Below are 118,600 nucleotides of genomic sequence, written 5' to 3'. Positions count from 1 at the left end.
CTCTCCTGGCACGAATGCAAATGGCCTCTTCTGTAGTTCTCTCCAGTGGCCTCAAGAGAGGCCTGAATGCCTTGGGCCCAGGGGCCTAAATCCAGCAGGCTCCAGAATGAGCAGCCAGTATCTGATCCTGTTCCACATGGGCCCTGAGTCATCTTGGAGAGGTTTGTTACCCACACTGTGGTTTCAGTGTGTGTTCATGTTCGTGCGTGTGTACACACGTGCCAGAGGACAACTCAGGTATGGTTCCTCAGGTACTGGTTTAGATTTTTTGTTTTTGAGACAATGTCTCTTAATAACTTAGAGCTTGCTGAGGCTTTGCTGGCTGGATAATTAACAAACCCTGAGAACACAATCCTATCTTGGCTTTTAAAAGCTATGGGTTCTGGGGACTGAACTCAGGTCTTCTTAAAAGCTTTACTGACTGAGCTATCTCACCAGTCCCTTGCTTTATTCTTGAGACAAGATCTTACCATGTAGCCCAGGTGGGCCTTGAAGTTATTTTTCCTGCCTCCATATCTGGCCCCACTGATAGATATCTCAAAGATGCTTAAAACCCCAGCCAGCTCCTCTCAAGGGGTGTATCCTTAATTTGATGTCCCAGGATGTTTTCTGTTCAGCAAGAGTTAACATTAAAAAATTTTTTTCTTTGAGACAAGGTCCTCAGACAGGCCTTGAATTTGCTGAGATGTTCCTGCCTCTGCTTCCTAAGTGCTGGGACACAGGCCTCCAGGTTTGTTTTTAGGCAGGGTCTCACTGTGTAGCTTGAACTCAGAGATCCACCTGCCTCTGCTTCCTAAGTGTCAGAATTATTATTTTTACTTTATTCTTTTGAAGTACTGGGGGGTGAGTCCAGGGGCTCACAGGCTACACACACGCTGTGCTACTGAGCTACAGCCCCAGACTTGCCATTTTTAAAAAATGTATTATATATAAATACACTGTAGCGTAGCTGTCTTCAGACACCAGAAGAGGGCATCAGATCCCATTACAGATGGTTGTGAGCCACCACGTGGTTGCTGGGATTTGAACTCAGGACCTCTGGAAGAGCAGTCAGTGCTCTTAACCACTGAGCCATCTCTCCAGCTTAGACTTCCATTTTTTATCTTAATTTTGAGACAGTGTGAAACTTGGATGGTAATCCTGCCTCACTATATACCGCCATGTTTGACTTCTGTTTTAACTTTCAGTTATGTGACAGGATGTCTGTAAGTTTCCAATGCATGTCTTGAACTTTTTATTCCCCTGCCTCAGCCTCCTTACTTGCTAACTCAAGGCACCTGTAGTCTTGCTCCCTTGTGACAGCCCAGAACTGCTAGTTGGAAACAGGTCCATACTGCTGGAAGTCCTCTAGGAGAGAGTGACGTGGTTTGAGATTTCCATGCGTAAGCAGGATCTTTAGAGGAAGGAAAGGAGTTGGGGCAGGAGAGCTTCAGATCAGTGCAAAGGAACAGAATGGAGTAATTGGAGGCCAGGCACCAGGCAGCTGCAGTGCTGCCCGGGAGTAACACAGGCCCCAGAAGTACAGGGGTCTGGAGTCGCAGCCATTCTCACCTGTGGGGAGGTACTGGGGGCACATTGTGTCTTTGATGTGATGTGTCCCCTCACAGCCCACCTCATCTCTATCTAGCGTCTGCACCATAACTCACAGCTCACGACTGTGGCAACAGCAGCAGCTTCGTCAGGCTGCACATGTCCCAGAAGGGGGCCCTCACAATGTTCATCCTATGGTCGCCACATCCCTAGTCAAGACCTTCAACGGCTTCTATTTCTCCTCCCCTGAAATCATTTTTTTGTCTGATATTTGAGGTCTTTCCCACTCCCAATCCATTCAGTCTGCTTTCCCTAAATCACACGTAGGCTGATGGGCCACCCCTACTCTCAGTTGCCCTTCCTCGGTCTTTCACTGATGTCTACTTTAAAGAAACACTGCCTCAGCCTTTCAGCAGCAGGGCAAAGGCTCGAACTTGAAATCATCATCTCCTACCACTCTTGCCCTCAGAGCCTGCTATGACTGGCTCTGGCAGTCCTCCCAACAGCTACTGGGAACATGCTCTGTAGTAGACACTAGGGATAATACAGTGTTAGCCAGCAGGCCATGACAGTCTGAGTGAGTCCTGGAGCCTCAACTGCCTACACCTGTGACTGCAGCATGGCTTGGGGTGAGGTCAAGTGCAGCAACCTAGACAGTGCCCATTGGTGACAGCCTTAGCTCCTTGCACACCAGCTCCTGTGGATGTAGCCGCTAAGATAAAAGAAGAGGACTGTAAAGTAGGGTCACCAAGTCATTTTTTGTTTTTCAAGACAGGTCTTCTCTGTGTAGCCCTAGCTGTCATGGAACACTCTATAGACCAGCTGGCCTCAAATTTAGAGATCCACCCACCTCTGCCTGAGTGATAGGATTAAAGGCAGCTGCCACCACTGCTCTGCAAGAAGTCATTCTTAACAGGGCCTAACTATGAAGCCCTGGCCTTTGCCTTCCAAGTGCCAGAAGAGTCATTCTTAAATAGATATTCCAGAGTAAGTCCTGCATGTTCCAGGCAGAGGGCTGAGGATTAATGAACCTTCAAGGAATCAGATTGGCTGGAAGAAAATACAAGAACAGCCATGCGGATAGCAGTTTCCTGGGACCTGCTGTGCAGAGTAGGCTGACCTCAATCCTGCTATGCCTCATGACTGCCATAGCTGGCTTAAAGTGGCATAAAGAATTTTTTATTAATGTGTAACGAGTGTGTATGCCATGTGTCAGGTACTGGATGAGGTCATCAGATCCCTTGGAAGAGCAAGTGTTCTTAACCATTCAGCCAGCTCTCTAGTCCCCAACATTTGATTCTTTAAAAAATGTGTGTGCATGCGCATGGGTGCTTGCTGGTACCCCTGGAAGCCAGAGGTGGTAGCTGGAGTTGTATTGTGAGCTCAGTGCTGGAAACCAAACTGAGGTCCTCTGCAAAAGCAGTGCTCTCAACCAGTGAGCTCTTTCTATACCTGAAACATGTGAGAAAGGTTTTTGTCCCTTTTTTGGTTATTCTGTGTTTATCTGTGTACCAGGACTGGCACCTGTGGAGTCCAGAAGAGGGCACTGGATTCTCTGGAATTATGGTTATAGACAGTTGTGAACCACCATATGGATGCTAGGAACCGAACCCAGGTCCTCTGGAAGAGCATCTCTCCAGTCCCTGGTTTGAGGCAGGATCTCATGTAGCTCAGGTTGGCCTCAAACTCACTATAATCTTGAACTCTCAAATCTTTCTGTTATCACTTCCAAGTGCTGGGATTAGAGGCTACCACACTCCATTCCCAGAATTTCCCTCTCTTTAATTAAAAGTAGACTTTCCCCTCTCACGTGAGATACTCTGATTACTTATCCTGATTATTTCCCCTTCCTCTACTCCCAGTTCCTTTCCAACTTCCAACCCCAACCCCCACCCCATCCCATCCAGATCCACTCCTTTTCTGCCTCTTGTTAGAAAAGCAAAGGCCTGTAAGGGACAATAATAACACATAAAGAGCTGGACAAAGCAAACCAACAGAAGGGAAAGAGCCCAAGAGAAGGCCCGAGAATCAGAGATCCGCTCATTCACGCACTTAGGAGTCCCACGAAACCTCTCAACTGGGAGCTACAATAACCAGCAGAGGACCCGGTGCAGACCTGCGCTTGCTGCCTGTCTGAGTTTGTGTGAGCTTTGAGCATGTTGATCTAGAGGGCCTGTGTCCTCCATACCCTCGGGCCTTTGGGCCCTTTCAGCCCCCTTTCCCACGGGGTTCCCTGGGCCGAGGGGAGGGGTTTGAGGGAGACTTCCTGTTTAGGGCTGCGTATTCCAGAGTGTTTCACTCTGCACGGTGTCTGGCTGTGGGTCTCTGTTCCTATCTGCTGCAGGAAGAAGCGGTTTTGATGATGGCTGAGCAAGGCACCGATCTAGGAGTATAGCCGAGTGTCATTAGTCTTTTTATAATATTTTTTGAGATAGGGTTTCTCTGTGTAGCATTGCCTGTCCTGAAACTCTGTAAACCAGGCTGGCCTTGAGCTCAGAGAGTAGCCTGCTACTGAGAGTAGGGGTGAAGGTTTATCTAGGCAACAGCTCAACTTCTCCCTGTTCAATGGAGTTATGTCAATGTGGTCTTCAGCAATGGGTCCTTCCCATCAGTTTGTGGAGAAGAAACTGTAGTCTTGGCAACAGCCGGAATTGTTTGGGAATTCCCATGGGACCCCTTTGGCCAACAGCTTAATTAGATGTAACACCAATACTGGGAGTTTCATTTGGTGGAGAGAGCCAGCTGGGGCTGTCTCCCCCATTATTTGATTTCCTTTAGATAACTTTCATATATGTATATATTTAAGCTCCTACTGTATTGTTTCTATACAACTCTTCAAATGGCTCTTAATTTAGCTCCTCTCCCGACTCCACTTGATGCTTCTGTTCCAGCCCCTTACCCAATCCATTCATAACTATGTATCCTATTTCCCTTCCCAATGATATCTGTCCCCAACCCTTTCCCTTACTGTATATCTAACTTCTGTGGTTCTTAGGATTGCAGCTTGGTTATTGACTAAAGCTAATCCCACATATACCACTTGGCTTTTATCACATTTCACCCTCACATCCTAGGGGTGGGCACTGCTACTCCCCCACATTACAGGAGACATATATGTAGTTACATGTTTTGTTCTGGTGCTGTGAAGTGAGGAGGGCACTGAAAGTGGGCATCCTTGGGTGGCAGCTCTTAGCTAAAGCAGGGATGGGGAAAAGATTCTACTTAGTCCTACAAAATGTCAAGGCCAAGCCTTGGGGTCTACGGGAGGTCAAAACAAGGTAGAGTCAAACAGAAAAAAGCTGAATCCTGAGGCGTTCTGGAACTTCCTACAACATGTACCCAGAAACCATCTGAACTCGGGATGGAGGTGGTCTCAGAAAAGGCTGAAATACAGAAAACAAAAGCAGCCAGAGGATCATGCCGGATAGGACTTAGCTCTCAGAAGCAGAAGCAGCAGGCCCCGTTTTGTCCTCCAGAGGGCACTTGATACTAGAAAATGAAGCTAAATGAAGCTTGGAAAGTACTGCCTCAAATTACACAACCTTAAGATCAGTGAAATTAAAATTTAATGCCACTTCAGAAAGGATATAAAAATCTCACAAGCCCAAGTATGTTAATATTGAAATTTTGTAAGGAAATAAGTTACTTGGAAAAACTACTCAATGTCCATTCTGTGGCTGAATGTTATTACTAAAAAATCACTCAATGGAGCAGAGTGCAAGGAACCAAGGCTATCTCTGTTATTGCTGTCACCTGGACAGAGAAGTTAGGGGCAACTAGCATCATGGAGGGGTCCAACTGCAAGCACTCCAGAACTTCTGTTAAAACCTATCTTCTTAGCAGTCTGCCTCCTTCCTATCCCTACCCCCATCCCATGATCTTTTGGCCATAGCAAGGATGCTTAGAGACCAGTTGCCGCTTCACTAAAGACTTGGGATGGGAAGGGAAGAGCGAGTGCCCACATGTGGAAGCCTGCAGCAGGCCTTGGCATTTGCACTCCACCACTATACTACCTTCCCCAGGCCTAGTCCAGCTTGAGTCAGAAAAGGAATATAGCATTTTTATTAACTACTTTAAGTAGAACAAACTAAATACATATTTAACAGTTTTGGTTCATTTATACAGTACATTAAATAAGTTATGCACAGAGTTAAGTAACAAAAGTTCCTATTGAGTCAAATGACAAAGCACAGAAAAACCAGACTCAAATGCATCCTGCCGGTGGCTTCACATTCATCTGCTGCCTCTGCAAACCATGCTTGCAGGATTGGCTTTTATTTACATTATTGGTTTTCTGTAGGGATGGAGCCGTTGTAGCCTCATCAGGAACTTGGAAAGCCACAGGAGTGGAATGAAGGCCTTATATCAAACAGCCCTTTAACCATTCGCTGGATTGTTACAGCTTCTTCCAGGCAACTCCAAGCCAGGGACTAGGCTGTCCCTGACTGCAGCTGCACATGCCCTTTTTGGCATAAGCACTGACAGTTTACACTGGGCAGCAGGAGGTCTGACAAGACGGGGTCTAAGCGGAAGTACCGCCTCTTGGGCTGTGGAAGGGAAGATGGTGAAATTATCACCCACCATCTCGGCTTCCTCCTGGCTCACACTTGCTCCATCATCTTTGGAAATGGGTGTCAACATGAGGCAGAAGCAGGCAGTCAGCATTTTGGCTTTAAAGGAATATATTTGAGTGGCCAGGCTCTGCTAAGCAGCTGCTGGATCAAGGATCTTCCACAGCTGGCCATCTGGCTCACAATGGCCAGCTCAGTTCCTTCTGGCTTTTCTCACATTTGGTTCAAACATGCCACCACCCAGTTCTCTGCAAACAGCTAACACTCATCAAAGTACACTGGCTTAGTCTCCTGAGCCAGGAGCCTGGAGACCTTGGTTCCAGTCCAGTTCTGAAGTAAGCCTCCAGGATGTGTCCTATTTGTAAAGGTTTATCCAACCCACAATCCTGTCTGCAGTTTCCAGAACGAAGGCCATCTGCTCATTCCTTATGCTCCAGGAGAACCACTAACACACACTTGCAGTTGTGTGGAGGCCTCACACACCTGCTGAGATCCAGAACCACTCAGAAAAAATGTCTTCACTATGAGGTGACAAGAATTCGTACACTTCCGCTCTGGAAGCTAAAGATGGTAAAGTTGACATCAAGATGTGAAGAAGCACTTCCTGGGGGTCAAATGGATAAAGGAGTCCACATTACAGAAGACTGACAGCCAATGCCTGGATAGACTCGGGGGGCAGACAGCTTGTTCCATGCAGATCCAAGCAACACATAACTTTGTACCTCAGGAACAGCCATTCAGCCTGTGCCCTCACCACCACCTACCTCCCTGCATGAGTCAATCTGAAGGAGCTGCAGGGACCCCTTCAGTGAGTCTTTTTGTGGGATAGGTCTAAAGTAACTCAGGCTGGTCTCAACTTGCTAAGCAGCTATGGATAATCTTAAACTTCTGGTCCTTCTGCTTCGACCTCCCACGTTTTAGGATCATAGGTATGCACCACCATGGCTGGGTTATGTCACACTGGGAATCAAATCCATGCTAGCCATGCTATCAAATAAGTCACACGCCAACCTAGCTTTGTCAAGTCTTCATTCGCTGGAGTGAGAAACAGTGCATGACTCCCAGTTTGGCTACTTTTGTTATCTAGTTTCTGTAATTTTATCCCTCACTTGGTATTGGATGGCCAAGCCCTGACCACTTTTGTTCCCCAAGTAGTTACTGCAGAGGCCAGCCTCCTGAGCAGCCTGAAACTTTGTGTTCACTCCCAGCTGTGTGGCAGAGGGTCATATAAGCGGACTAGAAATATAGTGGGGAGCCAGGATTCACTTCTAACTCCAGCTCCTCAGATGCTGCTCCTGCTCCTGCCTAGGGAGGAGTTAGAGAACTGCCAAAAGAACAACTTACATTGGAAAGCCAAGTCCTAAGCAGATGCCACTTGAGAGTGATGCTGACTGCGAAAGTGGCAAGCCTGGGACCTGAACCATGTAATGTAAATAAAGTACTGCCCAGGTCTGTAGACAAACCAGGCAGGACACAGAAGCCAGGTAGTCCCCAACAGCACTATAGAAATTTGGAATCTATCAGGCTAACCACATAGCTAAGCTGGATTTTGTATCCCAAACCTTTGCTATATAAACCAATCTCCAACCTGGTAAGTACTAGCACATTGGTCCTAGCTCTTGATTCCAACTATCTGGGCTAGTCCTGTGGCAAAAAGATTTTAACACTTAAAATGTGTTCATCCAATCTACTAATGACCTGTGGTACACCAGGAGACATTCTTAGATTCACAGAAGTCTGTGATCTTGACAGTTTTGTGTCTGAGTATGGACAAGTTTTGTGTCTGGTACTAACCCTACCTAGTAAAACAAAAGTTGTCCCCAGTGGCTGGGGTACTAGACTGATGGGATGGGACCAGTGAGGCCAGGCTGCACTAGGCTGTCTGGCAAGCAGTGGGTCTTGGGTACTCTATGCTAAAATAACATGATTTTAAAGGCCTAAGTTTCTAAGTCTGAAAACCCTTGTTCTATTAAGATAGGGGCTTGGTATCTTTAAATCAGCCTTAACTATGTGCAAGGACAATACATCCATACTTTTATAGGGCAAGGGCTAGTATTCAGACTTGGTCATTGTACAAATAGTGGCCACAGCTTGCAAAAGCAAAAAAATGACTCATCCCAATTGTCTGACAGAGCTTTAAAAGGATGCTGGAGTAGACTGAGTGGCCAAGGTAAGGTGTTGGCAACTAACAATGGCGAGGGAAAAGATGTGAGCAGTACTCGGCCTGATCAATGGGGTCCAGTAAAGACTAATGGATCTTGTCTCCAATTTCTATTTGGAGAATCAGGTAATTGGAAAAGTTCCTGAAGATGGGAAGAATAGCAGGTCAAGCTCTTCAAACAGTTCTCATTCTTCACAAACTCTGAGCTGTGAGGGACACTATCAAACACAGAAAAAGGATGCCAAGAACGTTTACCTGATAACGAACCCGTGAGGTGATGTCAAAACCAGGTGTGAATAATGCCATCAGGGTCAGGAGCACTGCTTAAACATGTGCCAAACAGAACCTATGTGCGAGTCACCAAGGATCCAGACATGCACAGTCCGAGAGAGAAAAGGACACAGAACAAGGTGACTGTTTTAAACAGTCAAGCAGTGGCAGAGGGTTTTGCATTTCCAAGGTGATCCACTGAACATTTTAGTGTGGCCAGCATGCTCAGAGAAAAGACTAACACAATGGTCTATCCTCTCTCAGACCAACCCATGCGGTGGAGATTATTAGCACAAGCAAAGAAACACTGGAGTTGGGAGTGGAGGGTGGGGGGTAGGGGGTGAGTGGGTTCCAAACTAACGAAGATGGCCAGGTTGGAAAATCTTGTCCAAAATGACCCATGATGCTTGGGAAGACTAATTTAATTTTTTTAATCATTACTAGAGATTTTACTGAAATAGTGACTTCTTTCTTCCATTTTTGAGCCTCTTAACAGCTCTGAGTGGCTCAGGAAGGAGTTCTGAGTACTTACTGCTTTTGTGCTACCCAAGTCTCTTTTAGGCCAATCCGTGTCACCTGAGGGTGGATATGGGGCTCAAAGAACTGTTTGAAGGCAGGGGAAGGAAGGGCCTCCTCCTAACCCTGCTACCAGTCTTCAGGCCTCTACTATGGACACTGTGGGACACTGGTGCCTGCTGGGACACTACTGACAATCTGCTGATGCAGGGAGCCGGAGGGAGCTGGTGTATACACTGAGAAGGGGCTGGTTATGCCAGCTTTAGCTGGAAGAGAAACCTCAGGAAAGCCATGGAGGAGGCAGCTCAAGCTCCTTCCTGTGTGCACAGAATGATCCATTAGTTCTTCCAAGGACATGTGGCAAACCCCGGGGAAGCTGTGGAACCTCTGATGCTTCCTGCCACTTCATTTCCTGCTGATGACCCAACAGAGCTACTTGTTCGCATTGCCAGCTCACTGCTGCAAGCATTCTGCCATGTGGAGGGGTCACCAGGGGAGGTGGAGTCTGTAGCTCAGAGCCCGTTGGCATCAATGGCTGTCACAGAGGCAGGTGTTGAGGACCGTGAGGTGGTAGCTGAGGTCTTGTCCAGGGCTGGGCTGGGCACACTGCAGTCAGCAGACCTGGCTGAGCCCCGCCCTCCAGGGAGCAGTGACCGGCTCTGGCTGTGGGGACTGTGGCCATGTAGACTCTGGCCACAGAGGCGGTGGTGCCGCTCCCAGTCCTTATGCTGGCAGAAGGAGCCACAGTAGCGAGCAATATTGCAGCCACTGCACGTCTCACTGGCTTTTCGGCCACAGTTCCAGCAGTTCTGCAAGACACAGGCATCGGTTAGTGGCTGCTGACTTCTTGAGGGGCAGGTTTGCCACTGTCACTTGTCATCTGCATGGTACAGCAAGGGCTGTGGAGCTACAGACCTGTGGGTGTCTCTGCTGATGACCTTTAACTCTTGATCCTCTTGCTTCTCCCTCCCAAATGCCAGGGTCACAGGCATGCGTCACCTGGGCTCAGGTCTTACAACTACCTTCTCAAGACCATGCGTCCACACATGAGCTTGAACAAACATTTTCTAGAGCTCCCAATGGAGGAACAGTCTTCAGCGTTTTTATTGACAATATTTGATCTTTTAATTAAGACTTTTAAAGGAATATAGGAAAACAGACTTTTCTCCAAAAAGTTACCTTCCAGGAACCAGGATGGATGAAGAAAGAGGGAGGCGGCTATGCTGCTGCCTCCTTTGTCCTCTGTGCTTATTTCCCTCACTGTTATGTCATAAAGCAGACGGGCGGACAAGAAACTACAGTCTGCTCTCAAGGGCCACTCAACCCTGGAGTCCCTAAAGTAGACTCTGGGCATTTTCTTACTACTTGTTACATTTATTAAGAGTGGGGTAAACGATCCTGAGGCTTAGCAGAAATGGCACCTACGAATAGTAATTCTATCACAGAATGTAAGACCCAAGACAGGTTTCCTGCAGGCTCAAGGAGCAGCCATGAAAGCAGCACAGTCATTAAAAATACAACTTACCCCCCTCCCAGCCCCCAATGGCTGGGAGAAAAGACAACATAAAAAGAATGCTAGCCCTGTGCAGCCTCAGTACTAATACTCGTGATACGTGATCTATACTCGAAGACTCCAAGGACCCACTGGTAAAAGCTTTTCTCTCCCTTGATGTTCTAGTATGGTAAAACTATCAACAATAAACAACTAGCCTTCTCATCCATAAGGACACAATGGCAGAGGCCCATCTCACAGCCTGGTCACAGGACTAGCTAGGGAAGAAAGACAGCCTTCCCTGTGAACTCAGGATATTTGATCAGTGAATAAAACATGCCAATTGGCTCCTTCCCAGCACTGTAAGATGGGGAAACTGAGGCATAGATGTGCTAAGGCTAGAATGCCATCAAAGTGCTGGCTATTCAAAGCTTAAGAACGAGTTCCTGAGGTTCAGATACTCCACATATGCATTTACTTCAAAGTACATCTCCTAACCCACGCTTCTTGAGAAATGTAACAACAGGGACAGTAAACCTTGTCAATACTGCCAGCATCAGTGGACACAATTAGAGAATACAGAGAATTATACTCCATTTACACATCTTCTGGCAAAATGGATTCCAGAGACTGGGCCACTGAAGAGCAACAACTCAGCAAAACAATGGCACCTGTGAGGAAGAAGCCAGGGGCTGCCCCACACAGGCTGCCTCTCCCTCCAGGTGTCTGCAAGGGTATCTGAGAACTAGGTCACAGCACAACATTTCCATCCTGGCTGCCATTATTTAGCCACGTCTTCATGGGGATGAAATGCAGAGTGGAGTAAGAGCCCCCAGTGACAGGCCTCATATGCAGGTATAACGCAGGTAGTGTCAAGAGCAGTTGGGTGAAGAAGTGGCACTACCCTGTGGTTCCAGCTAATTGGGAGGCTAAAATGGAAGTTAAATTTAACTTGGGACATCTTCAAAACAAGGGCTTAAGCTGGGCTTGGTGGTATGTGCCTACAATCCCTGCACTTGGAGACGGAGGCAGGCGAGCTGGGAGCTCAAGGTCGGCCTGGGCTACACAGTAAATTCAAGACCAGCCTACAAAACTATCTCAAGAACAACCCTTTGCTCCAAATAAAAAACGCAAATGTTTATTGTTCAGTCACGCTTCAAATTAGCATTCCCCAAAACTTGAGCTAGGTCAGTAGTGTTCTGTGGTTAGTGTACAAAGGTTATGAACCTTCTAAGGTCAGAACTGTAATTCTAGAATTTCCTTTAAGTAGAGGCTCTCAGGTGTGACATGGATCAGAATTACCTGCGGCTCGTCAATGGCCTCAGGTCCCAACTGGATCGTTGGGCAGCTTGGACTACAGGAGGAAGACTTTCCTCTTCATTGTCAATTGCTAGTTTATTGTGTTTGCTAGAAAAATGCCTTGTGGGAGAGGCAAGGTGACATGATACTCTTTGTCCCTCCATCTCAGGCAAGCAAGCCTGATCTAGGGTTTTGTTGCAGGTATAGAAGTTGCTGTAGGTTGCACAGTAAAGTCCTTATCAATTGAACAAACAGCACTGTAAACTCAGTTTATCTTCCTAAAGGATGCCAGGCTAACAGGACAAGGCAGATGAGTCTTCTGTACAGAAAACTGACTCTAGCGATGTAAAGTCAGTGTGCAGACACGAGCTTATCGTGAGATGGAGAAACTGCCAGTCACCCACATGATGAAATGTGAGAGAGAATCAGCATTTTTGGTCCAATGCAAACTCAACAAAAGCTTAGGCTGTATGTTCTTCCTTTTGAAATGCAAATTTGCCAGAATCCATGCTGGCATGCATGCAGAATCCATGCAGGCTACTTAGTTTGCTGCTTAAAAATACAACTCCTACAGTCTTACTCCCTGTGTTCTACACTTGGCCAGCCTAATTTACATAGCAAGTTCCAGATCAAGAGACCCTATCACAAATAACAACCACCTCCCCCACAACAACAACAACAAGAAAAAAAAAATGGAAAATTTGTGTTGACTTCAAATGCACTAGTGCTAGGGCTCAATGCAGGCCCTGCAGGTGCAGCTCCTCTGGAGGCAGCTTTATCAACTCAGTGAGACCCTGACTCAAAACAAAAGAAGCCTGGGATGCAGTTAGGAAAGAGGCAACACACTTGCCAAATGTACCCAAGGCCCTAGTAGTGTGTGGGGGTCGGGGGAGAGGTAGATTGGTAGGGTCACATTGTTTCTGCCTTTACATCATTTTTTTTCCTTCTTTATAACTTACCTGTCCTCTCCTATGTGTATCAGGCTCATATGAACTCTAAATTGTCTCAGTCTCCCAAATGCTATAATTTTACACGTGTGTAACATGTCTGGTTCCAATTTTTCATTTTTGTTTTTATTGTATTGAAACATCCTGGGTCCTGGGTAAAGTATTGGGAGGTCTAAGTTTGTAAATTTAGAACCAACATCTATATAATGAGATTACTGTGAGGACAAGAAAGGAGTATACATATATAGCCAGGTATCCGCCTGCATGTGTGAGGTAAGCCTTTCTACCCAGCACCTCAGTGGCAAGCAGTAGGCTTGCTGCCCCTTCAGCCACCCAGCCCAGCCTATAGCCCAGCCTATAGCCCAGTGACCCTCTGACCTCTGTGGACTCTTCTTGCTCATTGATGACCAGGAAAGCATCTTCTGCCGCCTGCCTTTTGACATCCGCTATGGTTTGCTCCATTCGAGCTCTCTCAGTTGCAATCACTTCAAAGGCTTTTTGCTCTGCCTCAGCTACAGCCTTTTGTACCTCTGACATGGCCTGAATTTTCACCTTGTTCACAGCTTCTTCTGGAAGAAAGCAACAGTAAAATCAACTGGCAGAGAAATCTTTTCCCTTCCAACCCACAGCATTAGAGGGTGGGAATGGAAAGTGGGGGCAGCAACACACTCAGCTGGCCAGCCACAGTATTGCTAAGGGGAAAATAGTAAAACAAGATGTGCAGGGGTGAACATGAAGCCTACACTTACAGTATTCCTACAAGGGCTCACCCAGTAATGCAACTGCTAGGTATAAACACGAAGGTGGATGCTGTGTTAAACCTGGGAAGACATCAGTAAGTAGACACCATATTTCCTGTACGTGACCAAGTACTCTAATGGCTTAGATGCCTTATGTCAAATGAAAGACTAGAGTTTCAAGGACAAAGGTTTTCAACTTTACAAGAGCAAGAGGATCAAAAGGCGTTTTCCATATTTTACTTTCTAAAGGAAATGTGAAGTTCTAGAATTGCATACAATGAGAAAGAAAGCACCTGGAAAAGTAGGTGTGACTCAGTTGAGAGAGAGGTCTCTGGATTTGTAAACCAGGTACTTAGGACCTGAGCAGTCAGGGTAGTCTGGGTGGGGGTACAGGACAATGATACCTGTGTGCCATGAAATGGCACAGAGAGCAGGGAAGTGAGATGGCTGAAGTGCTTGGAGTATCCAGTGCAACCAACAATGGGGAACTTGGAGAAACAGGACTGCTTTGTCCAGATCCCTCCGTCCCTCCCTGATCCACCCTGCTTGGTTGAAGACACTCCAAATGACAAGGGCTTTAGCCAAAAGAGGATGGGAATATAAAATACCTCCTATAAGTCTGCAGGGAAACACAAGACCAAGGCCAAAACCAAAACCAAATCAAACCAAAATCATAGTTTGGATTGCTGTCTTACTAGAGGTTGTGTAAGGTCACAGGAACACTGGAGCAGAGTGAGAACTTAGACTTAGTTGGCTCAATGGCAAGTTGGGTATCTACCAGCTTACAAAGGAAGGTTCTCAAGCAGTCAGTCATTAGCTCTAAGGTTCTGTTTATCATATTCTTTTCCTTTTAGTATGAATTTACACTATTCTATCTCATTTTAATATCAACATAAAAATACATTTTCTCATTTTTAAGATTATTTCCAAAACTGTATTATATGGTAAGAAAAGCCCCATCGACTTAGTGAAACCACTTCTTAAGACCACCCCTCCCTGCTCCCCCCAAAAAAGGACTAGGATGTAGTTCAAAAGAAGACCTTCAAAGTATTCTTAAGAATGTACCTGCATGTACCCACTATGGTAACTGTGTGCACTTCTAGAGACCTATCACAATAAACATCTTTCAACCCTAGAATAGTCTTGAGTAAGCTAGAGCAAGAAAAGAAAAAGGAGCTGAAGAGACAGCTCGGTGGTTCACTGCTCTCGCAGAGGACCCAGGTTCGGTTCCTAGCACTCACATGAAGGCAGACAACTGCTTATAATCCCAGCCCAAGGGGTCTGTGGTGGTTTGAATTTGAATAGACCTCTATTTGGTCCCCAGTTGGTGGATTTGTGAAGGATTAGGAGGTGTGGCCTCGAGAGGCTGAGTCATTGGGGGTGGAGGTGGGCTCTGAGGATTCAAAACACTCTAGGTTCTCAGTGTTCTGGCTCATGCCCACCTGCCCTCCCTCGCTCTATCAGTCCCTCCCCCCCCCCCCCCCCACCCGAGGTAAGCCCTCAGCTGTTGCTGCAATTCTCTTTGTTCAGCCATCATGGACTCTAACCCTCTGAAGCCAAGTTAATGAAATCGTTCATATACATGCTGCCTTACCCCCGCATTTTATCATAGCAATGGCAAAGTAACTAAGACAGGATCCCATACCCTCTCCGGCCTCTGCTGGCTCAGTATGCATGCAGTACACATAAACCGGTGCAGGCTCAAACACAGACACATTAGTTTAAAAACAAAGGAAAAGGAAGAGCAACGGTGTTAAAGAGCTGGATCAAGCTCAGAATCGAGACTATGGAGATCTATGGAAATGCTCAATGGATACAGGGTCTGCCATGTAAGTATAAGATGAGCTCTTGGATCTACAGAACCCACATAAAGCTGGATGTGGAAGTATGCATCTAACTATCCCAGGATTCCACAGGGAACCACAAAGTGGAAACAGAATTCATTATAAGCATCCTGGCCATCTAGCCGGTGTTACAAGCAGCAACCAAGAGCCAGGTCTAAAAAGGTAGAAATCAAGAGCTGACACTGCAGACACCCTCTGTTCTCTACACTGTGGTACCCAAACACAAGAAAATTTAAAAACAAAACAACAACCAGAGTGAAGCAAATGTGGCGGCAGGGGAGCACATTATGATCCTAGCCAGGAGAGCAGACAGAGAGAAATTCAACCTCTGTCAAATGAGGAAGAGCCAGGTACCGCGTGGTTCAGTGGAAGTCAATAGAAGGGTGTGAAAAGACCTGGGGGGAACCATCCCAAACTCCTGACCCGCCAAGGGTCAGGCATGCAGTTCAGCCCAGGAGATGTACAGTCAGCCAGAGGGTGAGCAGGAGAAGCCAACAATTCCATAAGGAGGACGTTATGGACAGCTGAAAAGCTGGTTATAAACTTCTCCCCAGTATACAGATTCCCAGCTTGCATTAACCAGTAAGTACAGTCAGTCTACCAACAGACAGACACCCACCAGTTTTCTTCCAAAACTCTACAGGCACGTATCCTGCTGCTGGCCTACTGGTGAATTCCCGCTGAGAATCTACACAAGAGAGAGAAAAGAGCAAGGTCAGAAGCTACTTTAATCAGTATTCAGAACCCAAGTACTCATAGACGCTAGGCGATACTCTAACAATCCCTAGCCCCAACACGAGATTTTAATTAAGACACAAGAAGTTTTAATCAAAGTTCTTTTACTGTCTAGATTCAAAGAAGTATGCTTGTTTGATGTAAAACATTCAGAACAAGAATTAAGCTTCAAATTATGAAACCATATACTGCATTTTTATCTAAGTATACATAAGCATGGTGAATATAACATATTCCATGGTGTAGGTATCAAACCCAGGCCCTTGGTTCATGATAAGTAAGCGCTCTACCAGTGGGCCGCATAAAACGTGGGCTATCACAGACATGAATTCAGTGTATCTTGGCTAGGGATCACACACACAGAGACACACACACAGACACACACACAAATGGTCACTCTTGTTACTTTTAGACAGAGTGTGCCTATGTTATTCAAGCTGTCCTTGAATTTTGCAGCTCAGGTAAGCCTTGAACTCATCCTCTGGATTCTGCCTCTTGAGTAGCTGGGATTACAGGGCAGTGCCAACAAGTTCAGACTGAGGTGTCGAAACAAACAAACAAAAAGCTGGGGAAATTTTCTTCAAGTATGAACTGGAAGCACTTCTATCTTTCTGAATTCTATGATCTTGGCTTTTTTTGGAGCTGGGGATAAAGTTTCAGTATGTCACAATTCAGGGGGCTTGAAACTAAAGATCCTCCTGCCTTAGCTTCCAAAGTGCTTTTTCATGACATTTGCATAGTATGATTACTTATAAAATAGCATGTTTTAATTCCTCATGAAGGAGGCAGAGACTGACAGGACAATTTGAGTTTGAAGGCAGCTTGTTCTATACAACTAGTTCCAGACTAGCCAGGGCTACACAGTGAGATCTGTATAAAAAACAAAACAAAAACAACACTTAAAAACATTGGTCTACATAGCAAGTTCTAGGCCAACCAGGGCTATACAGTGAGACCCTGTACACAAAAGAAGTGACAGATGGCTGAACTGCTTGCCATGCAAGCCTGTGAACTGTTAGATAATGGAGCCCAAATAAAGGAGAAGCAAAGAATCAACTCCTGCCAGAGTGAAGACGCCTGCCTTGGTGAGATTTCCTGAGGCTGAAGTTGTAAGCCATTCGGAGTCCTGCCCAGGATTCCACCCCCCACCCCCCAAGAGCAGTTAGTGTTCTCAATTTGGAGCCATCTCTTCTGTCTTTTCTTTTTTTCCTCTGTGTAGAACAGCACTGTCTTTGCCTCCTGGGTGCTGGGATTAAAGGCATGCACCTCCATGCCTGGAACTGAGTCATCTCTTTAGCTCCTACCCTACCAAGTTTCCCCTTCTTTCCCTCCCCTTCCTTTCAGATAGGGTCTCATGAAGCCCATGCTAACACCAAACTTCTGAAACTCTTGTCTCTGCCTATCAAATGCTGGAATCCCAGGTATGCACTAAGGCCAAATCCAGTTTATTTGTAGCTAGAGAGCAAATCCAGAGCTCAGTGCATCTTAAGTAACACTGTGTCAACTAAGCTATATCCCAGACAAATGATACATTGTATATCAGACATGTTGGTAATTTTCTCAAAATTTTAATACATGCCACTGGGATCCATGAAGCACTAAACCTACAGTAACTAGAATTTATCACACAAATTGTCTTCATTTTGAAAGTGAGGTGCTGGTAACTATTATGACAGGTGCTAGAAACAATTAAGAACTGTCCCAGGCACATTGGACAAAGTGGTTATCCCAGCTAGACCCTCAAGTTAAGGATGCTTTGTGTGGAGCAGTGACAGTACATAGCAGTGGTTTAGTGAGTTCTGTCAGCCTGCACGCTGCCACCTCAGCTGGACACAGGACCACACTCTGGATGGAGTACATGTGACTGTAGATGTTGACAAGAAAGATCTGTATGTTGCTGCAGAGACCTGTATCAGCAAGGGTTCAGATTTGTAAGGCTTACTTGATAATTAGCCTCGACTGGTTTTGAAATTTTTTTTTTCTTTTTTTCGGAGCTGGGGACTGAACCCAGGGCCTTCCGCTTGCGAGGCAAGCGCTCTACCACTGAGCTAAATCCCCAACCCCGGTTTTGAAATTTTTAATCAAAGTTTTGTGTCTGTGTCTGTGTGTAAGTTGTTTGTTTCTTCATATACTAGATTATCTCACATAAAATAGTACAACTGATGGCTGGCCCAGGAGTCATGCCTGTCATGAGAAGAGAGTGGCAGCCTTTAGCTATTTAGGATAGGACACACATTATTAATGCTGGCATTTTGATAAATTTTCTTCCAGTCCTTTTGAGACTAACAGCTGTCTTGCATGGAAAATGCTAGCACTGAAATAAGAAATTCATTCTCCTTGATGAACATTTGGGAACTTTAAGTGGGTGGGTGGAGAAAGAGTGTGATCACAGATGGCCTGTCATTCAGCTGTGCCTTTTGGATAGGGCATTTTTTCAACTTTTGGGGAAAATGATGGAACATTGTGGGGGGGACATCTCTGGCTTCCTGGATGTATCCTGCTCATCTCTGCTGCTTCAACACGAGTAACCTAGCTTTGTCTAAGCTAGTGCTGAAGCAGGTTTGCATTGGCCTGGGCTATGGAATGAGAAATATCTTGAAAACCAACTCAGAAAATAAACAACAGAACCAAACCCAACAATTCCAAAACTGTTTGAATGTATGCTTGTGTGATAATATATACAGGGGTCCTGCCTCATCACCTAGAGAAGGAATTCTGCAAAATAGCAAAACCCACCAATGCACACAGGCCATCCTTGGTTTCCCCATCTAGTCTATTGTAATTCAACTGCAATGATACATACAGCATGAGGTACGGAATCCAGAAAGCTGGTTAGCAAAAATGTGTGATTCTTGAGTGCGGCAGGTCCAGAGAAGTCCTGTGTTCCTTTCCCCAGACCTTGTGTTTCGCATCTCTTCATGCGAATTCTTTGTAAACAGACTAAGCTTGCTTCCCTGAGCCTGTGAGCAGCTCGGGCAAACCTTATGAAAGGAATTATGGGAAGCTCAGTTGATAGCCAGCAGGTAAGAACAAGAATGCACAGTGGGAAGAAGACTTAATCTTGTAACTTGCCCTCTGACCAGACTACACACATACCCCAACATTAAAAAAAGTAAACATAAATCTCTCCCCTCCACACCCACTAAATTAATGTAGTTGGGCAAGGAGGAGGCAGCAGGATAGAGTCCAGCTTAAATTACATAGTGAGAGTCTCAAAAACCAAACCAAACCAAACCAAAGCCACAGAACAAACAAAAGCATCAAACTCAGGTTAGGTGGAATGGAAGCTGCTGCTTTTTCCATGTCCCTGCTCTATATTTACCGTTGCTGAGAGAATCTGTACTCCCAGGGCTGTGCTGCCTAGAGACCAACTCGGTCCCAGTCTTCCTCAACTCTGTATTTTCATTACATCGTCTTTTCCAATAGTTAAGCTCTTCACGGTCAGATTCCTGACAGCGCCTCAGGACAGCCATGGAGCGCCTCGTTTTTTCCACCATTTCCATGATGCAATTCAGGGCCTGAACCGAGGAAACACGGAAGCAGAGCGGAGGTGAGACATGTAAACAAGAACAAGAAAACCAAGGATGGATAAACAATAGGAAGAAGGGAAAGGGAGCTCTCGGATTTTATAACCGTAGGAACAAAGTTTACAGTTAAAAGTCATTATTATACCTTCTTTATTTATATTAGGTTTATTTATTTTATGAGTGTCTTGTCTGCACAAAGGGATGCGCCTGTATATGTGCCTGTGCCCTTAGAGATCAGAAGGGAAAGAAATCCCTGGAACTAGGGTTACTAATGGTTGTGAGCTACCATGTGGATGCTGAGAAGCAAACCCAGGTCTTCTACAAGAGCAGCAAGTGCTCTAACCACTGAGTGCCCTCTTAGTCCTGGTTATTTTACATATACAGCTATCTTTTCCTATCTATACAGCTGTCAGTTCTAGAACACTTCAGGGACATTAAAAGTCACGACAGTTCCAATTCCCTTAAGTAAAATGTATGGCATTTGCATACAACCTGTGCACATTTTACCTACATACCCTTTTGTTTTGTTTTCCTGAGACAGGGTTTCTCTGTGAAGTATCAGCCGTCCTGGACCTTACTCTATAGACCAGGCTGGCCCCAAAAATCACAGAAATCCACCTGCCTTTGCCTCTAGAGTGCTGAGATTAAACAGCATTCACCACCACTCTCAGCTAAGACTTTTTTTAAAGGATTATTTATTTTATGTATATGAGTGCTCTATCTGCACGCACATCTACACCTATGCCTGCACGCCAGAGAGGGCATCAGATCACATATAGATGTTTGTGGGACAACACATATGGTTGTTGGGAACTGAACTCAGGACCGATGTTAGAGCAATCAGCAATCTGAGTTACTGGAACCCCTGAACCATTCTCCAACCCAAGATTTTTTTTTTTTTAAAAAAAAGTCATTAGATACTATAATCAAGAAGTGACTTAAGCTTGTGGGTAGCTGGGTGGTGGTGGTGTACACCTTATACAAAGCACTTGGGAGGCAGAGACAGGCAATCTCTGAATTTGAGGAAAGCCTGGTCTACAAAGCAGGTTCTAGGACAGCCAGGGCCATTACATAGAGAAGCCTTGTCTCAAAAAAACCCACACAAACAAAGTCTTTACATGGGCCAGCAAGATGGCTCAGTAGGTTGTGGGTACTTGCTGCCCTCTGAAACCTACAGGGAGGCGGGAGTGAAGACTTCTGAAGGTAATCCTCTGGCCTTCACACTCATTGTGGCACAACACACTACCATATACACATACATAAAGTAAGCAATTTTGGGTCTGTGCGTTAAGATGGCTCAATGAGTGAAGAACTTCTCACCAAGCCTAAGTCCCTGATAATGTTAAATAAAACTAAATGTCTGCATAATACTGCAGCCTGGAGCTGGAAAGACTGCTTAGTGATCAAAAGAATTTGCTGTTCTTGCAGAGGAGCCTGGCTCAGTTCCCATCAAATTTATTGGGTGGCCTGCAACTGCTTGTAACTTCAATTCCAAAGGACCTAATCTCCTCTTCTAGTTTGTCTGTGCCCTGTGCCACCATAGAAACTACCTGAGGTTAAGAACTGGGATCAAATGATGATGATGATGATGATGATGATGATGATGATGATGATGACGATGTTATCTAAGGTACGGATCAGGGTCAGCTATCACTCAAGAAGGAAAGGCCACAATATGCAATTTTAAAGTAGGCACCACTTAAAATCAAGGATAAAGGATGCTCTATTCTGATGGGGACAAGAACGTGAGAATATAGTCTGTACCAGAATGCTAACTCTTACTTGGACTTGTCTAACTCTCCATGTGCTACATCCTATGATAAGTACTTTATGTACTTTACAAATGATGCCAGTCTTTTTTTTTTTAAGAGAAAGATTATAGTATTTTAGTATGTGTGTGGTTTTTGTGTGTCTGCTTGCACACAATCCATGGCCCATGAGTTGAAGTCAGAGGACAACTTGTGAGAATTGGTTCTTTTCCTCCTCCACGTGGGTCTCAGGGCTCAAACTTGGAATCTCTAGCTTGACTGTAAATGCCTTTGTCCACTGAACATATACATATACATACATACATATATATACATATATATATTATATATATTTTTTTTTGAAAGGAGAGAGCTAAAAGAAGTAAAGTAACTTAGCCAGCTCTCAAAGGCAGTAAGTAGAAAAGTGGAAACTTTTGATTTAACTATTTATTGCATGACTACGTGGTTTAGGAACTGTCAATGTCGACCTACCACTAAGATTAGGAACCACTCTACAGTCCTTCACCAAACCAGCTTCCATTAAAAAGTCATGCTCGCTTCAGGCACCCAAGAATTTAAGTATTTAAGAATTAAGAGCTTTCAAAGCTACACAGAAAAAGCCTGTCTTGGAAAAAGAAAAAAAAGAAAAAAAAAAAAAAAAAAAGAATAATTAAGGTTGTAGAGATGGCTCAGCAGTTAAGAGCACTGACTGCTCTTCCAGAGGTCCTGAGTTCAAATCCCAGCAACCACATGGTTCAAATCCTGTAATGGGATCTGATGCCCTCTTCTGGTGTGTACACGGCTACAGTGTACTCATCTATAATAAGTAAATAAATCTTAAAAAAAAAAATAATTAAGAGCTAGATGCAGGTGGTGCATGCCTGAGTAAAAAAAGAGAAGTATGTGTGGGGGTGGGGGTGGGAGTTGTGACAAATTGGTTCAGTGTGCAAGAGTGAGTCTTGCCAAGCCAGATGACCAAGTGTCTGTCTTCTTACTCTCCACATTCATGTCAAGGTATGTACAGCAATGAGCATGGATGCAAGCAAGCAAACACAGAGATACACACCAAACACACAAGCCATACACCAAATCCACAAGCTACCAAAACCAACAGAAAATGTGAAACAAACCATAAGGATCTAAAAATAAAAAGGACTTGGGGAAATTAAACACGCTGGGATTCTTACATGGTCAAGATGTTTCCATTCATCGGCCCACTCCCTTTCTGTCAAACGGTGGTCTACCAACTCATCTTGATAGCCTCCATTGAGACCTATTAGAAACAAGAGACCACATTTAAAGAATACAGAGCAACTGAATTCTACCAATACAGCAGTTTATCAATTTAGAGCACACTACTAATGCAGTAAGTTACCATAACTGGTATGAGACTCACAAAAGGACAAACCAACAGCATTAGCACTCAGATAAAATAACGTTGGAGACTGGAAGTATACATAGTTCAGTATATATTAACTAGCATACACTAGGCCCTGGGGATCTACTGTGGGGATGTCTCCCAAACTCTTAACAATTCACTTATAATGACAAATATCACAAAAGAACAACAATCACAAGATGCAACAGGTTATATCAGGAAAAAAGAATAGATGGTTCATAAGCATGAAAACAGCCAAGCTTCTAAGTATTCAGGAGTCAATCCTTTTCTGTTGTCACATAGCATTTCACATCCAACATTCTAGAAGATAAAATAGCAGAAACAGTCTGTTGAGTTGGATGAACTAATGGATTAAATGAGAATGGGCCCCATAGGCCTGCATATTTGAAAGGATTAGGAGGTGTGGCCTTGTAAGAAGAAGTATGTCACTGTAGGTGGACTTTGAGGTGAAAAAAACCAGAGCCAGGGTCAGCAGCTCTTCTTGCTCCCTTTGGATCTGTATCTATAGACCTCTCCAGCACCATGTTCTCCTGCTTGCTGCCGGCTGATAATGGACAGAAAATGTAAGCTAGCTGCAATTAGATGCTTTCTTTTAGAAGAGCTGCTGTGATCGTGGTATCTCTTCATGGCAATAGAACATTAAGACTACATTGTGGCACACATTAATAATTCAACTACATACAAAGTAAAGGCAAGAGAACCAGAGTTTGCTCTGCCACTCTAAACCCTGTACTTTTCATTGCTATCTTCTAAAATTGCTATGCCTAAGAACTAGTACATCTTTATTGTAAATTTCTTATGTGCTACATAGACTATTGACTCTAAAATTATGGATCTAAGATATACTATAGTGTCCATAGATTTCATTTTAGGAGAAAATGGGGAGTGGACTTATTGATTCAATTAAGGGGAAAGGCAAGTGGTGGTTTGATGAATGAAAACCAGTATAATAGGGCAGACAATTTCTAAATAGGTCTAGGGAAAACAGAAGTCTCTGATGAGTCTGGTGGAGTCAGCATTGGAAGGTGACTAACAGTCTTTTAGATGTAAATTAATTAGAAATACAAGAAAGGGGCTGGGGATTTAGCTCAGTGGTAGAGCGCTTACCTAGGAAGCGCAAGGCCCTGGGTTCGGTCCCCAGCTCCAAAAAAAAAAAAAAAAAAAAAAAAAAGAAGGTAGAAATACAAGAAAAATCTAACAAAATACAGTTATACCTAGCTTTCATCATTTTTCTCATTAATGGACAAAACTGTATATGAATAAATGAAAGCCTAATTCTAAAAGTAACTTAATTTTTTTTTTTTTGGTTCTTTTTTTCGGAGCTGGGGACCGAACCCAGGGCCTTGCGCTTCCTAGGTAAGCGCTCTACCACTGAGCTAAATCTCCAACCCCAATATTATTTTTTTAAAGATTTATTTATTAATTTCATGTATGTGGTTACACCGTCGCTGTCTTCAGACACACCAGAAGAGGGCATCCTATTACAGATGGTTGTGAGCCACCATGTGGATGCTGGGAATTGAACTCAGGACCTCTGGAAGAGCAGTCAGTGCTCTTAACCGCTGAGCCATCTCTCCAGCCCGTAACTTAATATTATTGTTGTGCATCATGATGATACATGGAAGTTAGAAACAACTATCTGGAGTTAATTCTCTTTAGGAAACAAACTCAGGTCCCCAGGCTTAAATGGCAAGTCCCTTTAGTCACCGGGCTATCTGCCTGAGTGCCTCCATGCCCAAATCTGGTTTGTAACAGCTGAAGAAAGAGGCATGGAAGAGTACGAACTGGATACCGAGGAAGGTGTGTGTGTCACCATCTGCGACTAATACAGTCAAACTCAACTTCCAGCAAGCACTTAGGAGCTGAATCTTGTCAAGACTATTTACTAGCTACGTGACACTGGCCACAGCTGCTTTGATCTTCTCTTGTCTGAAGAAATTAATGACTGGTTAGACTTTCTAGAAAGACTGAATCAAATAATGTAGTATAGCTGAGACGCAGTAAGTGCGTGGAGACAAGTCTCTCATGGCCTTCACCATTACGTAGGAAGTGCAGGGCGCCTGAATCCCTGCTGAGGTTTATGCCCTGGAAGATGCTTCTCAGCCTAAGTGAGAATGAGAAAGAATCACTGTGTTCTCCACAAGGTACCACAAAAACTAGAATGTAAGGGAAGCCTATAAATTGACAGTCTTTTGTGGGTTTTCTTTTTTTCTTTTTTTTCCCTCCTGTCAGATAGATGCTACACAGTTAAACTCCAGAAGGGAATGTGACTAAAAGCTCTTTTAAGAACTGATCTCAAATTAGGACTCTGTAGATTTTTTTTCTTTTTTATAATGGAAGTGTTTATCCCTAAATTTAGTAGTTACATAGTCCCTGCTTCAGGCATGTTAAACCTAACAAAAGAGCAGAACTGGTAGTGTTATCTTCATTCATTTCAGACCTCATTTCAGAAGCTATCACTCTCAGGTTCAAGAGCCTACGCAATTTCCATTAGATTACACACGCAGAGCCAAACCTGCTGGGGCAGTCCTGGGACTCATGTAGCTCAAACTAGCCTCCAACGTGGGGTAACTCTCCTGACTGCTAAGATAAGAAATGTGTGCCACCATGCCCAGCCCTTTCACTATTTATAGCACAGGCTATCCCGAAAACTCTAAGCTGAAGTCTTACATGTAGCTGAAGTCCAAAAGCTGATCATGCTGCCTCAGCCCCGACAGTACTGGAGTGAGAGGCATGTGCTACTATGCTTTACCTAGCTAGCTACATAACATCATCTTATCAACAGAAGAAAGGCAGTGATGAGAGTATTTGGCTTTATCACTGAATAGGAAAGCAATCCGTGAATTTCGTCGAGTTCAAAGCATCATCATGCTGTTGAGATCACTTACTAAGATTGTGGTGCCTCTCACGAACTTCTCGGTGTTCTAGCATCTTGTTTGGTTCCCGATACAGGTGAGAAGTTGCGATGTCTTCTAAGGTATAGTGCTGAAGAGGTGGTGGAGTAGGATGGAACTGGCCCCCGGCACTCAGGAGGGGAACAGTGAGGGCAGGACTGTGCCGAGGAGCAGGGCTGATAGTGCACACTCTCTTGGCAGTCGGTTCAGGAGGAACTGTGTCTCTTTCAAAATTATTCTCATCCCTCCTGTAGAAGAAACTGAAGTGCTTATAGGCGCCTGGCAAGAAGTACTCATGGTAACACCCTACAGGCTTTAGAATGGCTCCTCCTTGCAGCTCACCTCCCTTTAGATGCTACGGGACCTGGAACCTTCTGGAGCACTATGCTTTGATCTACTCACTTTCCAATATTTCCTAAGCAAGAATGATTATTTTGGTGCTGCAGCCCACATACTAAGCACATGCTTCATACTATTCTACTCCCAGACCCTCTGCTCTTGGCCCAGCTGTCAGCCAAACTAGAGATCTGACTTTAGTGCCTTTTCTGGTATGTGTTCCTATACCCTAGAGGCATGAACAAAACTGTCTTCGGGCCAGACACAATTCATAAATGCTTTTTTATTCCAGCATGAAGAGAGGCCAAATTTACCTATAAGTAGGCAGAACCATATAACCGTGACACAGGAAAGGGTAAACTGAATGGAACAAGAACTGAGAAACTTTAGGAATGCTGTAGGTCAAATGTCTGCCTCTATGACTCAATATGGGTTTTAGTCACTCAGCTTCAACTGTAATAAGCCTTCTATTGTTGTTCAGTACTGCTTCCTCAACAACTCATACTCTATTTAACAGCCACTTTATCCTACATTCTGACGTACTAGTCATAAAGACACACTTAGAGTCTCTCAAGTGCTAAAGTCTTAAAGTCTTAAGAGGCCAACTGTAGGCTGGCAACTACTAGGTAGCCTCAGGATTGGGGCTGGTTACGGAAAGGACCAAAACAGAATTACGCTATCCACCCATAGGGAGGGGAGGTGATTGAAGGTTATGAGTTAGTCGTCATCAATCTCACCTATGGAATGAAGCAGACCAGACAGACAAGAGTACGTGTGGCATCTCCTTGGAGACGGTGGTGCAACTACCAGGAGAGGGCAGACCCACTCCACATACCCAGTGCCACTCTGCCTTGCCTTTACCTACTGTTTATCAGTATCCTAGGAACACATCCTTAATTGTAAGACAGTTAATGGTCCTGAGTTCACTGAAGCAATAAACAATTAAACAATACTGAGAAGTTCATTTTGGCCCAGCAGTGGTGCTGTACATCTTTAATCCCAGCACTCAGGAGACAAAGGCAGGCAGATCTCTGTGAGCTTGAACCCCACTTCCACCAAAAGAAGCCCAATTTAGAGACCATCACTGAGAATCAGCCAATGAGAATAAAGCAAAGGGGCACAGCTGTTTGACAGGATAGTATTCACAAACAACCACAACCTGACACTTGTCATAAGGGGGATGACAATCCTGGGAGCTGAGTCTTCAACCTGTGGCGTCCGTTGGCTGTGTCTCAAGGTAGAGAACAGCAACAGTAAAGAACAGCTGACGGATGACCGCTGTAGCACTGGCTGCTGACCACATGTGAGGTCCCACGCATCTGATACATCTGTCTTGCAGGTGGCAGAATAAAAAGGATCAAGGGACTGGGTGTTCTTCCACTTCTGGGGCAGTGAACCTATCTAAACTCTAGGCAGAGGTCCTCCAAAGGAATGTGCAGTCACCTGAAGAGTTGTTGGGAAACTAACCTTGGAAAGCCTAAGACCCACAACCAAACCCTCTTTCTTTCAAAGCAGAGTAGTTCCAGAAAAACAAAACAGACCTCTTCTCTGCTCACCTTTCGGGACTGGGCCTCTTTCCATTTCCATGAACCTCCATAAGCAGTTCAGAAGAGTCAGCAGGAGATGCGATACTGGTGTTGAGCAGAAGGTGCTCATGCTGGGCCAGGTACTGGGATGGGGTCTGCTTGGCAGCCCGGGCACAGTGCAGCAGTTCTCGCTGCAGCAGGGGCAGGTTGGCCTTGAAAAGAAAGAGGCAGTTTTCTGCTGAGCCCTACCTACAGAGATTAACTTCTCAATGTGCTCTCACAGACCAAAGCCCTCTGCTTTCTCCCTCTACCACTCACTAGCAAAGTGACATCGAAGTAGTAAGGGGGATTTTTTTGAGTTGCTGATTGGTCTGTTTCTTCCCCCCAGGAAGATATCGATTTCTTCTTCTTTTTTCTTTTCTTTTTTCTTTTTTTTTTTCAGAGCTGGGGACCGAACCCAGGACCTTGTGCTTGCTAGGCAAGTGCTCTACCACTGAGCTAAACCCCCAACCCAATCTTCTTCGTTTTTCAAGACTGGGTTGTCCTGGAACCCGCTCTGTAGATCAGGCTGCCTTCCAACTCAGCGATCTGCGTGCCTCTGCCTCCCAAATGCTGGAATTAAAAGGCATGTGCCACCACCACTTGGCTGACTTCAATCTTCTTAAAGAGACTGTACCTTAGTTATTTTTGTGGCTTGATACAGAACACAAAGATTTATTGAACATAATTTTAAAACATACATTTTTCTTTTTTTAAAAGATGTCTTTTATTTATTTTTAACTGTGTTTGTGTTTGGGGATATGAGTGCAGATGCCCTGGAGCTGGCGGTACAAGGGGTTGTGAGCCCCAGCACTATGGGTGCTGTGCGTCAAACTTAAGTACTCTGTAAACTCAGCAAACACTCTTAGTCACTAGGCTGTCTCTCCAACCCTAAACACATCTTCAGGAAGAATGGTTCAATCTGGGAAATAGGACGAGGGCCCAATACAGACGGCGCAAATGCTCTATTACAAAATTCTATCTCCAGCATCCAAAATACACATTTTCCTGAAGACTAGCCAGATAGAGAATTACTAATGCCTAAAAAGGAGAATTACAAGTCCTAGTTTCCCTCTTCTAATCACAACCCTTCTCTGATAGTGGCACATTCAACTCTCTCTTAGGGTTCTCTGGAGAAATCTTGGAATTTCAGAAACCAGGATTATTTTAGAAATTGGGTTTTGAAGAGGAGTACTGGGAATAATGTAATTTGGAAAAGAAAAATTGTATTCTGCTGTCTTTTCCTTCTCACATTAAGAAAAAATTTGGTAGATTAAATCACAGACACACATGCACGCACATGCACACTCACTCCCTATACTTTTACAGAATTCAAATTCTTTTCCAGATTTCTTTTTATATACATCAAAAATATTTTATTTTCCCCTAAATTTAAGGAAAATTCAGGGAGAACCTATAATGAACACCTTTACCTCAAAGAGTAAATAAATAATTAAAAGGTTTTAATATATTCAAGTAGTCACCCCCCCCCTCGCTGACGGTTAATTTAGCAGGTACCATAATTAGTGGATTTTTTAAAGCAGAAATAAATTGACAAAATCTGAAATGGTAGCCAAAAACTGCTGTAACAGCCTACCTCGGGCTGTCACCCAAATAACAGAGTTAAGAATAGAGAATGGACAATGTCAAACACTTCTTAAGTCTGATCTAGAATTTTAATCTTAAAACTGGGAATGTGTAATTGAAAAAGAAACATGTCAGATCATTACACTTGTGACATTAGGTCTTTGGTGAGTACTGGTGAGTACAGGAAAAGCATAGCTAATTATTTTCTGTTAACACAAATCTCATAATTTTTTTTCCTATTTTGGCTTTTCGAGACAGGGTTTCTCTGTGTAGCCCTGGCTGTCCTAGAACTCACTCTTTAGACCAGGCTGGCCTAGAACTCACAGAGATCCACCTGCCTTTGTCTCCTGCATCCTCAGTGAATAATTGTATACAGATTCAGACATAAAGAAAAAACATTCAGGTTCCAAGTGGCATAGGTGCTCCAGAGCTGAGTACAGGCTTATAAACCTCATACCAGAATATCTTCTTGATTTGACTGGCCTGCAAGTCATCCTACACCTTGAGTTCTAGCACCTGGGAAGCTGCTCCTCTTGCCTCAGCATCCCAGTTACTACAAGGAACTGCAGTTGTGTGCCAACATGTGTGTGTGTGTGTGTGTGGGGAGGGGGTAATTATTTAATCAGAGAAAATATTAACTTTATAGAAAAGAAAAATATGGTAGATAGCCAGTTTTACTAAATTGTGCCCCACCAAAAAAAAAAATGATAGAGCCGTCAGTCACGACGCTGTACTATGGCAGCATATGTGTAGTGATACCACTGGCTGTCATTCCTTTTTTAGGGGTGGGAAGAGGATAATGACCTATAACCAGACATTGTCTCTGACTTCTTAGCTGACCTTGCTATGCTGCCATCACCAGAAATCTGCAACACAGACCAGGGCAGTTCTGCTGCCTCTGCCCCTCCTTAGCTGCTGGGGTTGCAGGCATGCAACACCATGTTCTAACTTACCTGTAGTTCTTCACTAAAATGTATCAAATGACTTTAAGCTACATGAGGAGGAAGTTCCTGAACAAAGCAAGCTAAGCTTCTTTACAATAATCAGTGCCTTCTAAACTATTAGGCTCTTAGTGCTAGAAAATTGGCTCACACTTAAAGAACCCAGCACTCACATCAGATGGCTTAAAATCAGCATTAAAGCCAGTTCCAGGGGATTCAACATCCTTCTCTGGATTCTACAAGCACAAACACTCATATACAAGATTAAAAATAAAATTATTCAAAGCTGAAACACTCATTAAAAGTAGAAATTGTTCCAGATTAATACTACACGCAATGTGGAGTCATGTAAATATAGACCCAGACCATGATCCCCACATTCAACAAAAAAACTTGCTTTTTCACTTGGAAGACAGAGGTGTGGTGACACACATCTGTAATCCCAGCACTGGAGATGCAGAGGCTGGAGGATCTCTGAGCTCAAGACCAGCCTGGTCTACGAAGAGAGTTCTAGGCCAATCAGGACTAAACAGTAAAAAGAATCTTTAAGAATTAACCTCTCTTTCCATTTCTGAAATGGCAGAAGCTTTAATGGTGGCAAGTACTTCATACAAAAGCTCTAGTGTTTCAAGGCCATTGAGAACAGGAACTGCTTCCTGTTGTACTGGGCAGACAAGAATGCCCTTTTTTTCTCCTTATCATTGCCCCTCGGGCCCTTTCCAGATACTAGATAAATACCAGCAGAAGAGAAAAAGCACAGGCAGGGAGGGTAAACCCTGGGCCGCACCAGGAGATGATTCCACAGTGGGCTTCCCCACACTCCAGTTGTGTAAGAGGCCAGTAGCTGAGAAGAAAAGAATCGTCCCTCAGACAGCATCTGTGGCGGAACCTGATGAGTTAAGTAACCAGCCCCTTTACCAAGCTTTCTGTCTAGACTTTCTATCCTCTGCTAAATTTAGGTGATACTATGTGGCAGAGTCCTGGCCAATAAGGAGATAAAAAAAAAAAAAAAAAAAAAAAAGACAGACAGACAGACAGAGAAAGACACAGGTGCTAGTTCCTTTATGCACCCATTTGCTTCCTCCCTAATCCATCCCTCTTAGCCATCAGCCAACTGAATTTGTGCCCTATTATCTAGAAAGCCACAGGTTGAAAATTTTGGGATTTTCCTCATTCTATGGTTCTGAACAACTATGGAAGAAAGGTCTTCATTCCTAATTCCCTTTAGCATGTTTTGTATGACTGAGGAATCCATCAATTTATTGAACAACACACACATATAAAGGCTTAATTTTGTTGTAAAGAGCATTAGTGGGACATTCGTAGAGATAAATAAAGTCTGAACATCAGATAACAAGTGTTGCCTGGATGTTAACATCTTGATTTAAGGCTCTGTGGACACGGCCCCTCAGGAGACCATGTGCCTGGCATGCTTGAAGCCCAAGGCTGGATCCCTACGATCATGAAGAATGAAATTTTCATTTGGTAGTTTAAATGTGTCACATCTATAATTTTTTATTTTTAAATATCTGAAAATAGGAAATGATTGTAAAATGCTTCTTTTTGGGAAATTGGTTTTGAGGCCATAAAGGAAGCTTACTGTACCATTTTACAGCTTATCTGTGAGCATGAAATTTCTTAAAAAGTGCGGTGCTTTGAATAGAAATGGCCCCCATAGATAGACTCATGTGTTTGAATGGTTGGCCCACAGAGTGGCACTATTAGGAGGTATGGTCTTGCAGTTGGTGTGCCCTTACTGGAGGAAGTGTGCCATTATGGAGGAAGGCTTTGAGATCTCATATATGCTCAAGTCACGAAGAGTGGCACAGTCATCTGCTTAGGGATCAAGACGTAGAACTCTCAGCTCCTTCTCCAACACCCAGTCTGATAGCAGGGTATGACATTTAATAGACTAAACCTTTGAAACTGTAAACCAGCCCTAATTAAATACTTTCCTTTAAGACAGCTGCTATGGTCATGGTGTCTCCCCACAGCAATAACAACTCAACTAAGACAGTGAGCATAGTTTAAACCAGGTGCACAAAGGGACGCTCCAGGGAACAGTAACTCAAGATGATGTCAGTAGACTGGTATGTGGGGCTCTCTTGGTAAGGGTCTCCTCTCAGATAACACACGCTCCACCTTCAGAGCACACCTACAGGATGCAGTGGCATTCCCCCCACTGCCACAAACTCGCACACTTCCATCCTCTTTCTTCTGGTACTTGCTCTTAGATGCTAACTACAGTGTCTAGAAACAGCAATCACTCTCACCAGGTATTAGGTCAATTTACATACTGTTTATCTATCAGCCCCAAATAAGACAAAATGATGAAAATGCAACAAGCTGTCCTTGCTGAGGTCACAGAGCAAGGATCGGTAGACCTTGAGGAGATGCCGATGATAAATGACAATGAATGCCCCTCAGAATTACCTTGAGAAACGGAATTACAAATGGACGAAGTGGGAAGTTTGTAGCCTCCTGGAGCTTGCAATGGAATTCTTCAATTGTCACTGTTGAGTTCTGAAAAGATAAATAATATTCAATATCCAAAACTGGGCACACACAGCAAAAAAATTAAGTAGATTAAAAGCACAGAAAAGCCAAAGGAATGATCTGAACTTTCCACATGGATAGACAAAGTGGTAATACAAATTTCTAGTGGAGACTGAGTGAGTCCTGCCAGAGGAAGAGACTCAAGGCTGCCTGTGTGGCCAAAATAGGGCAGACTGCATCTCAGAGAGGAATGAGCTGCCGTATCAAACTGCCTTCAGTCAAATGTTAAATCACTAAGAACATAACTGCTTTAGTTTTTGCTTAGCTGTTTTTTATTTCCTCCCCTCTCTAAAGACTGCACAGTCCAACAGGAAATCAGACTACTTTCTCGTACTTGTAATAGTGGATGATTCGGTGGGTAAAGGTGCTTACTGCCAAACCTGAGTCCCTCCACCTCTGACTTCCAAGCACATATAATGGCACAAGTGTAGACACACTCAGAATCAATCAATCAATCAATCAATCAATCACATTTTTAAAAAAATTGCTTTGATTTTTGATACAGCACCTCACTGTGTAGTTTTAGCTGGCTTGACCTTGTAGAGATCTTCATGACTGCTAGAGGGAATTCAGGCCACGCACTCCTACTGCAGCTGTTCCTATGTGCAATGGTTTTTGAGACAAGGATTTTCTTTGTAGTTTTGGTTGTCCTTTGGATTAAGGGTGTGCACTACCCAACCCAGCTTAATGATGTTTTTTAAAAGACCCGGAAAATTTTGGGAGAGAGAAAATGTGAAAGGTAAAATATTAGCAGATTTATTCTTAAGGGAACACCTGCAGTGGACTTGAAGTATAGGGATAGATAGACCCCCATACTTGTTTGGTGCAGACAGGATCTCTCTGAAACTCAGAGTGGCCTGAACAGCTTACACACTGCTACAATTATTTAACGTATACCTTTTAAATTTTTTGAGAAAAATTATAAACTACTAACACCCTCTCCTTTGGGCCTCTAAGGGTACTAGGTTGCGTGTGGTACACAGATGTCCACAAAACAAAGAACTCACACAATCAATTCATACAGGCCTTCCTTTCACTTTTTCTATTTTTATTACAATTTATATAATTTTATTTAGAAAATTTAAAATTAGGTTACATATGATGAGCTGTTTCTCTAATCTCCTCTACTGTTAACATTTTATGCAGCTCACTGACATGTGTTACCAGCCACTGGCTCAGCGAGTAAAGTACTACGGCCAATCTGTAGGACATGCATTTTCCCTGGACCCAGCTGCACATTAACTTAAGGTGATACTTCTGCAAATATTTTTAAAATTTTAACTTGATTTTTATTTTTTAAAAGATTTATATTTTTGTTTAATGTGTATGTTCTGCCTGCATATGTGTACATGTAACATGTGAGTGTTTGGCGCCTATGGAGGCCAGAAAAGGACAACATCAGACCTCCTTTAACACAGCCATGCCTGCACATATCCTAAGTAAAGATTAAATTATAATAAAAATAGAAAGAAAAGGGAAAAGAAAATGCAGGCCTGCCTGAGAAGCAGACTGTCAGCTGATCTGAGACTGTGAACTGGAAAACATCTACAATGATATAAAACTTTTCCCTAAGTGGCAAGGCAGAAGCAACAATCTAGCACTCTTCATACAGGACACATGGATAAACAGAATCTGTGCATACAGATGACACAAGATGCTCTGTCCTTTAAAAAGCAGCTGCACATTCTTCACAGCGCTGTGGAACCAGGAGAGGGCTGAGGAGGTAGCTGTATTGGTACAGTGCTTGTCTGGCATACGGGAAGGCCTAAATGGGACCCCAGTACAATATGAGCTCTACATGGTGGTACACGATTATAACCCTAACCCTGGGGGGTAGAGTTGAGGAGTAAGCAGACAAAAGCCACCTTTAACTACACAGTGAACTTAACCTGGCCTACGTGAAACATAATCTCGACAAACCAAGTAGATGGAAGTAGTTCTGAAGACAAATGGCAGTGGTGACAGTTGTGACAGTGGGGGCACACATGGGAATGTAGTGTACTATAAACTTCAAAGGGATAAAGTGGGCTACCCTGTGTGGCTCAGCATGTGAACTGTAAGGGTTCAAGCTGTGGCTGTAGCAAGTAAGGATGCAAAGAAGTTTGTGCACTCGCCCAGTGGACTGCACATGGTACAGCGTGCTGTGCCTGGGAAAGCCCACTCAGCTTGGAGGAGCGTCTAAGGTGTGTACAGTGTGATGCCAACTTGCCTTCACTACCAGAGAGCATCGCTGCAGCCACTGTAGAAAATGCTATGATGACAGGCGCTGCAGCCAGAAGGTGGCACTTCCGCACATGTGCTATGTGACCTAGTACTCCAGTGTGCTGAGTGTGCCTTGGTGTCCCACTGCAAGGCTGAGTTTTACAACTAGCCACTCAAGGTGCTTCCTTGTTACTGTTGGTACTCAGAGAGCCTGAGTCCATGGTTTGTAGTCTTTGCACAACTGGAGATGCTTGATTCTGGATGGAGACAGCCATCATGTCTATACTATGCAGATTCTCACAGAAGGCTTCCCTCCTGGAGCAGGCGAGCACTCCCACCACAGGCGTGATCCTGCAGTGCACGTGATCCTGCAGTGCACACTGCCAGGGGCACAGGCTGCGGCACAGCTGAAGATGATGGCTGGAGAGGATGCAAATGGCAGCAAGAGGCAGGTAGGAGCATGGCTGGCAGCCACACACTAGGCTATAAAGCTCCTCCATGAAATCATGAAACCAGTAACTGCAAGGGAACTGAGCTCTGAGCACATGTGGTTACAAAGGCCAAGGAGCTTGCCCCTGCCTGTGCACTCCGGGTTCTGCCTTGTTATGTGCTTGAAAATGTAATTCAAGTGACTGGAAGTGGAATGTTCACTTACCTAGTGCAATGCGTACACTGCTGAGGCTTTAAGGAGCTTCTGTTGCAGCGCCCTCTTGCGACTTCAGTAGGGTTGGGAGAAGCCGCACTATGGCACTGCTAAGCCAGGTTTAATAAAACCTGTTTTTTAATAAATTCCCAGGTTCATGAGAGAGTTTTGGCTCTATTCCCTCAGAAACAAATTAGGTGGTGACCACTCAGGCCCCTGGTTTAGCACTGGCCCAGCATCAATAGCCAGTTTCCAATGCCTCAGCTTACTTACAGACTCTGTTCACTTTGTCACTAACTGGGGCAATGAGTAATCCTTTTATATGGTACCAAGGGGAATTGTGTTTTCTAATTCTCACTTACTGTTCCAATTTATTAAAATGACTGTAATCTGTATATAAAGTGTATGATTAAACCTTAAAAGTAGGGGTTGGGGATTTAGCTCAGTGGTAGAGCGCTTGCCTAGCAAGCGGAAGGCCCTGGGTTCTGTCCTCAGCCTGGGGGGGGGGGGGGCGCTTAAAAGTACAAAAACAGTGATGAAATGGGTTCTCATACCACGGGCACAGCCCAGAGCAAGTGAGAACTGGAAGAGCTCTGGGCTGAGACAAACCATTAACCATGAACAGAGGAGAGCCTAAGGCCACAGTGCGCTCTTCTGGCTCTCTGGGCACTACACACTTATGGGGCCATCTCCATGGTTTGGGAATGAGCAGAAATATAACGACTGCTTAGGCAGCTGATGGGAGCGAAGCTGAACTTACCACCAAGGCTAGAACAAGCGTCCGAACCTTCTCGCCAATCTCAGGTGAGATGTCATTGCCAAACTGTTGTAGAGTAGTGAGAAAGCGTTTCAACTTGCTGAGTTGCCGAGCACCACAAGTAGCTGGCAACTGCTGATTTGTTAGCGCTGAGGACGTGGAGGAGGCAGGCCCGTTGCTGAATCTCTGTGGTGGCGATGGGGCACCATTCAGGGTAGGAGGGGAATGGCTGATGCCATTGCTTACTAAAAGAAAGGCAGGATGAGAAGAGTCAGGTGAAGTACAGAACTTACAAGGCTTTGCTCACCTCTTCACCTTCATGTTCTCTCATTTACTCATTTGTATTCTATAAAGCATTTCGGTGTAAAAAACCTATTTCCGTCCCCAATGAGTTTGCTGTGTGCCAAGACAAACTGTCAGAAGTAAATGGTGACAGAATATTGTACAAATGTTAAAACATAAGTGTTGTGATATGTGCTTCTGTTGTAGTCATGGCCACTCAAAGGGCCAGAATGGAAAAAAATGTATAATACAGCAATACAAGGTTAGACTTGGGGGTTGGGGATTTAGCTCAGTGGTGGAGCGCTTGCCTAGCAAGCAAAAGGCCCTGGGTTTGGTCCCCAGCTCGGGGGGGGGGACCCCAAAAAACAAGGTTAGACTTAGTAAGATAGGGACATCTATCTGACTTAAAGCAAGTAAACAAACAGATAAAAATAAGGTGGAGAAGGCTGGAGAGAGGAAGGAACATGGGAAGGATAACTAACATTAAAGCCTTTTGAAAAGGTCATACAGAAAAATTACTATTGTACAAGTGGTGATGCTCTCTCTATAATGGGGGAAACAATACCCCAACTATGCAGCTGACACCACCAAAGAAAACTCGTTTTAAGCTGTTGGACAATGGGGTCTGAACCCCATACTTTAAAGGCTATTGCCAATGCTATTTGTTACTCTCCAGAACTTTCTGTAAGACCCTAAAGCTGGAGATACCAACACAGGAGACATCAAACACGAAGAAATCTAGTTTGTACTTAACTAGAGCTTCGTTTCTACTGGCTAGTGTTCAAAATGCTAAAAGGATGTTACGTACACTACTAGAGAAGACACCAAGTCATCAGTCTCGAATCCAGCTACAGACTCAATAAAGACCTGGTTGACAAGACATCCTCACTAGCATAAATGTTACAGGAGCAATCAACCATTTTTTGTAGACTTAAGGCCTTACTCCACGAGACAGAACCTGTATCTGATACTGTGTCAATGAGGCTAAGCACCTCTGGCTAGATAGGTCATGAGTCCTAAGGGAAAACATACTGTTATCTGCTGACACCTTGCATCTCTAAGTGATGCACGCATGGACGCACAAACAAACAAACAAACAAACAAACAAACAAACAAACGCATCACTCAACTCTCATCGAGAGAAGCTTCCTGCGGTAGATAACAACTAACACAGAAACCCACAACTGGTCAGCACGCAGAGTGAGAGGTTTCAGGATGCACAGCCCTAAAGAGGATATCTGTATTACGTTCTTCCCTGCACGGCTTAAGCCATCTATGAGAGAGACTGTAAGGTCCAGAGATGGCAGATATCTTCAAGGAAACAGTGTTCTCCATTTATAATAAGGCAGATGCACAGACTAACAGAGATTAATTGTGAAATGTGAATAAGTTAAAGCCAGATCAAACTTCAGCATAGAAGAGGACTGGAGAGGTGGGCATGAAGTCTGTTCATCCCATCCAGTTCTGTCCCATCCCATGCCAAGCCCTACCCGCCTCCATGAGTAGCTACTGACATTTGATTCTTGCTCAATGTTTATGGCTGGTATATCAACCATACTATGGGGCAGGTCCTATACCCAGAGGTAGTCAGGTAACACAAACTAGAGGGAAAGAAAAAAAGAGGAAAGGGTGAAAACACGGCAGGCAGGCAGGCAGGCAGGCAGGCAGGCAGGCAGGCAGGAAGGCAGCAGGCAGGCAGACACACACACAGCAAACAAGAGAGAAGATAAAGCTGAATAGCTAGAGGAAGATCTGAAGGAGTTGGGGGAAGGGGGTTAAATACGATCAAAATATATTGTAAGAAATTCTCAACAAATGAAAACAATATTTACAAAACAAACAAGCAGACACAACATCCACACACAATCATTTTAAGGTACTACAAAGAATAGGAAAAAGCCAGCTATAATAATGTCAAATGTAATTCTGGCACTTAGGTGAAGGAGGACATTGAGTTCATTCAAGGACACCTGGCTATAGGAAATCCCTGTTGCAAAAACAAAACAAAACGAAACGAAAAACCAAAATGAAACAAACAACAAAGAAAATGCATAGGCACAGAAGGGATATTTAACTACAGACACCATAGGTGGTACTGGATTTTTTTTTTTTAAACTCAGGAGACAGAGTTATGAGGATTCCAACTTGGAAGCCAAACTGAGCTACAGAGTGAGACCTATCTTAGAAAACAAAAATGGGGACTGGGGGCACATTCCTGTGATCCCACCAGTACTTGGAAGGTGGAGACAAAAATATCCACCTTGACTGTGAAGTGTGCACAAGTTAAAGCCATGGCCATGCTGGGCAGTTCAAGGCTATGCTGGGCTTGCTTCACACAGTTCAAGATTAGTGAACTACATAAGACTGTAAATCAACAAACAAAAATCAAGTGTGCAAGCAACAAAGCACAGAAAATAATTTAAGACCAGCTGTGTTTTAGAAAGCTAACCTTTAACCTTTACTTAGCTAATAAACCAGAGAACACCAGCATGGCAGTCACACTTCCTTTCTCCTAAAATAGTCACACTTAGTTCTCTATCTCTGTTCCTTCTGTCTGGACAAACTAGGATTCAAATCTGAACCAACAAACTCTTCTTTATCTTATATATACCTTGGTTATCTCTTGAAGTAAGACCTTTTCTTTGATATTCATTCAATTGTGGTGATTTTAAGGTACATCCTAAAAGATTGAATAAACTGGAGCCAGGCTAGTGGCGCACACTTTTATTCCCAGTACTCCAGAGACAGAGGCAGGTAGATCTTTATGAGTTCAAGGACAGCCTGGTCTACAGAACAAATTTCAGAAATCTGCATGTACAAAGCTACTATTTTACCTCCCCAAATATACTTCTATTTGTACACTGGCAAAGCCTTAATGGTCTTCATTAATGGTCTTCCTTTTGCTTGGTTTTTGCTGAGACAAGCCTTGAACTAGAGTCCTATCCACCTCCACCTTCTAATTCCCTTCTTCCTTGAACATTTATTTACAAGCATATATCAACACATTAGGCAGGACTGCCTGATAAATATTATCTTACCATATATATACCATGTATATATGGATATACACTACTAGGTTTCTGTAAACTATCATTACATGTATTCACTGTATGTGTGCATCCAAGTGTATGCATGAGTGTGGAGTCCTCTGAACTCTAGGAGTTGGTTCTCTCCTTCTACAACGTGGGTCCTGGGGGTCAAACTCAGGTTGTCAGTCTTGGCAGCAGGCATCTTTACCTATGAGCCATCTGCCTCACATTCTTTCATTCTTTTGCTTTGTTATTCCCCAGCAAAGGGTAGGTTTTTGGAATAATAGTGCTGAATTGGTATAAAACTAATGGGCTGAGGGGAAAAAGGGAGAACAATTCTCCCATTCGAAAAAAAAACTGGAAAGGAGACCTCCACACTTAACCTCACAATCTAGAAAATTAGCTTCAATCATCTTTCATTTCTTCGTTTGCACTGGAAGATCCATCCTGATCAAAGCTGCCCTCCCTCTTTGAAGTGCCCCACAAGAACAGTACATTACTGGGCTTGTAGTCACTCTGACATTATAGATAAACTTTTCACAGCCTTTTAAATAAAACTACATCATCCCATTTTCATGGGTTTTTTTGTTGTAGATTGTTACTGAGACAGGGTTTCTTTGTGTAGCCTTGGCTGTCCTAGAACTAGCTCTGTAGACCAGGCTGGTCACAAACTCACAAACATCCACCTACCTTTGCCTCCGGAGTCCTTGTATTAAAGGTGAGTACCACTATTGCCCAGCTACATTTTCATAGTTTTCAAATTGTAATATATCCAGCTATATAGTGACACTGTCTCAATAAAAGTCATGTCAATCTATATGTTTCTGGAGGTCAGACAGAAACATCTCCCTCCCCACCCCTTTTTGTGGATAGGGTATTACTAAGTAGCTTAACTGGCCAGGAACTCACAATATAGAACAGCCTGGCCTTAAACTCACTGAGAGCCACTTGTTTCTGCCTCCCACACTCTAGGAATAAAGGCATGAGCCACTCCAAGGGGCTGCCCTAGATTCTTGATCCTCTGAAAGGTGAATTGATTACAGGCTGAGATTATAGGAATGCATTGCTATACCCCGCCCCCATGCACACACATATACACTGAAGGTTTAATGTAAACCTGTCACTCGTCACTCAGACCTAAATTATGACTTGAAGTATAAATTCAACTTAATTAAGAGGTCTCATGGGCTGGAGAGATGGCTCAGCGGTTAAGAACACTGACTGCTCTTCCAGAGGTCCTGAGTTCCATTCCCAGCAACCACATGGTGGCTCACAACCATCTGTAAAGAGATCTGATGCCTTCTTCTGGTGTGTCTGAAGACAGCTACAGTGTACTCATATATAAAAATATATAAATAAAATAAAATAAAAAATCTTAAAAAAAAAAAAAAGAGGTCTCACATGCTGTAGGAGTAAAGGACACTGGCCTCGGTCCTCCAGGATTTATTGGTGGGAGGGGTGGCATGATGGGAGGTGAGGCTCTTGACTGTATCTTCACTTCCACAGGCGATCCAGGCATTGCTGGCACCCTTTTCTCACAACCAACTGCAAATAAAAGAAAGGGAGGTCAAAGCTCTCTATAAAATAATAATAAATATCAATGACAATTGAAAATGAACCTCTTCCCCAGAGAACTCAGAAGTTAAGACAAAGCTTCCAAGGGTTCATGTCCTAACATCTAGCCTGTGAATGCCACCTTATTTGGTGAATAGGGAAGGACCACTTTTTTTTTTTTTTCCTTTTTTTTTTTCGGAGCTGGGGACCGAACCCAGGGCCTTGCACTTCCTAGGCAAGCGCTCTACCACTGAGCTAAATCCCCAACCCCAAGGACCTCTTTTTAAAAATCTAATTTCATTTTTACTTTGTGTATGTGTGTGTGTGTGGGGGGGGGGGGGGTTGCCATGATATGTGTTTGGAAGTTGGAAGACAGGCTATCAGCCTTGGTAGTAAACATCTTACTGGCTGAGCCACATTGCAGACCTGGGAAAGGACCTTTTAAGATGAGGGGGATGGAGCTGGAGAGATGGCCAGTGATCAAGAGCACTGACTGCTCTGAGTTCAAATCCCAGCAAACACATGGTGGCTCACAACCATCTGTAATCAGATCTGATGTCTGTCCTCTTCTGATGTGTCTGAAGACAGCTACAGGGTACTCATATAAATAAAAATAAATCTTAAAAAAAAAAAAAAGATGAGGGGGTGGGGGTGGGGACGACACCTGGACGATGACTCAGAAGTTAAGAGCACTGGCAGCTCTTCCAGAGGGCCTGGGTTCAATGCCCAGCACCCACGTGGCACCTCATGACTGTCTATAATGATTCCAGTTCCAGGGGATCTGATGCTCCCACTGACATAAATGCAAGCAAAATGCCAATGCGCGCGCGCGCGCACGCGCACACACACACACACTCACGCACACACGCACACACACAAGATGTTAAATGGCAGCTGGAGAGACAGGTGGCTCAGTGGTTAAGAGCACTGGCTGCTCTTCCAGAGGACAGAAGTGCAGTCCTACCTCACAACCATCTCTAACTCCTGCTCCAGGCAATCTTACAGCCTCTTCTGGACTCTCATATTCGGAGGCAAAAATACATATACAGGTAAGAAAAAAAAAATCCCCCAAATTATGAAAACAAAAAATAAAACAGAATCTTGAATGGTGTTACACTACCTGCAATCCCAGCACTGGGGTGGTAAAAACAGAAGAATCAGGAACTCAAAGTCAGACTCTAGCTATAAAACATTTTGGATTAAATGAGGCAAAACCCTGACTAAAAAAAAAATTTTTTAAATAAATTATTTCTCACCCAAGAGAACCTATTGGTGTTGATGCCCGCACCGACAAGGCACCGAGAATCAGGCGAAAGCTACTTGATTCAGGTTCACCTTTAAAGTTAACTATATTCCTTTCACTAGTTTCCTGGGTTTTGTTCTGTTTGGTTAAACTTAAGTATTGTAGTAGTAGTTGTCTTCAATTCAAGTGCAAAAAACCACGGAACAGGTTTAAATGAGAAGTTTTCTTGTAGGATCAGTTATTAAGATAGTATGTCCCAGCATGTTCATATAAACCACAAGGTACGTCTTAGCATATTTACCACATTTTCTGATGGGAAAGATGTCCCCAAATACTATTATATGTTCCAGTTTCCAGTGACTATGTTTTGGGAAAGGATATATAAACAGAAAGTATCAAGGAAGCCAAGCCCTAGCCGCTATGTTACAACCTCCATAACAAAACCTATAGTATTCTGAAAACTATGAGGCTAAAATTTCCCACTCTTGCTGTCCCTAGTCTGGATGCTTTCTTCATGAAATTGATGGCCGTCCTATCTGATTAGTGGACTAATGTGCTATTCCCTGCCTTTCCCTTCCTGCCCCTTCCTGTTTTCTCAATGCCCTTCAGAGAACAGTTGACATGTTTCCAGGCCTTCCATCTGGCCCAGCTTTCTGGAGGGTTGGGAGGAAGGAACCGACAGTTGTCTCGCACTGTTATGTTATGTGCAGTGTGCGTCAACCTGGAGGGCATCTTTCTCAGACCACCTGTCTTTACAGCGAGGGAGCCAAAGGCTGGAGGAGGCCCAGCAGTCAGAGAGACGTGTTTTAACATTCAGCACTTGGCAGGATAAGGACAATGGGTCAGCCCAACTCCAACTGCATACTTCATCTCCTGAAAACTTAGCTGGTGAGTAAAATTCAGCTTAAAGAACACAGTTCACAGGCCACACTACTTCCTGTGTACTTCACTACTCATAAACCAGCTTTCAAACAGTAATGACATACAGAGTGAAAAGGCTGATTTGGCTCCTCCCCCTGTCACTCATGATCTACACCAAGTTTGGCTACATCTTGTTTTTCAACACAAATCAATGAATGACATAAAAACAACCTTTTGAAAGGGATGCTATGAAAGTCAGAGACAGACCTGGAGAGTTAGATCAGAGATTAAGAACACAGCTACAGGGCTGGAGAGATGGCTCAGTGGTTAAGAGCACCCGACTACTCTTCTAGAGGTCCTGAGTTCAAATCCCAGCAACCACATGGTGGCTCACAACCATCTGTAATAAGATCTGATGCCCTCTTCTGGTGTGTCTGAAGACAGCTACAGTGTACTTATATCTAATAAATGAATAAATCTTTAAAAAAAAAAAAAAAAAAAAAACCACAGCTACAGGGGTTTGAATTCTTAGCGCCCACATGGTGGCTTTTAACTGTCTCTAACTCCACTTCTAGGGAATGCAATGCTTCTGGAGGCACAAATGTGGTACGGTACATAAACATACATACAGCTAAAATGCATACATAAATAAAACAAATAGGGATGAGAAAGTTGGCTCAGCACTATATTGCTTTTGCAGAGGACCTGTGTTTGGTTCCAGCACCACATAATGGTTCACGGCCATCCAGAACTGCACTTCCGCTTCCAGGTGCCCTGACAACCATCTTCTGAACTGGGGGCACCAGGCATGTGATGCACATCCATACATGCAGGCAAAATACATACACACAAAATACTCTAAAAAAATAAAATACACAGGGAGACCTTGTCTCAAAAAAAAAAAAAAAAGTCAAGAAAAATATAAAAAGGAGATCAGCAACCCATGGAAAAGCATTAATAGGAGTGAAATGGGGAGGGGGGGTAAAAAGATATTTCAAATTTGAACACTGGAGATGGACTTGGTCACCATAAGGTGATGAATGGGAAACGCACACCAAGGAGGAAGTGCAGACCAAGAGAAAAAACACGAGAGAGCAGATTTGGGGAAAGGAATGATGTACTTAGTACGGGACAGTAAGGGATTTTTTTTGTTTGTTTATTGGTTTGTTTTTTCCAGACAGGGTCTTACCATGTAGCCCTGACTTGTCCTTGAGCTCACAGAGATCCTCTTGAATGCTTGGATTAAAGGTATTTGTCACTTCGGCAGGACATTAAGTTTTTAATGCGGACTCTTAAACCACATATATGTTCCCAGTAGGTAGTTAAATAAGTCTGGAAATAAAAGAAAACTTTAGCTTCAAACTGGAACATAAGAATGAAGAAGCTGGCACTATAAAAGAATGTAAAATATAACTAAAATTTAAAAATATTTTTATTTTGTATTTTTACATTTATGTGTGCCATAGAGGAGATCATAAGTATCGGGGCCCCAGAACTGGAATTGCAGGCAGTTGTGAGCTGCTGGATGTGGGTGCAGGAAACTGAATTGTGATCCTTCCCAAGAGTAGTCTGCACTATCTAACCACTGAGCATGCCTCCAGGCCCAACTAAATTTTATTTTATTTTTTGAGTCCCAGGCTGGACTGGAATACATACTTTGTTAACAGACACAGTCTTCAACTTCTGATCTTCCTGCTGAGTTGCAGCTTCAGGTCTGACTGCTTCCTGTTTTGTTTTATTGTCATATTTTTATGAGCCAGGCTGAGTGTTGATATGGGAAAGTGTGTACTGTTCTATCCAACTTCTGTTTGTTTTTTCCTGCTTTTTTGGTATTAAGGAAAAAAAAAAAAAAAGGCTGGCAGCTGGGCAGTGGCACATGCCTTTAATCACAGCACTCAGGAGGCAGAGGCAGGTGGATCTCTGTGTACTGAACTAGTTCCAGGACAGTCAAATTCCAGGACACTAAGAAACTCAGTCTTAAAAGGCAAACAAAAAGCAGGTATTGCACGTTAAGTTCCCTTTCTCTTTAATAAGCCTTAACTATTTTCTCAGATCATCTTCTCCAGGCTACTCCTGCTCCTTTGGTTAAATCACAAAGCCAAATGCTCACAAACATTAGATGTTACGGCCTGGGTAACTGTTGCCTGTCTGGACAGTCAGTTTGTGTTGTTATCAATGTTATAAGGACACTGTCTCAGGTACATTACTAGGCAACTTTCTTATGCCCGAGATGATTACTGCATATTCTGCTGTGTTCTGTGCGTGGACTTCTTGGAAACCAATCACAACAGACGTCAGTTGAAACTGCTTTGAATGGTTAGCTATAATGACCCTAACCAACCTCACTCACAGCAGCACTTTCCTGCAGCCGTGTGTGAGCTTTTATGGTTTTTGCACTTATAAGCTGTCCCTGGGATGGACCCAACATAAGAGAGAGTCCCGCACCAATATAAGAAGCCATTTAGATTAAAACTTCTACTTACAGTAATGGTCAAGTAAAGTTTTAAGTTCCTAAGACCTCCCTGGGAATTGACCATCTTACTTGGCAGAAAGAGACATACACATAGTAACTGACATTCTGGTTGGCAAGTCAAGGCATGAATGTTGGGTAAGACAAGTCCTCTGCCACAGTTGAATACCCTAAACAATGAAGACAGGATAAATGTACAACAAAGACATGTTCCTAAGGAAGTCCCTATCCTTATATCCTGACTGGAATAACTGGGTTTCTACCTTAAAAAGCTTGCAGGATCTTGACTCAAGCTGGCAGGCAGTTCAGTTCCTGAGTCTGGACTATTTTCCCTGATTGATCAGTCTTGGGGTGTACATTCAATAAACTGTCGGTCTGACTGAGATCCGTGTCTGAGTGGTTTATGCAGCCATTCCCGGACCCAACACCAGATCACATCATTCTGTACCTTCTATAATCCATCCACAACTGTCCCATGAAAAACCTGGCTTTACATTTCTTTGCTGCCATTTCCAGTACCTACTTCTGGAAAGTTATTTTTAAGCCCCCCAGCCATGTCTCCAATCTAAACCAGAGATTCTCAACACTTTGAGGGTTGCTTAGCAAACATCTTGCACATCAGATATTTATGTTATGATTCATAACAGTAGCAACATTAGTCATAAAATAGCAACAAAATAATTGTTTGAGGGTTGGGGATTTAGCTCAGTGGTAGAGCGCTTGCCTAGCAAACGCAAGGCCCTGGGTTCGGTCCCCAACTCCGAAAAAAAAGAAAAAAAAAATTGTTTGGTTGGAGGTCACCATAACTTGAGGAACTGGAAGAGTCGTAGCATTAGGAAGGTTGAAAAACACTGACCTAAACCAAAGCTCCTTAAGACAAGAAATTTACAAGGAAAGAAGAAGAAAAAAAAAAAAAAAAAAAAAAAAAAACAAACAAATGTGGGGTCTGGGGAGATGGCTCAGCAGTTTTAGAGTGCTTGCTGTTCTTTTAGAGGTCCTAAATTTAATCCCTAGGGCCCCACATGTATGACTCTAGTTCCAGGGAATTTGATACCTTACCTTCTTTTATCTTCCTCACATGCCAGGCACATTCAAAGTGTACACTTAAGACATGCTGGCAAAACACTCATACACAGAAAACAAAGATAAATCTTGTTTTCTTTAAAGTGACGGAAAAAGGTCAGGTGTGGTGGTGTAGGCCTTTAATCCCAGCATTTGAGAGGCAGAGATAGCCTGAGTTCAAAGTCAGCATGGTCTGCAGTAAGTTGCAGGACAGCGAGAGCTAAATTGAAAAACCTTTTTTCAAATAGAACAGAAACTTAAAAAAAAAAAAAAAAAAAAGAATATGGTAAGATGCCACTTTACTAGACTGGAAAAAAATTAACTAGTTTTATGGGTTTGCTTTCTCTGCTAGATTAGCTTGCTCACAACCTGATGTCTTTAAACAGCACAAACTTTTTCTCAAAACTCTGTGGAGGCTGGAAGTTTGAGGTCAGGTGGAGGCAGGGATTGGTGTCTTCTAGGACCTTCTCCCTGAAAACAGATAGCCACTGTTTCTCTGCTCCCTTACATGGTTTTCTGATATACCTGAACATATGAATTTCCACTTATAGTGTAGCCTGACAGACCTGGGATAGAAGTGTGGGCTTTAGATTAATGGATGTCAACTGATGGTACATACACTTTTTAAAGCCTGAGAGCATGTATGTAACTTGAATGAAGTTAATAAAGAACAGTTCTGAGAAATGCATCCCAGATTTATATATTTAAGACAACGAAGAAACTAAAAGAAGTGCATGAAAAACAGCAGCCAGGGAAATGGGGGTGGCAAGAACACACATGGAACCGAGTAAACTATCATGTGCTGGCCTACAGCACTGCAAATGTGAAGTAAAATAACATACAGAAAACACCACTACAATTGACACTACCTATTCACATTATTATAAGAAACAGATATATTAGTAATAAAATACCTTACATTTTCTCATTTTAGGGGGCTGGAGAGATGGCTCAGCCATTAAGGGCACTGGTTGTTCTTTCAAAATTACTGAGTTCAGGGGCTGGGGATTTAGCTCAGTGGTAGAGCGCTTACCTAGGAAGCGCAAGGTCCTGGGTTCGGTCCCCAGCTCCGAAAAAAAGAACCAAAAAACAAAAGAAAAAAAAAATTACTGAGTTCAACTCCATGCACTCACATGATAGCTTACACTGTTCATAATGAGATCCAATGCCCTCTTCTGTGCAGACACACACACAGATAAGAACACCCATAACCATTGTGATGGTTTGTATATGCTTGGCCAAGGGAGTGGTACTATTAGGAGGTATGGCCTTGTTGGAGTAGGTGAGTCACTGTGGGCACGGGCTTAAGACCCTCACTTACCCTAGCTGCATGGAAGTCAGTCTTCTGCTAGCTGCTTTCAGATAAAGATGCAGAACTCTCAGCTCTGTCTGCACCATGTCTGCCTGGATGCTGTCACACTCCCGCCTTGATGATAATGGCTGAAAGCCAGTCCCAATTAAATGTCCTTTTATAAGTTGCCTTGGTCATGGTATTTGTTCACAGAGGTAAAACCCTAAGACATCCATAAACAACAACAACAACAACAACAACAACAACAACAACCTCCACCACCTCTAAAAGCCAGAGGAATGGTGGTGCACACCTTTAGTTCCCCTTTAATCCCAGCACTCGGGAGGCAGAGGCAGGTAGATCTTTGAGGTCCATTCCACCCTGGTCTACAGATTGAGTACCAGGGATATACAATGACACTGTCTCAAAACACACTAACACCTCTAATTTTGTGAGTGTGGAGATCAGAGGACAACTTGGGAGAATCTATTTTCTCTTTCTACCAGATGGGTTCCAGGGATTGAACTCAGGCTACAAGGCCTAGATACAGTAGCTTTTACCTGCTTAATAATCTTTACAGCTCTAAAATACGCTCTAAATTTTATTTACTCCGTTTGAATTGTGGTATGATGGAGGAGTGGGATCTCGCTGAGCATCTGCCTATCCTTGTCTCCGACTCAACTGTCTGAGCTTTAGCACAGTTCCAAATGGCTGGCAATAAGGTTGGAAATGACTCTACAAAGGTGGTTCCCCCAACCCCTGGCCCCCAGCAATTCCCTGTAGGCCATATTCATTAACACCTGAAACTTAGGACAACCAGCCACCAACAGTGCAGCCACTCTGGAGTACCTGGTTGCAAAGGCACTTGAGTTGGCAGGAAATGCATCAAAAGATTTTAAGGTAAAATGTATTAACCCTCATCACTTGCAACTTGCTATTTGTGGAGAAGAACTGGACTCTCTGATCAAGGCTACCATTACTGGTGGAGGTGTCAGCCCACAAATCCATAAATCTCTTAGAAGAAAGGATAACAGAAGACTGTCTAAGGATGCCTGGATTCCTTAATTATTTCACACCTAAATACTTTTTAAAAAAATGTTTTATTTATTTAATGTATATGAGTACACTGTAGCTAGCTGTCTTCAGATACACCAGAATCTGTTAGAGATGGTTGTGAGCCACCATGTGGTTGCTGGGAATTGAACTCAGGACCTCTAGGAAGAGCAGACAGTGCTCTTAACCACTGAGCCATCTCCCCAGCTCAAGCCTAAATATTCTTAACAGCTGCCCAGTGCTGGTGATTCCAGTGGACTGTATCTCTATGAAAACCACAATTTTGCCTTTTTCTAATTCTATTTGACCAAGTTGGAGGCTTAATTAGCCTTCCAACCAACCAACTTTGCGTGATTGAGTCTTAACCATATTTAAATGTTACTGTGGCTTTAAAAAAAAAAAAAAAAAACTATTGCAGGGATGCAGAGATGGCTCAGAGGTTAAGAGACTGCTCTCCCAAAGGTCCTGAGTTCAATTCCCAGCAACCACATGGTGGCTCAGAACTATCTGCAATGGGATCTGGTGCCCTCTTCTGGTGTGTCTGAGGACAGCTATAATGTAAGTATACATAAAATAAATCTTAAAAAAAAAAGAAGAAGAAGAAGAAGAAGAAGCTACTGATTCGGAAGTAGTGGGTTTTGATTGAGTTGACTATTTAAAAAAAAAAAAAAACCCTGAATTTATATTCTGATGCAGAAGTCATAGTAACAAACATTTGGTTTTGTACAGACATTATTTCCACTCTGGTGGATAAGCTTGATAAAGTCATATCCCCAAAATAAGATAACAACAACAACACCTTAAAATTTATTTTGTGGATGTTCATATGGGATAGCCAGGGAGGCATCCAAAATCCTTGATTTTACTCCTTTGGAACAAGGTGTCTCTGAATCTGGAGCCAGACTTGTGGTCAGCAACCACGGTGGTCCTCCTGTCTCTATTTACCCACACCCTAGCTGTTGTCACCTGTTGCTCTTCCAGAGGGCCTGAGTTCAATTCCCAATATTCACACTATACAAGTGAGGGTAGCCAGACGTAGTTTTTCCTACTGGTGCTGCCATCCCAGCACATCCTCATGGTTGAGCAACAAGCATTCTTATTCACTGAAATCTTTCTTCAGGTGTGATAATGAAGGCCTATATGCCCAGCACTTGTTAAGTAGGCAAGAGGAACAGAAAAGAGTTCAAGATCACCCACCACACTTGGTTATGTTAAGATTCAAGGACAACATGATCTACAATGAGAATTCCTCTCAAATTTTACCTGACACGTGCCAAGGCATTCAAAAGAACACAGGAGGGAGCTGGAGAGATGGCTCAGTGGTAAGAGCACCGACTATTCTTCCCAAGGTCCTGAGTTCAAATCCCAGCAAACACATGGTGGCTTACAATCATCTGTAATGAGATCTGATGCCTTCTATGTAATAAATAAATCAATCTTTTTTTTTTTAAGTATATCTTAGGCTTGGAAGTGGTTGTATATGCCTTGATCCAGAAGCTGGCAGATTCAAGGCCAGCCTGGGCAATGTACAGCAAGACCCTGTCTTCAGAGAAGAAGGCTCATATCCTGAGTTCAAGGACAGCCAGGGATATACAGAGAAACCCTGTGGGAGCAGGTGTGGTGGCATACATCTTTATTCCCAGCGCTCAAGAGACAGGGGCAGGCAGATCTTTGTGAGTTCTAAGCCAGCCTGGTCTACAAAGCCAAGTCCAGGACATACAGGGCTATTACACAGAAAGACCCTGTCTCAAAACAAAACAAAAAGAAAGAAAGGGAAAAAAAGAACAAAATAATAAGTAAAAAGGTTTGTTCGCAGCTAAGATGAGAGACAGTGTTGCCTGGACATAATGGGGCATACCTACAAGACTACTGGGAGGGCTGAGAGGACTGAGGACTCCAGGTTTGGAGCCACTTGTCCGCAGCAGGCAAGGCTCCTGTACAAGACTACACTGATCTTGAATCTGTGCCTGAAACCTGATTCTAATACTAACTGAAGAGCTACACTAGCACCTGAGACAAGCCATTCCGTAAGGAGCTGTTAAAATTAAATAAGAGATGAGAAAGTGAGTTAGATATCCACACACAGGTACTGTCAGATAGCTCTCCCGTTAGAATGCATTATCAATCATACCACACTGAGTATGGAAGGGAGATAACTCCATGTTTCTTCCAGTGCTAATCACTTTAATATTTAAAGATATGTTGTAACCAGCCTGCCAACTTCAAAGCCTGTTGATAACCTGAATGCAAGTAAAAAGCAGCAGCAACAAAGCTGACCTGATAATATGAGTATCAAGAGTGAAATGTGGATGCTGTAACCCAGTTCCAGCTCGTGTTTATTTGCAGTAACAGTCTACTCCAACTGCACACCATCTGTTTCCAATCTCCACTAAGGTATTATTTTTCACATCAAGAAAAATGACAAATACCTTGAACCTTTTCAGGGAGGCTACCTCTGGCACAGTCTAAATTTACTAATCTCAACCGTTTAACATTGTGTAGCATTAATGTCCTGGCCAAACATTTATTGCCACAGTCAGAATCCAGGAGCCTGAGACCCGTCAGGAAATAAGTTAAGTCTAGTCTTTTTATTCAAATACAATCCTCTCTTCATTTGCTTATTTGTTTATGTGTCTGAAACAGAGCACTGTCAACTTTTCAGACCACTAATTAATGCTCTCCTATGATGGAAACTCAGGTCTCTCAAGCTCCAGCCACTGACACAACTGTCAGACACAAACATCAGAGTAAATGCTGACAGTCCAATGGCTGAATATTTTACAAGGTATCACATATCCCTCATCCAATAGTGAGGCCATAGCCATGGGCAGTGACGACTAGGCCCAAACCCCACTTCAGAGGTAACACTTCCAATCTAGCTGACTTAAACCTTAAAATGAGTCCTCTCAGAAATGAATTTAAACTCTAAGGTCTTCTTGTCCTTACAATGAGACATAACCTCTTTGCCCTGGCTTATTGACGGGAAATAAGACAATGTTTCTCTATGCATCCAAAGCTAGGCTTGAACTTACTACTGTGTAGCCCTGGCGACCTGGAACTTGCAACAAATTTTCATTTTCAGTCTCCAGAAGACTAGGAGTACTGAAAATAGGAGTATTAAAGTACTCTCCAGGTCTTTTAAACAGTTTTTAAAGTTTGGTCTGGAATTGCTGAGCATTCTAGAGCCTCTTTGTGGAAGAGGATGGGCAAGTGGGGAGGAGGGAAAAAAACAGATTTTCAAAATCACATTAGGGACTCAAATGCCTTATTTATTTGAAAACAAACACATACCCACACCCACCAAGATGACCTCTACTGGATCCTTCTGTCTCCACCTCCTGAATCCTGGTATTTCAGGTGTGCTACAGTGTCCAGCTATAGACTGTTTTTCTATTACTTGCCAGCTACATAACATCTGGGACAAACAATTATTTTCCCACTTTTAAAATTATCTGTCACCTGACTGAAAGGCAGGCTTGTGAAAAGATATTTATATTACTATAGTCATTCCCATTAACAGCACTGTTCACAATAGCTAAACCAAAAGAGCAGAGACAAGGAATGGTGCATATCAGTCAGTAATCCTAGTGTTTTAAGGTAGAAGTAGGAGAATCAAGCATTCAAGGCCGGCCTGGCTAAATAACACCAACTCAAAAACACCAACCGAACACTGCACATTCCCTAGGGAAAATGAAATATATTCCTACAATGCAGTAATAATCAGCCTTGAAGGAAATTTTGATATTTTAGAAGAGTAATGGTATGCTATATGAAATAAGCCAAACACAAAAAGGCAAATGCTGGGGCTCTACTCAAGGCTTCCTGAGAGAATGGTAGCTGCCAGGAACAGGCAAAGGAATGGAGGAGTTACCATTTAATGGATATATAATTTAAATTTAAAAGAGAATTTCTGAAGATGGATGGTGATCATGACTAAACTTAATGGCATTGAATGGTATCTGATTTAAGATACACTGAGCAAGGTAGCATTCCCTGTCCGTAATCTAGCGCTCAGAGGATGTGGAGAAGATCTAGGGTTCTGGGTCAGCTGGGGCAAGTGTACAGCAAGACCCTGTTTATTCAGTGGTAGAATGCTTGTGAAATACTTAAGGACCTGAAAATTGATCCACAGAGGAGGGGGGAAGGGAGAATATGGAGAATAGATCCAAATTCAGATACTCTGAAAAAGCAGTATATGCTCTTAATCAACAAGTCATCTGTAGCTTCTTTAATTTTTTATTTAATCTTCTCTTATATAATACATTGTAACCACAGTGTCCCCTCCTTCCCTCCTTCCCAGTTTCCCCACCTCCCCTCCCCTCCAGATCCACATCACCACAATGTTCCACCCCCTACCCCAGAATGCCTCCCAGCAACATCAACCAAGCAGAGCACAAGATACAATAAGACTAGGCATAAACCCCTCAAATCAAAGCTGGGAGAGGCAGTATAGTAGAAGGAAAGAAGTCCCAAAAGCAGAAAAAAGAGTCAAAGACACCCCCACCCAACTTCCACTGTTAGGAGTCCCCCTAAAACACCAACATATATATGCATAGGAGCTAGCACAGACCAGTACAGGCTCTAAGATTTGCTGCTTCAGTCTCTGTGAACCCCCACCTCACCCCCCACCCCTCCCTAAGTCCTGCTTTGTTAATTCTGCAGTCTTGCTCTCTCAGTGTCCTGACACCTCTGGCCCCCACATTTCCTCCTCTCACTCTTCTACCAGGTTCCCTGAGCTCTGAGTGGAGGGATCAGATAGACAACTCCAACCCTGGCTCTCTCTGTCTAATGTTTGTCTGTGGGTCTTCTGCATTCTCTAGGTCCTTCTTTAATTACTTAGGTTCTCTGAGACAGTTTTTACCATGTAGCCTGGCTGGCCTGGAACTTGCTACATAAACCAGTTTGGCCTTGAACTCATAGGATCTGTCAGTACTTGCTTCAGGCTTCTGGTTACAATTTTTTAAAATACATATAATATATATGTGAGTGTTTTACCTGGGATTCCCTGAAACTGGAGTATGTACAGGAAGCTATTAAGCTGCCATGTGAATGCTGGGAATTGAACCCAAGTGCTATCAACTACTGAGCCATCTCTCTCCAACCCCTAAAAAAATGTATGATAACATTTTTTTGAGTGCACATGCACATAAATGTGCACGTGGAGGTATGCAGAGGTTAGTTCTCCCCTACCACCAAGTAGGGATGAGGGATCAAATTAAGGCTATCAGGCTTGGGAGGGGACAAATACCTGTACCTACAGAACCATCTCACTGACCACACATTTGCCCTCCCCCCAGTTATGGTATATGAGGGGAGGGTTGAGTGTGTGTATACATCTTCATGCTTGTCTGTGAAGATGTACATGCATGTGTATTTGTGGAGGCCAGAGAGGCTCATATCAGGTGTTTTCTTCCATCACAGTTTTAGTAACAAAGTCCTTCCCCAAATCTGGAGTTGGACAGTTTGGCTAGGCTGCAGGTCTCCACCTGTCTCCACAATGGGATTACACACTCATGCCTAGCCTTTACGTAGGTGTTGAGAATTGAACACAGGTCGTCCATAACAACTGAGCCATCTCTCCAGACCATGTTTGTAGGTTTGCTTTTTTGTTTTGTTTTTCTTTTAAATACAGTTTCATCCTACAACCCATGCTAGCCTGAGTCTCACGGCAGGATCTTGTATCAACATCTGGAGTACTATGATTACAGATGAGAGCCAATACATTCAGGTTTTTATTTTATGTCACCAAGTGAAAACACGTTAAGGGGTGGTGGAGTACACCTTTAATGCCAGCACTCTGCAGTGGATCTCTAAGTTCAAAAGTCAGCCTGGTCTATACAGTTTCAGGCAAACCATAGCAATATTGAGAGATCCCAATTTGAAAAATTAAGCAGGAACTAGGCTGTGGTAATACACACCTTTAATCCCAAGCACCTGGGAGGCAGAGTCAGGCAAATCTCTGTGAGTTCAAGGCCAGTCTGGTCTAGGACAGCCAGGGCTACATAGAAGAACATGGTCTCAAAAACAAACTAACAAAACAAAAAATAAAAATCTACAAACAGCATAAACAAAGGCATATGTTCTTAGTACTGTCTTTCAAATAGTCTATCATATTAACTCTAAGCATAGTGCCTTGGCTGGCTTTCTTTCTTTCTGGCCTCCAGAATGCTAGGATTATTGTGAGACCATGCCTGGTGAGAACCAGGATTTAAAGGGCAGCCTTACTAAATAGTGAATTCTAGATCTAACTGGCTATATGAGACTTTGTCTCTCCAAAAATGTGGGCTGGAGAATGGACTAGTGGTTAAGAGCACTTGTCACCCTGGTAGAGTTCACTTCATAGCACCCACGTTGGGCAGCTCACAACTGCCAATAGATCCAACTTCAAGGGGGCCTAATACCCTCTTTTTGGTTTCCTGAGATGGACAAAGGTAGTAGAGAGTAAACAAGGGGGGCCACCATAAATAAGTTATGTGGCTTGTGATATACATCTGGCTCCCATCCAATTCTAGTCCATTTGATCATGTGATTCCCTTTTATTTTCATTTGGTCTAAGTAATATTGGAAAATCAGCTTGTGCATGTGAGGCACTCTGAGCTATATCCTCAGCTCTAAGGAAAAGTTTGACCTCATTTTACCACATTCCAGCTTATATGACACAAATACTTTCTTTTTATATATATTTGTCAAACTCTGACAGTTTGCCAGTCAAAACTAGGGTTCCACCTTGATGTATGTCTTAATATTTGAAAACTTATGCTCCTATAGCCCCAAGAAGAACACATAGTTTCTGTTTTAGAGTGGGAAAACAAACACACAAACAACAGAACCTCAGGTTCAGGAGTGGAAGAGACCAAGGACCAAGTTTCCCATTATGAAAAGCTTCTGGACAATACCCCTAACTGTAACAATATCTAGTAAGGAACTTCTGACATAGAGCATTTTGCAATAATGTAAAATATTTTGCCAATTAAGTGAGAAGTAGAAATAGGCAATTGCCTAATCAAAGACAGTGGTGATACAGACCATGGACCCAACCTTCAATGTCCTGCTCACAGGCTCACAAGCTCTAGCAAGTCAGGCCAAAATAGTCAAAGCTCAATCTAAGTTCTAGAAATAGTTAACAATAAACTAGTGTGAGATTGCACATCTACATCACATACAGTGCACATGTGGGGGTCAGAGGACAATTTATGGGAGTATGTTCTTTCTACCATTTGGGGCCCAGTGATAGAACCTGGATCATCAGACATAGTGACATCTTAACACACTGACCCATGACCAGCTCAAAGAAATTTAAACTATTTGAATGAAACAACGTTTGTGACAAAAGATCCAGACATGAAATCTGGCCCTCATTTGAGGACAGAAATCCTGCAAGCTAAGATTAATAGTTATAAATGCCCAAACAGGGAAGACATTCAGAGAGCCATGTCTGCTGTCATGTGCCACTACGATTAGGATGTATGCGGTGGAGAGATGGGAGAGATGAAGTGGATGTTTGTGCACGAGGAAGGAAACTCAAGGACGGTGAGGAACAGCTTGACGTGAGTAGCCTATGCTGCCACCTGAGGCCATGTCAATGTCCATGGCCCATGCAGCACTAAAGGTCATGCAGATGTCCCTGGTCTGGGCTGTCACCTAGGGTCATGTGATGTCTGAAGGCTACACAGAGCTGTCTCCTCCCCTCGCCAGAGCAGTGTAATGGATGGAGCCCCGCTCTGGTGGCATAGGTGAGAGGGAGCTAGCCTTGATGGCATGAGCGCAGGAGAGCTGGTCTTATTTTTTGCCAGCTGTTGAAGGCAGGAGAGGTGGCCCTGGTGGCCAGGGTTCAAGAGAGCTAAACAACTAAGGTGCCACTCAGGCCCAGATCCAGAGGTTGAGTAAAGGTCCACCCCAACATCTACAGTTATCTACGACTGCTGGAGCACTTGGAAGGGGCCATTACTACAGATCCAAAGCAGTGGGATCCCCAAGACACAGGGCAGTAACAGGAAATCCTTCCAATTTAGCCTCCAGAGTAGTTCAAAGATCTCAAGTAGCCCAGGTTGGCCTCAAAGTTACTATGTTACTAGAGAGACTCTTGAACATTTAGCTACCTGTCCTCCATCTTCCAGAGCATTTCTACTCCCAGTCCTGTGGTACAAGGAGTAGAACCCATGCTTTTTTTTTTTTTTTTTTTTTTTTTCAAGCTAGACAAATATTTTATCAACTGAGTTGAGCTGCAACACAAACCACCTAACTGGGTGTTACCATTTGGCTTTTTCTCCTGTGCTGGAGCTCAGCATTTCCCCTCTGAGTCCCCCTGGCCCTCTGTTTACCTTCTAGTTACAGAGGACTTGTGCCTAGGATTGTGGTACAGGGATCAAACCTAAGGACTTGAGAATACTAGCAAGTGCTCTGCCACCCACCACAGACCCAAGGCCTAGAAACTAACTTTGGGGCCCCCGCAACACAAGCCTGACCTTCTTAGTGTGATCCCTGAAACATAAGAATAAAGGAGAAATGATACCTGAAAGTCTTCTGACTTAGCAAGACCCAGTCTCAAAATAAACTTAAAAGTGGGAGTGAGGCTACTAGTGCAGCTTATTACTAGCATGCTGGATCAGATGACAAGTCCAGGACATTTTGTGGGATTGTGAGGAAAATCTCAAGGGATAGGTAAGAAGATACTGTTGGGGAGTGTGTGTGTGGGAGGGGTGGGGGGGATAACAAGTAATTATCAACAAGAACCTCAGTTTTCCCCATTTCAACAACAATTAATCATTAATCACACTGTTGACAGGACTGCAGGCACACACTAGTAGTTCTTTCATACTTTGTCCCTTATTCATTAATTAGCTAGCTCTTAGAGACACAGGAAGTCAAAAGGATTAACCTTAGGCTGGTGAGGTGGCTCAGCAGGTTAAGGTGATTGCTACCAAGCTGACAACCTGAAATTGACTCCTGGGACCCACATGGTGAAAGGAGAGAAATGACTCCTGCAAGCTGTCCTTTGAGCTACAAACACATACAATGCAAAAAAAAAAAAAAAAAAAGAAAGAAAGAAAGAAAGAAAGAAAGAAAATATTAGGTATCGTGTGATGGCACATGCCTTTAATCCCATCACTGGAAGCAGAGGTAGGTTGAGAGGCCAGGGCTACACAGAGAAGCTTTGTCTCAAAAAGTAAATAAATAAATAAATAATAAATAAATAAATAAAACTTATTAGTCAGATCATAAACAATAATTATGCTCTTCTTCTACTGCTAATCTCTTATTCTAAAATAAGTTTTTTACTTCTCTTAGCTAGAATTTTAATACTAATCCTCCTCAGACTTCTTCTGTCAGTCCCCACAGCTTGCCAAAACACAATAAACTGACTGGGACAGTGACTTTTGGAAGAAAATAATCACCCATTTCCAGTTTTGGCTGCTGAGAGTTTTTGTTTTGTTTTGTTTTTATGCATATGAGTACACTGTATCTGTCTTCAGCCACACCAGAAGAGGACATCGGATCCCATTACAGATGGTTGTGAGCCATCACGTAGTTGATGGGAATTGGTTGAACTCAGGACCTTGGGAAGAGCAGTCAGTGCTCTTAACCCCTGAGCCATCTCTCCAGCCCCCCCCCCACCCTTTTTTTTCTTTTTTTTTTTTTTTTTTTTGGAGCTGGGGACCGAACCCAGGGCCTTGCGCTTCCTAGGCAAGCGCTCTACCACTGAGCTAAATCCCCAACCCCCCCCACCCTTTTTAAAGAGTTTTTATACATTATCTATACTCTCATTTGATACCATTAGTAGCCAGAAGAGCAAAAATAAATGTATTTCAAAGTACCAATATTAAATTAGTAGGATATAAAAAGCAGTATTTCTTTGGCAGCAAAATACTCATTCTCTTTGATTGTGTGACCTCATTCCTTAGGAATTTGTCCTTAAGAAAATAACTCAAGGGAAAACGCAATTTATTCCACAGAGAAACGGTCAATTAAATGGTGGGACAGCATGTCAATGCAAACTGTGAAGGCATTGAAAATTATAATTACAAAGAATACCAACAATTGGAAAATGCATACATACAGAGCCAGGCGAAGGGGCATTCTCTACAAAAAAACTTTACATGCAGTGTAATTACCATTACTTATAAAATACGTATGGTCACAGCAAGAGAAAAATCATGGAAATGGAACTAATGAGATGGCATAAACAACAGGTCAACACCCACTTCCCTGAATTTCTTTGAGTATAACAGATTTTCATTTACATTTTTATTTTACTTTTTAAGCGATTTATTTATTTATTTTATGCATGTGAGTACACTGTAGCTGTCCTCAGATACACCAGAAGAGGGCAGCAGATTCCATCACAGTTGGTTGTGAGCCACCATGTGGTTGCTGGGAATTGAACTCTGGAAGAGCAGTCAGTGCTCTTAACCACTGAGCCATCTCTCCAGCCCCCCATTTACATTTTTATTAAACTTGGTTTCCTACAGAACAATTAAACATCCATTGGGCTACCAAGCAATTCTTCATATATGGCTAGGATTACTCTAGGTACATTGACTTACAATTTTTTTTTTTTTTTTGGTTCTTTTTTTCGGAGCTGGGGACCGAACCCAGGGCCTTGCGCTTCCTAGGTAAGCGCTCTACCACTGAGCTAAATCCCCAGCCCCATTGACTTACAATTTTAAGTCCAAAAAAATTCAGTCTTTATGTGTATATAATATACTCTGGCCATTCTCGTGTCCTCTTTCCAGGCCTTCAACCCCCACCTTCTCCCAACTAAATCCCTATCCTACTTTATTTTTTAGCTACATTTTTTTCTTTTTAGAGTTACTTTGTATGTATGAGTGTTTCTTTCATCTTTATATCTGTGTACCATCTGAGTGCCTGGTACACTGGGAGGTCAGAAAGTGGGTACTGCCATGGGGCTGTGCTGAAAATCGAACCCAGCTCCGATTCAAGAACAAGTATTCTTAACTTGCCAAGTCATTTTTCTAGTTTTCCTGGTCCCACTTTCATACCTGCCCATTTTGTTTTGGGCTAAACCAGGACTATGGAGCGGACAAAAGTTTCAACAGGTAGTTAGGATTGGAGGAACAACAGGACAGAGTACTTGAAACAGTAACACAACAAGGCAGGCAAATCAAGGCTTCAAATCTTAAGCATGAGACCTCAGTCTTGACCTGAGTCTCTTTAACAAAGGATTAAATTTGACTGGTTTGTCTCTCCACCTTTGCTGTGACAAACATCCGGACAAAGGCCACTTTAAAGGAAAAAGGGTGTGTGTGTGTGTTGGGGATTTAGCTCAGTGGTAGAGTGCTTGCCTAGCAAGCGCAAGGCCCTGGGTTCGGTCCCCAGCTCCGGGGAAGAAAAAAAAAAAAAAAAAAAAAAAAGGAAAAAGGGTTTAGCTGACCTCATAATTCCAGGAGACAGGATCCTGCTCCTGCTGGTGGTGCAGGCACAGCCAAGAACAAAAAGAAATACTGCATCCATGCTTAGTACTTAGTTCACTTGCTCCGCTCTCCTTAATAAAGTCCACCCCTAGGAAATGGTATTCCTCACATTGGACTGGGTCTTACACATCAAGGTAACCAAAATACAACACACACCCCCCCCCAACAGCCATGCCCACAGTCCAATCTAATTTAGTCTTAATTTAGATACTCTCTCTTAGAGAATCTATTTCCAGGTTAAGTCTAGATTATTCCATGTTAACAATTAGGACAAACTCAAACAGGTCCTCATCTAAGCAGCCAAAGTGTGTACTTTATGCTCAAGTCAGAAGGGGTACTTTAGCCTAAAGCTTACATTTAACCTACCAAAAATCTCATCTTGAATTTAGAGAGTATAAATTTTTGGCCAAATGCTAAACAAACACACCCCCCATCCCCCAACCCCACCCTCACACAAAACAATAGCTATATCACCCTCATAAAAAGCTCAGTTCAATCGCCCCCTCAATCTAATATGTTATCAGAAAGTGAACTGCAAGCCAAGTTACCAACCATTATCATCACTACATCCATCATGATACTGTTAATATCCCTGGCACCTCTACCACAAGAATCTATCAGATAGGGTAGGAGAAAAAAAATTTTTTTCTAATCTTAAAATGTTACTTATAGGGCTAGAGGTGAAGAGCTCAGTTGGTCGAGCTGATAAACCAGGTGCTACAAAACATGCTTATAATCAGAGCACTAGCAAGGCAGAAGCAAAAGTCTCAGCTGAATAGTAAGTTTGAGACCAACCTAGAATTCATGATTTTTTTTTTTAAAAGGGCAAAACAAAACAAGAAAAGGGGAAGGGGAAGTTGTGATGATCTGAATAGGAATGGCCCACATATTTGTGTTTAAAAGCTTGTCCCATATGGAGTAGCACTATTAGGAGGTGTGGCCTTGTTGGAGTAGGCAGGTGTACAGCCTTGTTGGAGGAAGTGTGTCTCCCTGGAGGAAGGCTTTGAGGTCTCATATGCTCAGGCTAGGCCTAGTGATCAGAAACTCTCAGCTCCTTTTTGGCCAAATGCTAAACAAATACATGCACCATGTCTGCCTGCAAGCGACCATATTTCCCACTACGACCATAATAGACCAAACCTCTGAACTGTTTAGCCAGCCCCAATCAAATGTTTTCCTTTATAAGAGTTGCAGTGGTCTGGGGCTGGGGATTTAGCTCAGTGGTAGAGCGCTTACCTAGGAAGCGCAAAGCCCTGGGTTCGGTCCCCAGCTCAAAAAAAAAAAAAAAAAAAAAAAAGGGGTTGGGGATTTAACTCAGTGGTAGAGCGCTTGCCTAGGAAGCGCAAGGCCCTGGGTTCGGTCCCCAGCTCCGGAAAAAGAAAAAAAAAAAAAAAAAATTTAAAAAAAAAAAAAGAGTTGCAGTGGTCATGGTCTCTTCAAAGCAATCAAACCCTAAGTCAGAAGGAAAGAAGAGTTACTTAAACCAAACAACAAAAAAGAGGGCATTCAAAAAGGAAACTACAAAGCAAATAATACACAATGACAAGCACCCCACTTCATATAGGAGGGAGTGAAGAAAAGTGCTTCCAAAACTTTGAGAGAGTTATTCTTGCAAAGATCGGTGAAAGTGCTAAGAATAAACGTATAATCTAACAAAATACCTTGCAAAAGAATAAATCTGACAAAATCGTTGTTTATAATATTGCTAATAGAAACAGATTATCACCTAAATACAAACTAAACTGACTTAGAAATTCATCTCGTAAATTTACAACTATGGTTTTTTAAGTTCAACAAATAATTTCATTCCCAAATACATGTAATTATCCTTTTGGGAAAATTATTTAAAAGATATTTACTAAATATGATTCGACTGGGTGTGGTGGCATACACCTTTATTCCTAGCACTCAGGAGGCAGAGGCAGGTGGGTCTCTGAGTTCAAGGTCAGCCTGGTCTACACAAAGAAACTGTGTCTCAGACAAAGCAAAAGAAAACAGAAAAATCTCATTGCATACTGTGTTCACATTATTGGTTGAAAAGTTAACTTTGTCTCCATAAACAGAATGAAAACCTAGGTGAAAAGGATGAGGTGGCTCATGCTCTCGGCAAGCAGGAAGCAGAAGCAGGTAGGTAACTGAGTTTAAGGCTTACCTGGTCTATATACTGAGCTTCAGGTCAGCCAGACTATTTAGAAACCCTGTCTCTATATAAACATTTTAATAAAAGAATTAACTGAAGAGCTTAAAGCCAGAAAGTCATACATACAACAAAAAAGAAATATATAGATTGGGACACAGGCTACAGTCCTGAAGAAGGACCAACTACCATGTAGGTAAAACAATTCCGTACTGGGGCTGGGGATTTAGCTCAGTGGTAGAGCGCTTACCTAGGAAGCAAGGCCCTGGGTTCGGTCCCCAGCTCCGAAAAAAAAGAACCAAAAAAAAAAAAAAAAAAAAAATTCCGTACTGACAACTAAATTAAAAACAACAGATCTTTCAAACTAGTAGAAAAACCATGTTCTAGAATAAAGATATCTAGGTAGTAACACATAACTTAATGAAACTAATAGTATGTTGGTGAAAATGCCTATTCTGGACATACTTCTCCATAGAAATGATAGATAAGTATTCCTTAACATAGAATATGCCTTGATAGAATAAGGAATATGGAGAAATTATAAGACAGTTTTAATAAAAGTATTACTGTCACTTCTAATACAAAGGTCACTGAAAGGCTAGCATGACCTAAGCAATGTACTAAGAATGTAAACATGAAGATACAATCCCAACCTCAAGGAGTTTATGATGAGCTGGGCCCCACACTCAGGAAGCTGACACAAAACAGCTGCCAGGAGTTCAAAGCTAGCCTAGGACACCCAACAATATCCTGTGTCAACCTCCCATGAGTAAAGCTTGAGCTATACTAAAGTTGCATCGGTATAACAAAAAGGGAAAACATAACTCAGCTGAATCTAAGTGCAAGCAAAGTTCAGATTTCTGGTCTGTTTGCTTTCTTATTTTTGTGACATGGTTTTAAACTCATGACTTCCAACTCCCCAGGTCTGGCCACAGATGGGCATTTTATCATTCCAATAGTGCTTTAGGTTCTGACTACTCTTGAAAACGGATTCCTTCCCGTTTATAAAGAGAATGTCTACATATCTTATACTTCCACACACTGCCTTCACACTGAGTCAGAGTACTTACTTCTTAAGACTTCACCTACAGGAAAGCCCACTTTCTTATGTGCATCTTAACTAACAGACTTCAAATGCTATGGCAAACTTTCTTCTGGATTTGGGAATAAGGAGCAGATGGCCTACCCAACATAAACTCTTACAAGAACTAATTTTCCCGACTTAAACCTACAGATTAATGAGCAACAGCAACTCTCATAATGATGTGACAATTAATTATGCAGTGTGACAGCTGTTTGTACCACTACCAAATGTGAGTTTTAAAACATAGGTTTAACACCTCTGGTTCTTTCAGATTAAAGCAAAACAAAACAGCATAAAGAATCTACCTAATATGTTTTAAAATATCAATCACAAGTATAAAACATCAATGCAAAAATTATTTTAAATTTATTTTGTGATGCTAAGGATTGAATACAGGACCGTCCTCCTGTGATACAAGCACTACCATAAAGCTAACATCCTCCAAACATTTTAAGTTATTTTGAAACCAGGTACTGCTAGACTGTCTATACTGACCTAGATAGAAACTACAATCCTCCTGTGTCTCAGGTTCCTAAGTACCTAGAATTACTGGCTTCTGCCTGGGGGGAAAATTATGGGTGGGAGTTGGGGGCTGTCCTCACTATATAATCCTGAATGGCCTCAGATTCATAAAGGGCTATCTGCTTCTCCTCCCCGAGTGCTGGGAAAAGTCTAGCACAACCACCTGGTCCTGCAAAGGAAAAACTTTAAAGTGGGCAATCCTTAGAAGATAGGCTAGGCTGGCATGATGGTGCACACCTTAATCCTCGCTTACAGGAGGCAGTGATGGGCAGATCTCTCAAGTTCATTCCCAGCCTGGACTACAAAAATTGAATTCTGGGACATTCAAAACTACACAATGAGACTTTGTCTCAAAAATAAAATGAATTGGGGTTGGGGATTTAGCTCAGTGGTAGAGCGCTTGCCTAGGAAGCGCAAGGCCCTGGGTTCGGTCCCCAGCTCCGAAAAAAAGAACAAAAAAAAAAAAAAAAGAATTAAAATAATAATAAAAAAGAATAGGTAGCCAATGAAGAAAGCCATGAACATGGACAAGTACATAATCATTCCAAAATCCATGCTATTATTCCCATGGCTTTAGCAAGTATTTTCATCAAATAACAATAATACTAACAATCAAAAAAGCCCTATAAGGGCTTATCAAAAAGAGCTCTACGAAACTTTGACCATTCCCATCAGTCAACTACATAATGAAGAATACTAAAGACTTTACATCACAGGCCCCTAAATCCACCACTATGCATTCTTGTTTCTGAAGGGCTAGACTCTGCTCCTCAAATCATAGATGCCTGAGAGCTAAGACCAGAACTAGAATTGCCCTCCACTGTGGTATTCCCAGTGTCAAATCCAGTTACAAGAACATTAAACATATTTACATGCAATGTCAACCCATTGGTTTTTTTCCCCTCATTCTTTCCCTTTTGGGGGGATGGGGAAGCATTCAAGAAAGGGTTTCTCTGTGTAGCCCTGACTGCCCTGGAATTCAGCTGTAAACCAGGCTGGCCTCAAACTCAAGAGATCCTCTTGCCTGTGCCTCGGGCTGCTGGGATTAAAGATGTGCATCCCCACCACTCTGCTTCTTTCCTTTTCTCTTAAGTAACTCTAAGGCTTACTAGGTAATTGCTGTAACTAAGCGCTTGGGCAATCCAGCAGATATTTACTCTAAGCCCTCTTTTTATTTTAGTTTAATGTTTTTGGAGACAGGGTTTCATGAAGCCTATGCTGGCCTCAAGCTTACACCAGTCCTGTCTCAGACCCCTGAATGTTAAGTTAGATGGTTACATCACCATAACTGACCTCTTAAACACACCTGGTTTAAAACAAACAAGAAAATTTAATGATTTGCAACTTTTTCACTATAACTACCTAAAATATATTACCCCGAAAAAATTTTAAATTCAAGAACATCTCTCTATTTTAGGGAGGGTGATAGAGATATCCAAGATAATTATACTGCTGTGAAGAATACTCACTTCATAAATACAAACAGAATGACTTGTGATGGATCCCTGGCTAACATCCAGAACAACAAAAGCTTTTTGAAAATAAAGCAAGAAAGCTAGACATGGTAGTCCACGCCTTTAATTCTTGTACTAAGGAGGCTGAGACAGGAAAATGCCAGGTTTAAGGCTAGCCTAAGGCTACAGAAAGAGTTTGTCTTTAACAACTACAACAACCGTACACATGTACACACACAAAGCCCAAGGGGGTTATCTTTATGAGCATAGTATGCAAAATATTCAGGTCACACAGCATCCAAACCAGGACCACTTAGATGGCACAACAGGTAAAGCGTGGATTCCCAGAGTTTTCTTCTCACAGCCACACACGTCCCTACACTGACATGTGCAAACCACACAGTCATAATATTTATAATGAGTTTTAAGGGCTGGAGAGACGGCTCAACAGTACTTATCGCTCTTACAGCAGAAGACTGGGGTTTGATTCTCAGTACCCACATAGTGGCTCACAGCCATTGGTAACTTTAATTCCAGGAGACCTAATACTCTCTTCTGACCTCTGTGGCTGTGGCCATCAGGCATGTAAGTTGTGTACATACATACACACATGCAAATGCACAGACATGAAAATGTTATCTTTAAAAGAGTATTTTTAAACCCACAATCAAAAATTTAAAGTGGACAAACAAAACTATGAAAAAACCTTTACTTTCTTTTTTTTTGGGGGGGGGGGGGTGGGCAGCGGTGTAGAGCAAACTGAAACAGGTTTGTGCTCACCATGGACACAAGCAGGCCCTAAACTCAGCCCTTGGGTCTCCACTAGGGCTACAAGTGTATGGTTCTATGCCTATCTAAAAGTAGTTTTCTATTTTCAAAAGATACAAATTAAGAAGGGGCTGAAGATGCTGGAGAGATGGCTCAGCGGTTAAGAGCACTGACTGTTCTTCCAGAGGTCCTGAGTTCAATTTCCAGCAACCACATGGTGGCTCACAACCATCTGTAATGGGATCCGATGCCCTCTTCTGGTGTGTCTGAAGACAGCTGCAGTGTACTCATATACTAAATAAATAAATAAATAAATAAATAAATAAATAAATAAGGGGCTGAAGAAATGGTTCAGCTGTTAAGAGCACTGGCTTCTCTTTCAGAAGACTGGGGTTCAATTCTCAGCACATACAAGGCAGCTCATAACTGTCTGTAACTCCTGTTCTTAGGGCTCTGACACCCTCATAAAGGCATCTATGCAGGCAAAACACCAATGTGCATTAAAGATAAAACTTAATTAAAAAAAAAAGTAAACAAAGCCAGCCTTTAATCCTAGCACGTGCGAAGCAGAGAGGCAGGAGGACCTCGGTGAGTTCAGGGCTGGCCTAGTTCACATGAGTTTCAGCACAACCAGAGCTATGTAATGAGACTCTGCCTCTCCTCCATCCCCAGAAAGTTTTCTACTTCTTTAGCTGGTTGGTGGTGGCACATGCCTTTAATACCAGCCAAGGCTACATAGAGAAACCCTGGGGGGAAAAAAGGAAAAAAAAAAGGAAAAAAAAAAAAAGTGGCTGAAGGGCTCACCTGGATTTGATTCCCAGCCCTCACATGGTAGCTCACAACAGTCTGTAACTGCAGTTCCGGGGCATTCGATGCTCTCTTCTAGCAACCACTGGCTCTACATACTTCATGTAGTAACACACATACAGGCAAAACACTCACATACATAAACTAAATCTTTAAAATATAACCACAACAAAAAAGAACCAGCAATCAGCATTTGGACATATGATATCTGTATTTTATTGATGTATTTCTAAAAAGCAGTACAAAAGGTACTTATCACACTGCCTCCTTTCTAAGAGCAGTAACTATATGTAGATACTTTTTGATAAAGACCTCAGGCTCTCTATACCACGGCTGTGAAAAGATTTTCTTTCAGATTCTCACAGAGCTAGTTAAGTCACCCTTTAGCTTTCCTACCCTATTTCATGTTGAAGGCTGGGTCTGATAACCAGACGTCCTGACTGACTAGCATTCACTTCTAATCAAGAGCCGATGTAGAATGCTGCCAGGGCGGGCCTTATGCCAAAGGAACAGTTTTCTTCCGCTATTCAAGAGCAAACACCCTTCCTAAGCTCTAAGTCATCTAAACAGAGGGAATGACATCTGGAAAAGCACTGTAGTACCATGTGTTTGGCCTCTTTGGATGACAGCTCTAGGCATTACAAGCAGGGAGTTGTCATACCAGTCTATGGGACACTGCACACTATAGCAACTCTAAAAGCTTGCAATATGAAGACTTAACAAGCCAAGCGTGGGGGACAATACCAATGAGTACACAAGTTCTTTAAGAAACTCACACTGGGGGTTGGGGATTTAGCTCAGTGGTAGAGCGCTTGCCTAGCAAGCACAAGGCCCTGGGTTCGGTCCCCAGCTCCGGAAAAAAACAAAAAGCCTCACACCGACGGTAATGGTTTCTTTCAACAAATACCTGGAAACAGTTTATCTCAAGGCCCAAAAGAAAAACCAAAAGTCAATAAAAAGACTTCCCAATCATACATAAATTGTCCTAGAGAATACATTTTCTTTAGTCCCAGAACCAAGGAGGCAGGAGGCAGGAGGCAGGAAGATCTCTGTGAGTTGGAGGCCAGTCTGGTCTACAGAGTTCCAGGACAGCCAGGGCTACACAGAGAAAACAAATAAACCAACCAACCAACCACACACACACCAAGGCACAGGAATTTAAATTATAGTCAGGATATATATACATACATACACATATACGTATGCAATAGTTTTGCTATACTTAAGTCTAGAACTCTTTTTTTTTTTTTTTTTTTTTTGGTTCTTTTTTTCGGAGCTGGGGACCAAACCCAGGGCCTTGTGCTTCCTAGGTAAGCGCTCTACCACTGAGCTAAATCCCCAGCCCTAGAACTCTTTTTAAAGATTTATTTGTTTATTATATCACCAGAAGAGGGCATCAGATCCCATTACAGATGGATGTGAGCCACCATATGATTGCTGGGATTTGAACTCAAGACCTCCGGTAGAACAGTTAGTGCTCTTAACTACCGAGCCATCTCTCCAGCCCTAAGTCTAGAACTCTAACAAAAGAAATCTAAATTGAGGAGTACATGGCTTTAGCCCCAGCATTTGAGAGGCTGACAAAGGCAGATCTCTCTTAGTTCTAGGCCAGCCTGATATACATAGCAAGTGAGTACATAGTAAGAACCTGTCTCAAAAGACAAAACAAAAAAAGAGAAAACTGTAAGATTCAATTAAGTTTGTACATTCTGACTAAGAATTTAAGAGAAAAGATACTGATCACAGCTCAAAGTGGCAAACATGAGTAAATGTAGTCTATACCTAGTACAGACCATAAAAAGTTAGAAGTAGAAGCTATAGAAAAAGAGCCCAATTATGTCCTCCACCCATAATGAAAAAAGCTTCTCACTTTAGCAAATTAATGGGTTTGTTTAAGAATTAGCGACAGATGTGCTTTATAGTAACAAACTTGCCAGGCAGAGGTGGCTCACACCTTTAATCCCAGTACTTTCAAAGTGATGATCTCTGTGAGTTTGAGGCCAGTCTGGTCTACAGAGCCAATTCCAGGACAGCAAAGGCTACACAGAAAAAAAACAAGCAAACAAACTAAACAGGAATCATGGGCTATGGCTCAGCTGGTACAGTACTTGCTTAATTCACAAGGTCCTGGTTCAATGTCCAGGACTGCATAAACCCAGCACAGTAGTGCACGCCTGTAAATCCAGCAATAGGAAGAAACAGGAGGCTGCCTAGATGGGGATAGAGTTGCCAAGCAACCAGAGGCACAATCTTGTCCCTAAAGCATAAATAAACAAACCACACAGCCTGAAATGATGGTTCACTTAGGACAATGTGGCAAGAAAAATGTCACCATGAGTAGGAGGCCAGGACCCGGAATGGGTAAATTATTGAGATGGTCCCAAGTGGGGACAGAGGAGTTCAATAAACAACCCTGCTCAGTGATACAACAGGCAAAAGAATAAATAGACGAACAAAATCAAGAGAAAGTTGTCTTTGGCAGACACTTCAGTGACACACTTAGCACCCACTCAATTTATCTATCATGATAGCTCAATCTTATTTTGGCATTAAACTAAAACTGGCATAGGGATGACGAACGGAAGATGGCAATAAATGAACTGAGAGAACAGTACCAATAGGAGATTTCAGATCAGCTCTCAGCACAGAATACTCCCACACATCGAGCAAACTTCCCAGTTTGGAATGTTTAACTTACATTCTTCCAGATTCTGTGATCTTCACAAATGTAGGCAGAAATATAGACTGGAGCAAAAGGGCACAGCTACAGCTTGCAGATGTCAGGCTGTTAAGTAAGCTCCATGCTCAGCAACCATGATACCTGCCTTGCCAGGCGCTTGGGTAAGGCTGCCTCAGGTAGCATTCAGGGATATACAAAATACCTGAAGGAGGTTCTTCCTATTGGAGAACACTCCTCGAATGCAGTCAAGCTATGGGAAACGACCTTATCTAAGAGCTGAAGTGATCCGATAATGGTGTCCCAGTTTTCTCTTCGATAAAAATATGACACCTGGTTTATACTTCCTGCCCCGAGGGGCCTTTATGAGGATTAAAAAGCCTTTCAAGATTAAAAGCACAATGTAAATGTGAGGCTATAATATAGCAGGGACTGAATCCAAACAACATAAATGGAAGGTAGATGGGCACTCTGGCAGAACAGACAGCCACCTATGCCATCAGAGTAAGCGTGTAAGCATCAATACCTGCTATTATACTAAAAGGATCTCTGGGAGCTTAGGAGATGGTTCACTAATTAAGAATACTCTTAATCTCTGCTCTTGCAGAGAATCCAAGTTTTGTTCCCAGTACCACATGGTGACTCAAGTATCTGCAACTTCAATTCTAGAGGATTCAACAACCCTCTTCTGACCTCTGTGGGCACCAGGCACACACACACACTGTACAGACATAAGAAGTAGGCAAAATACCCATACACATAAAATCTAAAAAAGAAAAAAATTATTACAAAACAAACCTTTGTTATATAAAAGTTGTGCTCCCTGTGCCTTGCCTTCCTTGTCTTGGAATCTCTTTCATGCTCCAGATGCACCTTGAGTTAAGTCTATCCACACCTACATTCTCCAGCACATCTTACGAACCACTGAAATGCCTCAAGTGGAATTTTCCCACAAGTGACTTCTTGCTCTGCCTGGTTCTCTGAATTGTTTGAGATTTCTATTTTACTAAGTACAGTTCCTAGTGGGGTATCTAGTATTAGTACACAGTATTAATCCTAAAAGGCTAAGTACAATGTAGAAGTTTCTGTACTGTTTCTACTGAGGCAGAACTCTGCAAGCAGATGTCAGTCACAATGGGAAATATTCTAATGGTTGAATTTACTCAGCTGTTACTTAATCATACTGAGACAGTAAACACGACCTTACTTCTTTCTGGTATCTGCTATGAGGATGATGTAAAGAAACAGTACTTAGTGAGAAATTTCCATGTCTTTTTCTGCGTGGTATGTGTACACACACACACACACACACACACACACACACACACACACACACACACACGATCTTTTAGGTGTCTATACTGATGTGAGTAAGTGTGTGGAGAAAAGACAGACTGATGACATCCAATATCATCCTTATCTGCTCTCTATCTTATTTTTTGAAATTGGGTCTCTTCCTGAGCCTGCAGCTCATCGATCTAGCTAGGATGACTGGCTGAGCTCCAGGGATGCACCTATTCTCCCCAGAATACCCCAACGGCAGGAGTTACAGCTGTGTGCCACCACACCAATTCTGACATTGGTGCTGAGGATGTGAACTTCTTCCTTTTACTGACTCACCTGTCACCTCATGTCTCCTCAATCCTGAAATGCTTCTTTAAATACTATACACACGAATGATGTCCTACACTGTAATCCAGCACTCCGAGAAGTTTAGGTAGCTGAGCAGTAATGCACACCTTTAATCCCAACACTCAGGAGGAAGAGGCATGTGGATCTCTGTAAGTTCAAGGCCAGCCTGGTCTACAGAGAGAGTTCCAGGACAGCCAAGGCTATACAAGAGAAACCCTGTCTCAAAAAAAAACAAAACAAAAAAAACAAAAAAAACAAAAACAAAAACAAAAACACAAAACAAAACAAAACAACAACAACAACAACAAAACCCAAAACCCAAAACCCAAAAACAAAGCAGCAGCTTAAGAAGTATGGCTGCCGGGGTTGGGGATTTAGCTCAGTGGTAGAGCGCTTGCCTAGGAAGCGCAAGGCCCTGGGTTCGATCCCCAGCTCCGGAAAAAAAAAAAAAAAAAAGAAGTATGGCTGCCTCAAATCTGGTCCCTTGGGAATAAAGATCTCATCTTGAGGAAGGTGAATCTCTTGAGTTCAAGGCCAGTACACATATAATGAGGTTCAAGTCATCCAGGAACACACAGTGAGACTGTCTCAAAAACAATAAGAGCTTTGGTAGTGGCTTATCTGGTAGAGTGCTAGCCCTAAAATGCATGAAGCCTTGGATTAGACCCTTAGTAACTCATACAATTACATATGATGGTACTTAACCATAATCCCAGTGCTCAAAAGGTTCGAAGAGAAAGACCAGAAGTTCAAGGTTGCCCTAAGTTTGAGAAAGTTTTAGACTAGCCTAAAATATATATGACACCCTAAGGAGGTGTGGGGGGAGCAAAGAAAAAATAGAATGATTAGAATAATTGCTGCACATACTGATGACTAGAAAATAAATGTTTCAGAACACTGGCATCAGGTAAAGCATTTTATCCTGAAAGAAAAATAACATAGCTTCCTCACATAAGGAGTCTGTGCAAACACCATATGGTCTGCTAGGGAGAAAAAGGTTTACTTTTTTGTCCTACAGATAAAAATGAAAATGAGGTTGCCAGAAATATTTCTTTCTGCCATCCCAATTGTCTAATAAAGTATGTACAGCATCCAAGTTTATTTATCTAACTTCATTATGAAAGCTCAAAATGATTTACCCACCACACTTTAAATCATAAGCAAGGGGTGGTTGTGGTGGTGGCTTTAACCCCAGATCTCAGGAAGCTGTGAATTGCATGCCAGCCAAGACTCACACTCACATACACACTCTCTCTATATATATCTCTATATCTATATCTATAGATAGATATAGATATAGATATTGAGACCATGAAAAAAGTGAAGTAAAACAAAAGTTAAAAAATTGATCAGGGAGCTGGAGAGATGGCTCAGTGATTAAGGGCACTGGCTTCCAGAGGTTTTCTGAGTTCAATTCTCCACAACCTCATGGTGCCTCACGACTCTCTCCAAATGTAGTCCCATGGAATCTTATGCCCTTTTCTGTTGTGCATACATAAAATATAGAAATAAATTAACCTTTAAAAATTATAAAGGGCTGGAGAGATGAATCGGCAATTCAGAGTACTGGCTGCTCTTCCAGAAGATCCAAGTTCAATTCCCAACACCCATAAGGCAGCACACACCTGTGTATAACACCAGTCCTAGGGGCTCTGACACTCTCACACAGTCACATTCGGGCAAAACACCAAAATGAACAGAAAATAAAAATAAATTATATATTTAAAACAATTGATTAAAAAAAAAAGAAGGGGGTGGGGACAATAAAAAATAAAAAACAACAACAACAACAACAACAACAACAACAACAACAAAAAAAAAAAAACAATTGACCAGAACTGGAGAGGCTGGGGGTTAAGGTTCTTGCCACAACACCTGACAACTTGGGTTCAACCTCCAGAAGCTACCTGGTGGAAGAAAACTCCTGAAAGCTATTCTCTGACCTCCACATGTGAATCAAACACTAGTGTCCCTTCGCCCAAATTATATATTTATATGTAATTGTAAACAATTTTAGATGCTGGGTGGTAGCAGCAGGGACAATCTCATGTCTTCACTACATTTTAATTATACTGGGCTTTTTTCTTTTCTTTGAGCATACCAAACTTATTCCCATTGTTTAAACTCTGCCCTGGGGGTTGGGGATTTAGCTCAGTGGTAGAGTGCTTGCCTAGCAAGCGCAAGGCCCGTTCGGTCCCCAGCTAAAAAAAAAAAAAAAAAAAAAAAAACAAAACTCTGCCCTGAAATAGTCTTCCTTCTGATATCTATGAGATTTCTATAATGTGATTTAGAACAGTCTATTTCTTCAGGTAACTGTAAACTCATCACTTAGTATCTCTCAAAGCCTGGTTTTGCTACTGTTGTTGACAGCCATCTACTCATCTTCACTTTTGTTTTAAAGGCTGAGCACTTTGTATTTCAGGCAGGTTTCCAACTCACTATTCAGCTAGCCAAGGAGAATCTTGAATTGATCCTCCTCCTACCTTCACTTCCCAAGTGCTAAATTTACAGACATGCTCCTATAATAAGCTGACAGGAAACTGAACCTTGGGCTTTGTGCATACTATCACCTGTACTACACCCCTAGTCCTGTATTTATTTCTTGCATGCTTGCTTATATATTTATTTACTTGTTTGTTTATTGGGGGTAGGAGTGTGGGGCACAGGTCTCTGTCCATAACCCTGACTATCCTAGAACTCATTATGCTGGCCTCAAACTCAGATCTGCCTACCACTGCCTCCCCCGTGCTTCTGGGATTACAGGTGTGTGCCACTGTATCTGTCATGCATGGAAGCCGGAGAAGAATATCAGATCTTCTGGAACTGGAATTACAAAAAGTTGTGAGCCACCATGTGGGTGCTGGGACTTGAACCCAGTTCCTCTGCAAGAGCACCATAATACATTTGTGACTGACAGGTATGTTACTCATCAGTAAGTGGCCCCTCCTAGCCCCTCTTCTCTGGAGATAGGATCTCAACCATCTAGCTCCCGACAACCTTAAAACTCATCATAAAGCAGACCTACCTTTGTTTCCCAGGTACTAGAGCTACAGGTGCCACTCTTTCATGTTCTCTGTCTGCCTATCTCTTATCAAATGTAGCATAGCATTCTTAGTAGGGTGACCAGCCACACAAAACAGAATTGTTTTGTCCCAATCCTAGAAGAATCCCCAGCTTGGTTTCTCTGTGTAAAAATGAGAATAAGATCTTTAGTTTAGTGGTGCAGTCAACCCTTTTGATAACTGTGGTTATATAAGCAAAGTCTGTAGTTCTTAACAACTACATGCTGAAATATTTACAGACATGATTACATTTAGTTGCTTTAGACAGAAAAGTTGAAAAAAGAAAATCTAGGGGCTGGAGAGATGGCTCAGGACTAAAAGCACTAGCTGACATCCCAGAGGGCCTGCGTTTCAGTCCCAGCATATACACGACAGCTAACAATCATTTGTAACTAAATTTCTAGGGAAACTAACACCCTCTTCTGGCCTCCGAGGACACCAGGCATACAAAACATTTATACGCAATTTTAAAAACAAAACCTCTTACCTATTTTTTTTTTCAGTTTTCCTTTCATTATTAAAATATACACACAAACCTGAAAGCAGTAATGGCTACACCAGTACTGTACTTACACCGGTTCCAACTTGTTCTAGTTCCAAACTGCAAATGAATGGACCCCAACTCTATGAGCAGAAGACCCCATTCCAAATGCCACTTTCTTTCCACTGATGCAGTGGTTTGAGTAAGAATGGCCTCCATGGGCTCATATATTTGAATGATTAGCCACCAGGGAATGGCACTACTTAAGAAAGATTAGAAGATGTGGCCTTGTTAAAGGAACTGTGCCACTGGGGGTGGGTTTTGAGGTTACAAAAATCCACCTCAGACCCAGCATATCTCTGCCTTTGGATCATATAGTTCTGGCACCATGCTGCCAAACATGGTGACAATGGAATAATCCTATGAAACTGTAAGCAAGGTCCAATTAAATGTTTTCTTTTATAACAATTGTCTTGGTCAGGCTGGAGAGATGGCTAGGCGGTTAAGAGCACTGACTGCTCTTTTGAAGGTCCTGAGTTCAAATCCCAGCAACCACATGGTGGCTCACAACCATCTGTAGTGGGATCCGATGCCCTCTTTTGGTGTGTCTGAAGACAGCCACAGTATGCGCAAATACATAAAATAAATAAAATAAATCTTAAAAAAAAAATTGCCTTGGTCATTGTCTTTTCACAGCGACAAACACTAATCAAACACCTTATCTCTTCCCATCTTCCCATCGTTCTGCTTACAGTAATGAGGCTGCATGTGCATGGTGGTGTGTGCCTGTAACACCACCCCATTCCAGGAAGAAGCAGGACAATCTGTGAGTTAAAGGCAAGCCTGGTCCAGAGTGAGTTCTAGGACAGCTAGAGTTACACAATAAGACCCCCCTCTCAAAAACAAACAAACCCTAAAAAACGATGAAGCAAATTTCAAAGCTCTCTGAACACTCTAACTCAAACACTAACCTATTCTAAACGCAGTCACGACACTTTCCCTGGAGGCCTGCCTTCAGAGAAGTTGCCAGATAGCTCTGGTCATCAAGAGTTTTTCAAATCCTGAACTTCTTTAAACCCAGAAATAGAACAGAAAGGTAAAAAGATAGATCCTCAACAGAAATGGCCCTATATTCCTTATCTCCATATACTAACTTTGAAGCAGTAATAAAACCGTCACTTTAAATGTTAGACATATTAGATAATCTGATTTATGACATTATAAACTAAAGATTTTATGATAAAGCCTGAGCCACAAAATCAAACACTCACTAGTCAAGCCGGCAAACTGGCTGCTCCCAGGGGTGTGACACGATACAGTCTATTAGGACACTCTCCGTTGGTTTTAACTTTGACAAAGTCAATGTTTGCTTTTGGACTCTGGGACAAGGGACTGAGGTACATATTTTACACACCAAAGCAACCTGGCCTCCAGGTTCTCCCAGCATCCATCAGTCCCTACCTATCATACTCTGCCCCAACCTTGACCTTTTCAGCCCAGAGGCTCCTCCCTATATAATTCAGGCATTCTGGTCTCCTCTCTCTGAACAAGCACCCTTTCTCTTTTTCTCTCCCTTCCCTATCCCCCATTCCCAATGTCCAGTTTCCCGGTCTCAGTCCTTGGGGCCAGCAAACTGGCCTGCCTGAGACCAGTTTCCCAATAAACCTGCCTTTAATATGATCTAATCTGGCTTGAATTGGCTCATTTCACCAGAAGCAAAGAAATGATGTATCAGTCAACATAATCATTGGAAACAAAAGCAACTTCAAACTGTCCTTAAAATTGGATTTGGGATTTTAAATCCAATTCACCTTTTAATGTTTTGAGATAAGGCTTTGACAGGTAGGCTAGCCTTGAGCCTACTGTAAAGGTGTCCTAAAAGTTGAGATCTCCCTACTTTCTAAAAACAGGGACCTCAGGCATGTGTCACCCACCACACCACTAAATCAATTCATAACAAGACCCAAAATGAAACACACACATTTAACAATAAAGAAGTCTAAGCCATAAACCATCTTACATGACGTTTGAGGCAAACTACAACCAGAGTGCATGCACTAACACTGACTGCATATAGTTTTCCCAATCAACTTTTTAAACTAGGCATTTTCAACATACTGAACACTTCAAATAATTTACTAAAGCAGGTAATAAAAATTTGTGTCCCTTAACACCTCTATCCTAAGAACTATTAGGAAATGGGTTTGCTTGAACACTATGGGTGTGGTATGAAATATTTAAAATAGTGACTAAAATTTTCCAGACAAGTCCATCCAAACTCTTAAAGTTGCACTACTCAGAAGTATCTAGCTCCAGACATTCAAATTACTACCCCGCTTTGATAACTCAGGTCTTTCTCCATCTGATATTTAGGAAAGAAGCTAAAAAGGAAGAAAAAGGACAATTATTTTTGCTTGTAAACTGTTAGTCACAGTGTAGTGCCAATTGAGCTACAGCCTATGGGAGGCCTAATAGATTTCAGGTTATCATGTTAGAGGTGGGGGCTTGTGGTGGAAATCAATAAATGACTACTGCTTCTTTCACAGCCCCATATGGAAGTAATCAAGCGCAAGGGTGGCAGCTGGGGCCAGTAACAGTCACCTGCAGTTGAGGGACATGGAGGTTTCAGATGGATTTAATGCTAATTTCCTACAGAGACAATGGGCTACAAAGCACAGAGTAACAGACAGGAGGGATGAAGAGAGCAGCCAGAACAATGGCTGCACCTGGTGCTGGGAGCAGAGGACACATCTGTCACCCTCAAAGTGGCCCATCCCCCAGCTCTTCCAGCAAAGTAAGGCAGGTCCCTAAACAGCCTGCCATTCAGCAACAGGTCTGAGGTTTTCAGGCTAATACATTCTCTACTTGAAAGCGTCTCCCCCTCTCTCTTGTGACTAAGAATTAGTTAAGGAGGCAGAGCTGTTTCCATCAGCCTAGAGAGACATATTAAAAACATGCCTATCACATTAGCTTCTTCATTACTGTCACATCAATGTTGGGACAGCAAAAGAAAAATTACATAGGAAGATAAAGTTTATTAAGCATTCATGTAACAAGTATTAATGCTTAAAACTCATTTCACTACAATTTTACAGTTAAAAAAGGCTCAGATGATAAATCAATGCTCATGGCTATACAACCTAATCTAATGTTAAAGCCTACACAGTATTTCCATTCTTCCTTCCATCTTTCTTAACAGTCAGATTAAAATACATGTTCTAAGTCTGTGCTACATGCCTGCAAGCCCAGCAGTTGGGAGGTAAAAGCATGAGGCTCAGAAGATCAAAGTTATCCTTAGCCACACAGAGTTTGAGGCCAACCTGGGCTACATGAAAACCTGTTTCCAATGACCTAAGAAAAGAACAAAAGCAAAACAAAACATATATTCCACTTAAGTTTTAGTTGCACCTATGAGATGATACAGCAGGTAGCATAAATCCATTTTCTACACAGAACTGTACCCCTCTCTGCTGGGTATCTCTAACAAGCTGCTCAAGATGGAAAGATAACAGGATTTCTACCAGCGGTTGCTTAGAAAAGTAAACCCATATGCATTTTCAGTCTCCTAGCATAAATCTGTCAATACATAACTTGAGGGTGTGTGCTTTATGGTTGCTGGGTACTGAATACACAGTTGTTTTCTTGGTGGTGCTATGGCTTGAAACTGGAACCTAATGCAATCATTTTCACTATAAGGTGTCCACAGACTTTTTTTTTTTTTTAACTTATTTGAAGAAGAGGAGGAGGAGGAAGAGAAGGAAGAAGAGGAGAGAAAGAAGAAGAGAAAGAGAAGGAGGAGGAGGAAGAGGAAGAAGAAATCATCTCACAAAATTGGCTAGAAGTATTATAGGCCTATTTTAGGTACTAGCTAGCCACATAGTTCTTAAAAGTTAACCATCTGGGAAGTCCATCACAGCCAGTCAGACTCTATCTAACAAGCCATTTAGAGGGTTGGTTTTTTGGCTTGCTTGCTTTTCCTGTAAGCCACTCCTGATCCTTTCTTTACTGATCTGAACTTGGAGGGAATCAATGCACATACTCTCCACGTATCAGGACGACCTTCTAAACTGGAACTTGCATGTTCAAGGGGAGAAATTGTGTAAGTAAATGCCTCATAAGCAAACAACTGTGCTCAGATCCAAGCAGCTGCAGGGCTCCAAAGCCTCCAGCATCCTTGGGCACCTGCACTTATACTCTCACACAAATACGCACACGTTAATTTCAAAAACAAAATTCCACAGTACACTAGTCAGCATAGAGGTACATGCTAGTAATCCCAGCACCTGGAAGTAGAGGCAGGAAGATCTTGAGTTCAAGGCCAGTCTAGGTCATATGAGACCTTCATCTCCAGCAAAACTATGGCAGAACGTATAACTCAGTATAAGGACACACTTGGCAAAATTTAACTGAAGGAACTTTGGTCTGTGCTAGGGAGGACCAGTCCAAGCACCTGGATGGGAATTGGAACTAGTGTGTTTCTATCTGCCCTCCCCAACAAAATCCAAGGCTTCCTAATCAAATGTGTTACCTTCTCTCCGAAAGATCTGGTTCCCTGTTAGAAATAACTTCCAGAACTTATCTTCTCTAAATTCCACCCTTAAAAAAGTCTGGGCTGGAGAGATGGTACAACTGGTTAAAACTTGGCTTATAATCGTATGCATGTATGTACGTATGCATGTATTATAAAAAGTATATACAATATTATAAAATCTAAGCTGAGCATGATGGTTCATACCTATAATCAAAGCTATCAGCAACTACCTGAGAAGGAAATCAAATATTGGCAGGGATTTCCTGTCTCAACATCTTCCTCTGTACCTCCCAAATCTCAAAACTAGGTGTGGCACACATCTGAAATCCCAGTACCTGTGAGATCACAGCCAGCTTGGACACCTCCATTAAGTCCTATCACAAAATATTAAGGAAAAACAAAAAACAAACAAACAAAAAAAAGAAACAAAACAACCTCAAGATATTATCATAAACACATAAAATCAGAATAATTTATTAAAAATCTAGGTGTTGGGTAGCAGACTCAAGGCTACATAGCAAGACCCTGTCAGAAAATTTACTTACATACATACATACATACATACATACATACATACATGCATGCTAAGGTGAATATTCTGGAAATTTAGAATACCATTCCAAGTTTAGCCACTGGATACTAAAACTCTGTGCTAGAGGACCCTTCCCACACAAGCACCTTGCTAGGGACTGAAACTAGCAAATGATTGGGCAGTGCTCCACTGCTGACCCATTCCCTCAGCTTATGATGCAATAATGCAATTAATTAAATTAGATAAAGAACATTCCCTGGGCCCAATAGCATGACTCAGCTGGTAAAGAGCCTAGCAATCTGAGCTCCCATGGTAGGAGAAATTAACATCTGTAAGGCTAGTTCCAACTTCCCAAAGTGGCTTCCTCGGCCCTCAGAAAGTACTGTGACTTTCTCAGTAACTTTTTAAGATTTATTTATGTATTCATATGAGTACACTGTAGTTGTCTTCAGATACACCAGAAGAGGGCACTGGATTCCAATACAGATGATTGTGAGCCACCATGTGGTTGCTGGGAATTGAACTCAGGACCTCTGGCACAGCAGCCAGTGCTCTTAACCCATGTCTCCAGCCTTCAGTATTATTTAACTGGATTTTTTTGGTTTGGGGTTGAAGTGATAGCTTATAGTTAAGAGTGCTTACTGGTCTATCAAAGAACTCTGTATCCTATTAGACAGCTCACAAACACTTCTAACTCCTGTTCTAAGGGACATACCCCCATACCTCCACGGGTCCTGTTCAAGCGCACTTGACACACACCCACCCATACCCATACATAACATAAACTGTAACACATCTTTAAAAATAAAATCTCTTGGCAATAAAATTTTTCATTGGTTTTTTGTTGTTGTTTATTTATTTTGAATAAGGGCCTCTTTTTGTAGTCCTTAAGTGTCTTGAAACTAATATGTAGACCAAGCTGGGCTTGAACTTAGATAGAGTTAACTCCTTTCTCTGCTTTCTGGAATGTTGGGAAGTGTTCCTGGATTACTAGCAAGTGCATCCCCACCCCTGATTTTGTCTTTTAACTGCAAGGCCCTAGCTGGGTCCCCCACCCACAACTGAAAGCTGACCTCAGGGCCTCACCTCACCTCACCTCACCTCACCTCACCTCACCTCACCTCACCAAGACTGCTAAATACTTTTATTATAGTCAATGAACTATCACATAAGCCAAGTGTAGCAACATATACCTGTTATCCTAGCATTTGGGAGGCTAAGACTGGACAATTACTGTTAATTCAAGACCAGCCTGGGCTATAAATAGAGTTCACTCTATACCAAATCTGGGCCATAGTATTTCTGAAGGCTAGGAACTTAGCCACTGATAGAACACATGCTTTTTTAGCATCCACAAGGTCTTGGATGCAATCCCAAGTCCCAGAATATAAAACAGTGTTGCTAGAATAGACATATAGCAATATAAAAACTCCTTTTAAGCTCTCTCACAGAGTATATAGCCTACACTACACGTTCAGCATTACATTCTTTTCTCGCCACTCATTCCCAGGAACATAGTTCCTAAGAGTGCAATATTGCTGACTGAATGACAACCGTGTAAGTTCAACATAACTACAGCCTCTCAGATATTCAGAAAGTGCTGCCCACCGCACCTATCAAAACTCCCCAACTTTGTTCTACAACATTCAGTCAATCTAACATAAAAGAAACTTCTAAAAAGATCCGTTTTGAATAAAAGTTCCCATTACCTCATGGAAAGGGAGATAAACTGAAAGACCTGAGCAGGGTACTGCACTGCAGCCAGGTACATGCCTGTTCTCCCAGGACCCAGAAGGCAAGACAGGAGTGCTGCAAGTTTGAGGCCAGGACAGGTCTACACAGCAAATTCTAGCCAGCTGAGGATACTGAGTAAGATCCAGTCTTTAATAACCAAACAAACAGGCTTTCATGGAGTGCACATGCATGCAGCTGAAACCTACATCTAGAATAGTAAAAGTTATTTTTAAAGATATCATTTTTTGAAGTCCCCATTTGCCATTTCATAGAATCTTTGGGGAGTCAGGTATAATTTAAATATTGCTGACCAGTGAAGGCTCAGTAAAGGCACTTGCAGCCAAGCCTAATATGACTTGAATTTGAATCCCAGAACCCACACAGTAGGAAAAAATAAAAAACAAAAAAAAAAACCAACCAAACAAAAAAAACACACACACAGAAACAGACAAATATTAAAATATTTTTAAGTAATTGGTGCACTCAAAAGTAATAGAATCAATACTTCCCTAATGTAATCCGACTTTTCTTTTTTAAAAATATATATTTATTATTTTATTTATATGAGTACACCATTACTGTCTTAAGACACACCAGAAGAGGGCATCAGATTACAGATGGTTGTGAGCTACCATGTGCTTTTTGGGAATTGAACTGAGGACCTCTGAAAGAGTAGTCAGTGCTCTTAACCACTGAGCCATCTCTCCAGGCCATAAATTGCCTTTTCAAAGCTCTGTTCTGGTACAGTCAAAGGGAATACATTTTCATTTTATATTCAGAATGCTCTCCAAACCATAGTCATGAAGAGGTTTAGCAAAGATTGGACATACAACACAATAGATACAAAGGATCAGGGGTCTGGAGAATAGGCCCAGCAGTTATGAATGAACACTGGCTATTCTTCCAGAGGGCCTGGGTTCAATTCCCAACACTCACATTACAGCTACCATCTGTAATTCCAATTCCAAGGGATCTTTTCTAGCCTCTGTAGGCATCAGGCAGTCCTGTGGTACAAACATCCAAATAGGCAAAACACACATACATGAAACAAAAATTTAAAGTGTAAATATAAAGTAGGAGCAGCAAGAATAATACTGCCCTGAAAATGTGAGTTAGACCAGATAATTTGTGGCTCAAGGTAAAAGGGAAGTTGAAAGGGTTTAGACACAACAGAAAAATATCTAAAAACTTCTGAAATTGATCAGTATGCCTTCGATGTGCTGGAAAGTGCTGGACAAATTTTCCCAATACCAACACAAATCAGGAGTCAGCTGGCTAGGGTGGCACATGCCTTTAGGGAAGAGACAGAGGAGGGTGGATCTCTGTGAGTTGGAGGCCAGCCTGGTGTACATAAATACGTAGTAAGATCCAGTAGAGAAAGAGAAACAGAAGTGGGGGTAGGCAAAAAAAAAAAAAAAAAAGATTCAGAACAGCAGAAATTGCCCAAGATGAGAGAACTAGGAAATAATTTCTATACATTATGTACTAAACTCAGGGTCTAGAGATAGGTGGGCTAATTTGGAAGCCTTTCAAAAATAATAAACACTATGGAAATAGCCAATAGGCACCACAAACTGATAAAAACTCCAGGTAGGGATAGAGGTTATCTGTCCAACTCACAATTCAAGTCTGAGTTGATGCTGTTTCAGACATAGAAAACAGCATAGAGCAAAACATAACAAGATATAAAACGCTGAGATGACACTAGCTTTGCTACAATCTTTTAGTTGTAACTGATTACTTTGAAGTAAAATCTAACAATGAAAATGAGCACTGCAGCGGTCATCTCTTTAACACTGGTATTCTACATACTTAAGGAAAATTCCCTCAGAATAGCCAAGAAGTATTTAATATGGAATAGTTTAAAGAAAGAAGTATTTGTGGGACTACTTTTCTAACTATAGAATTTATGAACTACATCTGATTTTAACTAAGCTTTCCATTAAAAATACAAAGGTGGCAAGTGAAAAATTAAATAGAAACAGAAAATCACATGAAGCACCAAAATGAAACCAAGACTAAACCCTGATAAAATATCAATAAACATAATTGGAGATAAGCAAAAAGCTTTGGAAAGACAGAGAATTGTGCACTTTATTATCCCCCAAACTATTATTAAAATGTACACTTACCCTGAATGTCCAAATTATAAAATCCAGACTCGTAATATACCAAATCTACTTGAAATAGGTATTAAAAGGCTCTGTTTTCTCCCCCTAATCTTCAAAGCCCAATCGGAGCCCAGCCTTCCTCCTCCTTTCATTAGCTGGACATGTGTCAGCTCTCTCACATCTGCCATTTCTCACTGACTAGAGCTGCCTGTCCCATTCCAGGGAAACACAGATGGATCCCAGATGGGAAGGTCCTGCCAAACAGACCAGCTCTTCACCTTGCCAGAATCCCCAGATACAGTCAGTCTCTCCCTCCCTCCCTCCCTCCCTCCCTCCTGCTTCCTCTCTCCCCCACCCTTCCACCTCCCTGTTACCAGGGCACTTTGCCAGCTGATGTCACTAAGAGCACACCTCCTAGTGGCTCCTGGCCAATCTGACATTAACTTGTTAAATGCATGTAATTTGTTTATGGCTGACAATAACAGCAAGAATATCTGTAAAACCTGTCTATTTGAGTCACTAGTGGACTAAATGTACACACAGACTCACATTGTGAGGGACATTCAAATGTTTAACAATCACCATTTAAACCCCTACCACTGTGTAGTTTCTGCCTATTGTTTAATAACTTCTGCCTCTGTTGGCTAGTTTTAAACCCTGTATGAGACAAAAGCCTTCATAAAATAAATTGTAAACATATTTTGAATGTATAATTGGATTAAAAATAAAAAGCTGCAAATTAGTTTTGGGAACATAAGCAGAAATATATGTAAATGATTCACACAAGCTGCCTTCCAGATCCAGACTTGGTACTCTACTAAACTGGCACGTGATTAAATTAAGACAATGCAAGCAACAATGGTTCTGGTGCTATAAAGACTGTAAATCAAAGATGAGAACACACTGTAAAAATTGCTTTAAAATCAAGCAAATGTAAATGTACAGTTCCCATAATTAAATTTAGAACCATTAGTCTAGGTTTCAACAGTGAATACAGTAAAACTTTAGATAATTATGTTGAAAATCCAGAGAAATGATAGAAATACACAATGTCAGACTTTAATCCTTGACACCTCCCAATAGTTTATACAAGATATTTAATCAATTTCTGGGGCATAAAAACAGTTATCTGAAAGCCGAAACTATACCAGTTACTATAAAGATCTTATTACGGGGTAAACTGAGTGAAGGGTCTTGAGCTTCTCTATATACTCTTTGAATTTCCTGTGAATATTTTAGAATAAAAATACAAAATGGGGCTCAGCGGTTAAGAGCACTGACTGCTCTTCCAGAGGTCCTGAGTTCAAATCCCAGCAACCACATGGTGGCTCACAACCATCTGTAATGGGATCCGATGCCCTCTTCTGGTGTGTCTGAAGACAGCTACAGTGTACTTATATATAATAAATAAACCTTTAAAATACATACATATATATTATATATATATATAAAATGAAGGAGATGCTTGCCTTCTTCCCAGTTCATACTACACGAACACATATCCTATATTAACATTTACATGAACAAACATTAAGAATGAAGACCTCTGGGCTGGAGAGATGACTCAGCAGTTAAGAGCACTGACTGCTCTTCCAGAGGTCCTGAGTTCAAATCCCAGCAACCACGTGGTGGCTCACAACCATCTGTAATGGGATCTGGTGTGTCTGAAGACAGCCACAGTGTACTTATATACATGAAATAAATAAATCTTTAAAATAGAGAATGAAGATCTCCACATACATAATCAAGCATATATGCCTTCCTTAAGCCTCTACCACTTTGGAGAGATAAAACTTAAGGAAGATTCACACCCTGGAGGCAGCTAGCAGCAACATTAATTGATGAGGTAGTGATTTGTATTGTTCAGTACTGAGTATCAAGAACCAACTTTATTTCCTTGTTTGTCACAAACAGTCTACACGACAGCCTATTGGTAGACATCATTATCTCATTGTTGCAACTAAGGAAAGAAACCAAAATATAACATCATGTGACCTAGTGTCAGCACTGTGGTGCCTACACAGTACTATACAGTAAGAAAGTAATCAAGAGCTTTCCAGCCTCCGCCTCGGACCCTGCAGCTGCCGCGATGTTGATGCCCAAGAAGAACCGGATTGCCATCTATGAACTCCTTTTTAAGGAAGGGATGATGGTTGCCAAAAAAGACGTCCACATGCCCAAACACCCCGAGCTGGCAGACAAGAACGTGCCCAACCTTCACGTCATGAAGGCCGTGCCGTCTCTCAAGTCTCGAGGCTACGTGAAGGAGCAGTTTGCTTGGAGACATTTCTACTGGTACCTCACGAATGAGGGCATCCAGTACCTCCGAGATTACCTGCACCTACCTCCGGAGATCGTGCCCGCCACCCTGCGCCGCAGCCGTCCCGAGACTGGCAGGCCTCGGCCCAAAGGTCCAGAGGGTGAGCGGCCTGCAAGATTCACAAGAGGGGAGGCAGACAGAGACACCTACAGAAGGAGTGAGTGCTGTGCCCCCTGGAGCTGACAAGAAAGCTGAGGCTGGGGCTGGCTCGGCAACGGAGTTCCAGTTTAGAGGGGGTTTCGGTCGTGGACGTGGTCAGCCGCCTCAGTGAAGTTGGAGATTATGTTGTGTTGAATAAACTTTAAAGAAAAACGTGAAAAAAAAAAAAAGAAAGTAATCAAGATACTACTGAAGTGAGACCCAGGGGCACACACCTGTAGTCCCAGCTACTTGGGAGACTGAAGCAGGACCACTGTGTAAACCTAGGAGTTCAAACTCAGACTGGGCAACATAGTGATGCCCACAAATATTGACTGATCCTAGCAAAGCAATACAGGAGGGAAAGAAGGAATAAAGGAGGTAAGAAGAAAGCAAGGAGTAATCCCAAATTACTCACTTTGGCGGATGTTAGCTACCAAGTCATAGAAACATTCAAGTACCTCTGATGGGAGGACCACCTGACAAGGAATCAAGATTTCTTGACAACAGGCAGTATCAACTTGTTCACTGTTTAAGTAAGCAATCATCTTCTTAATGTTTATAAGTGCTTTGCCTGCATGAAAGTGTGAACCACATTCATACCTGGTACCTGTAGAGATCAGAAGAGGGTCGTGTTTTGTAAAATGGAGTTTACAAATAGTTTTGAGCCACCACATGGAGGCTGGGAATTGAACCTGGGTCCTCTGACAGAGCAACAGGTAATCTTAACCATTGAGCTATCTCTCCAGTCCAGCCCCCAGTAAACAATCTTGTTAGCAGGCACCAAGCTACTCTCACCAGCAAAGAAAGACAATTTGGAATTGCGACCCATACAAAGTACATAAGAGGGACTGGAGAGATGAGTCAGTGGTTAAGAGCACTGACTGTTCTTCCAGAGGTCCTGAGTTCAAATCCCACAACCACATGGTGGCTCACAACCATCTGTAATGAGATTAGATGTCCTCTTCTGGTGTGTCTGAAGACAGCTACAGTGTACTCATATAAATAAATAAAATAAATAAATAAAAAGTACATAATATGTTTATTTTTACAAAGGAAAAATATGATTTTCTCAAACCATGCCTGTAATCGCAGCCACAGCCAAGAGACTGAAGCAGAAAGGCCATTGTAAGTTTAGGGCCAGACTGGTCTACATAGTTCGTTCTATTACAAAGATTATAAAGGCACTGACTGCTCTTCCAAAAACCCAATTTCAATCCCCAGCACCCATATGGTGGCTAACAACTCCAGTCTCAAGGGATTTAACACCCTCTCCTGGCTTCCTTAGACACCAGACACACATAGAGTACACAGACATACATTCAGGCAAAATAACCATACACACGAAACAGTAAAATTATTTATTTGGTTATTTTTGAGACATACGTAGCCCTGGCTGCCCTGGAACTCACTATGTAGACCAAGCTAGCCTCAAACTCACAAAGTTCCTCCTGGCTCTGCCTCCCAAGTACTAGGATTAAATGGATCCATCACAACAACTGGCCTAAATAAGTTTTCAATATTAAAACAAACAAATATAAATTTAAAACAGGCATGGTAATGCACTTTATTATTTATAAAAATAATGCCTTTAATTATAGCACTTGGGAGGCAGAGGCATGGAGATCTGTGTGTGAATTTGATGCCAGTTTGATCTACTTATTAAGTTCCAGTCCAGCCACAGTTACATGGGTAAGACTTGCCTCAAAATACAAGCACCCTGTTTATTCTCTTCTCTTCCTTTGTCTCCATCATCCCCTTTTGTCCCCTTCCCCCACAATAAACCTCTCTCATGTAGAAAAAAAAAATACAAGCATCCCTAAAACAATGTAAAAATATAGGCCAGGTGTGGTCCCTTTAATCCCAGCACTTGGGAAGGCATAGGCAGTCAGATCTCCATGAGTTCACGGCTAGCCTGATCTACAGAGTTTCAGGACGCCAGAACACAGAGAAATCTTGTCTCAAAAAACAAATAAAAAATAAAAACCAAAACACAAAACAAGGCAGGAGGGGGCTAGGTGAGGTAACATGGTAGTGTCTGTGACTGAGAGCACTGGCTCCTCTTCCCAAAGATCTGGGTTCAAGTCCCATTACCCACATGGAAGATTATAGCTATCTGCAACACTGTCTTCTGGCTTCCAAGGATACTGCATGAAAGTGGTACACAGACGGACACACATACAGGCAAGATACATAAAACAATACAAATAATGGTGTGTGTGTGTGTGTGTGTGTGTGTGTGTGTGTGTGTGCAATTTGAGCAACAGAACTAACTCCAAGCCAGCTACAGATAACACACACAGTGAGACTTTTAGCCTCTGAGGCACCTCTCCAGATCTACTTTAAATATATTATTTATTATATTATTAAATATATTATTTATTCTAAGTTGATTACAAGTTTTTTTGAGACATGCCTCTAGGGTGTCCTCAGAATGCAATTGCAGGCACTCGGTATCTCACTCAGTTTAGCTGGTGTTGGAGCTTTGTGCCTGGTGAGCAGACATTCTACCAACCTACCTACATTCCTGGCTGTACTATACATCGAGTGTTTTCCTTTAAGACAAAAAATATACACAAGTGTGTGTGCAAAGGAAAAAAGGCTTCAGAAGATAACACCAATAAGAAGCTCTGCTTGCTCAGAAAAGTGTCCATCCCTGAGGATTCCATGTAATTTGAAACAGCTGGATCTGAAAAGACAGGGCATCAAGCCAAATGGACATCATCTGTGGGCAGTGAAAACAGTGAGTGAGTCTGAAAACCGAAAGGAACCACTCCTTGAACAAGAGACAGCACAAGCCAGAGGGCCGTAGCAGTTAGCTCAGTCACTATCTCATTAACCTGTACAACACAACCCACAGTACCCACCCACCCTCTCCACCTCCTGCCAGCTTTTATAAACCTAACAAGGTGAAGGCTGTTCTCCTGCACCATTTCACTGAAAAACATATGATGCAGACACCGCCTCATAAGGCCTCTTGCCGACAATCAAACTTGGTTCAAACATGCTCTGAAATGGTGATTTTTATTAGGTTTTGTTTTTTGTTTTTTGGTAGCCAAGGCTACACAGAGATACCCTCTCTCAGAGCCACTTCCCACCCCTGGCCAAAGAAAAGTCTAAGTAACATATCCCTCATTACAAAGCCCAAGCATGGTGCTCTGCTGCAGGGTGTCTGATGACAAATGTAACAAGACCTGATATGGAGACCAAATCCAAGGCTCAGAGTTCTGGTTTCTCTTCATTAACCGCCACTCACTGCAGCTAGAGGATAGGGTCATGGGCACTCAGTACACTGTTCTATTTTTTGTGTTCAAAATTTTCCAAAGCATCATGCCCATAGATTTGATTCACAGCCCTCCCCACCCCACCACCCACAAAAAAAAAAAAAAAAAAAAAAGAAATATTGTTTTTGAGAAAGGGTCTCTGTATACAGCTCTAGCAGTTCTGGAACTCACTATAGACCAAAACAGAGATCTACCTGCCTCTGCCTCCCAAGAACTGGGATTAAAGAGTGCACCACCAAACCCAGCTTTCAGGAATGAAATCTCTGTATAACAAATTACTAAAATTAAATAAGTAAATAAAAAAGAGGGAAGGGGAAAAACATGGAGTGGTAACTCACACTGTTGATCCCAGGGAGGCAGAAGCAAGCTGGACATCTTAGAGTTCCAGGCCAGCCTGGTCTATAATAGCCAGTCAGGGCTACAGCTACATATCGAGATCCCGTCTGTCTGTCTGTCTGTGTCCGGGGGTGGGAGTGGGGGTGGGGGATGAAGACATAACTAAACCCTTCTCTTATTTTCCTACCTTTGAACTTTTTTTCCCTTTTAACTTGATCTTTGCCAGTCTCCCCCCTCTTGTCAACAGGTCCACTGCCATTTAACAAATGGTGGTTTGGAGGATAAAAGACAGACCCTTAGCACAGGCAGTGGAATTCCAAATGCTAGACTCTTGGCTCCACAATGTCTGATTCAGAACTGCTGGGAGCGATTAGTGTAGCTCGCCCACCCAGACATGTGAGGTTGGGAGAGCTCCTTTCACACCACCCGCACAAGCCTCTCACTTATGCCACAGGCTTCGGTGACCCACAGGAACACATGAAGTCCAATGTAACTCCAGACATTATTTAGGAAGGCCCAAAAGGAATATTGAAGCAGTTTCAAATGTAGATCTGCAACAGAATCTTTTTATAACAGGGCACTCGTCCAAAAAAAAAAAAAAAAAAAAAAAAAACAACTTTCAAAATCCTCAAATACAAAGTGAAACAAAGTGAAAGGATCTGCTGTTAGTAGTCTCAAACACATTCTGATTCAAAATGACAACACTTGCCATTGTTAAAACCCACTTACCTATGACCTGCAACTGTGGTCCCAATCAGCCCGCACACATTTTTCATCACCCCTCATCTTTGACTGCTAACTCATACCCTTCCTTCCAAACAAGTGTTTATAAAACACTGCACCCGGGGTTGGGGATTTAGCTCAGTGGTAGGGTTTGGTCCCCAGCTCCGGAAAAAAACAAAAACAAAAACAAAAACAAAAAACTACACCCTATCAGTCCCTAAACCTCTGTTCTTGATTCAACTTTTTTGAAGCAGTTCTAAGAACTGAACCAAGGGTGTCAGCACCCATGATAGTCAAGTGCTCTATGACTGAGCTATACCCCAAACTTTTTGTCCTTTCTACATGTTAAAAACCAAAACCAACCAACCACACAACAAAACAGCAACAGCTTTCAAACAGGCATGGTGCCTCATGCCTTTAGTCCTAGTACTCTGGAGAGGCAGGCAGATCTCTGAATTCTAGGACTATAATAGACAAACCCTGTCAAAAAAAAACAAAACAAAACAAAAATCTTTACTTTCCTGGAATGCCCATAGCAATTTTTATGATGTGCGTAACAACTGGATCAAGCAGAGACATGATAGAGTGCGAATTGGTGGGGCATGACTCTAATCCCAGAGCTAGGGAGGCAAAGGCAGGTGGATCTCTGAGAGTTCAAACCCAGCCTGGTCTACAGAATGAGTTCCAAGGCAGGCAGGCAGGGCTACACAGAGAAACCCTACCTTGAAAGACCAATAAACAAGCAAGCAAGTGGCATGATAAGCCAAGTAATTCTGTTTGCCCTTTACCTTGTCCTCGACTATTCATTTTCTACAATTATGTAAGCAGCCCATTTCCAATGGTGAAAACCAGATATTAAGTCAGGTATCGATTACAACTCTGTAATCCCAGTACTTGGAAACTGAGACAGAAAGACTGCCATAACTTTTAGGCAAGAAGGAAGGGTATTGACAAAGAGGAAGAAAAATATAATGAATAATAAAGCCAGATATCCTATTGCACACCTGTCACCTCAGAACTTGCAAAGAGGACATCCGGGAATTCAAGATCCTCCCAAAACAAACAAAAGAGATTACAGAAGCTGGACAGCATTTCAGCAGTTAAGAACGCCTCCTAGGGGGCTGGAGAGATGGCTCAGCGGTTAAGAGCACTGACTGTTCTTCCAGAGGTTCTGAGTTCAAATCCCAGCAACCACATGGTGGCTCACAACCATCTGTAATGAGATCTGATGCCCTCTTCTGGTGTGTCTGAAGACAGCTACAGTGTACTTATATATAATAAATAAACAAATCTTTAAAAAAAAAAAAAAAAAAAAAAAGAACGCCTCCTAGGGCACACACCTGCTTGCATCTCCAGTCCCAAAGGACCCAATGCCCTCTTCTGTCCCCTATGGGCATTACACTCAAGTGGTGCACAGACACACACATGCAAGCAAAACACCCACACATAATAAATAAATAGATAGATAGATATAGACAGATAAAATGCTTTTTAAAAGGCCAAAGACATGGTGGCTCAGATCTAAGAACATGAGACAGGAAAGACTGCTTAGTCCCAGCAGCTCCAGGCCTGCCTGGGCAACAAAATGAAACACTATCTAAAAAAGTTAAGAAAATATAGGGGTTGGGGATTTAGCTCAGTGGTAGAGCGCTTGCCTAGCAAACGCAAGGCCCTGGATTCGGTCCCCAGCTCCAAAAAAAAAAAAAAAAAAAGAAAAAAAAAAAAAAGAAAAGAAAAGAAAAGAAAAGAAAAATAAAGGGCGGGGGAAGGGGGCTGGAGAACCATCTCAGCAGTTAAAGCATAGAAGACCCAGGTTCCCTTCCTAGCGCCCACATACTGGCTCACAACTAACTATCTGTAACCCCAGTTCAAGGGATCTGACACCCTTTTTTGAACTCCAAGGACATCAGGCAGGCACATGATGACATACAAACAAAACATCTATGCACATAAAATATGTAAATCTTAAGGAGAAGAAAAAGCCAGCCTAAGCGACATAGCGACATAATATCTGAGGCTAGCTAGAGCTAACAGTGAGACCAGATCCGCTCAACAAACCGAGGTAGAATAAACACAGACAAAGCCCTAAATTTGATCTCCAGAACTGAAAAGAAGAAATATCCCCAAATTTTACTCAGCTGTTACTTTACGTATCACTACACTGTGACCAAGTTAATGATACAACCAAGACTATTTTAAGCTCCTATGAGATATTCGCTTGGTTACTGTGGAGAATACAAAAACCTAAAAGCTGTAGTCCCCTGGTGTACTCCCCATGGTGATGTACGCCTATGGTTGGTTCGGGAGCATAAAAATGAGAAATAAAGTAGGACATGATGGCACGTGTCTTTCCTCCTAGAGTTGTCGGGTTGGTTGATTGGTTTGGTTTTTGAGATAGGGTTTCTGTCTGTAGTCCGGGAACACCCCCGTAGAACACGCTGACCTGACTGCTGGGATTAAAGGCACGTGCCAACAACACCCTTTCCCCCCCTTTAATCCTAGCTCTTATGAGGCAGAAGCAGGTGGATCTCTGGAAGTTGGAGGCCAGCCTGGTCTGCATATCAAATTCTAGGATTGTCAGGACTATACAGTGAGACCCTGACTCAAAACAGACAAAACAAAGGAGCTTGTGGCTTTGCTGTTGAGGGCAAAGACAAGAGGACCACTGGGGCCTGCCAGTCATCAGCCACCAGTCACCAGCCTAGCTCTATTCAGTGGGAGACCATGGCTCACGGGACTAAGACAAAGTATATAATACAGAAAAGATACCTGATATTCTCCAACCTCTGAACCTCTAAACACAGAGGCACACCTCCATCCCACCCCTCTTTTTAAAAAATAAGGTTCTAAAAAGATAGCTTAGTTGGTAAAGCATTTGCAACATAAAAATAAGAACTAGTTTGACCTTTAACACCTGCATAAAAGGCTAGTGTGCATTCAGAAGAGCGGCACATTCGACCCATGGGATGTGATGACCAGCCAGCCTAGTCTATCACATTCTCAAAAATCAAAGTGAACGGGTCTACCTCTGCTCTCCAAAGACATAAGCACATACATTAAACATACACATCCGAAGTCAGACACAAATCAATGAACCCTGAGCTTATTTTCCGCAGTATCAATCTAAAAATACTAAGCAGGGCGTGGTAACATACCCCTGCAACCCAAGCTTTTGAGAGAATGAGACAGGACAGTACCAATTCCAAGCCAGCAGACGTATCAAGCAATGTCTCAACACAAAATACTCATACCTTCTTATTTTTGTTCCTTTTTGCTGTTAATGTCCTAACCAGATCCTAATCAGTACATTTGTGGCCGTAAAACTGCATTCAGGTAGAAAGAGCTGGGAAAGCAACCAATTAGTTCTAAGTCTCACCAGCTGTGTTTCTCTGATGACAGAGACCTGCCCACCTGCTCCCACAGATGGTACAGCTGAAGCAAAACACCTGGTTCAGTACACCCATTCCACAGTCAGAACAAAGCTAGCTGTAAAGACACCAAGTCCAAATCAGTATTTTAGTGTCTACACAAAGGCCAAAGTCATCACTAAATAAAGCTTTGTACCTCTCAAATACAAATACTATAGTCTCAAAGAATAATAATAATAATATGGGGGGAGGGAATGCTAGGAACACAGATCACAGAGTTTTATTTATTTATCTATATTAACTTTGGGTGGCCAACCTGGTCTACGTAGCAGGCATCAGAGCTAGTTAGGCAATACAGACAGACCTTGCTGTTTTAAATAAATAAATAAATAAATAAATAAACAAACAAACAAACAAACAAATAAATAAATAAGTAAGTAAGTAAGTAAGTAAGTAAGTAAGTAAGTAAAGGGGTTGGGGATTTAGCTCAGTGGTAGAGCGCTTGCCTAGCAAACGCAAGGCCCTGGGTTCGGTCCTCAGCTCCAAAAAAAAAAAAAAAAAAAAAGTAAAGCAAGTCAATGATAGTGGCCAGACCTTGTTGTTTAAAAATAAATTTAAAAAACCAAACAAACAAAACAAAAGCATAAAACCAAAACCAGACATTGATGGTGCACATGTTTAGTCCTAGCACTCTTGGGAGGCAGAAACAAGATCTCTGACTTCAAGGCTAGCCTGGTCTACAAAGCAAGTTCCAGGACAGCCAGGACTAAATAGAGAAATCCTGCCTTGGAAAAAAAACCAAATAAATAAAATAAATAAGTAAATAAATAATCTTAAAAAGTGATGCATAGGCTGGGTAGAGGTGGTGAATACCTTTAATCCCAGTTCTCAGGAAGCAGATGAGTTCAAGGCCACCCTGGTCTAAAAAGTGAGTTTCAGGACAGCCATGGCTCCACAGAGAAACCCTGTCTCAAAAGCACAAAACAGGGGCTGGATGGAGAGATGGCTCAGCGGTTAAGAGCACTCAACTACTCTTCCAGAGGTCCTGAGTTCAATTCCCAGCAACCACATGGTGGCTCACAACCATCTGTAAAGAGATCTGATGCCCTCTTCTGGTGTATCTGAAGACAGCTACAGTATACTTATATATAATAAATGAATAAATCCTTATTTAAAAAAAAAAAAAAAAAAGCGGGGCTGGGGATTTAGCTCAGTGGTAGAGCGCTTGCCTAGGAAGCGCAAGGCCCTGGGTTCGGTCCCCAGCTCCGAAAAAAAGAACCAAAAAAAAAAAGCACAAAACAAAGGACAAGCATAAAACCAGAAGATGATTCAGCAAGTAAGTGTACTTGTCATCAAGCCTGACAACCTAAATTCAATCCCCTGGTCTCACACGGTAGGAGAGAACTCACAAGAGCTGTTCTCTAACCTCCAACATGTGGCATTTACACCCACTTAAAAGATTCATCAATATTGACAAATTTAGGGCCTGGAGAGATGACTCAATCACTACTGCTCTTCCAGAGGACAAGTTCAGTTCCCAGCACCCATGTGGGGGCAGCTCACTCACATGCACACACCAACATACTCACACACATAATTAAAAAGAAAACAAATCTTTTTTTAAAATATGTACATTACCATTAAAATTAAATCAGTGGTTTTTATTTATTTTTGAGACAGAGTCTCACCATGTAGCCTTTGCTCCCTGTGATTTCATTATGTGGACTGGGCTGCCCTTAAATTCAAAGAAACCCACCTGCCTCTGCCTCCCAAGTGCTGCAATTATGGGCTTAGAGTTCTGAGATTAAATCTATGCACTACCATAACCAGTCAGTGACATTTCTTGTGCAAATTAAAAACTCATGAAATGACTGATGGTTTTATGCCCCAATCACCAGTGTATTAAACTGTCACAAACCCATATAAAGTCACAAAACTGAATGTAAGGTGGCAACATCCAAAAGTTCAAACTCAAGTTGGGAACACAGGTCCTAAAAGGAAAACTCACCAGTTTACTGTGGGGTGCTGGTACCTGTGGAGAAGGTAGCCATGGGGAGCCTCTGAGGCCTGCATCTGGTGGCAGGAAATTGTTTTAGGTTATAAAGAAATGCTTTTTTGTCTCTTAAGGCTTACTAGAAACACTGATTTGAAGAAGATCAAGCCACAGAAAGTCTCAAAGTTCCGGTCCATATTTAATAAACACAGAGTGCCATTACACAGATTCAAAGACATGGAGAGGACACTGATATTGTCAGAGAGCTTCAAAAGGGAAGAAGAAGAAATCCTGGAGATATTTAGTTTGAGGTACTTGATGCTGCAAAGAACAAGAACTATTTAATGATCGCCTGACAGTGGCAGGATGCATCTATATGGTTATTGAGGGCAAGAAGGCTGTGGAAAGACATGTCTTTTACAAGATTGAACCTAGAAAGGAAAGCCTGTCAGAGAGGAAAGCAGCTATGAAAACTCGGGAGTTATGTTCCAACAACAAGCCTGTTAGGATGCGAGTGCTCACTTCAGCGGCACATAGTACTAAAGGTGGACAATACAGAGAGGATTAGCATTAGCGAAGCAGTTAAAAAAAAAAAAGAGGACATGATATGAAACCCACTTCACAGATGTACACCTTCACAAATTTACTCCACTTCCCTACTTCCAAGTAAAAACTGTTAAAGAATAAAATAAATAAAATAAAAGAGTCCTTACTGCTTCTCTCCAGGAGGATCAGGGCTCAGGTTCCCACCCATTTTGAGTGGCTCGCAGCTGCCTAATAACTCCAGTTCCACAGGATTCAGCGCTGGCAACTCTAGTACACACACTGGAGAAAACAGACACACTCCTCACAAATGAAAATAAGTCTCTCTCTCTTTCCTTCCCCTTCCTTCTAGACAGAATTTATCTGTGCTGCCTTGGCTGTCCTGGAACACAGTCGGTAGACCAAGCTGGGCTAGAACTCAAGAGATCTGCCTGCCTCTTCCTCCCAAGTGCTGGGAATAAAGTCATATGCCATTACACCTGGCCTAGGACACAATTTCTAAAATGGCCTAAACACATCTTTGGTATCTTGTACTTGTATATTATGTGAAGTACACTCTCAGCATTAACAGTTACAAAATCAAATTACTGATCAAGTTAGAAAATCACTGGGGGCTGGAGAGATGGCTCAGTGGTTCAGAGCACTGATTGCTCTTCCAAAGAGTTCAATTCCCAGCAACCACATGGTGGCTCACAGCCATCTGTAATGAGATCTGGTGCCCTCTTCTGGTGTGTCTAAAGACAGCTACAGTGTACTCATATACATAAACAAACCTTTAAAAAAAATTAGAAAAACACTGAAGGCGTTATGTGCTCTGTAATACCAGATATTTAGTCAAAGTTTAATTCATTACTGGTGATCAGTGATGACATGTGTGGTGGAGTATATGGCATGTGTACACAAGTGCCCCTGGAGGAGAAAACAGAATACTGGAACTGCAGTTAAAGGTGGTTGCCCCTCAGATATATACACCCTCGGGAAGAGCAGCACGCACTTAACTGCTGAGACAGACATCTTTCCAGCCCCTGGGAAGGCTTCCCTTCCTGACATTTTTCTTCCCGTGTCAAACGGCAGAAAGGGATGTATTTACACTTCCAGAAGAGTTCTATCTATTTGTAGAACTCCACAGGTTCATTAGTTACTTTATCTATGCTGATGAAAACCACAGATAACAGATAACTGAAAAAAATGCAAATAACTCCAAAATGGACAATCTTACAACCTCTAAGAAAGTTGGATGGAAATGCTGTTTGGCAAATTTATGAAGCGGTCAACAAAGTAATGATCTTCATTTATTACAGAACATTTGCAGCTTTCTCTGAAATGAAAGCTATAATCACTTTAAAGGTGTCTCACATTAAGGAAATCAGTAGTGAAAAGTAATCCTACCCATGCCTACTCAATTCCCCTTAGAATTCTATCAGTAGCCTTAATCAATAATCTCAACCTTGCCTTGGCTTTCCCAGTCCCTATCCCAGTCCACAATCAAATACTGGCAACTCTAAACTGGGTGTGGCAACATCTGGCACACTCTTAAAGCCTGCACTAAAGCAGAAGGTTGAGGAGTTCAAGACCATCTTCAGGTAATAAGGAGTTTAAAGCTAGCATATTTAAACTATATTAGTTTATATTTAAATAAAAGCAGTAGTGTTGTGGTTTGCCCTGAAGTTATCTGTATTTTGATGCTAATTCCACTGCCCCAAGGACAGCTGCCTAGTCACGTACTCAGGAATCAGGTGACTTCACCGGAACCTTCTCCCCACTGAATCTGTAAAGTACAGGTGAGGGGCAGGTACAGGATAGAAGAAGGCCTGTCATTGGAGGAGAAGGAAGGATGGGCAGGAGAGAAGTTTGAAGGAAGAGGAGGAGACTGTGGAGAAAGGAAGAGACAGGAGGGGAAGAGGGTGAGAAGCCATGGCAGGTGATGTTAAGATTCTGCTGTGTATTTACAGGTTATCAATGTTCCTAAGGGATGGATGGTACCAGGCATTGTATGTTCAAGTGGGCAATTATATCTTACTATTGGGTCAAAGATTACTGTGTTGTGTGTTCTTTTATGTGAGGGTTTAAGTGTAGGAAAGTGTGCGGCTGGGATGTGTTTCCGCCAAGATATCTAGCAGATATCTTGGGGCACCACGGTGCGGACCTAGCAGGGTAAAAGACACCATTACTTTTTTATTATTATATTTTTACAACAACACAGCTGGGCTGGCTCACACCTTTAATCCCAGCTATCAAGAGACAGAAGCAGGCTGATCTCTGTGAATTCAAGTCCAACCTGGTCTGCACAGTGAATTCCAGGCCAGTAAGAGTTACTTAGTGAGACCATGGCTCAACAAACAAACAAAACAAACAAGAGGGCTAGAGAGAGCTCAGTGGTTAAGGAACACTTCAACTCCTAGCAACTCTAACTTCAGTTCCAGAGGATTTGATACCTTATTCTAACCTCTACTGGCCACAAGCATGCACATGTGCACATACATACATACATACAAACAAACAAACAATACATATAGCCAAAAAATATCCGGGCTGGAGAGATGGTTCAGCAGCTAAGAGCACTCACTGACTGCTCCTCCAGAGGTCCTGAGTTCAATTCCCAGCAACCACACAGTGGCTCACAACCATCCGTAATGGAATCCAGTACCCTCTTCTGGTGTGTCTGAAGGGTAGCTACAGTGTACTCACATACAATAAATAAATGTTTAAAAAAATCTAACTTGGGGTTGGGGATTTAGCTCAGTGGTAGAGCGCTTGCCTAGCAAGCGCAAGGCCCTGGGTTCGGTCCCCAGCTCCGAAAAAAAAAAAAAAAAAAAAAAGAAAAAAAATCTAACTTTTAAAACTAAGAAAAAGAACAGAAAAGCAGTCCAACAAGACAGTTCGGCCTGTAAAGGCACTTACTGACTTACTGACAAACCTGAGGCTCTGAGTGGGTCCCCTGGATTACATCTCAAGAACCTTTACACACACATCATAATACATACAATAATAAACTGGGGAGGGGAGGTGGGAAAAAATAAAAAATAAACTGGGGAAGGGGGAGTATGGCACCTACTAGCTCTAACTTCAAAATAGTCTGAATCTCAAACAAAGATAGATAGATGTGAATGCAACTATTTCTACATCCACTGTTAATAAATATTCTGGTCTGTGGTGGTCTGAATATGTTTGGCCTAGGGAGTGGCACTACTAGGAGTTATGGCCTTGTTGGAGTAAGTGGGGCCATGTTGGAGGAAGTGTGTCACTCTGAGGGTGGGCTTTGAGACCCTCCTCCTAGTTGCCTGGAAGAAAGTCTTCTCCCAAAAAAAAAAGTCTTCTTTGGACCAAGTGGTAGAACTCTCGGCTCCTCCAATGCCATGCCTGCCAGGATGCTGCCATGCTTCCAGCAATGATGATAATGGACCGAACCTCAGAACCAGTAAACCAGCCCCAGTTAAATGTCCTTTATAAGAGATGCCTTGGTCATTATGTCTCTTTACAGCATAATGGAAACCCTAACCAAGACATGGTACAAACCAGAAACAACTAACTATGTACAATTTTAATAGTTTTCTTCTAATTAGTTAAAAAACAAAACAACTTGGGTCTATTGGAGAGATGGTCCAGCAGTTATAAGTACTTGGTCCTCGCTCTTTTTAAAGGACCCTAACTCAACTCCCAGCACCCAGGCACCTCACTACTGTCTGTAATTCTCAGTTCCAGGAAACCCAACACACCTGGCTTCCTAAGGCACCTGCACTCACGTGTACATACCCATATAAATGTACACACATACCTACACATAATTTAAAACCAATAAAAATAGCTGGGCACGTGGTATACACATTTAATTCCAGGAGTCAGGAGGTAGAGGCAGTCAGATCTCTATGAGTTTGAAGCCAGCCTGTTTCTCAAAACTAAGTTCTAGGACAGCCAGAGCTACATGGAAAAACCTTGGGCTGGAGAGATGGCTTGGAGGTTGGGAGCACTGTCTTGCTCTTCCAGAGGTCCTGAGTTTGGTTCCCAGCAACCACATGGTCACTCAGCCATCTATAGTCAGATCTGGTGGTGCCCTCTTCTGGCCGGCAGACATACATGCAGGCAGGCAGGCAGGCAGGCAGGCAGGCAGGCAGGAAGGAAGGAAGGAAGGAAGGAAGGAAGGAAGGAAGGAAGGAAGGAAGGACGGACGGACTTTGTCTTGGTGGAAAAACTCATAAATAAATATAAACAGTAATACAAATATAATCAGGAGCTATGCACATTAGTGTGTACCCACAATACCAATATTTGGGAATCTGAGAAGAGCCACTTGAGTCTACAAACAGGAGACCAGCCCAGATCACAGAGTGAGAGTTTGTCTCAAAAACTAAAATAAAGCCTGAGACAGTTGTACACAGTTGTAGTCCTAATACCTAGGAGGCAGAAGTGGGAAGATCATTGCACTTAGAAGCCAGCCTAGACTACACAGCCAGTTCAAGGGATACACAGGAAGGTCCTGTCTCAAAAAATAAATAAATAAATAAATAAATAAATAAATAAATAAATAAATAAATAAATAAATAAGGTTCTGGGTCTATAGTTCAGTGATAGAGTACTTAACAAAACAAGACCTCCCAGCACCGTAGAAAGAAACAAGAACAAATGAATAGAGAGAGAGTTCAGCTATCAAGAGTACTGGCTGTTCTCTCAGAAGACCTAGGTTGGTTCCCAACACCCAAATGGTGTTTCACAGCTCAACTATCTGTAATTCTAGTCCTATGGTGTTTCACAGCTCAACTATCTGTAATTCCAGTCCTAAAGGATCAGACACCATCTTCTGGGCCCCAGACATACATGTAGACATACTTATAAACTAAACACACCATACATATAAAACAAATTAGAAAACAAAAAACAAAAAAAAATGAAGATAAGCAGGGCCCAGTTGCTGTCTACTATAACCAGCACTTGAAAGTCTAAAGCAGAAAAGCTGCTTTGAGTTTATCAGCCGGTGTACTCCAGAATAAAACTCTGGCTCAGGGGTTGGGGATTTGGCTCAGTGGTAGAGCGCTTACCTAGGAAGCGCAAGGTCCTGGGTTCGGTCCCCAGCCCCGAAAAAAAAAAAAAAAAAGAAAAAAAAGAAAAAAAAAAAAACTCTGGCTCAAACCAACAAACCACCTAAAACAATAAAGTGAATAATAAGAAAAGGGACGATCTGGCTCTAAAGCCCTACCTAAGTTTGACCCCTAGCACCACAATGAGTAAGTGTGTGTGTGTGTGTGTGTGTGTGTGTGTGTGTGTGTGTGTGTGAGTGTGTGTGTGTGTCTAAGGTTAGAGCTTGGTAAGTTAAGCACATCTCAGACCTGTGGATGGATGAACAGACTGACAAAGCGATGTTGCTCCTCAATGGCCTGCAATGGCTTCCCATCTTAATCAGAAAAGCTAATATTCTTGCTAATACCCTTTATTAGTAGTACCACATTCAATGCCCAAGTTCTACCACTAGCCTGTACTTCAACCAAACTAACTGCATGCCTTTTCTGTGAAACTACAAGGCACGTTCCCACACAGCCCTGATGTTTGCTAGTCTCTGTTGCACTGCTCATCTCTGAGATGTGCATATAGCCAGCTTAGCCAATTCCTTCAGGTCTTTACTCTATTGTCACTTGATATGAAAAATAAAAATAACTAAGTATTCTGTCAAGGAACATCCCCATTCTTTCTTTTCTCTTTCCAACATATCTTTGTGTACATGTATGTATGGTACATAAATGCTCAACTCCCTGTACATGAATGTGAGGAAACCAGAGGTCAATGCTTGGTTTCTTCTTCCAATCACCTCATTTTTTGAGACAGGGTCTCTCACTGGACCTAGAGCTTAAGTTTTGGCCAGACTGATCAGCAAAACCCCCAAATCTGCCTGTCCTGCCCACCTTGTGCTGGTGTTATAGGTGTTTGCCACCACACCTGGCTTTTTACTCTTTACATGAGCTGACCCAAACTCAGTCAATGTCCTCAAGCTTGAGCAGCAAGCACTCTACCCATGGAATCATCTCTAGGCCCCCAATAGTACGTGGAGGGGGTGCTTAATTATGTACATGGGCATTTTGTTTGGTATGTATATTTGTGTATCACAGGTGCAGTGTCTACCAAAGCCAGAAAAGGGTGGACAAGACACCTTGAAATTGGAGTTAAGAACAGTTAACTGCCAAGTTGGCTGCTGGGAACCAAACCTGGGTCCTCTGCAAGAACAACTAAGATATCCAGCCCCACAACAAACCTTCTAAAATCATAAAAATAAAATGGACACAAGATGCTGCTCAGTGATAAAGTGATTGCCCAGCATGTACAAGGTCCTAGGCTTAATCCCCAATTCATTACCAAAAGAAATACAATCGAAGCAAGCAGGACAGAGGTGTCACACCCTTTAATCCAAGCTCTCGGGAGGAAGAGCCAGGCTCATCTCGAGGGTTTTAAGCCAGCCTGGTCTACAGATAGGGAGGTAGATAGGTAAACTGAATGAGTTCACACCTGCAATCCCTAAGATTGAGGCAGAAAAATGTCTGAATAAGAGTGGGGTGGGGAAGTTCGGGGCTGGAGGCGTCCCTGCTTCCTCCTTTAAGAGGCGGGTTGGCCCCGCCCCTGAGCCCGGGTCGCTTGCCCGTGGCCCCGCCCGCCTCCTGCTCCTGGCCTCCCAGGGCGCAGCTCACTCCCCGCCGGCCCGCAGCCTGACACGCCGCGCGGCCCCTCAGTCTCCCGCGATCGCCTCCCCAGGCATGGCACAGGGCCTCGCCACACTATGGCAGCAGCAAGGCACAGCACGCTCGACTTCACGCTCGGCGCCAAAGCTGATGGTGAGGCCATTCTGAAAGGCCTTCAGTCCATCTTTCAGGAGCAGGGGATGGCAGAGTCGGTGCACACCTGGCAGGACCATGGGTATTTAGCAACCTACACGAACAAGAATGGCAGCTTTGCCAATTTGAGAATTTATCCACATGGATTGGTGTTGCTGGACCTTCAGAGTTACGACAGTGATGTGCAAGGCAAACAAGAAACTGACAGCCTTTTGAATAAAATAGAAGAAAAAATGAAAGAATTGAGTCAAGACAGTACTGGTCGGGTGAAGCGACTACCACCCATAGTTCGAGGAGGGGCCATTGACAGATACTGGCCTACTGCTGACGGGCGCCTGGTTGAGTATGACATAGATGAAGTGGTGTATGACGAAGACTCGCCTTATCAGAACATTAAAATTCTTCACTCAAAACAGTTTGGGAATATTCTCATCCTCAGCGGGGATGTTAATTTGGCAGAGAGTGACTTGGCATATACCAGGGCCATCATGGGCAATGGTAAAGAAGACTACACTGGCAAAGATGTACTGATTCTGGGAGGCGGCGATGGAGGCATATTATGTGAAATTGTCAAACTGAAACCAAAGATGGTCACTATGGTAGAGATTGACCAGATGGTAATTGATGGATGTAAGAAATACATGCGCAGAACATGTGGAGATGTCTTAGACAATCTTAAAGGAGATTGCTATCAGGTTCTTATAGAAGACTGTATCCCAGTACTGAAGAGGTACGCCAAAGAAGGGAGAGAGTTTGATTATGTGATTAATGATTTGACAGCTGTCCCTATCTCTACATCTCCAGAAGAAGATTCCACATGGGAGTTTCTCAGACTGATTCTTGACCTGTCAATGAAGGTTCTGAAACAGGATGGAAAATATTTCACACAGGGGAACTGTGTCAACTTGACTGAAGCCCTGTCCCTCTATGAAGAACAGCTGGGGCGCCTGTATTGTCCTGTGGAATTCTCAAAAGAGATTGTCTGTGTCCCTTCATACTTGGAATTGTGGGTATTTTACACTGTTTGGAAGAAAGCTAAGCCTTAAAGATGAGCATCCCCTGAATGATGTGTTCTGCAAGCCACCTTCCTGACCTCCATATGCCGTATATGCCATCATATGAGTCAGGCAACTGTTCATGAATTCTTTCTAGTGGTTTTCTTTTTAATTATTATTTTTAATTTAAAAAAACCAATGGGAAAAATGTATATTTTGATGAGTTAGGGTGTTAATTTTTGAAAGTCAGCCGGAGGACAATTAGACAGCCCTGCAAAGACTACGGAATGCACTGACCCCCTAGAATGTGATTTTAGTATCTTTTTTTTTCTCTGTGTGGGGTTTGGGCTTTTGTTTTGGTTTTAGTAGACCTTTAATTTGGACACGTGGAGGAATGAACATCATTGTTTTGTTCTGGAGAGAAGTTCCTGAGAGTGTTTCTCCCCTCTCACCCCCAAATTGACTTAGATATTAAAATTTGGTGCTTTTAAAGGTTAAAAAAAAAAAAGAGTGGGGTGGGGTAGGGAGGGGAGGGGAGGGGAGGGGAGGGGAGGGGAGGGGAGGGGAATGAGGAAGAGGGAAAGGAAAAGGGAGAGGGAAAGGGAAAGGGAAGAGGAAGAGGGAAAGGAAGAGGGAAAGGGAAGAGGAAAAGGGAAAGGGGAAGGAAAGGGAAGATGACTTGTTTCTGCTTGTCACCTACCCTCAAGGCTGACATGACTTCTCTAGAAACAAACAAAAAGAACTGAAGACAAGAAAAACTTGTCACTTTTTTTATCATATAGAAAACCAGCACAAGCATATTAACTTTTATGGGATGGGGGTGGCAGTGGTCAGGAGTGTTGTGAATTCCAGGAAAATGAGGGTGTGTTTATTGTTACTCTAGGGATATGAGACCTAAATGAATAAATCTGTGCTATGTGAATGTTTGCTCTCATGTGGTTTTGAAAAATTAAAAGCAGGCAGAGCCTCTACATGATGATCAAAATTAACAAAGGAATGAGACAAACATTTGTAAAAGAGAAAAGGTCACAGTTTTGTGTGTGTCAAGGAATGTGTGTGATGCCAGATAGCAACGTTTCGCTTGAGCTGCTGGAGGTTAGATTACATATTGTTGCTGTCAGCTGATTTAATTTAAAAGTCTGCCAACTCCAGAGCTATAAATTCAGAATTTCACATTGGTCACTCCAAATTTTACTTTGATTTCTGCATTTAATTATAGTGATGCAAAACAGAAGGGAGAATCAAAGTCTGTTTGTTTGTTGGTTTGCCTTCTTCCATCTTAAGATAGCCTGGAGAGATGGCTCAGCGGTTAAGAGCACTGACTGCTCTTCCAGAGGTCCTGAGTTCAATTCCCAGCAACCACATGGTGACTCACAACCATCTGTAACGGGATCTGATGGCCTCTTCTGGTGTGTCTGAAGACAGCTATAGTGTACTTATGTATAATAAATAAATCTTAAAACAAAACAAAACAAAACAAAAACGAGTCTCATTATACAGCCCAGATAGCTTCATAATCACCTACCTCAGCCTCCCAACAGTATGATTACAGGCAGGAACCACAATGCCCAGCAAGAGTCTAATCTTGTTTTGTTTTGTTTGCTTTTCAGACAGGGTTTCTCTGTGTAGCCCTGGCTGTCCTGGAAGATCCTGGCCTCAAACTCATGAGATACACCTGCCTCTGCCTCCTACGAACTGAGATTTAAGGCATGTGCCACCAGATTTAAAAGCCACCATTGTTTGTTTTCTGTCTGGTCCAGGTTGTCTTGGTACTTGTAATAATCCTCCTGGCTCAACCTCCCAAATGCTGGTTATAGGTGTGTGCTATTAACCCAACACTGCCTTTTTCCCAGTTCATCTCTAAGGCATTTATGGCAATCTTGTATAGGCATGGTGGCTCATGCTCTTGATCTCAGCACTAGACAGGTAGGAAGACAGGAGGATCTGGAGTTGGAAATCAGCATGGGCTACACTGAGAGGAGGAGCTTACGATAACCCAGTCAGCTAGGAGCAATCCCTGATTTAAAAAAAAATGGAGCAGGGGAATAATTTGATCATTTCAGTGGGGAAGGAGGTCCACAGATACAGTCCAAATAACTAAGTCAACCAGAGAATAGAATGAAAGACAGGAGAGGACCAGGGTTGGGGATTTAGCTCAGTGGTACAGCGCTTGCCTAGTAAGCGCAAGGCCCTGGGTTCGGACCCCAGCTCCGAAAAAAAGAAAAAAGAAAAGAAGACCAGGAGAGGAGCATGAGAAGCAAACAGAAGGTACTTAGGTGTTCATCCTCAGTAAGATCTCACTGGTGCATTTTCATTTCTCTTCATCCTAATAGCGGTGTGCCACATGAGGAAAAGGGCCTTAAGAGAACACTTCTCACAGCTGTTTATAGTCATGAACGCACAGGACTTGTCTCCTGTAAAAATACCTGTAATTACCTAACATTTAGACACCATTCCACTCATGTTCAGGCTTCTTTTAGGGTCACTGACTTATGAAGCTCTTGCCACTTTCTCAAGGAGCTTGGTCTGCAAGTTTGCTTTCTTAGCTAAGTGGGCAAAATGGAGTAGCTGAGAGTGAGCTGTGAGCCTGTTGAACTCTAGAACTGTCTTGTCGTGTAGCACTCCCAGGCACAACCCAGCTAACACTGCCACTCTGTTAACATCATATATCCCACTTTTCCCATAAAAATAAAATAAATCCCAAAAAACTAAGCACTTAGTACCCCCATGAAATGTGATCTCCAGAGCCACCTTTCTATCTTCACCCACTAACATCATCACAGAACAGCCTGCCAAGCATTGTTAAAGCATTTTACAGGCCACACTCTCACATACTAATCAAAATAAAATCACAAATGAGCTAGGGTACTGTTGCAGGTCTTTAATCGCAGCACTCTGGAGGCAGAGACAGGCAGATCTCTGAGTTCCTGGACTGCCAGAGCTACACAGAGAAACATGTTACACAGATTACATGCTAGTAATCCCAGAACTCAGGAGGCAGAAGCTAGAGGATCAGGGCAAGTTCAAGGCCAGACTAGTCTACATACCTAGTCCCAAGACAGACAAAGCTATTACAGAGAAACCCTGTCTCAAAACAGGGTCATCCTAAACCACTGCACTCTACTTCTGAGTGAGGCACACTTGTCTTTCTGACAGTAGCATAGGGAGAGAGAGGTAAGACCCACTATAAGATGATGATCTCCATACCAAGGGTAGTGACTATCACGCAGGGAACATGGAGAGACAATACTGTGACTTCCGCTTACATTTTAGCTCACCATTCCTTAAAATAGCAAATTTTATACATTATGAAATGTTAAAACATCAACTATAACAGGACTGTAATTGTTACTTTTTATGTGCAGGGGATCAAACCCAGGGCCTTGGTGGGTGGGTAGTCAGTCTACCACTGAGCTATCCCTATCCTAAACCTGTAATTTAAAACAAATACTGAGCCAGGCTCACATCTATAATCCCTTCAATTTAAAAGGCTGGGATACAAAGCGAGCCATGAGGGCAGCCTGATCTACTTAGTAAGTTGAGGCAAGTCTTTGCTACAGAGTAAGCCCTTATACTTCACTGAAACAAAATATCCAGGTCTGGGATAAAGCTCAGTGGTAAAACACTTAACCTAGGGGATGGGAGGCCCTACCTAGCTGTTGTTGTGGGTTGGTGTTTTGTTTTGTTTTTTGATCATCACTGCCAGAAAAAAAAAAAAGTAAAGCAAATATTCACGTCCTGTGTGTGACCTTAGCCGCCTATCCTGATGGAACCGATCACCAGAGGACCAGAGTACTCCAGTATTTCCCCAGGGACTTCACTTTGGTAAAGCAAACTTAGGACTGAGCTCTTTCCCACTTTCCTTTCCCAGGGACTACAGTTAAAACATAAGACAGCTAGAGACCTCGTCTAGCATACACTAAAGCCTGTGTTCCTTCAACATTGAGAAAAAAGGAAGAAAAGAATGTAGGTAAGTTTCGGGTTGGAGATTTAGCTCAGTGGTAGAGTGCTTGCCTAGCAAGCGCAAGGCCCTGGGTTCGGTCCCCAGCTCCGAAAAAAAGAAAAAGAAAAAAAAAAAAAAAAGAATGTAGGTAAGTTTCTGAAATCACTAAAAATGACACATGCCTGTAACACCCTAGGTCTAAGGAGCCCAACAAGGAGGTGGGACTGACCTAGGATGAGGACATAGATCCTATCTTTTCTGTTTTGGTTTGTTTTTGTGAGTTTTTGTTTGAGACATAGTTTCTTTGTGTAGCCCAGGGTATCCTGGAACTAGTTCTAAATAGACAGAGGTAGACAGATCTCTGTGAGTTCTAGGTCAGCTGGAGAGACAGCTCAGTGGTTAAGACTGCTCTTCCAGAGGTCCTGAGTTCAAATCCCAGCAACCACATGGTGGCTCACAACCATCTGTAATGGGATCCAATGCCCTCTTCTGGTGTGTCTGAAGACAGCTACAGTGTACTCATATATAATAAATAAATACACCTTAAAAAAAATTGGAGGCCCAGGGGCTGGAGAGATGGCTCAGTGGTTAAGAGCACCGACTGCTCTTCCCGAGGTCCTGAGTTCAATTCCCAGCAACCACATGGTGGCTCACAACCATCTGTAATGGGGTTGTGTGTGTCTGAAGACAGCTACAGTGTACTTATATACATTAAGTAAGTAAATAAATCTTAAAAAAAAAAGGGGGTTGGGGATTTAGCTCAGTGGTAGAGCACTTGCCTAGCAAGCACAAGGCCCTGGGTTCGGTCCCCAGCTCCGGAAAAAAAAAAAAAAAAAAAAAAAAAAAAAAAGAAGAAGTAAAAATAAAAAATTGGAGGCCCAGAGAGATTCTTTTTTAAAGGAGAATTTTGTAGTTTTGAGTTATAAGTACCTGCCTTGCTGGGTGGTGGTGGTACACACCTTTAATACTAACACTGGAAGGCAGAGGCAAGTGGATCTAAGGCTAGCTTGGTCTACAGAGTGAGTTCCAAGACAGCTAAGGCTACACAGAGGGAAAGAAAAACAAAAGGTACCTGCCTAATACATAATAAGCATTCAGTTCAATCCTGGACCCTAATAAATTAGTTAACATAACAAACAATAGGCAAGCATACTGACCCACAATAGAGCAACTTTGCAAAGAAACTTAGTTACATAAGGAACCACAAAGACCTACTTCTTGGCTTTTGTTTTTCCAGAAAGTCTTACTACACATTTTGGACTGATCTCAAACTCACATTCTCCTGCCTCAGCCTCCTGAGTGCTGGAATTACAGAGGCTTTCACCATACTCAACCTTTTGGGACTATATTTAACTAAAAACATAAAAGATATGGAAATAAAAATGTGTTAGTTCATCTGGACCTAGTGACACAGGCCTGTATTTTTAGCTCCTGGGAAGCTGAGACAGAATTACAAGTTGCCTGGGCAACTTTGTCTGAAAATAAAGAAGGCTAGGGATACAGTTCAGTGCAGTGCAAAAAGCCCTAAGTGCAATCCCAATACTGCTATAAGTAAATGAATTTAAATTCAGATAAAAGTTTCTTCCACTTTTCTTATATAATAAAATCATCTTCCTTCACAAGAGCACCAAGAGCAGGAACAGCACACTCAACTACAGAAGGCATTAGTGGGTAAATCTATTTTGTATTTTTTCAATCCGACGTGGAATGAGTGCCCAAGAAAAAGGCTGTAAGAACCCTCTGCTGTAATTGCTGTCGAGGGGATTAAGACTTCTCAATAGGCCTCATTTTACCCTTGCACAATAGACATTCCCAAATACCTGACTTTAGCTTTTTTGTTTGTTTTATGTTTAGGGTTGGTATTTTGTTGGGTTTTTTTGGTTTTAGTTTTGGTTTTTTGAGGCAGGGTCCCATGATGTAACCCTGGCTGGTCTAGAACTGACTGTATAGACCAGGTTGGTCTAAACTCAGAGATCCACCTGCCTCCAAAGTGCCTCAAATACCTGTTTTTAGACACCTCGCATAGACAAAGAAATATCCACAAAACGTTTGAGTCCCTCTCTCAAACTCAAATCCAGAATCTAGTCTGTCAAGTTTGTTCGCCATAGTCTCCGGGCCTTGAGTGATACTTTGTACTTAAGAGATGATTTAATAAATATTAAATGAATCGAATGCAAAATGCCTGGTGCTCAAGTAATGCTAGCTATTACTGCTATTTTAATGACAATTAAATTTTTATTGTTCTTATTAAACGATGCCATCCCTCCTCCAAGATCTTACAATTCTAGGAAGAACATCGGATAAACGGAATACCGAAATGTGGGTAAGAGTAAAAACACAACTGGGTCACACAGTAGGACTAGTCAAACACAAGATATCTTAAAACAAACAAACAAAACACAACCAGATCCCAATTTCGGACTTTTCCGAGAACACACGTAACAAACTGAGATTAAGATAGTGAGTTTTCACACTTGTATATGATGTGTGTTCAGGGTATTCTACTGAATTCGCAAAACCCTACCACAGAGCTATTCAGGTTACGTTCCTCACAACCCATCCTCACAACCCATTTTTCAGACAGAGCAACTGAGTCTTGGGGAGCGCCAAGGTCACACAGCCTATACGCGGGGCAGCCGGGACATGAACCCAAGCAGTACGACTCCAGAGCCTGCATTCAACAGGGCCCTCCGGAATATCAGCCCGGCATCCTCCAACATCTACCACACGTCGCTCCAAATCCGGCGTGTTTCCCAGGACCGGACTTTCAGCCCCGAAGCCGCGAAAACAAAACAATACTTCTCTCGCGGCCAGTCCATAGGGCGCCCGCCAGGCCTGAGCTCCAAGGCCGCTCCACAGTCCGGCTTAGCACCAGAAGCCGCGAGCCCCACAGGAAGCGCCGGGATAGCCCCGAGGGCCCCGGAAGGCCGGGGAGCCGCGTGACCTTGGATCCAGTGCCCCAATCCCAGCCTCAGTTTCCCTGCCCAGGCCTCCGCCGGGGGCCTCTGCAGAGCCTCGCGCTTATGGAGCAGCAGGCCCCTCAACACACACCCCTCAGCCGTCCGCCTTCCCGCCCCACTTACGCTGGAAGGCGGCCGCTCCAGGGACGCCCACCATCGCGGAGCGCAGTCTGTCGCGAGCGCCGCCCGCTTCGACCCTCCGCCTGAGCCCTCCGCAGGCGCAGGCCGGGACCTGCACCCGCCGAACTCGCCCGCACCAGCGCCGCCGCTGCCGCCGCCGCCGTCGCCGTTAGGCCGCGCGCCGCCCCGCCCCCAGACGGCCCCGGCACGCCCCCGCCGCGCGCTCCCGCGTGCAGACCAACGCACGCGGAAGCCGGGCCGGAGGGCGCTCACGCGAAGCACCGCCTCCTGACCTGGCCCGCCCCTTCCGCGCCAGGCTGCGTCCTATCCTGGAGCTGCCTGCACCTCGACCCGCCTCCCGCGCGCTACGCAGGGCCGCACGAACCGCCCTCCTAGAAGCTCCAGACTTCCGGATGTGGACTGGGCGGTGACCTAGGAGCAGGGGCGGAGTCCTGGGGCGGGGCTTCGGGGAGGAACCCTTCAGGTATAGGCCTCAATGCCTTGACGGTTGTATTGGGTGTTAAATTGTTCTTTCCTCCTTTTACTTACTTATTTGTTTTTACATTGATTTATTGCATATGTGTACGTGTATATGTTTGAGGGAGTGCATTCCAACGCGTGCATGTGAATGTCAGAGAACAAGTCGAGGGTATGCTCTCCTTTCACCCTCTGAATCCAGCAGATCAAATTTCGGGCATCAAGCTTGACAGCAAGCATCTTTGCCAAATTAGCTATCTCGCAGATTTCTGTGTCTTTTGGGGCTATAGGAATCTAAATATTTGAAATAGCTAGTAGCTGTCATTATTGATTTCTGTATTAGATCGAGGACTTTGTGGGGTTTGTGTCTGTGTTTGGGTGGGGGGAACGTGTATATGCAGGGGTGTTTTGTTTTTTGTTTTTGTTTTTTTGACACAGTGTCTCCCTTGTAGCTCTGACTGTCCTGGAACTAGCCCTATAGAACAGGCTGGCCTTGAACTTAGATATCTATCTACCTAACTCTACATCCCAAGTGCTGGGACTAAAGGCCTATGCTACCAGGCCTGGTTAAATGCAGGTTTGTTTTGGTTTGTTGAAACAATGTCTTAATGTATGTTTGGCTGGTCTGAACTCACTGACCTAGACCAGGTTAGCCTTGAACCTTAAGCCATATTTTTAATCTGCCTCTCAAATGCTGTGTTTATAACACCAGCAGGCTTCACAGTTTGTTTCTGAAAAAGGTTTATTTTATATCTCTAGCTGGCCTAGAACACACAGTGTAGCCACGACGGTCTGGCATTCTCACCAATCGTCCTCCCTTGGCCACCCAAGTACTGGGATTTTAAGTAAGAGTCACTAGCCTGTCTTCAACAGCTGGTTTTGTACACTATGCAATTAATCTTCACAGTACCAAATATAGCTTTACCCCTTTTCTACACATTAGGAAGAGTCTTTCCCACTGGCTTGTCCACCTAGTGCGCTTAGCAAAGTCAAAACATAAATCCGGGGGCTGGGGATTTAGCTCAGTGGTAGAGCGCTTACCTAGGAAGCGAAAGGCCCTGGGTTCGGTCCCCAGCTCCGAAAAAAAGAACCAAAAAAAAAAAAAAAAAACATAAATCCCATAGCAACCCAAGAAAGCACTCTGACTATAGGATGAATGCTGTCATTCTGTCTCTCAAAAATTCAAAAACAGGAATTAGAACTAAAATGAAGCCAGTCTGGCATGGTGCCACAAACCTGTAATCCCAACCCTTGGGAAACTGAAACAAAATAACTGCCTTCAAAACCAGCCTTGGGCCACATAGTAAGACTGTCTCAACAAAACAAGGTCAGGCGTGGTGCTGTACTTCCAGCACTTGATTGGTAAGCGCAGGAGGTCAGTTCAAGGTTATCCTCCTCTATACGATGAGTTAGAGGCCAACTTGGGTGAGCTGCAGTAGCATTTGCCAGGTGAAGTGGCACACAGCTATGATCCTGGAAAGTGGCACTTGGGAAGGTCAACAGTTCAGCTCCATATCTTTAATCCCAGCACGCAGGAGGCAGCGGCAGGCAGATTTCAGTGAGTTTGAGACTAACCTGGTCTACAGCGCATATTCCAAGACAGCCAGGGCTACACAGAGAAACCCTGCTTTGAAGCGTGTGGGGGTGGAAAGAGTTTAGTTACAGGGCTGGAGAGACGGCTCAGAGGTTAGAGGCACCGGCTGCTCTTCTATAGGACTTGGGTTTAATTCTCAGCACCCACATGGCAGCTCGTGCCTGCCTGTAACTCCGGTTACAGGCGATCCGACTCCCTCACACAGTCATACATGCAGGCAAAACTCTAATGCATATAAAATAAAAATAATTTTTTTAAAAAAAGAAAAGAAAAAGAATTCTACATATCAAGTGTATCCTGAAACAGAAAAATGGCTACTGTGAGGCCAGTCTGAGGTACTGTCAGCTCCTGTCTCCTAAAAGAAAACAAAGTAACAACTCCCTAACATGGACAGAGCTAGATTTGATCTCTGGCTCTGTAAACAAACTACAAGTTACAGGTTCAGATAGACCTAAGGAAATGGAAATTGCTTGGATCTCTGGGCTATTTCTTTATTTTATTTTTATTGTTATTTTTTTTCCTAAGATTCTCTGTCTATATCTCAGACTGGCCTGGAACTCCTAACAAGTCCAATGCCTCAGCATCCCAAATTCTGGGATTCCAGACCTGATCATACCAAGCTGAATTTGTTTCTTCTCCCTCTTCCCTGAAATGTTTGTCTTTAGTGACAGGAAGAGTAAAGATGGGCAGGCAGAGAGACGTGCGTGCCGCCTGCCATCTGTCTAGGCCATACCACTTCCTCTGCTAGTGAATGATAAACTCAAGGCCAGAGCAGACAGTGAGAGAAGCTGCTTACAGACTTGTGGAGTAACTCCTTTAAGCAGTGTTCCTGGTTGAAACACCACTGACACTTTATTTACTTAGGTATTTATTTATGATAGTAGTGTGGTGGTTGGTTGCTTGTTGATTGGTCCCCAACCCACAAGGTAGCATTATTATCATAATAGAACTTAGGAATTAGTCCTGGGGTCCTTCTTCTTGGCAAAGGTAAGCCCAACATTGACAAAGGGAAGATTGTACTGCATTGGCCTCTTGGCCTGGCCTCCTCCTTCTTCCCCTCCTCCTCCCCCTCCTCCTCCTCTCTTTTCTCTCCTTCCACTTCTTCCTCTTCTTCTTCTTCCTCCTCCTCCTTTTTGGCCACTTTGGGGGTTTGACCTCTCACTTTTCCAGCATGAATTCAGGGAACCATGAACTTCCCCTCCCAGCATGCAGCCAGCTTCTTGCAGAGTGGTCAGGGCCCCTACAACACCCTGGCCTGGGACTCTAGCACAGCATCAGGCCCAGATTTTGTATCATTATCATGTTTCAACTGGGGTTTCTCTAGATGACTCCGGCTGGCTGACTACTTGCCGTGTGGTGATTCCACAGTCTGGAATTCGTAGCAAGCCTCCTGTTTCAGTTTCCCGAAGTGGTACAGGTGTGTTCCATTACACTCAGTTTCTTCCCACTTGACCAAGCCTGTCTATGTAATGGAGAGATCTTTGCCAGGAGTCTGACTTTCTTAAGGAAAAAAACAAACAAACAAAACTTCCTCCAAAAGAGAAAGTGCCTAAAAAGGTCTCGATGGAAGTCATGAACAGTCATGGTTCGTGGACACTAGCTGTATTATTAGAATTCATACTATTTATGAGTTCCATAATAATGAGCATGCTTCTGATGAAGATTAGCATATAATACAAAAGCATTGTGTTGGGTATGTTGGTAAATGCCTATAAATCCAGTACCCAGGAGACAGAAACCAGGAGGAGCAAGGCCTCTGAGCCAGTTTGAGGAACAAGTAGTAACGTGAGTTCCTATCTCAAAATAAGTAAAATAAAATCCAAATTAAATACCCAAGGAGATCATGAAGAAAATAAAGCACCTTTTTTTTTTTTTTTTTTTTTTTTTTTTGTTATTGAGACAGTTTCACTATCTAACTGGGGCTGGCTTCAGACTCATTTCCTTCAGTCTAGGCTTAAACTATTAACTCTCTGACTTGACCTCTTGAATGCTGGTCTTGCAAAGCTGCAATACCACAAGTGGACTAGAGATCGGGATGTCCCTGCTCTGGCTACCACTTAATTTGGTGATAGACGTTATCAGAGAAAGCAGGCCCACTGACTTATCAAACACACCAGACCAAAGAACACTCCAACTCCTTCCCTTGGATCGCACAGTAAAATCAGCTCCTAACGTAGGCTGAGACGTTATCCATCCTCAAGATATCCACAAGCACTAAGTTCCTAACTGTGTCCCCCAGAGCCCTAAGAGTTTTGGCTTACATGGGTGGCTTGATGAAGCCAGTTATCTTTTCTGGGGACCTAGTAAGCCTAGAATTTACCACCTATCACCACCCTGTTATCATTGTTGTTCTTTAAAACAAAAGCTGCCTATGTAGCCCTGTCGGGCCAGATAGTAACGACTTGACCCAGCAGACTGTCCCCGAATTTCATGCCCTTGCCTGTGCCTCGCAAATGCTGGAGTTTCAGATGTGAAACACTCCCACCCTGTTCAATTCTGTACCTGGAACCACCCCAGAGCTTCAGTAGCCCGGGCTGGAACTGTGCCAACCTCGGTTTGTTATGTTAATCTCAGCACCTGCAGTAACTCTCCTAGAATCTATCTGCATTACCTCCCTGCCTCCCTTCAGTAAGGCACCTTTGAACCTTGTAGTCTCTTTAACAGGTTCTTAGCCATTCTGTAATGTATCCTTGTGGTAGTATGTGATCTGAAAATTAACAGTGATAATTAAGATGGGACTGGGTGGGTTGTCCTTTCTTGTAATCCCATTATTTGTTAGGCAGAGGTGGATCCCTGTGAATTTAAGACCAGCCTAGTCTACATAGTGAGTTTCAGGACCACCAGGGCTATGTAGTGAGACCCTGTCTTAAAATGATGATGATGGTAGTGATGATGGTGGTGGTGATGATTGGAAAAATCTGTATTTGCCAATGATCAGGAAAACTGAAGGAAGCCCAAACTATTAGGAAAATTAGAGACCACAGAGATAGTCTAGAGGTAGAGAGATTGTCTATCATGCGTAAGAACCTGCGTTCAATCTTTGGAACCACGCAAAGAAAAAAGCCTTTTCCAGAAGTGGTTGTGCAAAAGGATCAGGAGTTCAAAGTTATCCTCTATTGGGTTTGATGCCAGTGTGTGCTACTTGGTACTCTGTTTCAAAGCAAGCAAGAATAAGTTTTCATGGGCTGGAGAGATGGCTCAGTGGTTAAGAGCACCGACTGCTCTTCCAGAGGTCCTGAGTTCAATTCCCAGCAGCCACATGGTGGCTCACAACCATCCGTAATGGGATCTGATGTCCCCTTCTGGTGTGTCTGAGGACAGCTACAGTGTACTCATATACAAAATAAATAAATAAATCTTTAAAAAAAAAAAAAAGAAGTTTTCATTAAGTTGATCTGGCTTGCCTTGAACTCCTAAACTTGCTGACTCATCCTCCCCAGTCAGGTTTAGGGGGTGCTGGGGACAGAATCCAGGGCTTAGTGCTAGCTAAGCATTTCACCAACTAATCTACATCCCCAGCTCCCAAAGAGCCTTTTATTTCCTGCGCCATACCTCTCAGAAGCTGGGAGGACAAGAAAACACTAGTCTGGATGAATAGGCTTCCCTGCTGCCTACTTGAAGACCACCGGGTGGATTCTGGAGCCTGGGGCAAAAAAAATATAAAAAGTTTTTGTTTTGCCCTCAGGACTCTGGCTTACCCCCCACCACACACACACAATAAACCCTTCTAAACAAAGGTACCACCAGATGGTCTTAGAGGAAAAAATCCAAAAGGTTGGAGCCTCTGCAGGACAGGGGGTCTCAGACCTCATCCCTATGGAACTGGATCTCCCAGGGAACAGGTACCGAGTGTCCTTCCACTCTGTTTGTTTGTTTGTTTGTTTGTTTGTTTGTTTTTCAGAGCTGGGGACCGAACCCAGGGCCTTGCGCTTGCTAGGCAAGCGCTCTACCGCTGAGCTAAATCCCCAACCCGTCCTTCCACTCTGGCTATTGCTTCCACTTGTCTGTAGGGAAGTGGTCCTGGCCCCCAAACCTTATTTCCCCATATCTAACACTAATCACCAGCCCCCCTTATAAACTGAGCTCAAGGTGAGAGAATTTTTTTCTGACAAATGCACCTAGCTTCCCAGGGGCCCATGTTGCAGAAGTCTCTACCACTTTGTAAAAACTTTTATATAAATGTTTTAAATTTCCCTACATGGTAAAATTTTGGTCTATACAAAGCACCCCCATTATTTGCTTGACTAGCATATCCCAGAGTCCTGAGCATACAAGCAAACTTTCTTCCACTGTTCCACACTTCAAATTATCAGCTGTACTCAGCTCTGGGGGTAACAACAGTCTTAGACAAAATCCCTTTCCTGTGGGGCTGACCTACTAGCTGACATAGGGTATATAATAACACTATTCTGAGAAAAAAAAATAGGCAGGAGAAGAGCCAAGAGAGTGGTTCAGGTACTGTTTTTTTTTTTTTTTTGTTGTTGTTGTTTTGTTTGTTTGTTTAAGTAGCAAAGGGAGTCTTTTTGTTTGTCTGAGACAGGGTTTTCCTGTGTTAGCCCTTGCTGTACTGGATCTGCTCTGTAGACCAGGCTGGCCTCTAATGCAGAGAAACACCTGCCTCTTCCCCCCAGAGGATTAAAGGCGTGAGCCACCACCTGGCTAAGAAGGTGCCATTTATACCACTGAAACCTGAAGAATGTGGAAGAGCTGCCAAGTTTGAATGAAGGAGAGGATGGTAGGAAATGAAGCCCTCGAGGCAGGAACATTTGTAGCACACCAAGGAAACTGGTAAAGAGAAAAAGACATAGAGGGCAACAGGAGCTTGGGTGGGACCTGTTGCACCTTAATAAAGACTATGGCTTTGTTCTAAGTCAATTTTGCAGTCACCAGACAGTTTTGAGATCTTGATCTATGTAGGAAAGAGA

General features: G+C 42.8%; 1 protein-coding gene and 3 pseudogenes across 5 annotated transcripts; 3 read left to right on the top strand and 1 right to left on the bottom strand.

Moving 5' to 3' along the window:
• Positions 1–5,569: 5,569 nt before the first annotated feature.
• Positions 5,570–111,819, bottom strand: Cbfa2t2 (CBFA2/RUNX1 partner transcriptional co-repressor 2). 5 transcript variants are annotated; one of them, XM_039104608.2, is made up of 11 exons: positions 111,608–111,818; positions 40,973–41,116; positions 36,264–36,505; positions 32,536–32,625; positions 27,566–27,747; positions 25,668–25,921; positions 22,568–22,653; positions 19,428–19,623; positions 15,990–16,058; positions 13,165–13,355; positions 5,570–6,705 (listed from the first exon to the last, which is right to left on the bottom strand). In XM_039104608.2, exons 1-11 carry the CDS (start codon positions 111,639–111,641, stop codon positions 6,577–6,579), a joined length of 1,617 nt encoding a protein of 538 aa, XP_038960536.1. In that variant the 5' UTR covers positions 111,642–111,818; the 3' UTR covers positions 5,570–6,576. The 5 variants fall into 5 exon arrangements, with proteins under 5 accessions (XP_038960536.1, XP_006235373.1, XP_063139438.1 ...); XM_006235311.5 differs by having other exon boundaries at positions 5,570–9,857; positions 13,165–13,352; NM_001168542.1 differs by lacking the exon at positions 5,570–6,705 and adding an exon at positions 8,865–9,857 and having other exon boundaries at positions 111,608–111,759.
• Zfyve21-ps1 (zinc finger FYVE-type containing 21, pseudogene 1) lies at positions 34,313–35,898 on the top strand (annotated as a pseudogene).
• Positions 86,113–86,722, top strand: Rps10-ps7 (ribosomal protein S10, pseudogene 7; annotated as a pseudogene).
• On the top strand, positions 103,501–105,083 carry Sms-ps2 (spermine synthase, pseudogene 2; annotated as a pseudogene).
• Positions 111,820–118,600: the final 6,781 nt, after the last annotated feature.

Source organism: Rattus norvegicus, chromosome 3, assembly GCF_036323735.1.
Source record: "Rattus norvegicus strain BN/NHsdMcwi chromosome 3, GRCr8, whole genome shotgun sequence".
NCBI classification, from domain to species: Eukaryota; Metazoa; Chordata; class Mammalia; order Rodentia; family Muridae; genus Rattus; species Rattus norvegicus.
This window is presented reverse-complemented; position numbering and strand designations above follow the sequence as displayed.

Bases quoted from the DNA above. Each gene is read 5' to 3' on its own strand.
- Cbfa2t2 (NM_001168542.1), bottom strand. From the start codon at position 111,641: ATGGTGGGCGTCCCTGGAGCGGCCGCCTTCCAGC. The intron at 36,506-40,972 runs GTGAGACCTCTT...CCTTTCTTTTAG, and splicing joins GTCCTTTACTCCTACAGCAT to TAAGCAATGGCATCAGCCAT. The intron at 27,748-32,535 runs GTAATTCTGAGG...TTTCTTTTCAAG, and splicing joins TTGTAATTCCGTTTCTCAAG to GCCAACCTGCCCCTGCTGCA.